Source organism: Meles meles, chromosome 2, assembly GCF_922984935.1.
Source record: "Meles meles chromosome 2, mMelMel3.1 paternal haplotype, whole genome shotgun sequence".
Taxonomy (NCBI): domain Eukaryota; kingdom Metazoa; phylum Chordata; class Mammalia; order Carnivora; family Mustelidae; genus Meles; species Meles meles.
In genome coordinates, this window is record NC_060067.1 from 30,302,137 (window position 1) to 30,446,315 (window position 144,179).

Below are 144,179 nucleotides of genomic sequence, written 5' to 3' on the forward strand. Positions count from 1 at the left end.
CTATCAGCTAAATATAATTCTTTTTTTTTAAGATTTTTATTTATTTATTTGACACAGAGAGAGAGAGAGAGATCAGCGAGAGATCACAAGTAGGCAGGGAGGCAGGCAGAGAGAGAGGAAGAAGGAGGCTCCCCACTGAGCAGAGAGCCTGACGTGGGGCTTGATTCCAGGACCCTGAGATCATGACCTGAGCTGAAGGCAGAGGCTTAACCCTCTGAAACACCTAGGCGCCCCTATCAGCTAAATATAATTCTTATTTCCTTTGTATAAGTGAAGAAACTGAGGCGCAAAATTGTAAGTCTTGTTCACCATTTTATCCTTAAGGTCAGGCATAATGTCTGACATCAGAATTTTTCAATACATATTTTTAACAAATAAATTAATAATGGCCAGATGAATCATGTCAAAACCTGACATTTGGGGGGCCAGGGTTGCACATACATAATCACGTCACTTTCTCACTGGTTATATTATGAGATGATTATAGGACAATGATTCTCAAACTTTCTGATGCCTGATTACTTCCAGAAGCTCTTCCTGAAAATCTTAATTTATTAAGTCCGGACAGAAGTCTGTGAATCTGCATTTTTAATAAGAAATCTCAAACACTTTATTCTAAGATAATACCTGAACAAATTCTGGAAAACAGAAATTTCCTATGCACCATGAATTGATAGTCATTGCAGCTAGATACAAAACGAGTGTTGGTGGTTGTAACTCAGCCTATCAAAGGAAGGAGGAGGGGAATTGTGACTTCAAAGACAGTGTAAAGGAATCATCAACTACAGTGGAATCTGGTTACCTATCTCCTTCATACATATTTCAGGGCTTTTCAACTTCATTTTATCTACGATTTGAACTTTATAATTCTTTGTTGTAGGAAAGCTTTCTTTTGAATTTTAGACTATGTAGCAGCAACTCCGGACTCTAATCCTGGATACCAGTAGCTTACAACAACATCCCCCCCCCAGCCAATTTATGACAATGGAAAATATCTCCAGATATTGATAAATAGCTCATGGGGTCAAATGACTGAAGTTGGAAATGACTGCCACAATAGAAGACAGAGAGCTTTCTGCAGTTCCTCACCTATAGCAACTTCTGGCCTCAAAATCTGGAATTGTGAATGACACCTGATCTGTTTTCTCTTGAGTATTATCCCGTGAGACACTATGCTTTGTTTGAGAAGTATAGTATACTTACTTGGCTTTTTCTAGGACTCTCAGTATATGGCACCCCTCCAATGTGGTTTATTAAATCAAATGAAACAGAATATCAGGGTCAAGACATGGCTGATATTCAAAATAATTATTCCATCTTCAGGTTTGGGAGGGCTCAGATCCCTTTTACTCAGTTTATGGGGAATTATAATTAACAATGGCAGCAGAATTGGATCAGTTTTCCAGAAGATATATATTATAGAAAGGAAAAAAATCGAAGAGATAGAAATAGATAAAATTGCTTGAAAGAAAGGAGTGAGATAAATTTGAAAATATTTCAACATAAAACTGTCAAAAATCTAGAGTTTGGAAAATACAGGAAATTTCCCAGTCTGGAAATTACTCCAGGCCTTTTTCTTCCATAAGAGTAAATAGGCAACATGTAATCATGCAAGGGTATACCCTTCACCCTTCCTCCATTAATTTCACTTAGCTGTTCTCAGCTTCTTTCAGTTATATATGAGTACAATAAGAGTGAAACCTTGTTAAGAATCTTTGATGGAAGAACTATCGACTACTATTGTATAGCACTATGCAGTGTCATATCCCCATTAAAATATGCAAAAATCTTACCTAATCTTAGCATAATGCAAAGAGTAACAAGGCAAGTGTTTGCTATTCACTACATACCTCTAGTGAATTAATTTCTAGTTCCCTGGCTAATCAGATCAGTGAATTAGTGTGGGCATCCAATGAAACAGTTAAATCGCTATACAAAGCACATTCTTAATTAAAGCAGAAAAAGAAAATCTACTCAGATTTATATTGACTTCAACTTTTAACTAAATTTATTCACCTCAGAATCTATTATAATGAAACCTTATTGTTAAATAAATTATTTGGTATGAGTTAACTTGACTAACATGCTTTGTTGAAGAGAATAATGCTGCCTAATTAATGTTTAGTAGGGAAGAAAAACAAGGAGGTCAATACTATTTTCAGAGACTAAAAAGATGGAGAATCAGAGAGGAGAGAAAAGCCCAGCACTGCACCGTTATTCTGGGCCAGGAAATATCTGTAACCTTGTTAGTTCCATCCAGTTCCTTTAAGCGATTTCAGAAGATAAGGTAGCAACAGTTATCCTATGCTTATGCACAAACACTGTTTCTTCTGCCCTGAATTATTTGCCTGGAGACAAATACTCTCTTTTTACCTGCCTGTTCACCCTGAAACTGGTCAATTGCAGGTGGTTGTGGGGTAACTAATGAGACAACCAAAGACCCCAACTCCAGGTGGCTTCAGTGTTAAGCAGGGATTGAGGAAGGCATAAAGGCAGAAGATGGCTGGGCAGAGACAGCCTGTTTCTACAACCAGCACCACCACTGTCTTGCCTCTACAGTTGTTCAAGCTGCCAGAGGCTTCTGGTTGCCATGGCAACTGTTGGGCTCTGCTGCAAACTCAAAGCAGAGCCTCTGAAGTTAGGTACCAAACAGGGGAGCTCAACAAACGGGAAGGCAACTGGGGAGGGAGCAGAGAGCAAGGATTACCCATGTACTAGGTCTCAGCTCCTGTGGCTAAGAGGACCATTTTAAAATAGAATTTTTCTTTATGTTTCTGTAAAATGAGATAGTTCTTGCCAGGCATTATTCCGGAGCATGATTTAGTGCCCTGAGAGAGGAGACTGCCAATCTTTTCACTCATAAAGGCAGCGGGAGGGGGGTGGAAACGTGATTGTCAGAAATGCACCGAGCCCGCTCATTCATTCATTCAATTAGATATTCAGCATCTCCTGAGAGCTCATTTGTGCCGGGCACTGTGCCAGGTGCTGGGACTGCAAAGCGAAATGAGACAACGCCCAACACTCAAAATTAACAACGATAATTAACAAAAATTAGCAGAACCTTCGTGAGCCTGGGGAAAACAGATTAGGTACTGTGTGAGCTTGCCACGGGTCTCTCTGGGAAGGCAGACTCCGAATTCAAATGCAGGAGAGAAAGAGGCAGTGGCCCCCGAAATAGTGTCAGGCAGGAGACAAGGCCAGGGGGAAAAAGGAAGCTTCTTTCCCCAGGGAGGGAATCTGTCAAGGCCACTCAAACGTTTCTCTGAGGCTGAGAGAGAGAAGAGGTTTGTTTTTCTTTTGGGAAAAACGGAGCCCTTTTCCCCACTGGGCTCGATTTCTAGTAGGAGAAGCCCCGCCTCTTTGGGCCGTAGATTGGTCCAACTCTTCTTCAGATAATTTATGCCAGCCTCCTCTGTGTCTGATTGGCTCCCGGCTCATTCCGCTGGGAGTCGCATCCTACCTGGCTGCGAGGTGTACTGCCGTGCCACACGCATCCCCACCGTACTCTCCTGGCTGCTGCTGAGGTGGGAGGAAAAGTCCTAGCTGGGAGAACTGAGCGGAAAAAGCGATCCTGATGGGTTCTTGGAAAGCTTTTCTCTTCTCTCCTTTTCTTCTGTGGAGTCAAAGTAGAGTGGTGAGGCTCATGTTCTTGTTACTGACCCTGCATCTGGGAAACTGGTGAGTAAATTCAAGGACTTAAAACTATTCTTTGGGATCAACCCCCTTCCCCCTCATTTCTTTTTCTTTTGGAAATCATTTTAAGTTAGGTAATTCGCATTTCTCTGGGCACAAGCGCAATATTTTACCATCGTTTTATGTTCTGGTTAGATACACTTATTTTCAGATAGGATGAGATGATCCTATGTGTGAAAGCATGGAAGGCAGTTCAGTTTTGGATTTGTTTTGTTTTGTTTTGTTTGGGCTTGCTTGACTTGGCACAGTGGAAACTAGTAAAGGTTCAGTTCCTAGGAGGGGGAGTAAAAATGATTTTGGTACTGAATTTAGTCAATGAATGTCATTGATGAACTTTCTGGATAATTCTGCATTTTAAAGAGAAAGTTATTTTAGAGACTTGTTACACAAAATGGTATGCATGATGCTTTTCTATAAGTAAATAACGCTTTTCTCTTTATTATTATTATTATTATTATTTTGCTATTCTGGAAAAAACCCAAAGTTACATATTGGAGAGAGATTATAAATATGGCTTAAAAACCAGGGTTAAGAGGGTGTTATATTTAAGTTAGAGATGATATGCATATTTTATTGAACTATCTGAATAATTTTTGAATGTGTGTGTGTGAGTGTGTGTGTATGTGTGTTTGTGTGTTTGACAGAGAAAGAGAGACAGAGAGACAAAGAGAGAGACATTAGCAACCCCAAGCCTCCAGTTTAACAGGAACAGGATCTGGGCTCCTTTGGCTGTAATATCTTCCAATAAAACTTTGAAATCATCTGACAGAAAAATAAAATGCCCAGGTATTGCACCTGGATATAAGAGTAGTGGTTGAAAGGAGTTAAAATATATTAAGGCACAGACTCTATTATGGTCTTGGACATACTATTCATATCATGTTACTGTGTTTTATATGAATGCACATTTAACACTATATTATTGTATTATGTGATACTGTTTAGAACTCGAGTAAAATGTAATCACTATGCAGATGGAAACATGTCTTTATAACTACTTGCATCATTACTAAAACAAAATTATTATGATTAATTTTACTATATAGCTAGATGAATATCTTTGTCATTATCAGCAGATAGAACAACTATATCTTCTCTCCAAAAACAAAGAATGGATTAAAGTATGCTAAGCAATATTAGACTTGCCAGAAAATGTTTGACATATGATTTTTTTAAGTATTACAGTTTTAGTTTATTTACCTTTCTCCCTAAAAACTTAAGTTCATTCTGCATGGACACAAACATATTACTAATTATTTCTTGCATATAAGTCATATCATAATCACATTCCTTTGAATATATTGTAAAATTATAGAAGATATTTTGGCTGATCATGTATCAGTGTTTTCATGCATCTTCATAATATTACAAATGAAACTGTATTCTCATAAGTAAAAACAGATTTACCCAGTGGGTTTTTGAAATAACAACCTGTATGCTCCTTTGCCATTATAACTGCAAGTTTCCCTTGGAAACTAATAGACAAACTGATTACTAAAATATCTAAAACAAAGCATCTAAAGAAATAATAAAGGCATAACATATTTTGTTTTTGAGGATATTTACATTACAATTTTCATAATTGGCTCCAGAACTCTCTTCAAGCTGTTCAGAGGTAGTTATGTACTTTAGCTGCCACAGATGGGTTCTGGAAGTGTGGAGACATGATCTGTGTCAAGACTCCTTACCCTCTTTAAACATTTAATTCATCTAAGAAATGAAGGGCAGTAGATCATTTGTGATTTCTATAAGTTTTCATTATCAGTATGTCTTAGATTTGAACTAAAACATAAAGCAACTCAATGGTTACTCTATTGGTTTTTCTTTGCAGTTTTAAAGAGTAAAATTCTAATTGGAATTTCATGTACCTTTTTTTTTTTTACCATATGGAAGAGTCAGTGAGAGAGAAGTGTTATGCAGTTAAAATAGATAAATAATTGATTTTATCATAATAGTATAAGTAATTTGGATTATTCTGGCCAATCAATAAAAGAATATTCAAAAATAAATCTATATGTTTCTGTTATAATTAGCTGTCAGGGCCTCCATGATGAGAGTTTATATTCACTTTAAAGTAGCTGCAGCTGTGGTGAAGTTCTTACCCTATTAATATTTAGCTGGAGATAATTGGTGTCAACATGTATAAACCAGTTACATTCATATTTTCATCTCCCTTTCTCCTTATTTGAAAGGGCCTTTCTTTTAAACTAATCATAAATGGTTCTGTATATAAGACTTTTGTTGTCTTATGTTGGTTTCTAAAATAAATCTTCAAAGTCACCTATTTGGGAATTTACCCAAACTGGAATTTTTTATTTCTTATATTTAATCAGAGACAATAGCTTGTTTCCTCATCAGTTTCCATCAAATGCATAAAGGAGAGACACTATTGATTTTTATATTGCTGAAGTATGAAAGCCTATCCTATTGTTGTAACTGAAAACTGTACTCATGGTTCCTGTGTTTCATTCTCAGTGAGGCTCCATGGCATCTTGAGAAGTTGGTTAAAATTTCTTAGCTAGATTTGACTTATTTATAATGCTGGAAAAATCTAATTCTGATCAGATTTTTAAGAAGAGTTGAAAAAGTGCTTGGAGACTTTAGTTGTTCTAAGAAGTAATTTATGATAAGCTTCAAATATAACTAAGAAGTTATATTTGAGAGAGCCCAGGGAAACTTATTTTGTTTTTTCCAAACAATTTCATGAGTCAATAATCGTACAATTTAACAGTCAGTTGACCACATGAAAATATTCAAATACACTTCCTTTATAAAATGTATTATTTTCAAGTAATTTCAGTAATGTATTTTGTGGAGGTGGTAGTGAATGGTTTTTCTTTCGGCATTTAGAGCTTTGACTTAATTTTCTAATAAAACACTGATGCAAACTTGAGGACAAAATTACTGAGTAATGATGTTCCATGACAATAAAATATTCAAAGAACCAAGAGACAAAATTCTTTTGGAACTAAAATGCAAATGCTATAATAGAAAATCCCCTGTGTATAGAGTCTTTTAGCTATATCCCTCTTCTACTTTGTTTCATTATATACTATCAGACATACCTCTGCCTAAGCAACAAAAGCAAATGTTAGACTTTTCATTCAATCATGAAATAGGCTAATCTAATATTTTATAGTTATATAAAAGTGATTAGAATTTGTCTAAGAAAATATTAATGAAGGCAGGGTCCCAAAGGAGAGGAGACAAGGCAAGGTGGAAAAGTGGGGGAAAAAAGGCTCTTGAGATATTATCAAAATATGATAAATGACTATCACGAGAGAAAGAGAAAGGTGGGCATAAATTAAATGTATGGGCCTCAGGAGAATAATTCACATATACACAAGGTACCAATTGAGAATCCTGGACTTGGCCATCAGAATGTAAATTCTGGTTTTAGCTCCACCATTTCCCACTAGGGTGATTTCAGGAAAATCTTTGAGGCAGAGAGTTCTCATTTGTGAAAATGGAAATGACATTCTCCTTTCCAGCTTGTTTCAAGACCAAGAGAGAAAACTTGTGCCAAGTACATAGCACTTAAAATTTTAACCGAAAAGATATAACAACAGATATTCTGAGAATTACAGTGATTCTAGTATTATTTATACTGGTTAAAGTTGTCTCAATTACAGTAAAGTCCTTGAATCCTTATGCATTATTAGATATGTTTTGGATTCCAGAGAGATCATTCATTCTTTTAATCAGCAAATATTTCTTGAATGCCTGTTACGTGCCATACACAGTGCAACACGCTGAGTTTACAGTGGTGAATAGACTAGACATAAATACTACCTGTATGTAGTTTATACTCACTGCCAAGGCCTAGATTTATGGTATTAATCAAACCAAAACATCTTGTAGTCACAATAAGGAAACATACACTCAGAACTCCAAAGTTGAACAGAACAGTCTGTTGTTAGAACAGATCTCAATCAAGGAAAGAAAATTAGAGAGCCATGAGACTTCTCATCACAATACCAGAAGACTATGGGGGGAAGTGTTTCCAAAATCATAAAGATAAATGTTCAATCTGGAACGTTATACTTAGCCAAGTAACCAGTCAAGTATGAAGGGATAATACTACTTAGATACTGTTCTTCTCCCCATTTTACAGATGGGAAAGCTGGGGCACAACAATTTTTAGGAACTTGCTGAACATCTTATTGCTGCTAAATGCTGAATCCAAGACTCAAGTCCATGTGTTTTATGCCCAGAGCCTGCATTCTTTCACACTTCTCAGATTACAAATGCAATATAAATTACAGCAAATAACGTGACTATGGATGAATGAGAAAAAAAGGAAAGGAGGGATGTTAGGAATAAGGAAAGGAAGGAACAGACAATGCCATTGGTAGAAGCATAGTAAGTATAAAAATCTACTGTGTACCTATCACATAATCTGGAATAGCATGTGTAGTGCTAGATTAATTATTTTAGGAAAAACTTCAACAAAGTGGAACGCTTGATCTGGAAAGAATATCATAGGTTAAAGAGTTAAAAGGAATAATTTGGAATTCAGATAAGTTTTTTTTGAGGACTCAGATAGCACCTTATTTTTAAAGATGCTATATAAAATCATGGTTGAATTTATTACACATAGGTATAGCAAACAAACCATAAGCGAGTAGGGAAAGCTATGGGGAGGCAGATTTTCTTTAACACTAAAGGCCTCTAACAAAATAATGGATGTCTTATCACTAGACTTCTTCAAGCAGAAGCTTGTTAGAGTTCTTGTACTCTGTGGGAGGCAGATGAAATTTATGTCTCTTTCTATTTTTAAATATCTCAGAATCTAATTCTATTTGTACTAAAATAGTTTAACCAACTGAAGCCTCATGTTTCAGGAAATAGTCTTAGCTATTAATTCACTCAGTAAACATTTATTGAGCATTAGCATTCGTTCAACAAATATTTACTCAGTGCCTACTGTGTGTTAAGCAGAGTTCTAACAACCAGAGATGTAGTGGTAAGTAAGACAGAATCCTTCCCTAATAGTGTTTGTATCCTGAAGACGGGCCATATATGTAAGAATATATGCTAGATGCACAGGACAAAGAAGACAGAGTCCCTGTCCCCAGAGAACCTGAGCTCTAGTAGTTTATGTTGGTGATAGAATGCTATATTTGCTATTCAGAATTCTAGATGAGCTCTAATGGGGACATCAAGGAAGCCGGCATCAGTTGCAACTCTGGGGAAAGACTGAATGCTGTCAGCTGTCATGGATCAGCATTAGTGAAGGAGAGACAGAGAGATTGGAGAGAGAGAGAACATTACTAGTCTGTGGCCAGCAGTATAGTCTCATAGTTTAATAGACCTTTTAAAATTGAAAACTGTATTTCTACATCTTCTGAGAGATCCTTTACTCTGGTCATCTAACCTGTGGCATTAAAATAGCAACATCCTGGGTGCCTGGGTAGCTCAGTTGGTTGGCTGGCTGCTTTTGGCTCCAGTCATGATCTTGGTGTCCCAGAGATCCAGTCCTACATGGGCGGGGGGGAGGGGGGCTCCCCCTGCTCAGTGGGGTGTCTGCTTCTCTCTCTGCCCTTCACTCCATGTTCTCTCTCGTATGCTCATTCTCTCTGAAATAAATAAATAAAATCTTAAAAAAATAAATAAAATAGCAACATCCTGTTGTAGCCTGTATCATTTAGTTTAATAGTGAACTTCCAAACTGTAGGAATCCATTTCCTCCTGGATAAAATGTATTTGGGGATTTAAAATTTCTCCTTATTTTTAGACAAATACGTTGAGTAACACAGTAGTAGAGATTGTGCTAGGCATTAAGGACAGAGAAGCACTCTAACCTGCAGCTACCTGGGCATTTCAGAAAGTCTACGATTGGAATATAGTTAATTTAATATAAATAGTTTAATATTGGTATGATCAGGGTGTGATTTGGTTCTCCAGGTAGCTTTTAAGACTGCTAGAATCAGATTCTGGACAAGTTAATATTTGAGTAGGTTTCTAGGACTGTTACTTGTGGTTGCACAGTTTGTGAATTGCTTAACCACAGGGACATTACTCAACTCTCACTCATCCTAGATATGTATAATTATCAAAATAATCTTCCAACACATGAAGAAGAGTGTTTTGTGTAAAGATTGCCTTTTCCACAAAATAGCCATATTGACTAGAACAAAGTAACTATATTGCCTAGATTAAATTTAAGTGTTACTCAGACATGTATGTTCTATAAACTAATTTGTGGCTCTGTGCAGGTGGTTTATGAGTGTATGTTTGTGTCTGTCATTTCCTTACTAAGAGTTCTTTTTGAAAAACCTTCAAACTGTCACACCTGGAATAACTAGAAAGATAGTTTTGCTGTTTTTGTTCTATGCATTTGGATTCTCTTCTTTTTAAGTGAATGGGTCTGAAGGTATCCTTATGTCAATGAAAATATTTTAATCTCTCATTTCATGATCCCAAGACTTAGGAAAAAAAGTATATTTTTCTGCACTCAAAGGAACTAATTGCCATTTCCTTCTTCAATTTAATTTAAGATCTTTTAATATGTGTTCTAATTTAATCAGCCTCCACTTTGCAAAGTTTTTAGCCCACTTATAGAATTTATCTGATGCATAAGAGCATCAAAGGCTTAGAGAATATGAATGTCATGAAGAATTATATTGTTTCTAAAACTAATTTATGTTCTGTCAAGATCTACATATATAAATTGGAACAATAGAGAATTCAGTGTTTATTTTAATATACTTTCAACCCAGTTGTCATTTTTAATAGACTTAATGAAAATAATGGTTTATTTTCTCTTCTCTAAAAAAATGTGTGTGTTTTTTTTTTTTTTTTTATTCTGGCAGGGCAAATTTCACCTAACAATTCCCTTTTTCATTAATTTCTATAAACTCCCATATTGATTCTTGTACTTAGTTATAATGATTTTAACCTCTAACATCTGAACTATGGGATTCAAATTAAAACTTCATTAACTCTATAAGCTAATTTGGGGAAATATATTAACAATGTTGTTTTACAGCCAAAATGTTTACTTTGCCTTTTTTTCTGTTTTTTATTCTTCATTTTTTTGTTTTTTTTCACATAAAACTTACACCTACCTTATTACATTTCCTCTTAGTAATTGTATAAGCCATATTGTTATTGTGAAAAAAAAATTTTTGTTTTTATTTATGAGGGGTTGCTGCTGGTATCAGAAAGGTACTTTGTTTTTTTAATTAATTTTATATTAGATTACCTATAATAATAAATTCTCCTATTAAGGCCAACAGTTACAGTTTTTATTTGTTTATTTCCTTGATTCACTGCAATTTTAGTTGCAAATAGCAAGATGAGATCTAATGTTCTTTCCATTTATTCAATGAATATTTTTATTGGACACATACTATGTATTAGGCATTGGGCTGTGTACCAAGGATACCACACTGAAAACCTTAACCCTTGTCTTCAAAGAGCTTAGAGAAGGTCATTTATAAATAAGGTAGTTAATTAAGATACAATGTGATAATTTCATGGGAGAGGTAAGCCCTGGACATTTTGGAAACACAAAGTGGAACACATTTACTTAATATTCGGGGGGCTAGGCTCCCTCTTCCTTCCTTGAATTTCCTAAGTATTCGCCTTTATGTGTGTCAAGTGATGGATCCTGTATTCCACTGCGCTAAAAAAAAAATAATAATCATCCAATTGAGTGGACTATCATTCCACCTCTCTAAAACTCTGAAAGTTCAGATCTATAACCCTGTCCTGCTTTTACTTCTTTTGCTTCCCTACTAACTTTTACAAATAATAAAAATGATTCAGAGCTACAACTGTAGAAAGAAGCTCTGTACAAAAGAATTTAGCAGCTAGAAATTAAAGGAAGAAAGAAAAAAAATTCTTTTTTATTTTTTTATTATTATTTTTTTATATTTTATTTATTTGACAGAGAGAAATCACAACTAGGCAGAGAGGCAGGCAGAGAGAGAGGAGGAAGCAGGCTCCCCACGGAGCAAAGAGCCCAATGCGGGGCTCGACCCCAGGACCCTGGGATCGTGACCTAAGCCGAAGGCAGAGGCTTTAACCCACTGAGCCACCCAGGCGCCCCTCTCTTTTTTATTTTTTACTGTGTTTTTCTCATCTTTTAATTTCAGGTCTAAAATCAATAGCTCTAATTACTCTTTAAAAGCTAGCTCCTGTAGGCTTTGGCGTTAGGATTTCTTTTACTCAGAAACATTAAAAGGGGTATGTTTCTCTTCTGGAACCTGTTGCTTGACTTATGCTTATAGAAATATATCTGATATTTATAAATAAATGCTATCTGCTATGAGCAACAGCTCATAAATGAGGCCTGACTTTGGAGTTTCATCTCCATCATTTAAAGAGATTAATGGAAGAGTTTTTCTCAGGTGTCAGAACCAGGGCATTTGCAGTCACCTCTGTATGAACTATATAAAGGATGGCTATATAATTTATCTTCCAAATTAGGCCATTTTGTGGGTGAAAGAGGGTGCTATTATTGTTCTAGGACAACAGGTGTAAACCAAAGCCATCCTGGGCAAACCCTGATGAATGTTGAGCTTTTTTATGAAAGATAGTTTATATTAATTGATTGACTTTCTATAGACTTATATGATTTTTCTCTAGCTATAAAGATGAATTCTCTTCATAATTATATGGTATAACATACCTTGTTTTACTTAGCCTGTGTTTGCTATTACTAGTTAAAAACTTTTGCTTGTTTTATTAAGAACAGTAATATGTTCATTAAAGTAATTTTTCACATACAATAACTTATATAAACAGATTGATTTGTGTCCTGTCTTAAAATAGCTCAGGCAAAAAAAGACAAACCAACATTGGTGTAGGTGACTCGAAAATTTTCTTTAGTAAATAATTAGTGCTGTCCGTTAAAAAAGGGTGAGAGCAGAAACGAAGAAGCAGATGCCAAGATGAGTTAGACGTGGAAGAGATTTTTGAGAGAAATGCTGTGTAAGATAAATAGGAGGAAGTGGAAGTAAGCTGAGATGGGTCTCAGATAATAATGATCTGACACCTCTCTGGTGATTGGGGGTGGGGGTGGGGGCAGTTTGTGTCAGAGGAGTCTCAGACTCCTGGGCACTTCTAGTAAAGTTTTGACCAGGCCAGTGAGAGTTGTCTAACAGGAGTTGTCCTTTAAAGAAGCCCCTAGTCCTGCAGGAATGGACAGGTACTAGGACTGCCTCTATGTTCAGCTATTACTGAAAGCTGCTGGGGGAAACTTGGGTCTGGTGCCCATGCAGGTCTGGTCTGGAGAGTTCGCAGCTGGGATATCAGTCAACTCTGTTCCCATGGAAGAACTGAGTAGCGAATTTTCAGGGCTGTCACTGTTGTTTTCTCAGCAGAGCATCAAGCTCTGTTTCTCTCCATAAAAGGTTCTGTTTAATTATTTAATTTTATGATTAGAAATGCATTTCAGGGGCGCCTGGGTGGCTCAGTCATTAAGCGTCTGCCTTTGGGCTCAGGTCATGATCCCAGGATCCTGGGATCCAGCCTCTCCTTGGGCTTTCTGCTCAGCGAGGAGCTGCTTCTCCCTCTCCCACTGCCTCTGCTTGTGTTTCCTCTCTCATTGTGTCTCTCTCTGTCCAATAAACAAATAAAATCTTAAAAAAAAAAAAGAATGTATTTCAAAATGCTATCTGATTTATAGGAAAAGGCAACTCATTTCTAGGTAGTCATTAATGACAAATTACCTCCTTTTCATGTATTTATATTATGAAATTCTACAACAAGTCTAGCACACTATTAGCATATAGACAAAATTCAATTTTCTGCACCTCTGCTAGTGTAGAATTCTTAGTGTACTCATTATGCCACTTTTCCATTAAATCTTGAGCCATTTTACATGTAGGTTTTGGTAAAAACAAATTGTTATATTATTTTTCATATGACATTAAAATATGAAAATAATTTTCCATTTTTGTAGACTATTCACAAAGTCAGTTAAACAGATACATCCACAAATCATAGGGTTACATAATTATTTACTTAAACATACTCTTAGTATTTAAAATTTGTGCTATCATAGATAATACTGTGATAAACCTCTTTGCATATGATGGTTTTCTTTTTTTCTTTTTTTTTAGGATTTTATTTATTTGTTTGACAGATATGAACACAGCAAGCGAGGGAACACAAGCAGGGGGAGTGGGAGAGGGAGAAGCAGGCTTCCCGTTGAGCAGGGAGCCAGATGCAGGACTCCAGGACTCAATCCCAGGAACCTGGGATCATGACCTGAGCCAAAGGCTGATGCTTAATGACTGAGCCACCCAGGCACCCCACATATGATGGTTTTCTATACCATTTGTTTAAATAGTTTTCTCCTTTATTAGAAAATAAGGTAATTTAGATCAGGAATACAACTTTGTCTTTGCATTTTCAGAAGGTAGCACATTTGTACTACATGATATTACCCCTATAAATGAATTGAAACATTGGATTGAAAGTTAAACACACATGTTATTAAGCCTTTTTCATCAGCAAATGTGTGTGTGATTCCCCCAAATTATTATTCTAACCTTTTGGAATTCAAGGATGGAGATTAGCATCCTATCCACTTACAATCCAAATGTACTAATTACCTACTGTAAGTGTTGCTGCATTCTTATGAATTAGAAAACTCGCAGTCCAAGTCCAACCACCCTGGATTTTTTATTAAAGATAAAACGAGATGATACTATGGAAACTACCCCCCCCAAAAAACCCCAAAAAACGTGAGAGAGAGAAAACAGCCTTCAAATTAAGTTAATATTCTCTGTTCTGTTATTTAATAGGGTATGTCCTGGAAAGCCTATAAATCTATTTTTTCTCATCCGTTGAGTAGAAATATTAATATTTATTTCATGGGATTACTCTAGATTAAATGAAATAAAATGTGGAAAGAATGTAGCACACAATTCCTGAAACATGGTAAGAAATTAATGGTGCCGTATAAGCACTCAGCTATTGTTAGTAACAATAAAAAATATCAATCTTTAACGTAACAGTTACGAAAATTTTATACTCAGGGGTCTAAATGCATTTCCATTAATTGCAAAATTATATTTATTCAAGTTATTTAAAAGAAGTCCTTGAGCACGAGTCAAGAAAGTCTCAGTGTTACATAAGAATCATACTTCTTTCCCCCAAATGAATGGTCACTCAATGTATATAAACATTACAAGAGTGCCCCAGCCTGTAAAAGATATTAAGACATCAGATAAGCTATGTGAATTATTTTTTAAATTACAAGCGCTTTTTCATCACCAAAATAATACCAATGAGATCTTAATGTAATTAATGAATATTCTGAAGGTAATTTAGAAAGCTTGGAGGGAAGATGCAGAAAAGATTAACTGTAATGAAATTTCCTTTCTATTTTTGCCAAAAGTGAGGACAGTTAGCTTTGTGGTAGCACTGAGATTCTCATCTTAACCTCTGAGCTAGCTGGGGAAAGGGGAATATAAATCACTATGAGCATGTGCTTTTGGATTATCAGGATGTTGCTACTGTTCAAAAATAGAAAAAGCTTTTTATTTTTTTCCCTGGAAACTTCCATTTGACTACAATCATGTTTCAAAGAAAGATCACTGCTTATATGTGCACTGGCCTGCCTCTAACCACCAGATGTTTCATTCTATAAAACTGGAATTTAAAGCTAAATGGATGCTCTAAAATTTGGGCTGTTGCCAGTGTCTTAGCAATTCTAATTAGATAAGATAACTTTCCTGGAGGACATTCTAGCAGGGACTCTTTATACTTCAGTATTTTCAGTGCTTTAGTTTATGAATGAATGCGTGTATGTATATGTATGTATTTTATTATAGGAAATAAATTATTTTAAATAAATCATATAACTCTATTTCTATACTATATACTTTTTAAAGTTAAATATGGCAGGACAATTGATATAAATAAGCTCTTCATTAAAAACCTGCTAACTTAATGTACCGTAAGTGTTCACACATGTATTTAAGTTGTGTACTGTGGTAGTACACTACCCTCGAATCTCAGTGGCTTACGACACTGAATGCTGATTTCTCATTCAGGCTATGTGTCCCTTTTGGGTCAACTGTGGCTCTGTCCATGCTGTCTTCACTCTGGGAGTGAAGTAATGGTGAAACCTTTATGCAGGCTGGTCTTTAGGCAGAAGCACAAGAATGATATGGTGAAATGTGCACTGCCATTAAACCTTCTGCTTAGTAGTGATGCATATCACACATACTCCATTAGCCAAGGCAAATCACAGGATCACACCTGAGTTCAATAGGGAAGTATAATCCTCCAGTAAGGAAGGAACACTTCAGGTCACATGACCAAGTCGGAAGTCAGTGGAGTGAAAAGTATAATTCTCTGACAAGAAGGAGAGAAGAAATATTGAGAGTAATAGCCCACCCCACTATCTGTTGCTAATAACTATTGATAGAATTACTATGGAGAAAATTGAGGTAGCAAATACTTTAAAGGTGAAGATTTAATTTAAAATATTAATTTGTACTCATTAAGGATAAAAGGGTGGATTTGCAATATATGTATATATTCAATCATTCTGCCGTAAATCTTAAATTTATAGTATATGTCAATTATATCTCAATAAAACTGGAAATTTTTTTAAAGATTTATTTATTTATTTTAGAGAGAGAGAGAGAGCACATGTGGGTGGAGGGAGGGGCAGAAGGAGAGGAAGAGACTCCTTAAGATACTCCCCTCTAAGCTGGGAGCCTGAAGCAGGACTCAGTTTCAGGACTCTGAGATCATCAAGAGTGGGCCGCTTAACTGATTGAGCCACCCAGGCTTCCCAGGAAAAGAATTTAAGAAGGATAAAGACAGTGAAGGCTGCGTTAGCTAAGATGGTTTATGTACAAAACAGAAGAAATCTAAAAGGATACTGTAGAAACATCAACTCAAGATATTGAACCAAATTTGCATGTTTACTGCTAGAGGGAAGCTTGTCTCTGAAACATATAAAAATAACTCATATATTTTGGATTTACCTGACTTCACTAATGTAAGTGTCTAGTCTTTGGACCGTTTTTCACTGGGGGACTGAGATGTACTAGAGTAGGTGTTCAGTCTAGGATGATCATATTCATTTGAAGATGGCATTCTTTATGAGTAATAAAGAGAAGAGTAGTTTGTTACTTTTGATGAATTGTAGATGAATATCTATATTGCTGCATTTTCTACCACGGTGCAGAATTAAGCTGAATCCATATGCTTGTTCAACACAACGGTATAGTGAGAAGCCTTAAGTGAAGAGTTAGGACTTGATTCTCAGCTTTGATAGTAAGTGAGTTTGTGCATTGGCTAGTTCTCTACTGTCTTCAGTTTTCTCATTTATAAAATAAAGGCAATGGTATTACTTGATTTCTAAAGTCTCACTTCTAGTCATAAAACTTGATAGTCATGCCCCTCTCCATAAATGTGGCAGGTCAGTCACCCATTCATGATTTGATGACAAGACAGTCTCTGACAAATTGCTGGAATGTGATACCTGGGTTCTTCTGAATTGAAAGGAAGAATCATAGATGTGTTCAATACTTTTTCCTTTATTCTTTTTTTTGACACATGCATTTTTAAATATCTCACCAGTTATTACAAAATTTCTTGTATTTATTTACCTTTTATTTTTGTATTTTTGGGTATGGTGGTTTAGAGTCACCACATACAGTTGTGCAGAGTGTGTACTGCACAAATCTGACTGCCATTCACATTTTCAGTGCCTATTTTCTATGGCCTTTAATAACAGCTGTGGTGGCCAAGATTTAATTTATTATTTAAATATTATGTGTTTCATTTCTTGTACTGAATTCTTAATTTTTGAGTATTATTACATCAGGATGGTTCATAGGAGGAAAGCATTAGCCTTACTGAATGTTAAATATTATCAATACTTGTTCCCATCTTACTATTTCCTAACAGAATTATAGCAAATATGATTATCTAATACTGTGTTTTTTCAGTACAGAATTTGGTTGAACTTTCTATCACTTAATTTTTTTTTAATTATTTAGTGTTGATAAAGTGGATGATGAAGATGATGAGGATTTAACAGTGAACAAAACCTGGGTCTTGGCACCAAGGATTCATGAAGGAGATATAACACAAATTCTCAACTCATTGCTTCAAGGATATGACAATAAACTTCGCCCAGATATAGGAGGTAAGTTTGAGTTATGTTGGGGTTTTGGTGACCTTATTTTTGTGGAAACCTACTTTGCTGAAGTTATTTTAATCATACAGTTCATATTCCTTGAGTATCTGATTTATGTCAGAGACTGCTAGGTTTGATAATTATTTAATTGGCACTGTTGAGAAATTCAGTCTGATGTGGGAAGAAAGGCATACAAATATTTCTGATGTTATTATTTTACAACTGTTACAATAAAGGGTACAACAACCAAATTTTGATAAAACTGCCTGAAAAGCTGAGTGGTATTTCATAAAAAAGAATATTTAAAAGGTAAGTTGGGTTTTAATTTTGTGCAAATGCAGCACTGTTTTAATTTTTTATAAGCCTATAATAGTGTAGGTAATCCTACTTGGTTTTTCTTAGTCATTTGCATTTATGTATAAGTTTTATAATAATTAACTTCTAAGTCCCCCTAATGATATTAAAAACAAACAAAAATTATAAACCAGCCAACATTTTCATTGGGAATGCATTAAATCTATGGTCAATATGGGAAAATTGAAATCATTACCAAATTGAATTTTTACTATACTAAATTCATATTCAAATTTGTCATATATTTCTTTATTTATACATTTATTTTTATTGTTTCCTGTGAAGAAGTGTTGAATATATTTTACTAGATTTAATTCTATATATTTGGAATTTATGTTGCGAGTGTAAATAGATTTTCAAAATTTTATTTTCTAATTTTATATTAGCAGAATATAGAAAAGTTATTTTGCATATTTATTTTGTCTACAGGAAACTTGTGAAATTTCTTTCTCACTTTTAATTACTTATTGTTATATTCTGCTAGATTTTCTACAAAGATAATGACATACAAATAATGGCTGCATTGCAGATAGTGTCTATTTGTAAATAATGAATATTTTTATTTCCAAAATTATACTTTTTTCATGTCATGTTGCAATGGCTAAGACTGGAGTAAATTTGAATAGTTCTTGGTTTTCCTGATATCAGGGAGAGCAATTCATATTTCACTATTAGGTATGATTGCTATAGGCATTTTTTTTTAATAAGACGATCTTTGTAAATCCTTTCTTTTCTTATTTTGCTGGAGTTCTTTTTTCCTCCTTAATGTTTCAAATAATTTCTGTATATCTATCAAAATAATCATATCAATTGTATATTGTCCCATATTCTACTTACCATTTGTTCTATAAGTATCTGTCTGATCTTTAAACCTCAAACCAAATTTTCATTTCTGTAATAAATGGCATTTGGTTGTGACACAGTAACCTTAAAAAAAGTCACAGATTCAGTTTGATAATGTTTTGTTTTAGAATTTTACATCTATGTTGATGAAAGACATTAGAGATTTATTTAACTTCCTATAATATGTCTTTCAGTGTTGGAACCAAGATCATGCTAGCTTCTACAAATGAATTCTGTTTTCCCTCACTTTTTATCTTTTAAAGAGTTTGTATAAAATGGATGCTATTTCTTTCTTAAATATTTAGAGAATTATATGAAGTCATGCTGGCCTGGAGTTTAGTTTGGGGAAGAATTTTTAACAATTCAATTACTTTAATAGTTTTGTAAACTAAACCTCTTAAGGAATATAAATTTTCAAATTCGCTAGTTTTAAATTGTTTCATAATAACTTTTGTGATATTTTTAATGTTTTTAGTATTTGAGGTTTTCTCCTCTTTATCATTTCTTATATTAGTAATCTGTTCTTTCATTTATGAATCAATCTTGAAAGACTTTCTCAATTCTATTAATGTTATCATAAAATCAAAATTTGGCTTTGTCAATTTTTTCTGTTGAAAAACTTTCTTCTTTCGTTTTTTTAAGATTTATTTGGGAGAGAGAGAAAGAGAGAGTGAGTGCATGCATGGGGGCAGGGTAGAGGAAGGGAGAGAGAGAATCCACTAGCAAACTCCACTAAGTGTGGGAGTCTAGTAGGACGCTCAATCCCAAGACCCTGGGGTCATGACTTGAGTGGAAACCAAGAGTTGGCCCCTTAACCAACTTAACTGCCTGAGGGCCCTGAAAAATCTTCTTAAATTTCATTGTTTTACAATATTTGGCTTATTATGCTAATCTAATTTCCTCATATGCAATGTGCTGTTTTCTTAGATTGTTTTAATTATTTAATTTTAAAGTAACACTTAGCCTTAATAAAATGGTATCCATACATGGAATTTCCACAAACCCTTTAACCATAATGTTAACATTTTATATAACCATAGAAATCCTAAACTAAATCAAGAAAATAATATCAAGAACACCATTAACTACTCTAGAAACATTATTCAAAATATGGCAGGCGCCTCACTAATGTCTTCTTATCTGTTTCAGAATTCCAACAAAGATCACACAATGTATTTTGTTCTCATGTCTTTTTATTTTCCTCCAATCTGATATAATTTCTATTTTTCTGTATGTTTCATAAACTTGATAACTTTAAAGAGTACTGGCCAGTGGAATGTCTGTCAGTTTGTTTGCTATTTTCATTATTCCACTGAGTTGATACATTTTTGCTAAGGATAACACAGAATTGATGGTGTGCCCTTTCAATGTGTTGTATTAGGAGGTATGTGATGTTAGCATATCTTATTACTAGTGGTATTAATTTTAACACTTGGTTAGTGTGGTTTCATGTAGGTTTCTCCACTGTAAAGTTTTTATTTTTCCCCTTCTAGATTAATACATATGTTGTGAGGAGATATAGTCAGGAGGATAGTCAAATATGTAAAAATTTCTCAGCCCATGTTTGTCCATTAAGCTAGTATCCATCAATGATTATTATCTGTAACAGTATTTATTACTGTGTTGTTTGCCTAATGGTGACTCACTATTATCATCACTCCTTCTATGCATAATATTTGTAATTGTACTATAAGGAAGAGCTGTGTTTATCCTTTATACTCAGTATAAACTTATACATATGTTTTATTTTATAGCTTATAACCCATTACTATCATTATTTTGTTGCTCAAAATAAATTTGGCACTGAAACTTCTAATAGTTTGGCTTCTGTGTCCCTTCATATGTCTTCATCATTTTCTTTCTTTTTTTTTTTTAAAGATTTTATTTATTTATTTGACAGAGAGAGATCACAAGTAGGCAGAGAGGCAGGCAGAGAGAGTGAGAGGGAAGCAGGCTCCCTTCAGAGCAGAGAGCCGGACGTGGGACTCGATCCCAGGACCCTGAGATCATGACCCGAGCTGAAGGCAGCGGCTTAAGCCACTGAGCCACCCAGGCGCCCCTCTTCATCATTTTCTGATCACATCCTTACTTTTTAGTCCGTGGGATATTCCTGGCTCATCTTGATCCAAGAAGTAAAATTCACCATTTCTCTAAGGTATTTAGAAATCAAGATCAGGGCCATAGGTATATTCATTAATATTGGGTGTTAATGCTTCTTAACCATTTCAGTGAGGAGAAGTAGAAAATATATGTTCTACAAACACATTCACAGTTATCTATATTTCTATCTCTATCCCTTTTTACATGTATTGTAAACCATGAGTTCATACTAACAGCTCTGCTTCTGAACTAAACACCATGGGGTTCATTCTACTGTTTCCTATTCCTTATTTGTAATTCCTTTTCTCAACAGTGAGACACCTGGCTCTGATTTATCCAAAGCATATTTTCTTATTTTTTCAATTCCAATAAATATAAATGTAGTTCTAAAATTTTAACATGTCATTTGACAATGAAAATAAATTAACTAGAATAAAATACTCAAGTACAATTATTTTCATCTTCAGTTTTAGAGAATGTAATTAAAATATTGTTCAACAAACTTAAGTTCTTATCTTTCCTATTTCCTTCAGTGGTTATTTTATTCATTTTTAATACAGTTTGGCTCAAGTATTACTGATTATATTCCACTTTGAGAGGAATTAATCCATGTCTACTTTTAGTACTTACATGGTTTTATTTGTTTATATTTAATTCCCTAATCCATTTGGAGTTACTTTATGGTATGAAGTATGAATCTAATTTTTATCTTTACCAAGTGGCTCTTCTGTTTACTAAGCATCATTTATGAAAGAAATCAATCTTTGCTTCTGTTGAGACACCCACTTTCTCATATATTACATTTTCTTGTGAACTTTGGTTATTCCTGATCTTTCTGTTCCATTCTCTCATCCGTTTTTCTATTTGTGACTATACTATATTAATAGTAGAGCTTAAACAGTACATTGAGGCTAAAACATTTTGTATTAATGTCTTGTAAGACTAGTTCCACCTCGTGGTTTCATTTTGTTTTGTTTTTTCCTTTCAGTTTTTCTAGTTTTTTTTTTTTTTTGTTGTTGTTGTTGTTGTTATTGTTGTTTGTTCTGTTTGCTTGTTTTTTGGGTTTTGGGTTTTTTTGAGAGGGAGAATGGGAGTGGGAGGAGCAGAGAGAGGGAGAGAAAGAATCTTAAGCAGGCTTGACACCCAGGGCTGAGCCCCACATGGGGCTCCATCTCACAACCCTGAGATCATCACCTGAGCCAAAATCAAGAGTCAGATGCTTAACTGATTGAGCCACCCAATATTTTTTCATAATATATGGGCTTTATTAACAATAAATTTAGCTTCATAAAAAAACCCACAAAACTTGTTTGTATGTTTATTGGGATTGTGTTAAATTTGTAAATTAACTCTGGGAGAATCAGAATCTTCATAACATTGTTCATCGAGTATGGGAACTTGTCTTTGCAATTCTTCATATTTATTTTGTATCTTTCAGGAATATCTTAAAGATTTCCTCATACAGGTTTTTCACATTTTTTTTTTTATCATGCTGTATGACCTTTAATTAGGTATAAAGACTTCCAATCACGTCACCTAGGGACCATTCTACCCGCTGCTCTGTTTGGCCGCCAGTCTCTTGTCTCTCTCTTCAGCAATGGTGAGGCGGATACCCTTTCCACGGGGAAGAGAAATCCATGGTTTGTTGCCTTTGCCAATAACAAAAATGTTGGAGAGTCGGGTGGCAAAGCTGTTGCCATTGGCATCTTTCACGTGAACCACATCAAACGAACCAGGGTGTCTCTCTCTGTTGGTGATCACACCAATTCTTCCCAGGTTAGCACCCCCAGTCACCATACACAGATTACCAGTGTCAAACTTGATGAAATCAGTAATCTTTCCGGTTTCCAAATCAATCTGAATGGTGTCATTGACCTTGATGAGGGGATCAGGATAGCGGATGGTGCGAGCATCGTGAGTACCAGATGGGGGATTCCTTTTGTCCCCACAAAGATCTTTCTCACTTTGCACAACTTGTACTTGGCCTCCTCGAGTGTAATCCGATGAACAGCAAAGCGACCCTTGGTATCATAGATCAGACGGAAATTCTCTCCGGTCTTGTCAATGCTGATGACATCCATAAAACCAGCAGGGTATGTTATATCAGTTCGGACCTTGCCATCAATCTTAATAAAACGCTGCATACAGATCTTCTTTACTTCATCTCCTGTTAGGGCATACTTAAGTCTGTTCCTTAGGAAAATGATGAGAGGAAGACACTCTCTCAGCTTATGGGGACCAGTAGATGGGCGAGGAGCGAACACAGCAGTCAGTTTATCCAGCATCCAATGCTTTGGAGCTGCTACACGCTTCAGATGTTTCTTGGGACCACGAGCCATGGCTGCGCTAGGAACGAAAAGAGAACCGCCTTCTTCCGGTTCCCGAGAAAAGAGGGTCCGGTTTTTCACATTTTTAAAATTGAGTTCTAAGTATTTAATTTTTTCCCTTCTGTAAAGGGTAGTTTCTCAACTATGTCCTCTACTGGTTATTAGTTTTGTGGTCAATCTTATTGATTTATGAATGCTTATTTTATACCCTACTGCCCTCCTGCTTACTGACCTTTTATTATTTAAGCATTATCTGACTTCTTGAAATATGCTATCAAGATAATAGATAATTTTTTCTTTACCTATTCATATGCAACTAATTGATGTCTCTTATCTAATAGCACTTATTAATATCTCTGTATAATATTGAATAATGGTGGAGATTGTGAGTAACTTTACCTTTTTCTAGATCTTAATGGAAATGACTAATGTTTTGTCCTACAAAGACTTACATTAAGAAATCATCCTTCAACTTTCTTGATTTTGTTTTTATATTTTTAATTTTTATTTATTTATTTTTTTGAGTAAAGTCTTTTAAAAAATATATTATTTATTTATTTGAGAAAGAGTGCAAAACAGAGGGCAGAAGGAGAAGCAGATTCCCCACTGAGCAGGCAGCCTGATGCCTGGCTTGATCCCAGACACTGAGATCATGATCAAGCCTAAGGCAGCCACTAAATAGACTTAGCCACCCAGGTGCCCCTTGATTTTGTTTTTAAATCAAGAAATTGGTGTTAAAATTTGTCAAAATAATTTTTAGCATTTCTGAAAATAATTATGAATTTTTTCCTTCTTGCATCTATTAATATGGTATATTACATTAATTGAAACAATTTGCATCCTGGAATGAAGCCTCCCTGACCACGATGTAGTATATACTTAATGAGGTGTTGTATTTTGTTTGCTAATGTACTATTTAGTATTTTGCATTGGTATTCATGAATGACATTCATGTTTCATTTTATATTTGAGTACTCTCTTTATCTTTCTTAGATATTCTTTTAATAATTGTTTCATGAGAGGGAGTTTTCATTTATTCTCAGAGGTCTAGCAATTTATTTAACTTTATTGACAGCTGGTCTTTGGAGATTTGAAAGAATTCCATTGTAAAATCATCTAGGTCTCTTGTTTTTTGTTTTTTGTTTTTTTTTTTTGAAAATAATCACCTGTTTTCCTATGGAAATTGTTTTTTTATACTTTATACTCTGTCAAGATGAATTTTGGTAATCTGTATTTCCTTAAGAAAAATGTTCCTTTTATCTATGTTTTCAAGTTTATTTGCAAAGCAGTCTTCAAAGTAGTCTGTTAGGATTTTAAAAAGTTTCTTCTGCTTCAAACTTTACTTCTGCTTTTGTAATTTCTTTATATGTTATATTATTAACCCTTTTTTGGCCAAGAAAGTTAAAATAGTGTTTTCCTCTACTTTGTTAATGTCTCCCACAGCCCAGGATCCCATTTCTTAATGAGTGCTACCTTTTTTTTATTAACTTCCTTGTAATTTCTATCCTGGCCTTATTTTAACCTTCATTGTATTTTATTCTGTTTTACTTATTTCTTGTTTTTCTAGTTTTTGACCTGGGAATTTAATGATTTCTTCTCATTCTAAATTTTTATCATGTTCCTATCCATTTTCCTTGCTTCTTTTATAGATTTTGCCTCATAAAAGTAGCTGCTTTGTTAATTTAGTTTATAAAAATCTTGGTTAATATCTTCATAATTACTTGTGGCTTTAACCATTAAAAAGGTGACCTTAATTGTCACATCTAAAGCTTTTTGACTTAAATTATGTGTCATTAGAAGTATCATTTCCTGTTGCTTCTTATTGTTTCTATTTGTCTGGTATCTTTTTGCCTTACCCATTAATTTTTGCCTTCATGAATCGCTTCATTTTAGTTGTGCTTCCTGTATGTAGCATATCATTATGTCTTGCTTTGTGAGGTAAAATGAAAAGATCTTTTCTTTTTCATAGATAAATTAATTCCATTTCATTTGTGGATATGACTGATAGGTTTGTTCTCAACACTTCCATAATATTTTAGTTATATTTGCTCTGTTTCTGCATGAGCTGTGCATTTTATTTGGATTTCATTTAATAATACTTTTAGTTTAGTATTTTGAAAGTTTTATGTTTTTCTTCTAGTTTTCTGTCATATTTTTTAACTTTCCCAATGGGATTAGTCCCTGGCTTGTTTGTTTTTTCTAACCTTTTGCTCTTTTGATTATCAGTTGTCATTGGTATCCTTTAAATCCCACGTACTGTGCACAGAGCAGTGAGCTTTTTCTATTTTTTCCCTCTCCTTTGCTCTATTATTTTTAATATTAATATTCCTGCTTTATAGGAATTATAACAGTTCTAAATTAGTTTCAGTCTCTTGTTTCAATCTTTGTTTTAGTATTTAATCTGCCTTGACATATGTCAAAATACTCACCATTGGTCTTATTTTCTGAAGTTTTTCCAGTCCTGTCTTAAACTAGTAGCTTTTCAAGAAGTTTCTATATCTCAAAAACTTTTTTCCATTGACTTGATGCTTGTAGGACAGATTGGCTGCATATGGTTTATGCTTTCTTTCACTGTTTTCCTTTTATCAGGCTATTTCAAAGTTCTTTGCTTGCATATCTTTTTTGAGAAATCTGATGCCAATCCAATTTTTTTGCCCTCATAATTTATTTCATCTTTTCATTCCTGAAGGCCTTTTGAATATTTTTTTCAGTTGAATAGTTATACTATATTAATAATACACTAATTATCTCAGAGTTATTCTTTTTGAGTAACTTTTATTCTAGGTAACTGATGTGTCTTTTAAAAGTGCAATTTCTTTTTCCTTCCCTCCATCCTTTCCCCTCTCCTTCTTTGCTCCCTCCTCCCTCCTTCCTTCCTCCCTCCCTTTCTCTCTTTCTTTCTTTTTGTCTTTCCTTCCTTTCTTTCTTTTCTTCTTTCTTTGTTTCCCCTCCCTCTCCCTTTCCTCCCTCTCTCTCCTTTCTTCCCTCTCCCCTTCCTTCCTTCTTCCTTCTTTCCAATCTAGTATTGAATTTTGGTTCACTTCCATTTGCTTTAGTTTTCTTTTGCATGGGTTTCAGTTACATGTAAGCAAATCAATCATAATCTGCTTCTCTTCTGTTTGCCACTTTTACTCTGAGTTCTCTCTTTATCTCACTTACATTCTCTTGATTTTTCCCCCTTGCCTATTATTTGTTTTTTTAGTGTAATTATTCTTTTTTGTTGTTGTTTTAGTTTGTTTTCCTAATTCTTTTTTTAATTAACATATAATGTATTATTTGCTTCAGTGAATCATCAGTCTTACACAATTCACTTGTACTCACCATAGCACATAATCTCCACAATGTCCATAACCCAGCCACTTTATTCCTCCCCCCCATCCCCCAGCAACTCAGTTTGTCTCCTGAGATTAAGAGTCTCTTATGGTTTGTCTCCCTCCCCAGTCCCATCTTATTTCATTTTTCTCCCTCTCTTCTGCCCATGACCCCCACCCTGCCTCTCAAATTCCTCATATCAAGGAGATCATATGATAGTCTTTCTCTGATTGACTTATTTCACTTAATATAATACCCTCCAGTTCCATACACATCCTTGCAAATGGCAAGATTTCATTTTTAATAGCTGCATAGTATTCTATTGTGTATATTTAGATCCCATTGTTCCTTTCTAACTTTCTTTCTCACCCTCCCTCCCCCACCAGATATAGGAGCAGGATCAGGTAACTAAGTCTGCTACCTAAAGACATGTTTAACTATAGAATGAGAGGCCCATCTTCTATTTTTCTAAGAAGACATTTTCAAAAAAGAAAAAAATATATATGTATATATATATTTAATTAAATATATGTAAAAATTGCATTATATTATATTAAAGTAGATAATTAAATACATATATATTAAAATTCTCTTTTGTATGTGTATTGAATACTTGATATTGGTTATTGACTACTGACTATGTGAAATATGGTTAGTATGTCTAGGAGAACACATTTTTACTTTAATTTAATTTTTATTTAAATTTAAGTAGACATATGTACCATGCATAGTAGCATGGTTAAGTAATAAATTACTTAACTGTTGAAGAGCTCTTTGGAGGTTTTTTTTTTTTTTCTATCCAGAATTTGTGTTAGTATGGTTTCAGGCTTTCTGTGTTAGAATCTATTGGCTAAGTATTATATTGCACTTAAGAATTTATTTATCCATATGTACCTTTTCATCCATATGAATCCAAATATTTATGTGTCCATATGTAACCTGCAGAATGAGATGGTGAGTGTTAGTTGACATTTCCTTGTTAACAAGGCCTGGGAAACAGTATCTGGACCCAAAGGTGGTATATTTGAGTTGAGAAACCTTGCTGTCTATTCTAGGGCAAGAAAAACATATTGGTTATGGTTCTTTCAAATACTGTGTGTTATAATGGTAATATAGAAATCAGTGGGGCTATTTCTTTCTTTCTTTTTCTTTAATGCCTATTCTGTTACAATAGAAAAGACTGTTAAACTTACATTCCAGGATTAGAGATTTTAATTGACCTGAGTTAATTTTTAATTACCCTTAACTAATTAATGTGAATTAATATAAAAAAGTGACCCAGAAGCTACATAATCTGCTAAAGATATCTTAGAGTAATTTGAATATGTCATCTAAGAAAGCATGGCTAAACATAATTATGAAGAAAGTATTTTTAAAATCTGTTTTATATTGTATCTTCTGATTAAAAACTGATTACCTATTTCTACAGTTGGCTGTCTTCAATTTTGCCCTAGCTATGTGGAAGTTGAGTGTGGAAACTTCATTGATCTCACTGCTTTCTTCTTTTTAAATTCTTTTTTGATTCTTCTTACTGTTCTCTGCATTTTCTTTAAGTTGCTAATAATGTCCATTCTCTCTTATATTCACTCCCTCCCACGGAGAGTTTATCTTATATTCTGTTGAGATACTTAAAGCAAAGTGCTTAGAATCACAATACAGAAAGAGAGCTTGCAAAAATAATCCAGTGTCCTCTTTACCTGCTTTCCATCTCTCAAAAATGTGATTTTCTGTGGTTACTTTTTTTCCCCATCATTGTTTATCACAAAAAAGGAGATCTTTCATCTCCATGTGCGTTGAAGAATTAAACATAATCTCTGCCCTCATCCTAAAGATCATTTAATGAGCCTGGAATGACAATTTCTTTTTAGTGTCCTTTTTTATTTTTGAATGAAATCTGATGTTTTCTTTTTAAAATATCATTAAAATCCTCCAATTGAACAAAATTTGTATTGAGAAATTTATAGAGCTAAGAAAATGTATTCACTCTACCAAGAAGCCTGTATTTAAGAGATTTCAGCCACAAATATTGTTCATAGGATGAATCAATAAAAGTGGTAATGAGTCATTATTAAGGAACAGTGACAGTTTTCTGTTGTTTTCCTCTTTAGTATATATTTTGAAGCATACAATCTCTAGCTGGTGTTTTAAAATTAATCTGACATATTTTAGTTCGCTTTCAGGCTTATTCTTCCTCGCGTTTTGGGGCTGACGTTTAAAGAACTAGATGAAATACTAGCAGTCCCAAGTTAAAAAATGGAGTACATAGTAATTAAGGAAATACTTATAGTTTACAAATATATATTTATTAAGTTATTTATTGAATATCTTCATCAACAGCAGTATTCTACATTGGATTCACTAATGTGATTCTTCTTTTATCCTATCGCAGATGAACTTGATTTCTATTGCTCATGAAATATTTCAATATGGTTCATGCCCTAATGCAAGAGTCTATATTTTCCTACTATTATGTATTTGTCTCATGGTTGGTTAAGGAAATATTGGTATTAGGAAACCAGGATAGATGACTCATATCTAAAACTTTCTATACTATAAATGTGAAAAGTATGACCTATAAATAAAAATGCCCCCAGGTATCATTTACTTATCTGTATAGACAGTATTCAACCCTTACTAGCATGCAATAAAGAGGTGTTCAGTGTTTGTTGATTTATCAGATGAACTGAAAAAAAATCTAATTAAATAAGTCTGGTACGTTGTACCTAATTGCTTATAACTGGCAGTAAATATACTTACAAATGGAACTAATAAACCTATGTTCTTTTTATTAATTAGCTTTCATAAAATCCATTCTATAAATCTAGCTAAAACTAGCATAATTATCTGGTATTTATTGGCTTCGATTCATAATAAAAAATAAATGGCAATTAAAGGAAGTCATCTCAGAAGTCATCAGCCTAAGTTAAATTATAAAGCCTGCTGTAAATCATATGACATACTTTTATTTAAGAAATCTAATTGTTGTCTAGCAGATTCAATTACATTGTCATGTATTGTGTAGGTCTAGAGACCTATACTTTTGCATACCAAGGCTATTTTTAACAAATCTTTTTTACTTTTCTAGCTAAACAACATTTATATACCATGTAATAAAATCTTTACTCGAAGAAAACCAAACTATGCAAATATTTTAATGTTTTTCTAAGTGTAGTTTGTTTTATAATTGCAAAAAGATATATGTATTTATAACATATTATATATTGTAAAATTATATACTTTTTTTTTCAAAATACCTCAAGTTTTCCATTGAATTCTTGCCAGCATGGGTAATCTGCCAGATTGGAAGTTTCCAAGACAGGGGACTTGGGGCTGAATAGAGACTCTGACAGGCAGGCTTAGCTATGTATTAAAGGTAAGTGTGTCCTTCCAGGTCAAACATAGTGTCTGAATTTTTTTTTTTTTTAAAGATTTATTTATTTGACAGATAGAGATTACAAGTAGGCAGAGAGGCAGGCAGAGAGAGAGAGAGGAGGAAGCAGGCTCCCAGCCAAGCAGAGAGCCCGATGCGGGGCTCGATCCCAGGACCCTGGGATCATGACCCGAGCTGAAGGCAGAGGCTTTAACCCGCTGAGCCACCCAGGCGCCCCATAGTGTCTGAATTTTAAGAATGATAAATATTAGTCCAGAAATAAGAAATCAGATACAATTTATAAAGGAGAACTGAGTAAGTGTTACTAAACATGCCACTTTATTATAGAAAATTTCAATCTATAAGGAGGTTTAAATGCTTTTTTTTGTTTGCATCATCTCTAAATAAATCTCTGTGAGATATGATTTTTTTTTTCATGAAACGGTTTTCTTCTTCTTGTCAACATTGTGAACCCTTTACATTCACTCTTTAATAAGTATTTGCTAAGTTAATAAATGAACCCTTTATATTCTATTTGGTGGGACAGGGGAATAAAACAAACTTATGAAAATATTTTTCATGGTAAACAAAAATATCATCATCTAATATGGTGGTATTACAGGTATTCATAAATCGTGTCATTTGATAAACATTTAAAAGGCTGATCTGCATTACACATTTTGACAGACTATAAACATACTGATATACAGTATATACCATTTAAGATGAACTGGGAAAACACAAATGGTTTATACACAACACAATAGATGAAATTCATAGAAATATCTGTACAATATACTCTGTGAAATTTAAATAAAAATGCACCTAAGTTTGGAGCCAACATAAACCACCTGAAGGAATGTTGTTAACAGGGGAGAAAGAAGTAAGAAAAAATATTTATGAAGCTCCTCATAAGAATCAGAATTAGACTTGAAGGTAAATTCTTTACAGACATTATCTCCTTTAATCCTCATAACCATGCTTCGAGTCCCATTGTGTGTTAGAACATGCTTATATAGGCTCATGATAGCTACTTATTAGATACTATCCCAACTCTGCATTCAGTGACTTTACATTTGTATTCTTAAACCAGCCATGTGGGAATATTTACCCATGGGTATTGGCAAAAGCTACAAATCAGGGCTTCCCCCTGATCCACTATGGAAGCAAGGCTGTTGAACAATTACAAGCACACAACTGATAGGCATTAAGTAGAATTGCATAATATTGAGATACTAATATTCATTCAAATTCTAAAATCCTAGCATATTACAGAGAGCAAATTATCTAGCAAATTAATTATTAAATTAATTTCCTTAATTTTAATAAAGGATTTAGATATTTATAACATTTTTAAGTTGTACACTAAAATGTTTTCAGGGATGCCTGTGTGACTCAGTTGGCTAAGCATCCAACTCTTTTTTTTTTTTTTAATTTCTTTTCAGCGTAACAGTATTCATTGTTTTTGCACCACATCCAGTGCTCCATGCAATACGTGCCCTCCCTATTACCCACCACCTGGTTCCCCAACCTCCCACCCTCTGCCCCTTCAAAACCTTCAGGTTGTTTTTCAGAGTCCATAGTCTCTCATGGTTCATCTCCCCTTCCAATTTCCCTCAACTCCCTTCTCTCCATCTCCCCATGTCCTCCATGTTCTTTGTTATGCTCCACAAATAAGTGAAACCATATGGTACTTGACTCTCTCTGCTTGACTTATTTCACTCAGCATAATCTCTTCCATCCCGTCCATGTTGCTACAAAAGTTGGGTATTCATCCTTTCTGATGGAGGCATAATACTCCATCGTGTATATGTACCACATCTTCCTTATCCATTCGTCCATTAAAGGGCATCTTGGTTCTTTCCACAGTTTAGCGACCGTGGCCATTGCTGCAATAAACATTGGGGTACAGATGGCTCTTCTTTTCACTACATCTGTATCTTTGGGGTAAATACCCAGCAGTGCAATCGCAGGGTCATAGGGAAGCTCTATTTTTAATTTCTTGAGGAATCTCCACACTGTTCTCCAAAGTGGCTGCACCAACTTGCATTCCCACTAACAGTGTAAGAGGGTTCCCCTTTCTCCACATCCTCTCCAACATATGTTGTTTCCTGTCTTGCTAATTTTGGCCATTCTAACTGGTGTAAGGTGATATCTCAATGTTGTTTTAATTTGAATCTCCCTGATGGCTAGTGATGATGAGCATTTTTTCATGTGTCTGATAGCCATTTGTATGTCTTCATTGGAGAAGTGTCTGTTCACATCTTCTGCCCATTTTTTGATATGATTATCTGTTTTGTGTGTGTTGAGTTTGAGGAGTTCTTTATAGATCCTGGATATCAACCTTTTGTCTGTACTGTCATTTGCAAATATCTTCTCCCATTCTGTGGGTTGCCTTTTTGTTTTGTTGACTGTTTCCTTTGTAAGTATCCAACTCTGCATTTCAGTTCAGGTCATGATCTTATGGTCCTGGTATCGAGCCCCAAGTCAGGCTCCACACTTAGCATGGAGTCTGCTTGGAATTCTCTCTCTCCCTCTGGCCCTCCCCTTGCTTATGCTCATTCTTTCTCCCTCTAAAATAAAAAATAATCTTTAAAAAAATGTTTTTAGTTAAAAATGTTGACTTTTACATACATAATTGACTTGTGAACTGAAATGTTCAAAAGATGTTTGTGTTTTTGTAATGGGTGATGTTTCTTCATTTCCTAATAAAGAATATTTTATTATTTAAATGGTAAATGTTATTTATGAAGATTATTTAAAGCTAAGATTTACTTAACACAACCTCTGATCTTATCTTTGACCATTCTTTATGTTGGTATTTTGCAGTGAGGCCCACTGTAATTGAAACTGATGTTTATGTAAACAGCATTGGACCAGTTGATCCCATAAATATGGTGAGTGATGAATATTAAAAATAATTGTCTGCCTTGGAGTTCTTGAATATATACCCCCAATAATAGAATGAATATATGACAAATTCTGATAACTTCTGAAAGAATTCAGGGCAACTCTGAAATGACTATATGCCAAGTTCAAGGACTAGTGCTAAAATATCCCTTATTTAGGAATGTGTAGCCTTTTACTCTAGTGAGCTGTGTTGGTAGGAACTATGTTAAGGCACGAAAAATTATCACCTTATCCATCAAGAGGAGATCCCTGAAGAAATCTGGAAAGAGATAACTAGAAGGACTGTGGGGAAAATGGAGAAGGAAGAGGACTTACTGGAAGAGCCCGGGGCATGCACAAGATCATTTAGGAATGCAACAACATGATAAGATCAGGGGAACTTCCAGGAGTTTGATAACATTGGAACATAAAATATAAGTGAGGAAGTGAGGCTGACAGAATGCTTATGGTCTTATTAAGGAGGGTCTTCTTAGCCATAATAGGAAGTGTGGGTTGTATGAACTGTATCCCCTTAGATCAGAGAAATGATGGAAACTTTTCATCAGGAAGGTATCATAGGTGAATTTATATTTTTAACAGGTCACCCTTCTAACAGTGTAGAAGATCGACAAGATGATTAAGAGGGTTAGAGACACCAGTTAAGAGGTTGCTATAGTCTGGGCAATAGATCTTCTGTTCTGAGGTAATCCCAAATTCATAGTCTGAGATACTAGAGTTTAGGGCTTCAACATATGAATTTTAGGGGGATACTGTTTAGCCCAAAACACCATCCAAAGATAATTCTTAAAACTTTGCTGATTTTCTCTCTTACCTCATTTATTCATTAGTACAACAGTGAAATCATCCCTTTCTTATAAGCCTTAAGCTCTTTTTTATCTGAATAGCCATGATGCCTAATGACTGGCTGTGTGTGCTGATTCCTACAGTATTATTGTCAGCCCGCATTTTTTTCTTTTACTTAATATGATGGTCACATGATTGTCATTAACTTTCACAGCTGTCTCATCAACTACTGTACTGATGGCATTTTGGCCACAGCATAACTGACATCTTTGTCTCCTTGTTGCATATGAATATGAATTGGCTGTGGAAATAAGTTGAATTTGAAAATCAGAACTGAGGAGCTCTCAGGAGAAAGAGCTGCAGCAAATATTTGTTAGAAATTAGCTAAACCTCTTAGAGATGGGAACAATAGTCTTACGGTAAAGAAAGAAAAAAAGGAATAAATATCAGACCTTAAGGAACACATACATTTAAGGACCTGAAAGAGGAATCTGAAGTGATAGAAGAATCAGCAAGGTTGTCAAGAAAATGGAGGTGAAACAGTGGCAAAGAAACCAAGGGAAAGGAAATTTCCCATCCATTTTTGAGTATTTGCTCTGCCCCAATTGAATTCCTGAACAAATTGCTGACTTTTGTAAAGATAAAGAATTCTATATACCTGTATATATTAATTTAACATTATGTAAATATGAGATTTTATAAAGGGATACATCACTAAAAATGCTAATTTTCTCCTTAGGAGAATGTTAAAATGTTTAATTTCCAATTAACCAATGCTTAAAGAAGATAAACCCATTAGAGCTTAGGGACATCTACGATTTGCTGAACTGTATATGTTTAGTCTTGGGCTCTTGTCTTTAATTTAAATAAATTCATTTAAAAAACGTGGTCATTAAAATAAAGAGAAATAGGATTCAAGGCTGTATTAGTATTCCAGAGATTCTTTAAGAAGAATGGCTACTGAGAAACTTCTGTGATGATCTTCCTGTATCAAAGTTTCATGGTATCAAAGATTTAGTTTTCCCAGTAGGCGAACTGCACACTTATAACCTTGGCCAGTGATAGTTTTTTAAAAAGATAATTAAATGAAATTGTTATTAAAACTAGTGATACTAAAGCACATACTAGAAAAAAAGACATAGAATATTTGATAGTGTTTATTAAAAGAGAAACATTTTCTTACTGGGGACTAAAAGGAGCAGTTTACATAGAAGACTTTTAACTAAACAATGTAGAAAAATTAGAATTCAGTTTTCATAAAATGAACAAAATTGCCTTGAATATGAGTGTAATCAAGCAAGCAGATTTGAGTATAATTAAGCAACCAAGAGCCTAGGTTCCCCTCCCCTTAATAATTAATACAACTTAAATTACTGGTAAGGAACAAAATTAAGGTATTAGCTTAATGGTTTTATTTTCTTAATTAGCCAAAATTTGGCTTCAGGAAAGATAGCTATTTATTTTTAAGCCTGTCTACATAAAAATAATTTCTTTTTAGATTACTGATAAGACCTAAAACAAGATTATTCTATAATAAGATATGTTTTTCTTTACTTTTTTTCAAGTTTAGATTAATGACTTCAGTCTTCATGTCACTATCAAAAAAATAAGATATTCAATAATTGAACATTGAATAAATGTACAATTTAGTCAATAAATAGATTAATTCTGTAGTTTACAATTTGAGAATTTAAATTCAAAACAAATAACATATGCATTAATGAGGACTGAACAAGAATAAAGTAATTTGGGTAAAGGCTGTTCAACTATGTGTGCTTTAATTAAAATTCTGAGTTATGCGTGAGCCATAAGTAATGTATAGAATTGCTGGATCACTGTATTATACCCCTGTATTATGAAACTAATATAACACTGTATCTTAACTATACTGGAATTAAAATTTTTTAAAAGTGAATAGTAAAAAGCAATCTTAAATATCAACAGAAAAAATATACAATCAGAACTGAAGGCAAAAAAAAGTTAATAGTGGTTATTCACCTGGAATTAAAATGTTTTTTAAACTTTTAATTTTGGGGGCTTTGGAAAAATTATGTGATTTTACTCTTTTGGGTAAGCATTTCAAGATAATAAAACAATTGCAGCTTACCCTCTGACTAGCTAAAACAGCATTCAAGGGGCATAGCAATTCTCTGAATCAAGTCAAAATCAATAAGGCATCTAGGGAATCCAAGATGAAATTACGGGTAACTAAGAAGGCTAAACACAAGGGGAATAAGGGGGCACATGAGTGGTTCAGTTAAGAGTCTGATTTTGGCTCAGGTCATACTCTTGGGGTCCTGGGATTGAGCCCCACATTAGGCTTCCTGCTAGGCGGGGTGTCTGCTTGTCCCTCTCTCTCTGCCCTTCCCCTTCCCCACCCCTCATGCTCACTCTCTCCATTTCTCTGTCTTTTCTCCTAAATAAATAATAAATAAACACCTTATATGTAAAAAATACATAAGGGGAATAAGTACAGAAACAGCAATAGATGAAAATTCCTGGTATAACTGGGAGGAAAAGGTCAAGCAGGCTCTGCATGAGGTGGTGGAAATGGACCAGGCAATTGGGTAGGCATTCACCATGATCTCCCTGGAAGACTCACTGACCATTGTCACTGTGGACCACTCCCATGTCTTCATCTTTGGCAGGTACACCCCCTGGCAACTCTGTCTTTGGTCTGGCCCCCATGGTGAGCAATACAGACAAGAATTCCTTCACTGCCATCCTGTATGGCAATGGGCCTGGATACAAGGTGGAAGGCCAAGAATGAGAGAATGCCTCCATGGTGGACTATGCTCATAGCAGTAAACAGGTGTAGTCTCCTGTGCCCTGTACCATGAGACCTATGACAGGGAAGACGTGGCAGTCTTCATCAAGGGTCCCATGGCACACGCCAAGGGTCCCATGCTGCACGCCATCCAAAGCAGAACTACATTTCTCCCACCTGATGGCTTAATTGGCCTAAATCAGTGCCAGCCATGACCACTGTGCCTCAGCCAGTTTGGCAGGCAGGCCATCCCCAGGACCCCTGTTCCTCCAGCTAGTCCTGTTCCCTTTGGGCATCCTTTTTTGAGCACCCATGGCCTGGGCACCCACCAACCATGGCCAGCAACAGATGGCCAGCCTTCCTCTTTCAGCACTGCCCACAGCCTAGGAGCCCACACCTCAAGGGCCAGGTAGGTTGGGATCTTCATAGCCTCTACAGCTGCCAGAAAGAGGACCTACGAAACCAAAGACCGGTGCCTACCTCACTCCCTTCTGGAATCCTCCACTGGGGCCAGACCAGTTCCTGGCCTCTAGCCTCTGCTTTCTCCCTCCTGCCACCTTTGCTCAACAGAGTAGTTTTCTCATGGGTAGGTGGACAACACAGACTGCAGAAATTTTCAAAGCATCTTATTTTTCCAGCAAATGTATTTTATAGACCTGGAGGACCTGGGGCTTCCATGGAACATTCAGGATCTCTTTCCCCTCTGGAACCACCAGGGCCCACCAGGCTCATGTCCCTACCTTTGGAAGAGACCAAGTCCTTCTCTGCAGGATGGGGGTTTGCTCCCTCATTTCATTCCAAGGTCTCCCAGGGCTCCCAAAAAGTGAACTCCTTGAACTGGCGTTCCAACCCCGGGTAGCATGGCTGGGAAGAACAGCCTAGGGAGGCAGACACTTCCCAGCTCTCAATATACATGTCCAGTCCTCTCTGAAATGATACTCCTGTTTGGAAGGGCAAAATTATTTTTCTCTTTTTAGTGTTGGTTAAAAGGCGACACAAAACACTTAAATAAAAGTTTCCAAACAAAACAACAACAAAAAAACCTCTCTGAATATTTCTGGAAATAAAAAATAAGGAAGAAAATTACAGGTATAATTTGGACATGTGATTACTTATAGAAACTGGTACATCCTTATATAGTCCAATATTAAGAGATTACTGATAGGAGCATTTGGAAATCATGGGCCCAGAGAGAGAAAGAAACTCAATGACACGGATGGATCTAGAAGGTATTATGCTAAGCAAAATAAGTTAGTCAGAGAAAGGTAAATACCACAGGATTTCACTCATATGTGGAATTTAAGAAACAAAACCAATGAGCAAAGGGGTGGGGGCAGAGAGAGTGAGAAAGAGAAGCAAACCAAGACACAGACTCTTAGCTATAGAGAACAAATAAAACTGATGGTTATCAAAGAGGAGGGGGAGGGAGGATGGGTGAAACAGGTGATAGGCACCAGGTGTGTATGGAAATGATGAGTCACTCTGTTGTGCATTTGAAACACTGTATGTTAACTAGCTGGAATTTAATTAAAAACCTGAAAAAAGAATGAGGTCCCTGTTCATGTCTGAAGAATTTACTTTGTATCATTCTAACTGCCAGAGTAATACATCATAGTCCCAGAGTACAGAGATGAAGCTAAATAGATTCTTCCTGCTTTAAATCGCAACTGGTCTTGGGAACAGGGGCAGAGCAGAGGAATCAGGGCACCAGTGATGAGGAGCACAACTTAGAAAGTAGATGGGACACCAGCTGGGCTGAATTGCAAAACAACTTATGGCTGGAGATGACTACATGATGCTTAGCTGGACACAAACCCTTAAGTAAACTTGGCAAAAACCAGGATGCTTTCCTCATGGCTAGTATAGGCATATTTCAAAATAATCCCCCCTTTCAGATTCCTTTTATCAGAAAAGGGAAATCCAAATATTCCCTATAAAAGAAAAACAAAACACTCTTTCTTTAAAAAATATTTTATATATTTATTTGTCAGAGATAAACAGAGGGGGAGAGAGAGAGAGTGAGCACAAGCGGGGGGAGGGGTAGGCAGAAGGGGAACAGGCTCCCTGCTGAGCAAGGAGCCTGAAGTCCTGGGGCTTGATCCCAGGGTCTTGGGACCATGACTTGAGCTGAAGGGAGAGGCTTGACTGACCTACTGAGGTATCCCCAAACAAAACACTCTTACGCAAAAGTATATGTAGAACTATAAAAGTCATAAATATGATTCATTATGGAATGGAAATAAAGGATTTCCCAGCCATCAGATTTTGTTCCATTCATTTAAGTGGGTCGACCAAGTATCAAATGTGTGTGTGTGTGGAGGGGGTGATATTGAGGGGGTATAGTTAATAATCTGTGTAAAAATGGTGAGGGCTGAATTTTTTTTTTTTTTTTTTTTTTTTTTCTCATTTTATTTATTTTTTCAGCGTAACAGTATTCATTCTTTTTGCACAACACCCAGTGCTCCATGCAAAACGTGCCCTCTCCATTACCCACCACCTGTTCCCCCAACCTCCCACCCCTGACCCTTCAAAACCCTCAGGTTGCCCCAACCTCCCACCCCTGACCCTTCAAAACCCTCAGGTTGTTTTTCAGAGTCCATAGTCTCTTATGGTTCGCTTCCCCTCCCCAATGTCCATAGCCCGCTCCCCCTCCCCCAATCCCACCTCCCCGCAGCAACCCCCAGTTTGTTTTGTGAGATTAAGAGTCATTTATGGTTTGTCTCCCTCCCAATCCCATCTTGTTTCATTTATTCTTCTCCTATCTCCTACCCCCCCATGTTGCTTCTCCATGTCCTCATATCAGGGAGATCATATGATAGTTGTCTTTCTCCGATTGACTTATTTCACTAAGCATGATACGCTCTAGTTCCATCCACATCGTCGCAAATGGCAAGATTTCATTTCTTTTGATGGCTGCATAGTATTCCATTGTGTATATATACCACATCTTCTTGATCCATTCATCTGTTGATGGACATCTAGGTTCTTTCCATAGTCTGGCTATTGTAGACATTGCTGCTATAAACATTCGGGTACACGTGCCCCTTCGGATCACTATGTTTGTATCTTTAGGGTAAATACCCAGTAGTGCAATTGCTGGGTCATAGGGTAGTTCTATTTTCAACATTTTGAGGAACCTCCATGCTGTTTTCCAGAGTGGTTGGACCAGCTTGCATTCCCACCAACAGTGGAGGAGGGTTCCCCTTTCTCCACATCCTCGCCAGCATCTGTCATTTCCTGACTTGTTCATTTTAGCCATTCTGACTGGTGTGAGGTGATATCTCATTGTGGTTTTGATTTGTATTTCCCTGATGGCGAGTGACGTGGAGCACTTTTTCATGTGTCTGTTGGCCATCTGGATGTCTTCTTTGCAGAAATGTCTGTTCATGTCCTCTGCCCATTTCTTGAATTTTAAGTCTTTTTTTACTTTATCTTATCACTCATTTTTGATAATAAACTCCCCAGACATATAACTAGTGTTTAAATAGTCTAGATATATTGAGAAAGCTGGTGCCCACACAGAGATTTTTCTTTAAAAATTTCTTACACTGCAAGGAACACATTTTTTCGGTGTTTCATGCAATTGGCGCTAATGTTCAACTGGTTTTTCTCCCCCCCTCTCTGTCATTCTCTCTCTTTTTTGTCCCTGATACTTCTGGATTCAAGGAGATAATGCCTTGGGCATAGTTTCTACATGTCAAAGAAACCCTGTTTATTTCTTTTACTATATTAACAGGAATTAGTCACTCCTCACCAAGTATATTAAGTTGAGGAATTATGAAACAGCAAAAGCATGGAAAATATATGTATATATACACTTTTGTATCTGGATAATTGATCTGTATATGCTAATGGAGGGAAGACAAAGAGTTTTTGCTTTCTTGGCTATGATGAATTAAAGTATTTAAAACATGCATTTATATTTAACGATTTTAAGTTTATTTGATTGGTTTGTAGAATATCTTAAGGCTTGTTTCCATGGATTTAATTTTTTTATTTCTGCATATTATGTTAATTCTTTTGGCATTAGATACTCTAAAATCTATTTTTTTTTTCACAAGCTTCATCTTAAAACAGCATAAAATTTAGGTATTTTTTGATTCAGCACTAGGAGAGATAAAATTAAAAATTATAAACGAATGAGTGTTATTTTCATCTCTCTGCTTCTTTGATCCAGTACGTTCATTTGCCCCATACATAGGAAGCTAAAGCTCTAAGATTAGAAAATTAAATTAACCTTTGTATCTCAAAACTTATTAAAATAATTTTATTATTTCTTGATGTAAACAACTACATTTTAATTTTTACTTTGTGGTTTTGTTTGTCTTATATTTGTTTACTACCTGTATTGTGACAGTTGGTGCATTGGCTGCTAAGTTATAAAAGATATGACCTCCTTCCTTCAGAGAAGCATAAAACCTAATGGGAAGGATGTCTAAACAATGCAGATCAGATCAAAACAAAAGGTGAAATGCCAGGAAGAATGCCATGTATGAACTTATACTTACTTTAAGTTACAAATGGTGACCCTATAGTTTTTTTTTTTTCTTAAAAAAATCATCTATTTTTTTTCTTCTTATAAAAGAAATACATGTCCAATATGGGAAAATTAGAAATTCCATTTAGGCCAAAGGAAAAAAAAATTAGATTATTGTTATCTAGTGGTAAACATTGTTACTATCATTTTATATCTTTATGTGCATAGTTTTATCAAACGCTCTATTATACATACTATTTTATAATTTTTTATCTTTCCATTTATTATATCATAACTGTTATTCCACTAAATTACTTTCATTAAGTATTGCATAATATTATGGGATGTATTTGTACCATAATATATTAATCATCCATTATTTAACAAATTGGAATGTTTCCAATTTGTTGTAATTAAAAGTACTGTTATCAAAATCCTTTGGCTATCCATAACTATTGCCTTAGGATATGCATATAAACACCTTTGAGATCTCTGGGACATCTTGGTTAGATTTTGGAGGTGTCTATTTTGAATTCTTTTCTAATGATATGCCTCAAGGTAGAGATTCCCAGGTTAGCTCCAATTTGAGTCCTTTATGAATTACTAAGTACAGAATGTTGTAGAATGAGCCCCTACTGCTTGGTAAATCTGGCCTCAGGCTAGGCTTAAAAGGGAAAGTTCTGGCAGAATGATAGTTGTTTCAACTTGTGACTTTCATATGTGATTAATAGCTGGTTTTAGACTTGCTTTCTTGCCAGCTGCTCCAAGTCACTATTTAATTTATGATAGTTGACTCAGACATACTCTTAATTCTTCTTCTTTTACCCCTTTGTTTGAAATTGTATTATTTGCGTTATATGGTATCTACCTGAGGCTTTCAATACTGAGCCCAAAGTTAATAGACAACCACTTAAATTGTTTTGTATCTCAACATAAAATTTATTTATAGGAGGAGAGTGATGAATGTTAATAAGATTTGCTAATAATATAAAAACATAACAAAACAATAAATGTCTAAGAAAAAGCAGTTTTCCTCATGTAGTGGTACTTCGACATGGCCTAAGGTAACTTCAAGGGGTTAATATTACAGGCCTATAGAAGACTACATTCTGAAATTGTGTAGAGGCACATATTTTAGTTGAATGCTAAAAACCAAACTTCTCTTAAACACACACACACACACACACACACACACACACACAAGTTCTCATATGCTGATTAATAGAGGGAGATTATAATTAGAGAGATGGCAGCCTACATGGTTCAGTTTGAAGGAATGGTACATAAATTTTCCCATCTGTAGATATTGACTGCAAAAAGTGTTTAAATGTCTTGAGGTTCACAGTTAGAGATCTATTATTCTGTATAACAAAGATGTCTCTCTCTCTCTTTAACTTTCTTCTCCTTTCTTCTTCTTCTTCTTCTTCTTCTTCTTCTTCTTCTTCTTCTTCTTCTTCTTCTTCTTCTTCTTCTTCTTTTCTTTTTTTTTGCTATACAGAAAACCAGTGGATATATTATATAAATGCACTGAGGAAGGATTAGAATCTTGTCAAAAATTTCCAGGCCTTTATAACCCAAACTATATAAGACAATAACACTTTTTTCTTTATAAGAAAAATCCAAATTTCAGTCATCGGTGCAGGAGATTCTGATTCAGTAATTCCTGACAGGGACTTGGAATCAGAATGTTGAAATGGCCTTCAAAGACTTCTAGTCAACCAAGTTTCATGGCCATTTCTTAAAACCATTTTCAACAATCAGTTTAGTAGAAATTAAGTGGGATTAAATGAAAGCAACAAAAACACCTATAGCTCAGAAATATTTTTATGAGGAAGGATCATTAAAAGACATCTTGTCCATTTTAGCCTTTATCCTTGTTTATGTTTAAATCATTAAGTGCTGGGTGTTATATGCAAATAGTGAATCATGGAACATTGTATCAAGAATTAATGATGTACCACATGGTGACTACATAACATAATAAAAAATTAATTTCTAACATTTTATAACATTCTCATGATCAACAATGTTCTCATGATCACCAGACTTTAGAGCTCAGGATGACGGTAATAACGATCTTGCCTTGTGCCCTCATTTTTCCAGTGAGACAGAATAAGTGACTTGGTCAGCATTATATTCTAGAAAATCACAGATTTGGAACTATGGTATGATTTCCTGATTCCATCCAGCCAGTATTCTTTACACTACATCACAACTTCTCACTACAATACCTTCTTTTGATATATCTGGAAACGTTTTGTTGATTATCTGACATGTATTTAAAATTGTGCATATAATTAAAAGACAATGACTTTGCTCTCATTCAATGTGTTATTTTTAATTTTTTTTAGTTGAAAGGATTTTAATAAAATACTGAAGTTTTAGGTCTTAGATTAGCAGTGAATCTGAACCAATATCAACTGCTCTGCAATATAATTAAAATGTGAAGGAGAAAAGACTTGTTTAAATGTCTTAACATTTGATGTTTTGTAATCATGGAAATTATGACAAATTTCTATAATAGAAATTCTGTACATTGTGTGCTAAACCTTGGATTTTCTCATAAGAACCCTCAGCTTTGTGATATGCACAATTATATCCAAACTACTGAGGTAAATGCTGGCAGTCACTGCTTCTAAAGCAGTACAAACAATGCTATTCTAGCAGCAGACTGAGTGCCAGAATATTCATTTTCTGCATTAAGAATATGGACAATGGGGGCACCTGGGTGGCTCAGTGGGTTAAAGCCTCTTCCTTTGGCTCAGGTCATGATCCCAGGGTCCTGGGATTGAGCCCCGCATCAGGCTCTCTGCTTGGCTGGGAGCCTGCTTCCTCCTCTCTCTCTCTCTGCCTGCCTCTCTGCCTACTTGTAATCTCTATCTGTCAAATAAATAAATCTTAAAAAAAAAAAAGGATATGTACAATGGAAAGAATCTATAAAGTGATAATTAATATAAATAATTTAAAACATGAGACATGCAAATTCTTTCTAAATATATCATTTCCAGATATAATGTTCCATCTTGCCTAGATAAGAAGAGTAATTTTAACAGCAAGAAATGTTTCTTTCAGCTTTACTGAGTTAAAATTGACAGATAAAATTGTATATATTTTAGGTGTACCACTTGATGTTTTGATATACATACATCTTGTGAAGTGATGACCATAACTAAGCTAATTAACATATATGTCACCTTACATAGTTACCTTTTTTTCTTTTTCTTTGTGTGTGTATATGCATGTGTGTATGGTGAGAGTTCTTAAGATCTAACCTTTTATTTTTTTAAAGATTTTATTTATTTATTTGAGAGAGAGAGAGTGAGAGGGAGAGACAGAAAGAATCTGAAGCAGGTTCCACTCTGAGTAAGGAGACCAACACAGGGCTTAATCCTACAACCACAAGAACATGACCTGAGCTGAAACCAAGAGTCAGACGCCTAACTGACTGAGCCACCCAGGCGTCCTGAGATCTACCCTTTTAACAAATTTCAAGTATACTAATTTTGAGGAATATATTTTTAATACAATGCAACTACAGATGCAGGAATACTTGTCACACTAAGACAGCAGGACAAAGAATCTAGCTATCTCGGACTGAACCAATCAAGGGCAAATATTACCCATGTAGATGGAACACAGATGTTCATTGGTGACAGGGCTTCTCTAGGAAGCAGAGTCCTCACTTGAGTATCAGTCATCTGTTGCGGAGAATTCCTTACCATGCTTTTAATAGTAACCATGAAGATTATTTCTTTCCAGATGTCATGCCGTGTATTTAGAAGTTCCCCAATTAGACTGTAACTTTCTCTCACACACTGCAGAGGTAAAAGTATTTGTATAACTCTAGTTTAGATCATAGGCCTATGAAACTATGAACTCAGTCTTGAATTTATGAGATTTTTGGCCTAACTCTGAAGGTCAATTCAAATGCATTATAGACAGCAGGGATTAAAATATATGTATCTCCATTTATCCCATAAATAACTATTTATGGTCTTTTATATGCCAGACACTATATTTAAGAGTTGAGTTTACAGGTCTGATTCTGCTTTTTGTTTGTTTATACATTTGTTTTGTTTTTTTTTAGATTCCACGTATAAGTGAAATCATATGGTATTTGTCTTTCTCTGTCTTATTTCACTTAGCATAATACCCTCTAGGTCCATCTATATTGTCACAAATGGCAAGATTTCATCCTTTTTATGGCTGGGTAACATTTCATAGTGCGTTGTGTGTTGTGTGATACACACACGTATCTCACATCTTCTTTATCCATTCATTGATCAGTGAATACTTGACCTGCTTCTTTATCTTGGCTATTGTAAATAATGCTGCAATAAATATAGGGGTGCATTTATCTTTTCAAATTAGTGTTTTTGATGTGTATGTTTTTGTTTTGTTTTGTTTTGTTTTTAGTAAATATTCAGTAGTGGAATTATTGGATCATATTGTATTTCTATTTTTACTTTTTTGAGGAAGCCCTGTACTGTTTCTACAGTGGCTGTACCAATTTACATTCCCACCAATAGTGCACAAGGATTGCCAGAGGGGAGGAATGTAGGGGTTGGGCAAAATGGCTAAGGGAGGGGAGGCGGTGAGAGATATTGTCTTCCAGTTATGGATTTAATAAGACATGGGAATAAAAGGTACAGCATAGGGAATATAGTCAATGGTATTGTAATAGCATTGCATGGTGACAGAGGGTACTTATACTTGCAGTGATCTGGGTATAACACATAGAGTTGTTGAATCACTATATTATATGCCTGAAACCAATGTGTGTCAATTTCTCTGACGTTGTGTGACAATATAATTGACACACTGTGTCAATTATAAAAAAATATATATATATATAAATATAAATGAACAAAGAATGCTTAGTGAAAAAAGAGGAGTTCAGATTATAGTATTGAAAAATCAAATATCCTTTTCCCTCATGGAGCTTACATTCTAGTTGGGAGGCACTATAAAATAAGTAAATATATAACATATGAAGCGGTAATGAATGAATAAAGAGAAATGAGGCAAAGCACGTGATAAGAAAAGTCAGGATGGGGGTGAAGTTTTATTTTATGTAGTAGCCAAGGAAGTATCACTCAGGTGACATTTGAATAGAAATCAATAGTGTTAAAGAAGGAAGTCAGGCAGATACCTGGAGAGCGCTTTGCCAGAGGGAATAGTAGGAGTAAAGGCTCTGAGATAAGAATATGCATCAGTAGTGTTTGTAGAAAAATTAACAAGGTTAAAAGAGGTAGGAGAAGTTGGTGTAATTACGGTTCAGATCATTTGGAGTCCCTTAATACATTGAAAGGATATTGGGATTTTGTTTTTTGTTTTTTGTTTTTGTTTTTTTTGGCTGAATGAGTATGGGGATGTGATTCAAAAGTGTTGATTAGAACAGTGCAGTGATATGACTTGATATTTTCAGTGAGACTATTTTCCTTCTGAGTGAAGAATAAACTATACAAAGTGAATTGTGGAAGCAGGGAAACTAGTTACAAATAATTGCAATAATCAAGGAAAAAGCTGATGATGGTGAAACAAATGAGAATTTGTCAGATTTTGTAAGTAACTTGAAAAACAGTGATGCCAAGGTATTTTGAAGACCAGAGTGGAATTGTAGAGAAAAAGAGGAATCAAGAATGACTCCAAGATTTTTTCACTGAAAACTTGTTATTTAATGAAACAGAGAAGAGAGAGAAGAGTTGTTTTGTTTTGTTTTTTTTGTTTTTGTTTTTGGAAGATAATAAAGATCAAAGGTTTTATTTCAAAATTTTAAGATTGAGGTATCTATTAGCCATCCAAATGAAAACATTAAGGAGATGGTCATACATGCATATTGGGATTTCAGGGGAAGTAGCTGCATTTGGAATATAACTTTTGCATTGTTCAGACTACATATATGATACTTAGTCATGGATTGGATGAGATTATCTTGAGAGTGGAGAGAAGGGGACTGTCATTAACCTGAAGCACTGCATTGCATAGGCATATGAAAGAGGCAGGGGAACTAGCAAAGGAGACTGAGAAGGAGTGGCCCCTGAGGTGGGAGAAAAACAGGACTCCGTGTCCCAAGTTTTGAGTGGGCCAAATATTTCATGAAACAAAACTGATTAACTGATTCAAATTTTGCAAATGAGCTAATAATATGAATGCTTATAGCTTTCCAGAAGCTAGGTAATTTTTATGACTTCAAATCTTGGTATTGAAACTGGCTGTCTCTAGACATGAAGAAATTTCCTCAAAAATAAAACTATGTCTATAAAATGTTCACGTCTTCCAGAAGAAGCATTATATGGCTGTGTCTTATAATCTTTGTAAATGGGAATGTTTGCAAAAGCTCTGTTGCCCCCTTTTAAAAATGACATGAAGCCTTTCCTTCATTATTATAACCATAATATTATAGAATACTTTCTATGTGTGAAATCATTGTTTTAAGTAATTTATGTTAAATATTAGCAAGAATATTATATACTATGGACAACAGGGATTCAAGAGGAGGAAGTGAGCCATAAAGAACTGGAAATATACTCAAAGCAACTGAAAATTGTTATATTCAGAATTCAACCCCCCCAAGTCTTCCCAATGGTAGCATTCGTCTTTAATCACTACACTAAACTGCCCCCTTCTAAATGCGTTCTTGACTCATGGACTCAGAGTACTCCAAATTTCCAATCTGAAAAAATTTGGACTTCTCTTGACTATATGTTAGGTTCTTCACTTGAGTGCTTTTTCTCCAGCCATTTAAGTTTTTGTCTTTGTGCTTGATGCAGCTATGGTGAATCTAGCAAGCCTTTCTTTTGCCTTCTAGATTGTCTTTGTTTCTCTCTTCAGCTTCCTGTGTTGCAGATGCCACACAATTCATGTGTGTATTTGTGCTTCTTTTATATCTATCTCAGAAAAGCAGAATGGCATAAACATCCTTTTGATGCTTATGCATTGGAGAATTTCCTTGAATTTTTTCAAGAAATTGTCCTTCCATGTGATACTCAGTATCAATTGGACATAATTTTGATGAAACTTCTCAGGGCATGTTTAACTGTGGAGGGTTTAATTCACAAATTTATAAATGCTTAGAGGACCTTATTGTTTAAAATTTCAAGATATGAAGTAATGGATTTCTCATGGTAGATTTATAGAAAGAGATATTATTGACATGCCCAAGACTTTTCTCATCCTAGCATTAGATGCCCCGCATGAGGACAGCCACAGCTCTTATTACCCTATGAATGGTACAGGGAATAGGCAATATTGTATATTTGATCCCATGCAGTAATTTTAAGGCAGGTAACATTTTGGAATTACTTTGCAAAACATATGACATAAATAAACATAAATCGTATGACTTAATTTGGGAGTCCTTCAGTTGAAAAATAGAATTCCAAATTTTTTTACCTTTATGCAATGCCAAAATTGAATCTGAGAACCTCTTAACAAGTGGATATCTGTATGGGGCAAAAAATGGCAATCTATGTGTTCTGAAGCATATTTGGCATTTGAAAGGACCCAAATATCTCCTATTTTTATCCCTCTGCATGGATTCTGAATCCATTGACAAATATGCATAGAAGACAGGTAAACAAACCTTTCTAATTAGTGATTAAAGTGGGAATGTAAAATAGGGTTAAGAATCTGGACTCCTGGCTTTGTCAGCCACTCCTGTGCGCCTACTGACTCCAGCTTTCCATTAAGACTTTGAGAGATTACTCTGATCAGGTTTGGAGTTCAGAAAATGAAAAAGAGACAAAAATTTATTAAGAAATGACTATATATATGTATGTATATATGCATACATATATATTATTTATATATATTTATATTTATATATGTATACATTTATATATATATATTTTTTGTTTAGCCAATTGAAAAATATGGAACAGACTTTTCTGAGAGGTAGAGTGAGTAAGAGATAGGACAAAATGCAAAATGAAGATTGTGATTTACACAGAAACATGAGCAGGGGAAATATGATTCTTTGTACCAAAAAAATTGGTCATTTTAATTTGTCTAGCAAATACACAAATGTATAATTTTTTAAGGCTTCCTGAAATAATGAATGTCTATTCCTGCTGTTATATCTCTGTGATGGTCTATTTTATGTGTTCACTTGGCTAAGCTATGGTACCCAGATATTTGTCTAGATGTTGCTGAGAAGACATTTTTTAGATGTAAAAATCAGTAGACTTTGGGTAAGTCAGCTCAGCCTTTTATAGTGTGGATGGGCTTGATTCAATTGGATAATGCTTTATGAGAAAAGACCGAGGTCCCTCCAGGATAAAGAAATTCTGTCACCAGACTGGTCTCTGACTCAAGACTGAAATATGGACTCTTCTCTGTTTTTCAGTTGGCTGGCCTGCCCTGCAAGTTTTTGCCTTTGAAGTCCTCACAATTTCCTGAGTCAAAACCTTAAGATAAATATATTTATTCTCTCTTTCTGTCTGTCTGTCCAGCCATCTATCCACCCATCCATCTATCTTGTGACTTCTATTTCTTTCTTTTTTTAAAATATATTATTTATTTATTTGACAGAGAGAGATCACAAGTAGGCAGAGAGGCAGGCAGAAAGAGAGGGGTAGCAGGTTCCCTGTTGAACACAGAGCCCAGTGTGGGTCTTGATCTCGGAACCCTGGGGTCATGATCTGAGCCAAAGGCAGAGGCTTTAATCCACTGAGCCACCCAGGTGCCCCTTACGGCTTCTATTTCTCTGGAGAACCCTGACTGAAATAGGTTCATAAGAATTGTTCCCACCCCAGATTTTAGGTTACTCGTTATATACATCTAGAATCTAATTCTATTTTCTCTAGTATATTACAAACTTTTTAAGGACTGGAAATTTTTTAAATTAGTATCCTTTGTAAGGTTTAGCTATCTGTGATTATTTAAGTTTGATGTTTTACTCTTTCAAATTGTATATTGAATATTAAAAGAATAAATATCTAATAGGAAATGCATGATTAAATTAACACATGAAGTATTAAGACTTTCAGCTCAGCAATACATGGGATGGAGCTCTGTCTAGGTTCCAGAGTCAATTATTGGTAATTGGTAATTTTAGATAATTTTTTTCAAAAACTCTTCTAGAGTTAGAATTTTCTATATATCGGAGGAAGGCACATTCTCTGATGGACAGAAAACACACTATTCCTTTCATTACATATGACTTACATTCTTTTTTCCCATTATGCCCTACATTTTACCACCTTTACTTCCTCCCCACTTTTATTATTTGACCCCAGCATGTATCTGAATTTCATATATCCTTTAGGGTTCAGGCTAAATACAACTTCTGTCATAAAGTCTTCCTAAAGTTTCCTCTACTGTTTCCATTTCTCTTTAACTGTACCTTTCCTAGGTTTTATTGATTTCTAATTTTTATTTTATATTTAGTGTATTCATAACAGGTAGAATCCACTTTAATCTTTGTAACAACAGAACAACCAGAACAACAAAGAAGTAACTTAGACATTGAAAAATATTTGTTGAAAAGTTAATTGATGAGTGCACATGATGCTATGTTCTTTTGGAAATTTATGTTTAGAGACATAAAACTTAAGATCCCAAACGTTGGGTAACTGAACCCAGGATTCATGTCTACTTTTAAAATATCTCTCAGTGTTTTTCTGGTGAATTCTATGGTCTATCCTGATATATTATCTTTGTTCCTAATCTCCTTTTTCTATTTGAAAAATAGAATAATACCAAGATTTTACTTACCATATTGTGTTAGTATCAAGAACCAGTGCATTTATAATAACTGAGGAAAGCAGAGCAGCCACCTATGAACTTTTACCGCAAACACTATTTGTACTGTGGATTAGCTGTACCTGTACCCTTTCTTTACATGTCAATAGCCTTGTATCTAATGTACTCTAACATTTGGCCTTATTTGGCCCAGCATGCTACTTTGGCCACAGGAATAGCTAGTTCAGGGAGAGATTAATGCCATGGCATGAAGACCAATCAGGATTAAACAAATTTCATTATAAGATTATGCACCTATCTTAATTACTTAGGCACGTCTGCATTTTGTGCAAAGTTTCTTCTGTTAGTAGAAAGACAATAATATTGAATTAACTAGTTCTATTAAATGTGAGACACGTGCATGATTGCAAGTCTAACCATGTAGTAAGAAGACTGTGGGCCACACACATTCATCAACTATGTTTTGATTTGATTGAGTTAGAAATCAAGATGACTCATTTCTTCACCTTTATTCACTCATGCTGTTTTCTCAGCTAACTTGCAAGAAAACAAAATGTCATAATGTACATTGGATCTTGAATGTTAAATGCCCTGGTCCTTATTGCAAAATGTTTATACTGGACGCTATGGTACTTATTGTGCTGAGTAAATGGAGATTCCCTTTCATGTTTCCTTTGCTTATTTCTTATGCAGATAATTATAACCACTAAAGAAGAACATGAAGAACAATAGTGCAGTTTGATCATTTTCTGGAAGTTACACTAATACAAATGAGTAAATGAAATTGAATTTTTCGATTACATATAAAACAGCACAAACTTTAATGACCTTCTTATCTCAGTGAAGCACTTATTAAGGATTAGCAATTTAAAAGAGCTTGGAAATATTAGCATCTGCAAAGGGTTTAGGAAGGTTGGATTATCAAGACACATGCTCTATATCTTTCTCTTCTTGGTCCTAGGTTGAGGGAATAATTATGGGTAGGAAAATTTTCCCGTTTCCCCCAAGACTCTGCTCAGAGTTTGCTCTTTAGAAATCATAACTCTTTCAATGGAGATTAACACTTTATCAACAGGTATTTTAAGAAAGATCCTATCAGCTGCTAAGCAGGATTCTACTTGCTAAACCCCACTCCTATACATGTTACAAGTGCAGCCTTTAATGCCCTTTTAGTTAGGAACAGGGCAGCCAAGCATACCTATCAGGTAGCATGATGTTCCTTTACCAACCAGTGTTGGATCTTTGCCAAGCAGAGATCCTAGCAGTTATGTAAGCCTCATCCTTTATCTTAAGCAGTTTCTACTATTTGATTTCATACAAAAGTACGAAGTAATTCTGCCACATAAACTTATTAAATACTCTTTTTAGGATCCACTGTAGAATGAGTATAAGGCTTCCTTCTATTTGCATTTACTATTAAAACCAGAAAACGTGTCATTAACAGAGTGTTACACTGCTAGATTCTGAATGGTTTTTTAGATAAATTATGATTTATTTCAAAGAAAAGACATCTGGCCTGAGAAGCAGGCCATAAAAATGAGGGTTAAAGATAACTGTTGTAAAGCTGTCCAAGGATTTTCCACAAGATTCAGTGAGAAAGTACACCCATGATATTTTATGAGAGCACATTGGCCCACCTAAATGCATGTCCAATCCATTAATGTTACTAAATAAGATGATTAAGCATCTACAGAATAAATATACTTCATCATTATGTATTATGAGATATGTTTTGCAGTATGACTCAGCTTGAATTATGAACAAGACTTTCAGCAAGTTGTTGGCAATGGAATGTATAGAGCTTACCTGGTTGCAAAGTACCTTCAGCCTCTATTCCACAGCATAGTTTGATTCTGTGCCATTCCATAGTAAGTTGAAAAGAACTAACTTTTAGTCATCTCTCTCCCTAAATTACTCTGGCAACCTCATGGCAATCAAGATTATTTCAGGAGGGGATCACGATGCAAGCATTTTTGTGTTGAAGGACTTCATGTCATGTTCAATGACACACAGTAGAGGCTAAATATATGGAGAGATTACTGAATATTACATATTACATTATAATACAGACATATTATTCATAGTAGTTTATCTCTATGGCTTAACCCCTTTATAAGCACATCTCATACTCAACTGTATAATGTCTAGGGCTTTGTTGGATTTTAAATAATTATTAATATGTATATGCCTTTCCCAAATTGCAACACTGTTCATCCAAAACAGACAAGATGATAGTGTTTAAAGATACAAACTTGAAATAAGTATTTACAACTGTTAAGTAATGCAGAATGCAAAAAAAAAAAAAACAAATTTATTTGCAAAATAAGTATTTACTACTTGTAAGTAGTAAGTAAGCCATAGAGATCTAATGCACAGGATAGATGAATATAGAGAGTAATGCACCATAATTATGTAATGTGATAAATATTGTTACAATGGCAATCAGTATATGAATGTATCAAAGTAGCTTTATGTATGCTGTTTACCTTAAATTACATAATGTTACATGTCAAATTCATTCAATAAATAAAGAAAAAGAAAAAGAACAAAACACACAAAAGAAGGTTTACCTTTCCAGTCTCTATTTCTTCTTTATTCGATTTTTTCCTATTCTAGTCATGTAAATTACAATTATAAATATCCTGCTTCGAAATTAGGATTTGATGCAACTTCCCTATTAACAAGTTGACTCCAGTCTGTTTATTTATTATTTTCCTTACCTTTTTTCATTCATTTGTCAAACTCCCAATTACACTTCCATTTCTTACACTAAATATGCCCACCCATGTAAATTGATCAGTTGCTGGCATTGTATCAGGAGTGAGCAACCAATCTCTCCCACCAGAAGTAACTTATATAATACCTCATATTTTTCAGTTTACTCTTTTATTTCTCTTGATATCAAAGTTATACACACATACATATAATCACTGTCCTCAATAGCATTGATAATTACCACATTCTTATTCATTAATTTTATTAAATCAAGTTTAATGCTTATAATATGGCAAGCATTTTGTCAGGGTATAAAAGTAGATAATATCTAATCACTTCCTTGAAGCTTCTCTCATTACCGCACAATTTCCTCTTTACAGTTACTTGCTGATAATGGGTACAACCTGTGCTCTAATCCTGGCACCCATCAGGCCCCACTACGACCACCATTATATGTGGTTGTTGTGGATATGGATTTGGGATTCAGTCTCCTTATCATCTGCTGATTTACCTCTGTGATGTGGGGAGAATTATTTTACTTCTGTATTGTTCAATAAATGTGATTTAAAAATAAAGATTATAGCAGTACTTATTTCACAGGGTTGCAAGTAAGGTTTTAAGGATGGGATACATACAAAGTTCAACATAGTGCTTGGCATGTTATACCCATTCAATAAGGGTGTGTGTGTGTGTGTGTGTGTGTGTGTGTGTGTGTGTGTGTGTGATTTGTTTGAAACATTTGAAGACAATGAATCCACATAATTGTAATTAATTTTTTGGATAAAAGACAATATAATGTCGTTTAGATAATTTGGTGAGCATTTGCATGTTGATTCCGTACTTATTTGTGATTTTTTGAAGCTTCAGCTCCACGTAAATATCACAAAAATTAATATAATTCTTGACATTAAGATAATTTGTTTTTATATCAAGTGACTATATATCATGTATTATAAAATCTTGAGTAAAATTTACAGTGTGATTGGGAAGCAGTTATTACTAGTATTTTGGATTTTATTTATATGTCTCAGGTAACAAATTAAAGAGGAAGGTTAAGATAATGCCACACTTTTCTTTTTTGAAAGGACTGAGTTTAAGAGTTATTTACTTACAGAAACTTTATAATGTAAAAATTTAAGCATTTGAAGAAAACATCTAGAATAGTGACTTTACTATTATAGGTTGTTACCCTTCTTTTTATCTTTCAGGAATACACAATAGATATAATTTTTGCCCAAACCTGGTTTGACAGTCGCTTAAAATTCAACAGTACCATGAAAGTGCTTATGCTTAACAGCAATATGGTAGGGAAAATTTGGATTCCTGACACGTTCTTCAGAAACTCAAGAAAATCTGATGCACATTGGATAACAACTCCTAATCGTCTGCTTCGAATTTGGAATGATGGACGAGTTCTATATACTCTAAGGTAATACTGTGGAAAAAAATGTAGTTGCTCTAATTTATTTCCCATACAAATACTTGATCAACTCACAAATTTTCCTTTTTCAGTTTTACAAAGAAAGAAATGTTGAGTTCCTTTCATACACTAAAATCTAAAATGGTGGAATATTTTAGAAACTTTCTTTTTTAAGCTCAGAGTAACTGGTATATGAAAGGGACTAAAAGCAAAGGGAAAAAAAAAACCCTCTTGATATCCTTCTCTTCTGAAACATAAGAGAGTGTGGTGTGAACATTATGTGTTTTAATCCATAATGCAAATTGTTGACTGAGATTTTCTCTAGGAGCCAATCCTGCTATAAAATTCAATAATGTAGTAAAACATTCTTAAGAAAGGATTAAATGAAGATTCAAATTTATTTAACTCATTGTCTTGAACATATCATCACATACCTTATCAAGAATCATCCTAATCTTATTAAGAATCATCCTTAATGGAAAGAAGTTTATGAAAATTTAATGGAAAACAATCACCATCCTTAACCATGTATGCTCTGTTAATTGCATGTGTGTGTTTGTTGTGATCCTGAAGTATAAAATTTAAACTGTAAACAGAAATTGTATAGTGGCAGCTTAGTTGACTGGAGAGGAAAATCTTAGAATTTTCTTACTTGTGAATGCTAGAACATTACCACATAAAACTTTGAAACATTACAATTATTATTTTCTAATTTATCACAGTCTGTTATTAGAGACCAAAATTATTCTTGAAAATTAGACAAAGGATTTTTAATGCTCTAAATTATTTTCCATTATTTAATATTTACTTTTTCATTTGAATAGATTGACAATTAATGCAGAATGTTACCTTCAGCTTCATAACTTTCCCATGGATGAACATTCCTGTCCACTGGAATTTTCAAGCTGTAAGTGACAAAATATGTGATAATTTTATAGAATTTTAGCCTTAGATTCTGTTTATTTAAAAGTGTAAAATAGGGGTACCTGGGTGGCTCAGTGGATTAAAGCCTCTGCCTTCAGCTCAGGTCATGATCCCAGGGTCCTGGGATCAAGCCCCACATTGGGCTCTCTGCTCAGCAGGGAGCCTGCTTCCCCACTCTCTTTCTCTGCCTACCTCTCTGCCTACTTGTGATCTCTGTCTGTCAAATAATAAATAAACTCTTTAAAAAAAAGTATAAAATAAAATGAGATAAAATATAACATATAATTTTAAGAAGTGTGGAGTATGTTTGTCTCTCAAATAAAATAATTACAAATGACATATTTTTCTTGCTTTTAAATTAAAAAGTGACAATAAATGCATAATAAATGTATATTTTTAATTATATCATCTTACAAACTTTGGGTTTATCCAAGTATCTTTTTCCTATTTTGATTAAATAAAGTAGTCCTGAAGATAGGTTTGTGTTCAAATGTTTTAACACTGCTATGAATATAATATTGATTCAAATTTTATTCATCTCCATGAGGCAAGATTTATCTTTATTACATTGGATTTTAAAATATGTTTCAAAGATTGGTTTGGTGAATAATATTTACTACATGAATAGCAAAGCTTTGAGAAGACTTTAATGAATTGGAAAAGCCTACGTAGAAATAAGCTTATTTTATTCAGAAGAAAGATTGAAACACAGAGAAATGATTAGAACTAAATAATTTGAATATAAAAAGTATTTTGTTCAAAGAAAATAATTATTATCTTTCTGTATGAATATCAAATTTATTTCATATTTACTGTTTATATTTTTATTAAAATGTTTTTCTAGATCATATATAATTGAATAAGTCTTGAAACCATGTAAAATGAGTTTAAAAAGTGTTACTGCCTATATCCACAAACTACTATTTTCATTCTATTGAAACTTGACTTTTTCATATATCACATTCTACTGTTTATTCACTGTAGATTTTGTGTATTCACAAGTGTTATCCTACTTAATCATTAACAAAATTCCCAATTATCTCTTGTTGTTTCTATTAATGATTGTCTTTTTTTTTTTTCTGTTACTTTTTTTTTTCCATTTTATTTATTTTTTCAGCGTAACAGTATTCATTCTTTTTGCACAACACCCAGTGCTCCATGCAAAACGTGCCCTCCCCATTACCCACCACCTGTTCCCCCAACCTCCCACCCCTGACCCTTCAAAACCCTCAGGTTGTTTTTCAGAGTCCATAGTCTCTTATGGTTCCCCTCCCCTCCCCAATGTCCAAGCAACATGGGGGGGTAGGGGGATAGGAGAAGAATAAATGAAACAAGATGGGATTGGGAGGGAGACAAACCATAAATGACTCTTAATCTCATGGACAATGATTGTCTTGACTTTTCTTAAGGATTTTTGTCTCATTAAAATGTCCTTTTAAATTTATAATCTATCTCACTGCTTTAATTTTCTAACATTAACGTCTCAATGAATATAACACCAAAATCATAACAAAGACTTGATTAATCCAAGCACTCAAGGAATAGTTGAAATGCAAATATTTGAAAATGTAGTAATTACTGTACTTGCCTCCTAGACACCATGACTAAATTCTCAGTGTGATAGTTCTTTGGCTTTGATTGTCATTGCTAGAAATTAATAATCTGCCCCTGTGAATGTAATTGGTTATCACTAACATAAACATAATAATCATAGCTAACTTTTCAGATTTGAGCACGGATCCAGCAGAGAATTAAGGTTTCTATACCTAATACTTCACAACAAATATATTCAAAAGATTTCAATACAACCCCATTTTAAAACTCAACATCATGAAATTTAGAATAGTTAAATAGCAAGCTATTTTTATTTGTGCCCATACTCCTATATACTATGACTATATTTTATTGCATTGATAAAGATAATCTAAAAAAATACAAAATATGGAAAAGCAGGATGGTTAGAGCCCTATAAAACAAAAAGAAGATGTGAAAAAAGAAAAGAGGGAACAGATTTTTAATAAGTTAGAGGAGACATGTGCTATTTCATTGAATGGCTGATGAGGCTATCCTGGTACAAAGTGATATAATGTTTTGGAAATGTTTTAAGTTGATACTGAATTCTGTTCCTATAATGTAATAGACCAATACTTTTGTTGGAAACAATTTAAAACTTTATGTTATTAAAAATCTTCTCAAAAACATGTGAGTGAAATCCCCAGGAAGATATTGAAGCATTAAAAAATGTATGGGCGCCTGGGTGGCTCAGTGGATTAAGCCGCTGCCTTCGGCTCAGGTCATGATCTCAGGGTCCTGGGATCGAGCCCCGCATCGGGCTCTCTGCTCAGCGGGGATCCTGCTTCCTCCTCTCTCTCTGCCTGCCTCTCTGCCTACCTGTGATCTCTGTCTGTCAAATAAATAAATAAATAATCTTTAAAAATAAAAAAAAAAAATGAATCCAGAAAGGTTATAGCCAATTTTGACTCTAGGACATTTGCCAAACAGGGTAAATTTGAGCTGTGACTTCGACATCCTTGTGGATTAGAATTCTAATAGAACATAATTTCTACGTACAACTGGGTTACAAAGGCTGGACGCTTAGGGTAACATGAAGAAACATCCCCTCCTATATACACAGATGTGTATACACACACATACACACACAAAACCACTAATGGCTAAAAGAAAAGTTGACTCTGCAATCAGCAAACTAGGATGAAGTCACTCCTTGAGAGGGTATAATTACAAACTCACACTCACATGAATTTGCAGCCCAAATTTCCTTCACTTGATTACTTTGAAAAATCCTTGTAGATTTTTCTGAAATGTGGCAGGGAAAAAAAAATTTTTTTTTGAGAGAAGGCACCTCCATGCTAAGAAATTTCCAAGATGAAAAAACATTTTCAACACAAATAACAATGATCTAGTATTCAGGATATAAAACTAATTCAGACTGAAAAAGAGAGAGAGAGAGAGAAAATCCAATAAAGGCATATGTGATTCAACAAGCAGTTCTCCAAAGAAGAAACTTAAGAATCTAATAAACATATGAAAAAATTACTAGGTTTCATTCATAATCAGGAAAATGTGAAATAAAATATGCTTAGAGACCAGTAAAAATAGACTGTCCACATCAAGTTGAATGAGACTATGAACCCAAGTATACGTTCATACTTTGGCTGCTGAGAAAATTTATTGATATACTCCTTATGAAAAGAAGGTTGGAACTGTCTCATACATTATTATGAAATGATAGAAATTGTATGTAACCCATGACCCCAGCTATTCCATACCTATATATATATATGCCAAAGAAATCTGCATGCATGAATTTTGTGAGTATGTATAGTAATATTACTAGTAGTGATGCTAATATTGACCAACAAGAAACATTATAGGTGTCTACACCAATAAAATAGATAAATTTCAGAACATCTTTATAATGGAACAAATTTACTAAAGCTATATACTTTAGCATGGGTGACTATTATAAAGTAATGCATCTAGTACGGCAACAATCTAGAATTCAAATAGAACGTAAAATAAACTATGGTTCAGAAATGCATATCAGAAAATCAATAACAGAAACACAAGGGAAGGATTTTACAGAAATCAAGTTAGTGGTTACCTCTACTTATGAGACGGAATACTATATCAGAGTGGACACATGAGTTTCCCTAGACACTAACATGATTCTATTTTTTTTTCTTTAGTTAAGTGGAGTTACATGGATTATCATTATTTAATCATTATATGATTATTTTTAAACTATTTTATGTCATGTTTTATGCCATGTTTTCTATATTTGACATACCTATAATATAAAAATGAATTTGGAATGATGTTGGTATTGAAGCAGTAACAGATTTGAATCTTGGTAATCTATATATTTTTATTTTAACTTTTACCTAGATGGGTACCCTAAAAATGAAATTGAGTATAAGTGGAAAAAACCTTCTGTAGAAGTGGCTGATCCTAAATACTGGAGATTATATCAGTTTGCATTTGTAGGGTTACGGAACTCAACTGAAATTTCTCACACAATCTCTGGTAAGAAGGAAACGCCAATCAATGAATGACTTTTTATTTAAATCTATAGGTTTGAATCTATACTTTTATATATTTTAATAGCAAAAATAAAACTTCTTTCTTCCAGGGGATTATGTTATCATGACCATTTTTTTTGACCTGAGCAGACGAATGGGATATTTCACTATTCAAACCTACATTCCATGTATCCTGACCGTTGTTCTTTCTTGGGTGTCTTTTTGGATCAATAAAGATGCAGTACCGGCAAGAACATCACTTGGTATGATATGAATATTATGCTATAGTATCATGGGACTGTTAAAATATTTAATGTGAAGAAAGTTCATCATTGAATATGTTACAATATTCCTCTATATTACAATCAAGCAAAAATTTACAAGTACTCTAGTGCTTTATAAAATGTTGAAATGACTATATGACAAACAAGCAGGAAGTAGAATCACAAAGAATTTAAAAATTTCCTGCTAATGGAGTTCAAAGGAAATATAAATACTCAGCAGGAATTAATAAACAAAAACCATACATAATCCCTGAATCTCAATTTGATCTATATTTTTAATCACTGTTCATCAAGATTTTATTTTATTTTTTAGCTGACTCACTGATAGCCAGCATTTATTGACCAATGTGTGTTTAGAAGGCTTTGAAATCCCCTGCTCTTACAATGGTGCTAATCAACAGTGAACTTTTCTAAAGGGCAAGTCACTGAAAGGGGCAAGAAACTTCTGGGCTTCTGTAATCTATAAAATGTGTAATTAGTCTATGAATATTTTGAGAGTTGTCTGCACAATAACACTGATTAAGAGGGTAATTTGTAATTCATACTTGAAAAACTAAACTTTTGGTTTCTTTCTTTAGCAATCAATTGCAATAATCAAAACCATAAAAGAAAATGTATCTAATTACTGTGCATTTGTTTAAAGGAAAATAACTTTCATTTATGTATTTATACATAATATTATATTTATATATATATTATATATATGTATATATGTATATATATTATATATATATTATATATATATTATATATACATATACATGTATATATACAAAGATAACTTATTGATCAATTTCATTCCCAAGATCAGTGCAAGATATGAACCACACTACTGATAAGTTGGGACAGTCTATTTTCAACAATAATGAGGTTTTCATGTGGCTTTATGATAGCTGGTGAATAACTCTGTTTAATAAATACAATAAAAGGCAAATCATATAGAAGTCGCAAGATAAAGCCTGAGGCACCCAGCTCTATATTTGAAAATGCAGTCCCCTGGGGGGTCTAAAGAGAAGTGTACTTACAGCCAGTGAATAAAATGTACTCAATACCTGAGTTTTGTTTCCTATTTACACTATTATTATTTCAAATTATTTTATGTTCCAATGTAAATAAATTATTTCAGAATCTTTGTATGATACTATGAATATGACTTAAATATTATATTTTTGTTTTTAAACATTATTGTCATATTTTCCCCAAAGACAATTTGAAGAGACTATTTCTACCATGATATTTGTATGAAGTCAGAAATCATGCCATCATATCTTCAAAGGGAATAGCCAGTTGTGGAATTGTATTATTATATGAATTCATACTTTTTAATATTAGCATATCAACATTTAGATAAGTCATAGCCAGATCTAACTTGAAGAATATCTCTTACAGTTTTGGGCCCTATGTATTTGGAGCTCAAAAATTTTTTTACCCAAGTATATGCATACAAATACATACATGCATATATATGTCATGGAAGTACAATTTCCTGAGCTTATTTATTCCATGTTGTGTTTTAGCAAACATTTACCAAATGTTTTTTTTATGAAGCAGGCGGTATTCTAAGTGCTTCAGTGTTAACAGTGAACAGTAACTATAAAATCCCAATGTTCATGGCATTTATGTCTTAGTGGGATGTGCAGGTAATGTACAAATATAAAGAGCATATGACAACAGTAAGTAATAAAGACTATGAAAAGAAAGCAAAATAAATGGCAAGAGAATGGCAGGAGATGGGTGTGAAGATGATGTTTGCTATTTTATCCTGTGGAGTCAGGCTATACCTCTTTGAGGAGGCAGCAGAGACCCAGTGAAGCATGGGAGTTAACTTGGTGGATATGTGGTAGAAAGGTAAGTCAGGCAGGGAGAACTACCAGGTCCTAAAACAAGATCTTCCCTGCCATCATGCTTGAAGGTCAGAAAAAAGACATCTACGGCTAGAACTAACTGTCAAGAAGAGAAAAATGAAATTGGAGATGTGGCTATTAGATCATGTAGCTTTAGTAGGTTACTTTATGGACTTTGGATTTTATTCTCAATGTGACATGTAGGATTTTGAGCAGGAAATATAAATGAATCTGCTTACTAACACAAAGATTTTCTTATTATCATGGATTCAAAGATATTTTAAGAGGAAATCCACCAATTTTTAAGCTAACACTGTGATAATAATTACTAAATTAAAGAAATGTCAGAAAGCTAAATTTTGCTCTCGTTTTCATTGTTTTATGAATAGGAATGTAATAGTATTTTAATAAAGTGAAATTTAATGCAGTCATTGATACTGAAATCAAAACACACATTATCTTTAAGGGTTTTTTTTTAGTAAATTGGGACATAAGTATGGAAACCAGGAATATATTTGGAAATCTACTTTTGTCTGACTGTGACAATGTTATGATTTAGTAAGTTACCAGAAAAAAAAATGCATTAGGTGAGGAAGAAGAAAGACTTGTTTATTCATGGAAATCACTTAGCAGTTACCATATGCCTAGCATTTATAGTTTTGGTTTAAAAATGATTGAAGCAAAAATTGTCAGAGATAATAGGGAAAAAAGAAATCTGTAATCATATTTGGATATTTTAACATCCTTTTTCATCACTGATAGAAAAAGTACATGGAAGAAAATCAATGAAAATGTAGAATATCTGAATGAAATTATCAACTACTTGACCTGATTGATATTTATAGAAGACTACACCTAACTACAGAATATACCATATTTTCAAGTTCATATGGAGCATTAACCCAGATCTCAAAAAAATTGAAAAGACCAAAATTTACCAGAGTATATTTTCTGACCAAAATGGAAGTAAATTAAGAATTAATATAAATAGGAGCACCTGGGTAGTACAAACTATTGAGTGTTCAACTCTTGATTTTGGCTTATATTACAATCTCAGGATTGTGGCACCCATGGCCCAAGTCAGGCTTCGTGGTGGGGCCATGGAGCCTGCTTGGGATGTTCCCTATGTCTCCATCTCTCTCTCTCTTTCTCTCTCTCCCCCTTTCTAAAAATTTTTTTAAAAAATAATTAATATAAATAATATAGATAATAATTACCTTATCTAGTTGGAAATTTTAAAATGACCCTTTAGCTAACCTTTGGGTCAAACTGGACATTAGAAAATATTCCTAAATTTTAATTAATTAGAATTTAACATATACATATTTATGAGGTGCAACTAAAACATTGCTTAAAGAGGAAATTATAGCTTTACAATGCTAATATTAGAAAGGAAGACATAAAATTAATAATCTAAGTATCCACCTTAAGATCTAATAAATAAAATAAATATCTTAGGTACAAATGTATTATAAGAACTAAGCAAGATATTGCTGTGTCAATTTTTTTAGATGAAAGGCACAGAGGATTTAAGAAACTTCCTTAAGGTCACAGAGCTAGTAGATAGAAGAGTTAGAATTTGAACCTAAATTTGTCACCGTGGCTCCCAATACATCATAACCCTGTCTTCGCTTTTTTTTCAATCCTATGTGATGATAAACGTAAAAAGACAGTGCATAAGAGGAATTATTAGGGCATGTTTCAAAGGAGAGATGAGGATAAAGGTAGTATTGCCTTCCCTATATTAAAGAGACCCTTTCATTTTTTTTCATCATTGATATTGTCACGGTATAAATAATTGGCCAAATTAGGATGAGTTTTGCATTACAATAAATACTTTTTGGAGAGTACATAATTCCATTCATTGAGCTATATTTGGTGGACATAGAATGAGAATTATAGCAGTTTAGGTAAGGAGAGATATGTCCTGTACAGCTGTGAGTTAGGGGTATCAAGATTAGCAGTTGTAAGAACTGTAAGAAAGCCACCACTAAAGAGAAACAGGGACATACACAGAGATACATACACAGGGCTGAGGCCCAGGGAGATACCCAATTTCATATGCTGGATTCTTTAAAATATAAAGATTTTCCCAGTGCTTTTTTTTAGCCATTGACAAAAGCTGGCCAGTATTTTTTGCTTAAACTTTGAGATTAAAAAAAAAAATAGTGCTAATTCAAGTTATTGCATATAGAAACACTGTGCTAGTTTAGATTAATTTTAACTATGTGTTGTAGAAAACTTCAAATCACTGTAGCTTATTAGGTAGAAGAGTATTTGTGTTTCATGTGAGAAGCCCAGAGGTATGTAGTCAAAAGGTGATTTCAGTGTGAGGGGCTCAGGTTCCCTCTAGTTTTCTGCTGGTGTTGTGGATGATTTTAATTCTTATGATTATATAATGTTCTAAGATGGCTGTTGGTGCTCTAGCCATTGCATTCCATGGAGAAAGCTGTGAGGAAGAAGGAAAGACAGGCTTCTGTCTCTTTAATGCCATCCTTTATTTTTATTGAAATACAACTGACATTATATTAGTTCTAGGAGTACAACCTAATGTTACAAAATGACCAGAACTATAAGCCTAGTTAACATACATAGTCACAAAATTTATTTTCTTGTGATGAGAACTTTGGAGATCTATTCTCAACAACAATTGTAATTGTTGACAATATACAACAATTGTATATTGTCAAATATACACCACGGCCTTATTAACGATAATCAACATGCTTTTTGCATTACCTCCCTATGACTTATGACTTATCTAGTTTACAGTTGGAAATTTGAAACTTTTGACGCCCTTTTTGCATTTTTAATGCCATCTGTTGGACACTGTTTACACTCTTAACTTAATTCTCCTTGGCTAGAGCTCGGCCTGTGTCCACACATAGCTGAGCAAAAGTGTCAAAGAAGTTCTTCCATTCATCCTCATGCCAGCTAAAAACTGGACAGTCTCTTGCTATGAAGAATAGAAAAATGAGTGTGCAGAGTCAGCAACTTGTAGTCCACAAATTTAGATGATTAAAACTCATTGCAGACACGAAGATCACATCGAAAGTAAGGTAGCTATGGTTACCAATCATTTTTTTCTGTAAATCGCGGGTAATCAAATCCTTTTGTTTCCATTGTTTCTTTCTACTCCCAACATTGCCAAATTAGTTGGAAGAATAAAAATGGGTTGCTATGTTTTATTTTGTATTTTCCCCCCTCCCTCCACAGGTATCACTACAGTTCTGACTATGACAACTCTGAGCACAATCGCCAGGAAGTCCTTACCTAAGGTTTCTTATGTGACTGCGATGGATCTCTTTGTTTCTGTTTGTTTCATTTTTGTTTTTGCAGCCTTGATGGAATATGGCACTTTGCATTATTTTACCAGCAACAAAAAAGTAAAGACTACTAGAGACAAAAAGCTAAAGAATAAAAGCTCGGTATGTTAAAAATCCCTATTTTTATAAACAGCAACTTACTATTCGAAATACTGTTTTGAATACTCATGTTATACTTGCTTAGACTAATAGGGATTCTTGAGATACTCTAACAAAAGCCAAATCCCATTAAGATGAAACTGGAGGGAGGTTTTCTTCCTTCCTTCCTTCCTTCCTTCCTTCCTTCCTTCCTTCCTTCCTTTTTTATTATGTTATGTTAGTCACCATACAGTACATCATTAGATTTGATGTAGTGTTCTGAGATTCATTGTTTGCATATTAACACCCAATGCTCCATGCAATACATGCTCTCACTAGGCCAAACCATCCCCCCAACCCCATCCCCTCTGAAACCCTCAGTTTGTTTTTGAAGTCCACAGTCTCTCATGGTTCATCTCTCCCTCCAATTTTTCCCCTTCATTTTTCCCTTCCTCTTCCTAATGTCTTCCCTGTTATTCCTTATGTTACACAAATAAGTGGAACCATGTGATAATTGACTTTCTCTGCTTGACTTATTTCACTCAGCATAAGATTTTAATGACTGTTCTGTCATTGCCCACCAGGAAAAGTATATATTAATACTTCCCCTTAGAAAAGACTCTTGGGTCCCCTTTCAAAGAGTGGTTTCTTACACTGTGATTTTTCCTCAATGGTAGATTCTTTGTACCTAAAAAAATTATTTAAGATCTCTCTCTGATTCTATTTTGTTTCTTAGGATTTGGTTACTAATGATAGGTGGCTCAAAAAATTGCTTCATTTTTAGAGTTAAAGAACCCTCTTTAATGTTAGGATTCAGCTGTGTTTGAAAGTCATAGCTAAAAAGTGGTTTGGGTTTGTGTATATTTCTGTGCCCTTACTTCCCCTTCCCTATCCTATATCTACTTCAACATGTATAACATCAAATTGATATATTAGAATTGGTTCTATTAATTCTAAGATACTTAAGTGTTGGATGATAGACTATAAATTCTTATCTAATGGCAATTACAACAACCTTAAAATAATATCCAACATTTCTTGAGTATACCAGGTGTTTTACCTGCATGATTTCATTCATGCTCTTCTGAGTACAAGTTCAGTAATTTGCACAAGGACAGTCTGAGGAAGTGAAAAATCCAAGACTCATACCCAGGCTTTTCTGGTGCCTGAAGTTTGTAATCCTTCCTTTATATTCTTGTTCTTATAAGACTCAGAAAAGCAAACATCTGTTTTTCTAATTTTGACCAAAATGGCACTTTATTGCTGATTCTAGCAAATGTTTTCAAAGCAGATTTGTTCCCAAATACCTAAATAAATGAGAACTATATACAACAGCTATGCTTGAGTGGCAAGCTTGTAAGCCTACCATAGATCGTATATAATAAAGCATGGAATTTTCCATATTATCTCCTAATTTAGTAAGTTCTAGGATGTGATGCTTTTCATCCCTCCTCCCATTTTTCATTGATTTCTTTATAAAACTTTGACATATTTTTAAATTATATTTTATTTTCCATGTTATATTCCAAGGACCAAACCCTATGCGCATTAGCTTTTGGTTTCCCAGAGTATTCCAAGAGAGCAGGGGACATTGCTGGAAGTACACATTTGATAGCTTACATTGCAGAATTAGCCTGTGACTTTCTCAGTTTATCCTATTTTAGCTTATCCGTGAGACATATTGTAGCCCCTGAAGGGACAAATCAACTGAGGGCAATGATGTCAATTTGAATATCCATTTGCTACATTTTTAAGTAAAAAAAATACAGGTTTTCTACTATTTTCCTTTAATCAAAGCAAAGTACCCTCTCTGAATTTTCCATTTCATTATTTACTCATCCATAGCTATGCTCAACCACTACTTTGAAAATTTTACTTCTAGAAATTGTGAATAAAATCAGGAAATCTACAATCTCACATAAATTCTTTGATTTCATTCTAGGAATATATAAGGTACATACTATTATATTATCAAAGACAATCAACCAAGTGTCTACTCTGGGACTATAACTAATCAGTTTGACTGTCACATTTATTCAGAAACCTTAAACATTGGAGTGCAAAACTTAAAATTATGATATTTTTCATCTTTCATTCACCAAATATTTATTAAGGACATCCATGTCCTACACAATGTTCTAGAATAGTTATTTAAGAAAAAAAATTATCTTAAATATTTAAAATTTAGCATCAAGCCCAGGAAGCAAAGAGTAAAGATAAAAAAATATATATATAGAATAAAAAATAAATATGAGCTTTGAAAAACTAAATTTCAAACATCCAAAGTTAAATTGGTACGTATAACCGACTACCTGGGTACAAAAAAATATTTTCTTTAGAGCCAAAATAAAGTTCTATAGTCTTTCCTTTCTGTTCAGTTATGTGATTTATGAGTTCTTTAAATACTAAATGACATTTTGATTGAAAAACTGAAATCAGTAATCAAATCTGACTCCCTGCTTGGTTCAGTGTCAGCCATCTGGTCTTGTTAATCAAGTAAATCAGAATGCACTTCTATGAAGAATAAACAGCTCTGCTTGTTGTCTCAAGTGCTCTAGTTAATGGTTGTTAGAGTCTGCGTTTTCTTCTGCCAGCCAGGACAATCAAACACACAAGTCTTGCAGGATCTTGCTTTGGCACCCTTTCTTTCTTTTTTTTTCCTTTTATTTTTATTTTTGTTATGTTATGTTAGTCACCATACAGTGGTACATCATTGGATTTTGATGTAGTGTTCCATGATTCATTGTTTGTGTATAACACCCAGTGCTTCATGAAATACGTGCCCTCCTTAACACCTGTCACAGGACCAACCCATCCCCCCACCCCCCTCCCCGCTAAAACCCTCTGTTTTTCAGAGTCCAGAGTGCTCATGGTTCATCTCCCTATCAAATGTTTCTTTGTTGTTGTTGTTCTTCTTCTTTCTGTTTTTCTTCTTCTTCTTCTTCCTCTTGTTTCTTCCCTAACCCTTCCCCCTTCCCTCCTCCTCCTTCTTCCTCTTCTCCTCTCTTTCTCCCTTCCATATCCAAACTGTCTTTCTTAAGCTCAAAATTCTGAATACTTTAAAATCTAGCATTTCCTCCTTTTGTTCTCTAGATGGCTTATGGCAGTAAGTCAGAAAAAAAGACCTTGACTAGAGTCGGAAGATTAACATGTCTTATTAAGCAAAACCCAAATCAACTTCTTGAGGTCTGACTGCTTAACTGAGGATCCCAGAATATTCCAATTTATTTTAAAAAGAGATAATATTTGGCTGTGTCCCAATTTAGGTTTTGAGCTTCCATGAATCCTTTTAAAAGCACAAATTAATAAAAATGCTTTTTTACCTTACTGTATGTGATATATTAGACCCTTTCTCTTCCTCTTTGCCTCACTCTCTCTGTCTCCCTCCTTACCTCCCACCTTCCTTCCTTTGTTCCTTCCATCCTTTGATCCTTCTTTCCATATCTTTCTCTTAATTTTTATTGTGAATATCAATGATGTTTTCATTTGGTCCATATTTCCACCCCATCTAATGCATATTATTGCGTTTTTATTTATACTTATTAAGAATATGATTCAATTGTGTTTATGTCAATACCTTTTTTTTTAAATCTAAGAAGTTTAGAAATTTAAAGGATGAAATCAAGACTATGAAACAGATAAAGGTCATAGAAATGTAATTGTGGTAAGCCCTCATTATTAACTAAAGAGTGGTCATGTTGAGACTAGAATATTCCTCCAGTAGATGATTAGGAATCTCAGAAAACCATGTTATACATACCTATATCAGGGTCCTGTTTTAATCCATTTGAGGACAGACTGACTTACTGTATTCTCTCAATTTAGTTAAAATGTACAATGATGGAAATTTATTTCACCAACCATGGATAAGGCACTTTGGAGAGGAAAAAAAAAAAACAAAAAACCCACACAAAACAATAGTATATGTTTGTTTTTTTGTTTGTTTGTTTTGCTTTCATTAATCTTTAAATCTAGTTATGGAAAAATATACTATACATAAAGTACAATACAAATTAAAAATCAGAAGTAAACAAAGATACTATTAGGGAATTAGTTCAATTAGATGACTGGTTTCATACTTTTTCAGAAGCAAAATATTTTCTACAGTAAATATAAATTATAAAAGAAACTTCTTAGGGATGCCTGGGTGGCTCAGTCGGTTAAGGGTCTGTCTTTGGCTCAGGTCATGATCCCAGGATCTTGGGATAGAGGTCTATGTCAGGCTCTCAGCTCAGCAGGAGCCTGCTTCTCCTTCTCCCTCTGCCTGCTGCTCCCCTTGCTCCTGTGCGCATGTTCTTTGTCTCCTCTGACAAATAAATAAATCTTTGGGGGAAAAAAAAACGAGTATTATATCTTTTTTTCACTTGACTGTCTTCATGTTTTTCTTTTGTATTGTTAGTTTACCTTGGAAGTTCTCTGTGATTTTTCACCAGTAGGCCCTGCAAGCTTGGCCAGTAACTGTTGAGTGAGCAGCTGTCACATTTCATTCTCATGTGTGTGGATGGGAAGCATGACATCTTACTGCTTCCAGACAGACACATGTGCATTCTAAGTGATGAATATCACTAGAACATTCCAATATCGCTTCATAAGCCCTAATCCTCCCTGGAGAGGCATGAATTTATCTGTTCATTTATTTTTAGAAGTTACAGAGTTCTAAACATAAGCAGACTCTGACCCGTCAGCATTGCTTCTTCTTTATATGCACAGATGAGCAATGGTTCAAATAGCGGTAGCTCTTCTGGAGATAGATGTTTAACTAATATCATGTTTTCCATCCTGTTTAGCATCCCCATTCATCCTGCATTACAGTGTTTCTGAAGTGTCTTGGGTGGGAACAATAGCTCCCACACTCAAGTTTCCATTTTCTCTGAGAAACAAACTGAGGGTTTTGGAGGGGAGGGGGTTGAGGGTTTGGGTAAGCCTGGTGGTGGGTAGTAAGGAGGACACGTATTGCATGGAGCACTTGGGTGTGGTACATAAACAATGAATTTTGGAGCACTGAAAAAAAATTAAATTAAAAATAAATGGAGATTAAAGTGACAAAAAAAAAAGTTTCCATTTTCTGAGCCTCTTCTGAAATGTGGCTTCCTGAAATGTTGGCCTATTTTCACCTGTCTTCGTCTTTCAGAATAGTACAAATTCTGACATGCTGATTGGCTGCTCAAAATTCACTTCCTGTTATTTTATTTATTTATTTAGTTGACAGACAGAGATCACAAGTGGGCAGAGAGGCAGGCAGAGAGAGAGAGAGAGAGAGAGAGAGAGGAGGAAACAGGCTCCCTGCTGAGCAGAGAGCCCGATGTGGGGCTCGATGTGGGGCTCGATCCCAGGACCCTGGGAACATGACCTGAGCTGAAGGCAGAGGCTTTAACCCACTGAGCCACCCAGGTGCCCCCCACTTCCTGTCTGTTTTTAACACTGATGTGGATTTTGTAATTTTTGAAATCCCAACTGATACTTCAATGAAATTTTATAAAAGTGGAGTGGAGAAAACCTGTGCTCAGGCTTGCATTCTCCCATGCAAAGTTTTAAATGGAAAATTAATAACAGTAATATTAGTCAATATTTCATAATATTGGTAACATGACCTAATAATGTTTGATATTCATGTTACTAATATTTAATAACATTGATGATATTAGTATATGATACAAATAATAATATATATTAGTATATGATACAAATAATAATTGTAATATACAAACACATACACAAATATACATACATAATTATTTTCTTTACCACTTAATTAACAAATATTTTCTTTACTACTTAATATTTCTTTGGCATTAGTGTATCTTGAATTTTGAAATATATTTTGTATATTTAAATCTATTACTAATATATAAATAATGTAGTATTTACTCTCACTTTCAAATAATAAGTAAATCTTTAAAAAATAAAGGTTGGGGGCACCTGGGTGGCTTAGTAGGTTTCTGCTCAATTTCTGCTCAGGTTATAGTCTTAGAGGCTGAGCGCATGTTGGGCTCTGCGCTATGCAGGGAATCTGCTTGAGACGCTCTTTTTCTCTGTGTCTCTCTGCCCCTAGCGCCCCTTCAAATAATAAATAAATAAACCTTTAATATATAAAATAATGTAGTATATAACATGTAGCCAGACAAATATATCTTTAATAATGAGAACGGGATCAGTTTCTCAAAATGTTAAATTCAGTTATATTCCTAGTGACTTTTTCAAAGAACAACAAATGGCATAATCTCAAAGCTGTATTATTTAAGGTAAAAGAAAATCCTACTCGGTTATGTAGTTTCTTTTTATATTACTTAAATTGATTTATTTCTTATTTTTTCAATGCTTGCTATTTTGGGGGGCCACAGGAGTTTTACTTGAGAAATGAAACAGTTGCACTTCAGATAAATAAGGTTTGGAATATGTATATACTTCTGATTACTCCGTCGTTAGTGGTCGCCAGGTCATAATCTGTGTGTCAAAATATTTTATTTTATTGCTACTGTGTCAGTTCAGGATATTTTTCTCAGCACCTATGAAGTCATATTTCTATTCACATCCACCATTCATTAAAGTGTAGCTTCTTTCACTTTATGAACTTGCGGTGTTTTGAAGGGAAGGGGGGAAACTGGAAAATTGTTGATTGGAAGGTTCACTGCAGTAGAAGCTCTCCCTGATTTTTACCACCAGAGATTAGTCCAGTTTTAAAATGAACCACTTGCAGTTTTTCTCCACTTTCGGACACTCTAATGTTTAATCATCTTCCTCATACACAACTGATGTCTTCCAACAAACACACCTTCTTCCTATTTATGGCAGTGCTAAGTGATATATAGAATGCATTTTGTGCTGTATAACCTTGAAATTGCCAACTAACAGGCTTGTATTTTAATCAGTTTTCACTCGGATTAGCATTTGAACATATGCTATTTAAGTATTAAGTGACAAGGAGTTGAATACCATTTTGCCTCATTTTGTACATGATTTTAGTGTTCCACTAAAATTTCGGAGTCTAGTCAAGTATCACCAAGTGTCAAGCTCAAAACATATGTCATTAACATTTAATAATATATTGCCTCTGCTTTTTATGATACATCCAGGCACGTAGAGTAATGAATTTATTTGTGTTTAGGATGTATTCCTTATCTTCAGGCTGCACATTTAGTTTCTATTATTGTGACTTGTGTGATGCATTTATCTTTTAAAATATCACTAAATATGATTATTGGCTACTTTGACATTGACTGAATTTTAATATTTAGTGGTTTGGATTTGAAACAAAATGGATTTGAATATAGATCCAAATTTTTTAAAATTATTTTTTGTTTTTAAATTTTAAAAACTTTTCCATACAATGTTTAATTTTAAAAGCTTTGAAATTTTTTTTTATTTCAAACGCAGGATAAAAAATATTGCAAATATTTTCATTAGGAAGAATTTAAGATCAGGTTAAAATAATTTTAATAATCTCAGCATTATATTTAGTGATTAGATAATAAAGCCACCAATTATAACAAGTTGTAATGCTCACATTTTTTTGTACTTCTAAATTTTATTTTTTCAGTGTTCCAAAATTCATTGTTTATGCAGCACACCGAGTGATCCATGCAATACTTGCCCTCCATAATACCCACCACGCTCATACAACCCCTACCCTCAGTTTGTTTCTCAGAGTCCACGGTCTTTCATGGTTTGTCTCCCCCTCTAATTTCCCCCATCTCACTTCTCCTCTCCATCTCCCAATGTCCTCAGTGTTATTCCTTATGCTCCACAAATAAGCGAAACCATATGGTAATAGACTCTCTCTGCTTGACTTATTTCACTCAGCATAATCTCTTTCAGTCCTGTCCATGTTAATACAAAAGTTGGGTATTCATCCTTTCTAATGGAGGCATAATACTCCATTGTATATATGGACCATATCTTAAGATTTACATTTTAAAATAACCTCTAAAATATGCAGGAATTCAGAAGGAAGTGTAGCTGCAGTCTTCAATAATGTTTTAATTGCCATATTTTCAAGAGTTCATTAATGGTTTTTTTTTCCTCCAGTAGCATTTTTTATGAGGTCCAGATTGTTGTTATTGTTCCTTGTTTAAGCATGTATTTTATACCAAATGGTAGTATTTCTTCTTCAGGCATCAACACTGTCAATGACAATGAAAATAACAAAAAGATTACCTATGATGAATACTTGCTATGTTTAAAATGTTTGGCTTTCTGCTTTATGTACATCATCTCATTTAATTATCTAATGGATCTATGTATTATTGTGACTTTTGTAAAGGAGAAGACAGAGGGATAAAAAGAAGAGCACTAACATTTTCTGTTCAGAACAACGTAGCTTCCTGGCCAGAGCTGGGATTTCTGTCCAAGCCTGACTGACTCCAAAGTGATTACTTTAGTGTTTCATGGTATTCTAGACTTGCTTGATTTCTAAATATTTTTTAAAAAATATTTTTATTATGTAAGTATTATCCAGAACCTGGTATCATAAACAGTTAATTTGATATATGTCTCAAATAATCCTGATAATAATAACTATTATAACTGGACAAGATGGAGCAGTTATCATTTAAATAAGCCCTGAAATTTACACATCACGGCCATCACAAAGATTAGGTATTAATATAATTCCAGCTGTGAGTATAGCTATATTGGTAGAAAAAGTCAAATTTGGACACAGTTGTTCTCAAACCTGAATTTTTTTTTTTTAAAGGTTTTATTTATTTATTTGACAGAGAGAGAGAGAGATCACAAGTAGGCAGAGAGGCAGGCAGAGAGAGGTGGGGGTTGGGGAAGCAGGCTCCCTGCTGAGCCTGATGCGGGGCTCGATCCCAGGACCCTGAGATCACGACCTGAGCGGAAGGCAGAGGCTTAACCCACTGAGCCACCCAGGTGCCCCTCAAACCTGAATTTTTAACTCCTGCATATTCTGTCTCCAAAATATGATGCCTTAACCACTGTTACAAACTCAGCCCATGTGTTTTTTATTCATTCACAGCTCCTCAGAGCTTTTCTGCATTATGAAAATGTCATCTTTGCTATTTGTTCTCATTATCACTAAAATAAATAAATTACATAATATAATAATGGCAAACAGATACGTATAGCATTGTGAATGTTTCAGTGTCAAATAGAGAAATGTAGAGTTTATTTTTGTTTTAGAATTAGATTCATGATTAACAATATTTTGGCAGGTTGATTTTCTAAAGGTATAAAATATATTGCATATATGAGGGTTTTTTTCTGCATGGTCTTTGTAATTTAAGTTAGGTCTTACAAAGTAAATTATAATCTAAAAACACATTAGGATTGAATACCTCTTTGATTTCTGTAAACTAAGATTATTTTTATTGCATATCAGTCTTTTTAGAGTTTGCCTTGAGGAGACAAATTGATCTTTCTTTATTATATTTTTTTCTCAAAAACTCATTTATTATTTTACTCAGATGTCCCCTGGACTCCATCCTGGATCCACTCTGATTCCAATGAATAACATTTCTCTGCCCCATGGAGAAGAGGATTATGGGTATCAGTGTTTGGAGGGCAAAGATTGTGCCAGCTTTTTCTGTTGCTTTGAAGACTGCAGAACAGGATCATGGAGGGAAGGAAGGATACACATACGCATTGCTAAAATTGACTCCTATTCTCGAATATTTTTCCCAACAGCTTTTGCCCTGTTCAATCTGGTTTATTGGGTTGGCTATCTTTACTTATAAGTTCTATTTACCAGGCAAAAATCGTAAGAAGTTTAACTAAATCCAATATAATCTATTGCATTTCAGTAATATGAAGTTTAAATTTAAAATGCAGAGAAACCAATGGTTAAAATGTAAAAGCATTGTAACTATTCTACCGATTCATAGGTAAATAAAGTAGCAGCTTTCATTTTAATTTACTTAAATATGTAAAAGAGATTGGTTGCAGAATTAAGTACAGTAAAATACTACTATATATTTTTACTTTAATCTTATTTATTTTACTTGTATCCCATTAGGATTTTGGATTCATAAGTCCCATGATTCATATTTTAAAGATGGAATACTTTAATAACTTTAATAATATTTTATTTAAATATAATCTATCATTGTTTGTAATGGGAACTTAACCTCATGCCTAATGTTATGTAGTAATTTTTTGCTTAGAAAATGTTATTTTGATTTTTTTTCTTAGTTTTTATTTGTATGCCCTGTTTGGAATAGAGCTAATTAAAACCATAAAGCCAAGATTTCCTGGCATTTATATCCAGATGTTTTATTCCCAAGAACAAATTAAATTAGAATAATAGACCAATTATTACCTTATTAAAAGGCCAATTTTTATCTGTATTTTAATCAAATCCGTTTCCTGACACAATATTAAATAGTATTGTAGTTACTTCAGTTTTGGTGATTTACAAACTAGGATGAAAACCACCAAAGTAATTTATATTTTAAATATAGGTAAAAAAGAAGTTACATTTAACCATTTTATTCTCTGACTCACAGTATCTATGAAGTATGAAGAAGTTAACACTGAAATATTTCGACCTACCAACACTGAAATTAAATACAGAAAGAATTGATTTTTTCTTTTTGCTCTACAAAAGTGTTATGGTCCCTAAATTGAAAAAAAAAAAACAAAAACAAATGAAGACCAGTGCTAGTATTCACTCATTGTGGGAAAAGATTTGTTATCTAGCAAACTGAGTAGCCGTTCATATTGAGGATATGGTCTTAAATATGTACTACTAATAATATGCAGACTCAAAGCGTCCTAGAAATCTAGTTTTAGGTGTGCGTGTCACATGTTGTCTTTGCCAGCTCCTACACTGGCAGTTGTAGGTCTATGCTGTAAATTGTTATGATGTTCTCTTAAAAAAAAAAATGAAAGCAGGCTCAAAGATCACATTAAAAGTGGAGTTCTAAAAAAAAAAAAAATAAATAAATAAATAAATAAATAAAAGTGGAGTTCTGTTCGAGGTCCCTCTAAGGAACACGAGTGCTCCAGCTTTCTACATTCTTAGAGACAGGAGCAGAGAAAGGCACAAGATTGTGTAAAGCCTGTTGTTTGGTCGTTTCTCAAATGCTTTTCTCGTTAAGAGGAAAGTTAAATTTAGACTTTAATCACTACACGCCTGTAAATAGTTAAGCATGTCCGTTGTTTATAAGAACTCCACATTCATTCCCCATCACCTCATTTTTGGGGAAATCACCAAAGTGATCTCGGAGATAACCTTTAAAAATTGTTTCCATTGCCGAGAGCAAGTATGAGGATAAGGAGTTTTGTGTTCAAACTTATCTTATGGTGTGTGAGCTAGCTTATGAGCTACACCTGTGCATTCGATACTAGTTTTTAATGCAGCAACCCCCCACGTGGTTAGTGAATACATGAATGAGGCTCTGGCATGGTTATGCTTATCTTTATAGAATATATAGGGTTTTTAAAAATCTAAATACATTTCATTGTGCATTCCTCAGCTATGTCAGATTTTTTTTACGTTGATTATAAACTTCTGAAAAAAATGTAAGCATGAATTGAGTGATAATGCCCCAATATCCACCGACACTACTTTTTTTGAATGGAGAGCCAAATCAAACTTTGGCCATGTATATATTCACTTAGAAATTATTCATGCATTCATTTTTATAACTGAGTATTGATGGATATTCATAATGTGAAGATTCCTTTATGGATAAATGGAAAATGAAGTATCCATGAAGAATAAAACGCTTCACTAAAATGTATTATGTCTATTTCCATGTTCTATGCTATTACCTGTTCATTTTCATGCAGGAAATTTTAATTCTGGGATTCTTCAACCGAGCATGACTGTATTTTAAAATACTTTAAAATGCTTAATATAAATAGCTTTGATTTTCTCATTGGTGTTCCATTAACTTGGCTTTAAATGTTGGCAATATTAACAAATGGAAATAAAATTAATAAAACTGTGAAAGATGCTTTACTACATACATTCATTATATAGATCATCAAAACAAGCGCTTTGTTTACAAAGCAAGTGAGATTTTAAGCAGCTTTATTTAAATATGTAGGTCAGAAAGAGAAGGATACAAATCTTAGTATTTCTAAAAATGAGAATAAAAAGGTGATGATACAGATAGACTCTGTTTATAAGAAATCAAATCGAATTTATTTTCAAAGGGAATGCAGTCTAATTCCTGTCCCTCTCTTCTTTCAAGAAGTTTTACAATGTTAAGAAACAACTTTCTAAAAAATCCTCCTTTCAGAGTTTTATGTGAATTTATTGGACTCACTGGAATTTGTGCTTCTTAGCTGCTTTAAGTGGTTTCAACACTAACAGACCAAAGAAGTGGATATAAAGGATAGGAAAGATAAACGGAGCAGAAAGATTTAGAATCATCTGGGAAAACGTTAATTCATAGATCAATCCTTTAAATATGTGACCAGGATCTACAAGTTCTGAGAAGGGAAATTGTGACTGGAACAATTTTATTCTCTTGAGTTTACAATTGCACGATAATATTTTATTTATTCTTGAATTGCATAGAAAAACTTAGGCATCCTTGAAATTGATTCCTAAAATGCCAAGTAGTTTCTGGGGGGAAAAAAAGAAAAAAATACAGGCAGACAGACAAAAAAGAAAGAAAGCAAGTAAAAGAAAAGAAAAAAGAAGAACTTAGCCTCCCTGAGAATTTGGTAGAGAAAGGACAAATTCCTCAGTAAATCTAACTAAGTATGAAGTTTTAATGTAAATATAAATCAATTTATTTGAAGTTTTTTAAGTTAAAGACAGCTTTCTTTAAGGACTTACTAAAACTGATCAACTATAGGCTAAAACACAGTAAATGTGTGTAACTATACACTCACCAGATTGTTTTTTCCTTTAGTGTTCCCATATCTGACATTAATTTATAGTCTTAGAATATTCTACAATTTTGCTGAATTGAGGGTTGCATGTTTGCCAATGATGTAACATCAAAAAGAATGATTGATAGCACTCTCACATCAAAAGGCCCATACTTGTAAAACGTGAAATTGTATTCCAAGTCAATATGTTTTGTTTTGTTTTAATAAAAGATTTTATGTATTCATTTGAGAGAGAGAGAGAGAGCAAGTGAGAGAGAGAGCACAAACGGAGGGAGAGGCTGAGGGAGAGGGAGAAGCAGATTAGCCACTGAGCAGGGACCCTACCTCTGGTAGGGTAGATCCTGGGACACCAGATCATGACCTGAGCTGAAAGCCAATGCTTAAGGTGGCCCCCAAGTCAATATGTTACAACAAAATGCATCTAGTACTTTGGTTACACAAAAGGAGATTTGGATAGGATCATTTGCTCAAGTAAAATTTAGATTAATAACCAATAATTGAATAAGCACCTAATATATGAATAAGCACATATGTAAAATTATCAAACGACTATACCAGGGCCCATTTGCACTTGGAAAATTTCCTGTAGCAAGATACCACATTCTCAATTATTTCCTTGATCTTACTTACCACTGGAATTGAAGTGATTCAGTGGCTATCTAATGAGTTAACATTTGTCCCACCAAAAACATTTTTGAAGATAATTTCTGACCAAGGTATTTTTCTTTACATCATCAAATTTACTTCTCAATGTCTTGCCACATGAAGACCAGACATACTTGGTCTTATGTTTCTATTGGTCATTGTTTTTCATTGTTATGAAGCCCTTGACAAGCCACTGTAAAGTCACAGAAACCATTACCAAGGCACTGTCAAAAACACTCCAAATGGGGGTGCCTGGGTGGCACAGTGGGTTAAGCATCCTACTCTAGTTTCTGCCCAGATTGTGATCTCAGGGTGGAAAAATCCGCGTTCTGAGTGGGACTCAGTACTCGGTGTGGAGTCTTCTCTCCCTCTCTGCCCTTCTCTCTCTCTCTCTCGCTCTCTTTCAACATGGAGATATAAATCTTTAAAAGAAAAAAAAAAAAGATTCCAAATGGAGTTTCCAAACACTATTGATCATATTGCTCTAGTAAATAGTTCTGCCTTTTCTTGTCTTTGCATTTTGAAAAAAATATAACCTAATACAAAATATTTATGGAGAACTTTCTATGGATAGAGTACAGCAGGGGATATATAAAGATGAACTCTCAAGAAACATATAGTGAGAGGATTAGTTATACAACCTGAGGGAGGGAGGATAAGTCTGGGAAAGTTTCTACAGATGGAAGCCTGAGAATTCAATACGTCACCAGGTGAGGTTAACTAGAGATCACGCTTGCAGTTGAATAAACAGCTTGAATAAAGAAACAGAAGCATGGGCACAAATAAAATTTCCATTTTAATTGAAAGTTAAGATGCATATAGATGCAATTAAAGATGAGACAAATAAGGATAGATCAGGCCCTACGGTAAAGAGGCAAAAATACAAACCACAAGGGGCTGGGTGATATTCTAAATTCATGGAGAGTTCAGAAACTACTTAAGTAGAAAAGAGCCATTATGAATACTGCAGAACTTTCCTCTTACTTGTGTGTGATGTTTGGAGTAAGAAAAAGCAAAGCCAGTTGGGAAGTAACTATAAAATAGGAGGTGAGGGGGGAAGAAGGTTAGAACTGGGGTGACAGAAGAAAAAAGAGTAATCTCCTGAAATACAAATCATCAATCAGGTCTTTCCAGATTATTATTACTAATTATTATTATTATTAAAATCTGTTTCTCATTAAAAGGACTTTCTTATCAAATACTTTTTTTCTAAGTGAGAAAGAAAAAAAAAAATAATGTATTTGGACAAAGGAGGGAGAAAAACTGGCAAAAGAATTAGGCTGCTGTAGGACCAGAAAAATCCAGCCAGGGAGTTGACTTAGAGTCTCAATTTCTGAAATATTTGTCTCAAAATACATAAATAAATTTTTATTTGTATACTATAAAATGTACCTGGATCATGAATAGTTTGAATCTGTGAATGGATAAGATTAAGCTTATGAAAACTGTAAGGCAGTTAAACACAAAGGTCTAATTTAACAAAATTTAAAGACAAGGCTGACCTAAATGGAAATAGTTTGGATCTTGATAAGTCACTGTAATAACAGCTCTTTGCATCTATTAAGTGTATCCAGTCACTTCATATAATAAAGTCTTATGGCTTGTGATTGTAATGGCTTCTGTTGTCTGCTTCTGCCTTATCATTTTGGGGAACATTTTGTGAGTATGTGGCAAAGGTATCTCAACTTTTCAAAGTATTCTGTATTTTCATGATTCTAAGTACAAAATAAAGTCAATAACTAGTAATGGGAAAAAAGTGTTACATTTAAGTGTTCTCTTAAGTGTGTTTTTTTAAGTAGTTTTCCTACAGATATGTCCCTTTATTGTTTCATAGTATATAATCATGACTTTAGCATTGAAGTTAGTTTCTGATCAATGTTGTTTCACATTTTTTTCAATGAAGAAAATAAATGTAAGGTTTTTCTTTGATAGATCTGAAAATGAACTGAACTGTAAAAGGGTCGGTAAGGATAGTTCATATTTATGCATGATTTTTCACTACAAAGACTATGAATTTCTGGATTATTCTAACAACCTGTGACTTCATCCTACTATGAACTGCCAGATACTCTTCCCCAAGTGAGTCAATGAGAGCAATATTTATTCAATGGATTAGTACCCAGGCCATTCCAAATACTTTGTGCCACGAAAGGGTCTTATTTCGTTTGAGGAAATAGTGACAGAGAATTAAATGCCAGAAAATCAAAGTCTCTTCTGTTTCACTCTTGCAGTTCTCCGTTTTCTGCCACCGTGGCAGAGGACTTAAAAAAAACTTTATGAGTTTTCCTTCAGATCCAACGCTGTTTCTATAAAATACTGAAAATGATGAATATTTAATGTTTATTGAGTACCTGCCATTATCTGGAACTTTAAGCATTTTATATTAATAATGTAGTATTCAGAGCAAAGAGCTCTATTTAACAGATGGGGAAACCAAGGCTCAGTATATTAGAATCATTCTCTAAGCTCATATGACTGTAACCTGAAGTTAAATTTAGAGACACTTATCCTTCAATTACTACTCTAATGACAAAATGATTGTTCATATTCTAACACTAGAACAGATTTCCTTCACAAAAGAGAAATTTAGACCTAAAACACAACCTACTCAGTTCTGCTTAAAACACAAAAATACTCTTAGTAAGAGCATGATCTCTACCAGCTTATTTCAAATGTGGACTTCATTTTAGTTGAAATGTTTTAAATATGTACTAAAAGTGTTCTGGAAAATTCTCCTGCCATCCAATCAAATATAATACAGACTGTTGACATTGTAGAAAAGGAGTTGGCACACTATGGCTACAACATTAGTGATTTGAACACAGCCAGTCACATTCACGTATGTAGTGTCTGTGGTTTCTTTTGCACTACGATAGAACGGTTGAGTAGGTGTAACAAAAATCAAGTGGCTCATAAAGTTTAACTATTTTTCTCTGGCACTTTGGAGAGAAAGTTTGCCAACTTATATTTGGGATAACTTTACTTGTGAGATTTAGAAAGGTGCCACATCTTTAAAAATTCATTTTATTAATTTTTAAAAAGATTTAATTAATTAATTTATTTACGAGAGAAAGCAAAAGCTGAGGGGGGGCAAAGGGAGAGGCAGGCTCCCCACAAAACAGGGAGCCAGACTTGGGACTGGATCCCAGGACCCTGGGATCATGACCTGAGCCAAAGGCAGATGATTAACTGATTGTGCCACCCAAGAGCCCCTTTTTAAATTTTAATTTAAAAGAAAAAGATCTTAGTTAAAAATAATTTTATGTGAAATAATGCACTACAGTACTCTTCACTTTACTTTATAGTTTCAGCCCCTCTCAAAGAGACATTAATTGAGGCTAGTTCTCTTATGTAGAATTTATAAAAAAAAATTATTGTTAATATGTTTTATTAATGAAAATACAAACTTCCTCAAAATTATTTCAATGTTATTTGAAGTAGATAAAGTAGGTTAATCTAGAGAGAAGATTGCTGTTGCCACTAAAATTGACACACAAGATGCTTTAAGTAAAAGAAAATGATAAATGCAAATATTAAAGCAATTTTAATATTTTCCCCCTTAAGAAAACATGAAGTATGTTTCCTCATTAAAATTGTTTGTGTCAAAATAAAATCTTGCTTTTAACATTTTTCACAGTGTTAAAATCTAAGCAGCCCTTTCTGAATAATTTCACTGGAATAAATATTTAATTTACTGTGCACATTAGTCATGTATTTTCCCTCTGCATTTCAGGATGTGCACTTCAATTATTAAAATTTACATTTCAAATAGTCACCAAAAGTAGTTGGGTAAAAATTGTACACTCTGGATAAAATAGGAACACTTCTTTAAGATAATACTATATAAGAAGTCACTTAGTCATGATACACTCATCATTTAGCATAAATCAAATTTCTGAAAATTGATTCAAGTATACTACTAATGTTTCTTATATTCAAACTAAGATTTAGACTTAACTATTTTTAGCTTCTAACCTTCAAATTATTGTGCTAACATTTCAATTCTTCATTCTTACTTGTCTTTTTAAAAGATTACACTCATAATAAAAATTTTGAAAACCTCCTTTTGGATTGATATAAATAATTAATATACTGTTTTACTACACAAGTATTTTTATATTAATGATCTTAGCTGACCATTAGCAAAATCTATCAGAAATGAGAGACCAATAGTAAGCACTCCATTTGACAAATAAAGACAACAGTGAATGAGACAGTGGGGGAGACCTAGTAAACATCTTATATTAAGGTCAAAGCTTTTCTTATAAATTCTTGTTTCAAGTGTAAACTCTGGATGTTAAGGCATGTTATAAAAGAATTTGAACCATTTGTACAACATGCATAATCCCTCTCATCTTCCTTAATTCTGGCCTCCTTTTTGTAAGAAAATGTATTTTCAGCTCAGTGTTTCTGATGTGTTTTTCAGTCATGATCCCAGAAAGAGAATAATGGGATATTTTAATTGTGTGATTTGAGAAGGGTTTAATAAAAGAACACTTTATGAAAGTATAGATAAGAGTTAGAAAAAACCCCAAGCGTCTTCTAGAATCCTGAAACTAATTACAGAAGAAATAGCAGGTGCTAAAGGAACAAGGGGAAGGGAATAGGCAAAAAGCTAGAAAAAAAGAGCTGTTGGCCAAAGGACATTTGACAGGCAGTGTGACCTTTAGCGAAAGGGCACTGGCATCTCATGGCAACTCTGCTGGAGGGAATCTGTAGAATAAATACCCCACTGACATCTCTTCCCTTCTTTCCCTTTGCTTCCCTTTGCTCATCATTGGCAAACCCTACTGAAAGCCAGAGGTCAAGGGGGACTTTGATCTAATCCTTACAGTCAGTTTTCTGGGACACAGGGCAGAGAACAGACGGCTAGAGAGATTTGGAAGAGAAATGGTACATACTCAGAATAATATTTGAGAGCACTACTGGGAGTAGTAGAAATGCTTACAATTAATGCACCTTACGTTCATATATTTATTTTCTCTCTCCCTGGAAAATAAGAATTAGAAGCACCGCAGGCAGTTCTGAGTTCTGTAGTTCCCACCGCAGTGTCAATAGCCATCACTGGACCAAGATGCCTTGGCAAGCTTGACTCATACATCAAAGAAGGTTCTCCATTTCTCCAGCTCCATTTTCTCTATTATTAGCAGGTAAAATTCTTGGCACAGTGGTGCAGTAAATTTCTAAGTATATATTTGTTCTAAGAGTCAAGGACTACTTTGCTAGAGTTGTTTTTTTTTTTTTTTAATTGACATTTGTTGCCAAAGTTCTGGTTAATATTGGTTATTCTTTTTCTCTGTCTCCACTGTCAACATTTTTATCTTGACAGTTTGAATGAATGAAAAGAAGCTGGACCAAGAAAGGCAAGATCTGATCCTAGCTTTTCCTTTCTTGCTAAGATTACAATGAATATGACATCCTTTCTGAGTTTGATAATTGTTATAAAGCAGAATAAAATAGTGTACACACTGAGCTTTTACTATGTGCCCAGAATTATTTACAAAATTCAATCATGAATGAAGGTTGAGTTTTGGTTTTTGTTTTTTTTTAATTCTCCACAAGAATTATTTTTATTTGTAATAAATATTTTCTTATTCCCCTAACATTTTTAGATTTTAAAAAATACATCTTTTTGGAGTATAATTGAGCACTTTTTATTTATTTATTTATTTTTTTCAGTGTAACAGTATTCATTGTTTTTGCACAACACCCAGTGCTCCATGCAATACGTGCCCTCCCCATTACCCACCACCTGTTCCCCCAACCTCCCACCCCTGACCCTTCAAAACCCTCAGGTTGTTTTTCAGAGTCCATAGTCTCTTATGGTTCGCCTCCCCTTCCAATTTTTTTTTATATAAACATATAATGTATTTTTATCCCCAGGGGTACAGGTCTGTGAATCGCCAGGTTTACACACTTCACAGCACTCACCATAGCACATACTCTCCCCAATGTCCATAACCCCCTCCCCTCTCCCAACCCCACCTCCTCCCTGCAACCCCCAGTTTGTTTTGTGAGATTAAGAGTCATTTATGGTTTGTCTCCCTCCCAATCCCATCTTGTTTCATTTATTCTTCTCCTATCCCCCTAACCCCCCATGTTGCTTCTCCATGTTCTCATGAAGGTTGAGTTTTAAAATGTATCAGTAGTATTGGCTGGCTCCGCAACTGAACATTTATGATTCAACATGAATACACCATAATTCAATTCTAATTTAACCCCTTTTGACAAATAATTAATATAGGAAATTGCAAGTGGCACGTTGAATAACTATGGTGGGACTCACAACCATGTTCTCCTATGAAGACTTGGAAAATAGAAAGGCTTCTGAGAATGAAAAATGAGTGGGCAATAGCAAATACTATGACAATAAAAAAGGAATACAGCCAGCACATAATATTCACTTGATATTGTCTTAGGAGCTTTATTCATAGTAACTAGCCTAATCCTTACATGATCCCAAGAATTAGCTTGTATTATTATCCCAATTCACATAAACGGAAACCGAGGCACAGGGTAATTGAGATACTTGCTCAAAGACACAGAGAAAATGAGTGGTACAGCTGGGATTAGACCCAGGCATCCCAAACTAGATCTTGTCCTCTCTATCACACTACAAAACTGCCTCTCTAGACATCTAAGTTCCACATACCCAGCCTAACGCCTAAAGTATTACTCTAAATGCATTTCATCTGGAGTCACTGACATTGAAGGATAGAATCAGCAAGACATGCATGTCCAGAATGGGATTAAAAACAGAGGATTTCATTAAGGGTCTAAAAATCTGGAGAAACAAGATTATTTGTATGGATCTATGTAACTGGAGAGTCAAAGGCCACAGGTTAATTGTTCTCACATAAAACTACAAGGATGCAGGGGTAGATAAAAAGGGCAATCTCCATTATTTTATTAATTAAAAATTTTTCTATAATGACTCAATAATACTATCCATATCCAAAAGAATTGAAAGCAGGATCTCAAATGGATTATTTGCACATCCATGTTTATTGCAGCATTATTCACAATAGCTAAAAGGTGGAAGCAACTCAATGACTGTGGACAGATGAATGGATAAGGAAAACGTAGTATTTACATACAATGGAATCTGATTCAGCTTTTAAAAGGAAATAAATTATGTGGCATGCTACAACATGGAGGAAACTTGACAATATGTTCAGTGAAATAAGCCGGCCACCAGAAGATAAGTACTGCAGATTCCATTAATACGAGGTATCTAAGGTGGTCAGATTTGCAGAAACAAAAAATTGAATGGTGGTTGTCATGGGATGGTGGAAATGGGAAGTTGTTTAATGGGCATAGAATTTCAATTTTGAAAGCTGTAAAAGTTCTAGAGATCTGTTGCAAAATAATATAAATATAATTAACACCTGAACTGGACACTTAAAAAATGGTTAAACTGATAAGTTTTGTACTCTGCGTTTTTCCACCATATTAAATATGTATCTCTTAGTAGATAGGTAGATGATAGACGGAATGATTGGTAGGTGATGAATAGATAAATAGATGACAAGTTGCTTCTAAAATCTTCCATTCAGAGTGGATGTAAAAGTGTGGCATCTGGAACAGTCATTATATTTAGGAAAATTGTAAACCTTGTTGTGTAGTAAAAACAAACAAAGCGAAAACAAACAAACAAAAAAAGGGCTTTATAGTGATCCAAAGGGGCACGTGTACCCGAATGTTTATAGCAGCAATGTCTACAATAGCCAGACTATGGAAAGAACCTAGATGTCCATCAACAGATGAATGGATAAAGAAGATGTGGTATATATACACAATGGAATACTATGCAGCCATCAAAAGAAATGAAATCTTGCCATTTGCGACGACGTGGATGGAACTAGAGCGTATCATGCTTAGTGAAATAAGTCAATCGGAGAAAGACAACTATCATATGATCTCCCTGATATGAGGACATGGAGAAGCAACATGGGGGGGTAGGGGGATAGGAGAAGAATAAATGAAACAAGATGGGATTGGGAGGGAGACAAACCATAAATGACTCTTAATCTCACAAGGGCTTTAAAATTATGTGGAATTGGAACCAAATCCTAGCCTGTCCTTATTTTTGTGTGACCACAGACAAATTTCCTATACTTATAAGGCCTTTCTGTTTTGGACGGGACTGAAAAAGATCATGCTGAGTGAAATAAATCAAGCAGAGAGAGTCAATTATCATAAGGTTTCACTCACTTGTGGAGCATAAGGAATAACACGGAGGACACTGGGAGATGGAGAGAAGTGAATTGGGGGAAATCGGAGAGGGAGACAAACCATGACAGACTATGGATTCTGAGAAACAAACTGAGGGTTTTGGAGGGGCAAAAGGTGGGAGGTTGGGTGAGCCTGGTGGTGGGTATTATGGAGGGCACGTATTGCATGGAGCACTGGGTGTGGCACATAAAAAATGAACACTGAAAAAAGAAATAAAATAAAATAAAATTTAAAAAGAAATTTAAAAATTGATTGTTTTATTTAATTGATTTAATAAAGATATTTTAATTGATTTAATAAAGATAACTTTTATAGAAAGTTTTGGCATCTTTCAGATGATCCAAAATTATTAATATCTGCTCTGATGATTATGTGAGGGGAAAGAGTTATGAAAAGGTGATTTCCTGGGGTGCCTGGGTGGCTCAGTCATTAAGCACCTGCCTTTGGCTCGGGTCATGATCCCAGAGTCCTGGGATCGAGTCCAGCATCAGGCTCCTTGCTCAGCAGGAAGCCTGTTCTCCCTCTCCCTCTCTCCCTGCTTGTGTTCCTTTTCTGTCTGTCTCCTTGTCAAATAAATAAATAAAATCTTAAAAAAAAAAAAGAAAGAAAGAAAAGGAGATTTCCTGAAATAATGACTTTCTGATCCAGGGTGGTATTGGTACAACTGCATTGTATCACAGTTGAAAATGTGACTCTGAATTTAGATGCCCAGTTTGTAGTCTGGCTCCATTAGTTACTGACCATATGACACTGGGGAAACTACTTCACCCTGCCAACCACCCCTCATCTCAACTGTAAATCATGGATGACAATAAATGCAATGACTCCATAGGATGTGCAGTAGACAACGTGAAGTGAATGCCGAAAAGAATATTCACAGCTCCTTTCCTTCTCCAGCCTTGCTCTTCTATAGATCCAAAAGAAGAAAATAAATATTTGTCTCCTCATGCTTTTCAAAAATAATTTAAAGGTGACCACGTGATCCAATACCCATTAATTAAATGCAAGAAATTACTAGAGTGTTCCTTCCAGCAAACTTTTCATTTTCTTGTTAAGAATTATATGAGGCTGATGTATACATTCAGTCCCTAGATCGGTCAGCTTTGGGCCTTTCCCTTCTTCTCCCATCAAATTTCGACACATGACCTGGAGGCATAAAAGTTGATGTATAGAAAGAAAAGGAATTATAGCATTGCTGAGTTGTTTAATAAGCCTTAGACTGCCAGGATTTCTTGTCTTTATGGGTTAAAAAATAGGTCTCTATTTTTAAAGACACTGTACAGGTATATTGCAAGCATTGAATGAAGCAAAGGAAGGAAAGCACTTAACACAGTGACTTGCCTGCAGCAAGTTATTATTGACAGACACGTGTGCTAAGTTGAATATGCCTCTCATGACACTTCTATTTCATATTCTATGATGCAGAATATATGCTAGAGAAAGAATGCATTAGTATCCATCTCTATGTGAGCCACAATTCAATATTTTTATCACTTCCTTAACTTTTACCAATAAATACATAATTGTAAGAGGCCAACTATATTACAGGTTTTCCCAGTTTTTTTGCAAGAAATATATCATTTTCTAATATATTCTGACTGATTCATTAAACAGTAAGGAAAGTAGACATTCAAGAATGCATATGAATATACTATGAGGACTTTCAAAGGGTTTGCAAAAATATCATTTTTGGTAAGGATTTCACTGTTGCCTTAAAAAAAATATACGTGCATCTGGTTTGGACCATTTTAATGAGCCTAAAATATCTTGGGGGGAGTACAGTGTGTATACCATATGCTGAAGCCTTAGTTCATTGATTAGTTTATTGAGCCGTGCTGACTTCCTAGTATAAAACTGATTCATTTTGTGATTCATCATAGGAAAGCTAATATGTTGAAATGCTTCTTTGACTATTCTGAAAAATGTGTTTCCTAATGGTCTTTAAATGGTGTGGTTTTCAACCATGACCTTAAGCTATCAAGATGAAAACTAAAATAACATTTAAACTAAGATGAAACATGCAATGGAGTAATGATGTGACTGGCTCTTTGCAAGTCCTGTATAAAGCAAATCATGCTTCTAGAGTCCCATTATTTACTGTATCAGTAGCAAGGTAGATTGTGTTTTTCAGAAATGGTTGCAAAAACACTGCCAAATGCACATGTCCTTTTTACAATGTGACTATGAGTTTCCTCCAATTAAGAGGTAGAACTTGTGTTATTTCTTTATAATCTGGAAAGGCTTGTAATTCTAGTGGAAGTAATGATACAAGCATTCCAATGTTAGATCCTAAAAAATAATACAATTTTTTCCGAGTTCTCTTGGGGTATTCGGTCCTACAACCTAGCTAGTATACTGTGAGGAAGCCCAAAATAGCCTACACAGAGAAATAACATAGAGAGATAATATGTAGGTGTTCTTAGCCATTAGGCCAACCAAGGTCCCAGCTGACAGAATCAAACCACTCAACAAGTGAGTTAAGATGTCCCCAGAATAATTCCAGTCCTCAGGCATTGAACTGCCTCTAACCATTTAATCTTCCCTGAGGCTCCCGACATAGTGGAATCAGGACAAATCATCTCCATTATGTCATATCTGAATTCCTAATCTATAAAAACTGAGAGCATACCAACAGAAATGTTTCATGCACTAAGTTTTAATGTATTTTGGCAGTAATAGTAACTACTGCAACTTACTTTCTTTAGAAATGAAGGAACACTGAGTAATAGAACCTAGGATTTTTTAGTGATAGTAATGTTACTACCTATATATTTATTCTATATCATCTCTCCAATTCTGAATAAATGTGAGCTTCATGAATGCAGGGAGATATATATTTAAATTAAGATATATCTTAATTTAAATTTAAATTTAAATTAAGATATATCTTAATTTAAATGCCTTCTAGGTCAGGTAGGTTATTTAAATATACAATTTCTGAAGCAACCTGCCCAAGACTGTTATTAGTAGCTAGAGTGGCAAACTGAAAAGCATATATCCTAAATAAGGTACTTAAATTAATACGTGTTTCAAAATCTGGGAAAACACATACACCTGTTGTTTCTACCTTCATGATTTATTTGTCTCTAGTTCCACTGTGCGTTCATAGACACAATCTTTTCATTGCCTCCAGAACTCCTAAATTGGCTCAATACTCTGATGTTTCCCCTTTCACTCTTATTCATTGCAATCTGATCTCCACACAGTTTGAGGTTTGTTTGTTTGTTAATATAAATTCATTCCATTACTCATTTACTAGAAAGTCATATAACATATGGCCTTGCCAACATCAGAAGGCTGTCTGGTGTCATTCCAAAGAACTGGGATGTTAATAACTAAGAACTTTGTCAAAATTTATTATTTTTGTTTAGACTATTCTTTCCCTTATAGTTTGCTTTGTTGTCCCTTTCTTATACTTTATATCTAAGCTTAATTGTAATCTAAAGGAGGCATCCTCTGATTACTGTATAAATGTGCGACCCCCCACAATTATTCTCTGTTCTCAATATCTGACTGACCTGAGTCCCATTTATTCACTTTGAAGCATTTATCATAAGCAGTAAATTTTACAAATATGACACAAATATTGATCTATTGCTTAATTAATTGTCTATTTTCTATGTTGTAAACTTCAGAAAGACAAGGCCCAAAATCGCTGCCACAGAAGAGGAAAATAATAACTATTGTTTGAAAAAAAATATTGAAATAATGGTTCAAAGACAGAAAAGCTAAATTATACCCTGATTATAAGACAACAAATGTGTGAAAAACTTCCTTTAAAAAGTATGGAATGCAAGATGTGATCAATCAAGCAATTGAACAGTATTTAATGTATCATTATCAACTAGACAAAAAGAAAATGATTGAATAAAGAATCAGTCAAATAATATAACAAATGCAAGAAAAACCAAGATGGAGGAAAATGACAAAGACAAAATTATAAATTGATAAACATGACATGAATTGAGTGGATTAACATAGGCAAGCGATTAAAAAGTAAAGAAGAAAAAGTACTGATAAAACAAGTGAGAATAAAAAAATAATTCATAATCAATTTTGGAAATGTAAGCAAGATAAAACATAAGATAAAGAAAGACTTGAGACATCTAAAGTACTTTGTATAATTACGCAATAGTAACAAGGCAACAAGAATGCCCAGGATTGACATGGAAGTACTAACTATCGCAATACGAATGTAAATCAAGAAGAAAAGGCACTGGAGCCAGAGAACTGTAACAAGGAATTATTTTACATTTCAAGGAATAGACTAGAAATACTTTTTTAAAAATTTCTCAATTTGACTTTTCCACAAAATTTATTTAAAATATGGAAAAAAGGAGGAACTAAGAAAACTACAGGCCTGCCTGTAATACATTTTGGTAATACATTTTATATGAAATTCTAGCAGACATAATTCCATGACTGACAGAATATTACTGGCTATGTATCACCAAGATCTTCTGAGATGAAAATCCGGAAGGATTGTGATTACCAATACCTGACAGAAATCATGAAGACATGGATTAAATACATTATGAAACATTATTTATATATTCTTATTATAAATATGTGTGTATGTATATACATATACATATATTACACATTATTTCATTTAATTTCTAGAGTTTCCCTATGTTGTTGATGATGATGATGATGATGATGATTTAGAATTTTATTTATTTGTCAGGGGGAGAGAGAGAGAGAACACAAGCAGGGGCAATAGCAGGCAGAGAGAGAAACAGGCTCCTCGCTGAGCAAGGAGCCCGACATGGGATTTAATCCCAGGACTCTAGAATCATGACTTGAGCTGAAGGCAGGCACTTAACCAACTGAGCCGCCCAGACATCATTTCTTATGTTATTTTAAAATGAGGTAGTGAAGGAGCACCTGAGTGGCACAGTCTGTTAAGCATCCAACTCTTGATTTCGGCTCAGGTCATGATCTCTGTCAGGGTCCTGAGATGGAGCCCCAGGTTGGGCTCCTCCCTCAATAGGATTCTCTCTCTCCCTCTCCTCCTTTCTCTGTCTCTCAAATAAATAAGTAAAATATTTTTAAACATTTTTAAAAAGTGAAACGGTATCGGGGAGCCTGCTTCTCCTTCTCCCTCTCCCACAGCTTGTGTTCCCTCTTTTGCTGTCTCTTTCTGTCAAATAAATAAAATCTTTAAAAAAAATTAAAAAATTAAAAAGTAAAATGATATAGTGAAGGTTTTGGTAGTAGAGTTATCTGTTCAGGTCATGTTGTTGGTTAATAGCAGAGTAAGACTTGAAGTTAGATTTGCCTGACTAATGATAATGTGTGTTTGTATGTGTGCTTCCTTCTTTCACAGTTCGATATAGAGAAAAATGAAAGAAATGTGGTTACCTTTATAAAAAGTAAAATAAGTTAACAATTATTAAGTCACAGAAACACTAGGAACAGTGGCTCTCAATGTAAAATATTATAAACATAATGGATTATTTTCTCAAATGGTATTGCTTTAGAACAACATTTTATTTCCATACTGATGAAATACCACAGATACAAATGTATTCACATTCCAAATGTGCCTTAATAGGTAAAAGAAGTGAAGTGAAACTAATAAAGTGAAAACAAATTGTCCTCAGGATTGATGAGAGCACATATAATTGAAATAGGACTTTTAAAAGCCATAAAAAATAAATAAAAAACTTAAGCTCTTCTAGTAAACTGAAAAAATGGACTCATCAGCCTGTTTGTGATAATTGCGAAGTGCTCAAAAAATCTTTCTATTGTTTTTTTGTTTCGTTTTGTTTTGTTTTTTAAGATTTTATTTATTTAGACAGGCAGAGATCACAAGTAGGCAGAGAGGCTGGCAGAGAGAGAGAGGGCGGAAGCAGGCTCCCCGCTGAGCAGAGAGCCTAATGCAGGCCTCAATCCCAGGACCCTGAGATCATGACCTGAGCTTATGAAGGCAGAGGCTTAACCCACTGAGCCACCCAGATGCCCCAAGAATATTGCTATTGTTTTAATGTTTATTCAGATTAATTGGAATCTAAATATGATTTCTTTCACAATGGCTTTCAGTGGTTATAGGATACCCCAAACGAACAAGCAAAAACCTGGACTCAACTTTGCTCTTCTGCCTCTACCAACTTTACAATGAATCACTTCTAATTTTCAATTCTACTAAATATAGAAATTCTTCATTAAACATTCAACATTGAATTTTGATGGATATTTACCCAGAAGTATGTAGACAATTTTCAATTTGAAAATATTTTCGGTTATTTGTTTGTTTTGTGAAATGCTGACTGTATTTCTAATGTTAATCATTTAACATATATTACAACTAGTGCTTCCAATACACTGGGAAAACATGTGCAATTAGAGTCAAACAGATCACTATCCATCTCCCATTATCCAATCACATTAAATAAACCACTTGAGTTTTCCATTTACTAGTTCCAGAACAATTAGATACCATCCAAGTGTTTTGAATATTATCTTGAACATCTGAATCAAAGTCCTTCCAATATATGAAAAACCGTCTGTTATTCATTTCTGTTTCAGAAACTTTTTCTAGACACAGCATGGTATCTATTAGTCTTGAGAATTAGTATAGAAACACTTGGGAGTCATAAGACCTAATCTTAGAAATTAAGAACCATCAAGCAATTTCAAATTCAGTTGATTTTATTAAGAGTAACACTATAGTCTCATCTCATCAAAGAGTCAGTAACTTATTCCTATTACTGGTTCCAAACTACAGGAATATTTATCTAACTTTTTAAATGTGACCTTTTTGAAGTAATGTGTGTGACGTGGTGGAGTGGCACATGTAAATGTATGGAGGGATGGTTGGGTTCTCCAGGAAGGAGAAAGCTATGATGGGATAACGTATGCAAGAGATTTGTTGGGTGTGATGCCAAAGGAATTACCATTACCACCTCTACCTTGCATGATTTAAAAAAAAAAACAAACTTGTGTATATTGTAATTAAATGGTATATTTGTACACCTAGGTTATCAGGGGTTTTTTTAATATGTAAATGAGACACATAACACCTTGTTCACTAAATGTATCTCATTCCTAGGCAGTGTTCTGTGCCATTCCTTTCAATTCAACAAGAGAGAACAGATCTTACCTCTGGGAGGCCTCTGTTAAACACTCACACTCAAACACCTCTTCATAATGATGGAAGTTTTTCAGAGATTCGTCACTGGCTTCTTTCCACGGCATGGATACGTTTAATCTGAACTGCAATATCTACTTGCTTTTTGTGTTTTTACTGTTGACAAGGCACCTTGCAGGGACCTTTATTTCATTTGATTTATTTCATTTGATCTTCATATGTAGCTAAAGACTATCACTAACCCTACAGTGCAGTTAAGAAAACAAGAACTAATTATTTTCTGGAATTTAGAAAAGTAGTCACTTAAGACCAAAGATTTGAGGCATTTTGGGGCTAATTCCAGAGTTCTTTCTACCACAACACCATTCCCTTCTGATTAGTGACTTTGCACTTTGGCCGGCCCAGGTAATTTAGCCTTGTGGGATGTGAGGAAAGAGACAAGGGGTTCTGTCTTAGAGAAGAGACTGGGCCCACAAGAGCAAATATCCTTCAGATAAAGGACTATCTGAGATCATTCTAGTGGGTAGCAAGGAATCAAAGTGGAGGAAAACTGAAGGTATTGAGAAGTGGAAAAGGAAGACTTCAAACTTGCCCAGGTACCATGGACCTATTACCATATAAGCGATCCGATACATTCCACCAAGAAACTCTACGAATCTAATATTGTAATAAAGATAATGAAGGATTGAGTAGTCACAATACATGTCATTTTAAACTACACCAACTTAGTTGATTCCTGAAATAAAATAGTGTTTTGACATTTAGTTTTAGAGCTAAGAAAATTAGAATTCAGAGAAGTTCGGGGACTTCGGTAGAATGCCTCAGCTACCAAGTTCCAGAGCTGAAAACAGAACCAGCTTTTTATACCTATCCCCATTTAATCTTCTCTACATAAATCTCAGTGAACTATACTTGTCCTGTGTAAGACATTTTGGTCTTTTGAGTCTTAATGACCACATTAAAAATAGAATTAAGAATAATGGTTCAATAATATTATAATTCTTTTGAAACATGAAGTACTGAGTAAAAGCTAAGTAATCTTAATAGACACATTTCACTTTTCAAAATGATGCATAAGTAATTTTTTCTACATATCTAGAATAAAAATGAACTGGCTTTGACTGAATTTTGGTATTTTGTGTTTCTAAGAGAATCTTAGAACATGTTATATGTTCAGTAATGACAAATTTTCATGTAGATTAAATTTTGTTTATCAACTATAGTACTAAACAAGCAATAAAAATAAGTTTGAGAAAATTGATTAAATAAAGTCATACTCAAGTAATTTGTATAAAACCAAGTTTTAATGGCTTACCATTAATTCACTGGGTATATAATTATTAATAATGCTGTTATAAAGAATTAGCAGGAGAGGGGCGCCTGCATGGCTCAGTGGTTTAAGCCTCTGCCTTCGGCTCAGGTCATGATCTCAGGGTCTTGGGATCAAGCTCCGCATCAGGCTCTCTGCTCAGCAGGGAGCCTGCTTCCTCCTCTCTCTCTGCCTGACTCTCTGCCTACTTGAGATCTCTCAAATAAATAAATAAAATCTTAAAAAAAAAAAAAAGAATTAGCAGGAGGAAGATCTTAGTGAGTAAATTATAATTTGTTTGTAATTTTTTTCCCAAGGCATCAGTGGGAACATATAAGCATTAACAGAAGGCCAAAGCAGTATTTTCCTACAAAAAGTAGTGCTTATGGAATTTTTGGAATAATTACCTGAACTTCAAGAAATGTTGAAATCATAATATATTTCAAATGTAGAAAAATACCTTGATAAAATTTAATCTACACAATGTTAGTAAATTATATTGAGTTTGTTCTGATAAAACATTGGAAACAAATAGATTATTGCCACTGTCAAGAGCTTAGCTGAACTGAGAAAGAAAACAGATCCCCTGGTGTTGGAATAGTCCATTCAAACAACAAACCAAAAATAAAAGTTTCAAGGCTTTAATTATTTACTGCTATAATTTAAATAAGAGTATAATGGTGGAAAAATTGTCAGTCCCCCACTCTGCTTCCCCATCCCAACAGCACATCAGTCCAGTGCCAGGGGACTGGACAAAGACAAAGACATAAGTGTTGGGTTGGCTCACTGTTGAGGAAGCCTTGAACAAAAAGCACTGGCAATTTTATGTACTTTGGGGTTCAGAGGAGACCAGAGAGAAAGGTTAGGGGCAGAAAAGTACTGGGCCAACCTGAGTAAGAGTGCCACAAGGTTTTCTTCTTCCTTTCCTTATAAGGTGGTCTCAACAGAGTCACAGGAAGACCTCTGCCCTAGATCTCAAGATATAGACATAAGAGAAGAAGGTCCTAGAGTTAGTAATGCCAATACAAGAAGAGCATGACCAGCCAGCAGGGCCCTGAACTCTTGACTTCAAATCCCTCCAGAAAGTGCAGTGCAGTGGCTGCACCCCAAATCTGTATGGGGACAGCAGCTTTCCCCATAAGGTCTGCCATGTAGAGACTTTGTAATTGCCTACGGTTGGGCCTAAAAAAATCACCCTTAAGTTTATAGACAGAAACCAAACTACTCACACATAATTCTCTCTTTCTCTCTGTGGAGGCAAGATATATTCCATTTCTTTTTAATTCTAAAAAATAAAATAAAATAAATGACAAGTCACAATGAGTGTAAAAAACAAACGATTCCTTTATTTTCAAGACAAATCCTTATTTTTCAATTGTTGCAAGTGTAAGACTTGATAGGTCTTGATGAAAGAACTTTAATCGTGTGTTCTGCTTTGAGGGTATAGGAATTTGTACTTAGATTTTAACTATTTAGACTATTTTCTTTACTAAGTCTCTCACTTCCTAAGAGATTTCATCGAGGAAACAGTCTAAATGTTAATGGCTGACCAATTCATATGTCTTCCTTGAATTCTATAGTCAGCTGCCCAATTATCATCTTTCCTTGGTTCTTCAATAGACATCATAAGCCTGACCCAATTTCTTGAATTCCATTTCCTTAAACATGCTCCCTCTTTTGTCTTCTCCATTGTTCACAAAAGATAACTGCATCCTTCTGGTTAGTTGCGCAGGCTGAATGCCTTGGGTTTGTGCCTGACCAAATATTTAGCTTAAGCACAAATCTTGCTGGTTCTTCCTGAAGGTTTGTCAAGCTTATGGCTGCTTCTCAGCACTTCCAAGGCTCTCTCCAAGGTGACAAGTCACCATCATGTCTTGACTGGCTTGAACAGATGCTTCATTTGCATCCTTTATTCTCCACCCACAGTCAGAATGATCCTTTTGAAATGTAAGTAATCAGATCATTGTAGTTCTCTGCTTGAAATGTTTTAATGGCTTCCCATCTCTTTCAAGCAAAAATCCAAAATCTGTAAAATGAGCTAGGAAGTTACATGGACTGACCTAGTACTATGTTCCAGACGATGTACTTCCAGTCCCTTCTTCATTCTTTCCATTTCAGCTGCACCAGTTTCCTTGCAATGTGCTCAAATACAAGGCGCATACTCTAGGCCACACTTTGTACTTGCTGTTTCTTCTGCCTAAAAAGTCCTCCTTCCGATACCTTCATAATTAGCCTCCTCACTTTCTTCAGGTCACTGTTCAAATGTCACCCGATGAAAGAGGACTTCCCTGACCTACATAAAATTACTTATTTTCCCCGTCTCCACTGCGGTTGGTAATGCCTCACTCTGCTTAATTTTTCTCCTTGATTTTTCATGACAATGGTGAATTAAATCAAATGAGTATTCCATGATTGTTTTTCCCAAGTATTTTATTAAAATATTACCAAGGTTAAGTATTTCTGACATAGGATTTTTAACAGATAAAACTATAGTGTTACAAACCAGAACGGGTGTTCAACAAATCCTTTTGAATTTATGTTCTTTTAGTATTCATTTTAAGTAAGATGAAGCCTGTTCTAATTTCCTTGACAGTCAATATATGGGGCTAGAGTTTACCATTATGTTAAAAAAAAGAATTATTATAGGAGAAAAAGTAATTTGTGAGCTATTTTGTTCAATTGAAACAAACTCCTCAAATATTGTTACTCATTTTGCCTTTCACTCAACCATTTATATAGGCAGAAACTTTCACTTTGTTCCTTCCATATACATCAGGCTCTAGGTTAATTCTCCTATATGTAGTAAATAAATAAATAAATAAATAAATAAATAAATAAAACTTAGCTCTTGCTATTATCTTTTTCAGAATGTGAAATGTCCAATCTAACTATAATTGTGATCTAATAAACAATGCAGGTCCTGATAAACCATCCTTATGTGTCAATACCACTTAAAACAACTTCATATTTTATGATCTTCGTAGAAGCTGATTGTCTTTAATTTTCCAAAGATTCTGATTTATCAGCAATTCAGATAGCATTTCCTAATTCCATATCAGTGAGATTTGATATTAACATTTATATTTCTCCCTTGAAAGAAACTGCTTTGGGGTCATTTAGAAGAAGACTAATTTGTTCTTGCAATATCTTGCTAAGCTAATTGACATAATTTTCTTCTACCTACATCTTTTACAAGATAGATACATTCATATTTAAAGAAACTAAACTTACACAGTATCTGCTGTAATTCTTAAATCATGAAGAACAGATCTACTTATGCCGTTTTTTCCCCCTCCCCCAAGGAAGACTAAATGTATATCCAGTTGGCTCTGGATATACATACACTAATAGAAAATGTCTGTATTTTCTTCACAAATCAGATTTTCCATTATTTAAAGCAGTGTTGAGTCCTAACAATTATTATTACATGATATTAGTTATTATGAGCCACAAGAATATAAAGTTAGATGTTAGAACATGCAGGTTAGCTGTTTTTTATAACACATGTTCTAGTTATAGAGATCTATTTTTAAATACCTTGATGTCTGACTTCCCAACTCTAGGAAAGACAGGAAATCTGGTAAATCAAAGAATGATCTAGCAGTTCTAATAAACTATCCCTACTGAAATAAAATGTTATTTCTTATTTGTCAGTTTATGACTGTAGCATCAAAAAATATCTTTTTTTTTTTTAAAGATTTTATTTATTAATTTTGACAGAGAGAGATCACAAGTTGGCAGAGAGGCAGGCAGAGAGAGTGAGAGGGAAGCAGGCTCCCTTCAGTGCAGAGAGCCCGACGTGGGACTCGATCTCAGGACCCTGAGATCATGACCTGAGCTGAAGGCAGCGGCTTAAACCACTGAGCCACCCAGGCGCCCCATCAAAAAATATCTTAAATTAGATTTTTTAAAGATTTTATTTATTTATTTGACGAGAAATAGCACAAGTAGGCAGAGTGACAGGCAGAGAGAGAGAGAGAAGCCGGTTCTCTGCTGAGTAAGGAGCCTGATGCGGTTATTGATCCTAGGATCCTGGGATCATGACCTGAGCCCGAGGCAGCTGCTTAACTGAATGAGCCACACAGGTGCCCCTCACATTAGGCTTTCAAGTAGTGATGAAACAAATGTCCATTATGACAGGATACCTGCCTACACAAAAGTTTAAATCATATCAAAAAATTGCCACATGAATTTCTGTTTCTATAACAGGCTCATGATGCATACTTGCATTTTCCCAGATACTAAGAAGGAAACAAGAGATATTAAAAAAAAAAAAGAAAGAAAATGCCTTTAATTATAAAAACTTAGAATTTTGTTAGTTATTATGACAAAATCAGCTGGCATATCATTAATTACTTTAGAATGTGAAAATTATATGACGTTTTAAGTCAGTATAATAAAAATGTTCGACTTGGGGAAAGTAATTGATAAATTCAGAAAGCTGCTATGAATTTTTCTTATAAGATTAGTATTATTTCTGATAGGTTTCCTTATTGCTTCCTTGTCGTTTCCTTAATTTTCATCAACTTAGCAAATATAACCAATTTAAAAAAATAAAGCAGAGGAAAAGTACTTTATATCTGGTAGTTAGGAAGGAAATATCTTAACAAAACAACTATTAAAAAAAGAAGAGAAATAGAATCTATAGGTAAAATACCAATCTTATATTTTAATGTTACCAGCAGTTTGCTGAAATACAAAAATAAGAATTGAGAAAGAACATATGGTACATCAGAACTCTTCAAGAAAAGAGTTAAAGACTCTGAAGATTAGAGACAGAAGTAGAGAATATTACTCGATTTATAATTGGCCAAAATATTGCTAAGAATTCTAACTCACATGAAATTCAGCATAGTTTGGGGGGGAAAAAAAAAGAAAAGAAAAGAAAGAAAGCCAGGAACACTGCATCCAGACTTTTAATCTATCTTTTATATTTGTGTGAACTACACTTGGCCATTATCGCTCATGGTTTCACTTACAAAGAATTAAGCCAAAGGTAATGTAGAAAAACATAGTATGAAAAATCATCCTGAGCTGAATTTATTCTTTTGTTTTTTTCTTTGAAAGACAGAAAGAGAGAGAAAGCATGGGCTGGGAGAGGTGAAATGGAGAGAGAATTTTAACCAGACTCCATGCCCAAGAGGGAGCCTGATGCTGGGCTTGATCTCATGACCCTGAGATCATGACCTGAGTCAAAATCAAAGGTCATTTGCTTAACTAGCTGACTGAGCCACCCATGCAACACCTGAATTTATTCTTACTATATTGGTTGCAAAATAGTGATTTTTTGGACCACATCAGTCTTTGGCAATTATTAGTTGGCATTCTACTATAAAGGAGAGCTTTCCCTTCTCCCTGAATTTATTTGTTTGCTTGGTTTTTAGTGTTAATATGTGATTTATGAATTCTTTCATGCTTTTGTGACCTTTTTTAAATTCATTGACCAAATCTCTTCTCATTTATTTTCATACATCCTTGGGTAATAGCAAACTACTCATTTAAAAACTATGAAGAAGTAAATCCCTTAAAATATTTAGCATACAGTATATAGCAGAAAATATCATTCTTCTCAGTTATTTTTAATTTTATAAGAAAATACTCCCCATGTAACTTTAGTTCTATCTGGCCCCTTGACAGCACAGGGTTTAGGGGTGCCAATGTCCTGTCAACTCAAAAATATGAATAAAATTTTTGACTCACCAAAAATTTACCTACTAATAGCCTACTGTTGACCTGAAGTTTTGCTGATAACAAAGTTAACTAACACTTTTATGCATTGGTACAACAAAGTAAGCTAAATAAAATAAAATGTTATTAAGAAAATCAAAAAGAGAAAATATATTCAAATGACAAAAATTATTCCTTGATGCTGATAGTGCTAAGTAAATACAGTAAGGTTTTTTTTTCCCTAGTCTGTATTCATGTGTCTTTTCTTCCATTTAAAAAAAAAAAAATTGGCTCCCAACAATATCAATGTATTTGCTCATTTGCTCAATCCTACAATACACATGGCATAATTCCTGTTTCTATATTTTTTTAAAGTAGGCACCACACCCAACATGGGGCTTGAACTCATGACCCTAAGATCAAGAATCAGAGGCTCTACAGACTGAGCCAGCCAGGCATCCCTCCTGTTTCTATATTCTAAAATAATATAGAAGCAATGGAATTACAGTCACCATGAGTGCACCTCACAGCTTGTTCTCTAAACAAGTATTGTTCTTATTTATTTTTTTTTAAATCTGTATAATAAGTGCACTACCCAGGTCAAACCTTTGTTGTTTAAGGATCAACTGTATGTATGTGTGAGTGTATATAAATAGTGTGTATGTGTGTGTATATGTATATATATATCTTATCTTCCTGTACATCTCTGCTCCCTGTAGTACTTGTTAAAAATACTCATTATGTTTTAATTCATAACTGTCATTATTTATTTTGAGGATTTCCTTTTCCAGCTTCGGTCAGTGGGAAATTTTTCAAGTTGGTTCTTGACATGACCCCTCACTTTTGAGTGATTGCATAGTTTCTGGCTCAGTAAGATATTCTAGAATTATCTTGTAAGCAGCCATTACCCTAAGTATTCCTGCTTGGTGTTTATTGAGGAGCATATTGAGGAGCAGTATCTACAAGACAAGCTGTGAGGTATGCTCAGTGGGAGTTCTTCCATTGCTCCTATGTTCTTTTGGAATATAGAAACAGAAATTAAACCATGTTGCATTTTAGGACTGAGCAAATGAGCAAACACAGGTATTGTTGGGAACCAGGATTCTTACTATGGAAGAAAAGACAAATACAGAACTCAGAAAGAAAAGAATTTTACTGGATTTGGTTGTCATTATTGAATAAAATGATAATTTTTTGTCATTTGAATGTATTCTATTTCTCTGAAGAAGACTTTAACTTTTGAACTCATTTCAGTTTTCTCAACTAATGGACTATTCTTTTCACTTCCATTCCCATTGGCATGAATGCAATTTTTGCAAGTGTTTTTTAACAGAACACTATTTCCACGATATGTTTTAGAGTTGAGTAAAGTTTGTAGTCATTAAGGTTGGAAAACACTATGTTCTTTATTTCTTTTCTCAGGATAGGTAATGCATAACAGAATTTTAAACTTCTAAGAAATCCATCAGCAAAGGAACATGTATAGTCAGTTTTCTTAAACTATTCGATCACAGAATTATTTTCCCCTTTTGAAAAGGGAAAATCTAATCAAATTAGTATTACACAGAATACATTTTAAGAATCTTCTTCTAGATCATTTCTACAGAAAGACATTTCCCAGTTTGTCAATGGGGCCCTTAAACAGCAGGGGCAAAGCTAGAGGAAACATATTTTCACATATGCAAACTGTACAGAAGGATTCTTTATTGCCTTGAGAAAGGAGACATCCAAGGATAAATTCTTCTGACAAGATCCAAAGGCAAATTTAGGCAGTCTGCTGGTGAGGATCTTCACTGCCTTCAGATTATAGCTTGTAGGTGATGGTTCAATATATATTAGGCAATCCAAGTCAGTGACTTAACGATCATTTATACAAGTCTCTTTTTAACACCAAATACAGGAAACAAATAAATTGTTGCCTCCTCAGTCTTCAATAATTTGTCTTCCTTATGTAACAGCAATGATTTAAGCATAAGAAGACTTGGAATTACAATATGCAAAATGTTACTATATGTGTGAGAGCTCCATTTACTACACCTCTACCTCCATTGTCGAAAAACTTATGTCAGCCTTGCATGAATAAAGAGTAGTTGGAAATGTAGAAATTGAAGTTAGTTTATATAATTTTTGCTGAAGACTATGCTCATGATTGTATTATACAAAATAAAACTCAGAGAAACTCTTTGCAGACCCAAATAGATATATAATTTCTTTTATTAGAAATGACGAGCCAGTTCAAGCCACTAATTCTATTTTTTTTTTAAGATTATTTATTTGTTTATTTTTCAGAGAGAAAGAGAGAGCGCACGCACAAGCAGGAAGAGTGGCAGGCAGAGATGGAGAGAGAAGCAAGCTCCCTGCAGAGCAAGGAGCCCAATGTGGGACTCCATCCCAGGACACTGGGATCATGATCTGAGGTGAAGGCAGCAGCTTAACTGACTGAGCCACCCAGGTGTCCCTTTAAGCCACTAATTCTTAAAACTGCATACTATTTTTAATAAATGAGAGAATACACAATTTATATGATTTTCTTCTTTTACCATTTTTCTCTGGTTTTATATAAAGAAATTGGAAGCATGTAAAAGTAGCATAAATTAACTTTTCAAATTTTTCTCATGCCTTAATTAACACCAAAGCTCTAAAGTTATCTTAAATGAAAGTCATTGACATATGTATTTTTGAATGATTTTTATACTACCTCTATTTAATATGGGTGACAGTGTCTCTTCAGTTCAAAACCGAATTTTTTACTCACTCTACAAATATTCACTCAGCCCTATTTGCTGGATACAAAAATGAAGAATGCATGGGTTCTGCCATCAAGTTGCTTACAGTTTAAGAAGAAGACAGGCATGTAATGAGATATAGGAGTGAACAGCATAAGAGGAGCCCTAAAAAATAATGAGAGAAAAAAAATACAACAAATAAAACTTCATGGGACGTAGGGAATACGTAGATCAATTATCTCTAATGTTTATATACATTAATGCTTTTCTGAATTAATTTTCATCAAGAACTTCACCTTTAACCACCAGGGTAAAATTCCATGAAGACAGGGGCAGAATGAGTTCTAACATTCAGGAAAAACACTAATATGTGAATTAGAAAGTTTTGGAAACAGAAATACCATTTTATTTCCCTATGTTAAATTCAGAGTGATGACAAAGAGGAGGCCTTCTTGGTAAAAAAAAAAGAAAGGATCCTTAATCAGTTTTGTGACTCAGTGTGTAGCATCCTTTTCCTATTTATTCAGTCCCGGTTCAGAACAGGGTTGATACGGCAGAAGATGCCATAGATTCCCAACTCAGTTGTGATGGCAGTAAGATGAAGTATTTGGATTATCAGATTCTTAAAGGGTCTTTGAAGTTAACGATTTTAAATATCTGGTCATAACAGAATAAGTAGGAACAGGGCAGATTGCCAAAGAGGCACCTCCACGCTGGAGGTGGGCCCAGTAGATCACCAAACCAAAGAAATACTGACAACCAGGTAAGAAGAAAAGTGTATGAACCTCTTGTGGGGAAAGGCCATAAATGATGGGGAGGGTAGCAACAGAGTTGGGGAATGTTGTGTAAGAATGGAAAGGCTAACTGAGAACTTTCATCCAATTCTTTCTCCATTCCCACCATGAATGGCAGGAACCTGTTTCTCCTTTCAGGTATTAAAAAAATGCTTGCTCTGATTTTCCATGCAGTAACACGGAAAAGCCAAACACCTACATCAAATCTCCACTTCTTGTTAGCCTGCAAGCATACAGAGCAGGGAGTTGGACAATCAACCTGGTGAGAGCATGCTCTCTGGACAGGGTAACAGGTCCCTCTTTTTTGCTTAGATGAAAGGTTCCTGGGCTAAGAGGAAAATAGTCCTCAAATCTGAATGAATTCACTTTGGTGTGACATTTGTGCATAAAGTAGAAGGAAAGAGTTTTCATGTGGTTTGGGGTTTTCTGATAAAAATTTCACACTGTTCAAGTGTGTTGGTTTCCCCTAGGAATCTTCACAACTGAGCCTGTGTGAAGCAGTTCCCATCAGACATCCACTTTATTAGACTTCCTATTTCTCTTGTGACTGCTTTTTCGTTGCTTTTTTTTTTTCTTTCAAACTCTTATAGCTTAGACCCTCATAGCTATGTGGTAAGTCAGATTCTTATTACACCACTCTCTGAATGCCCCTGGTAGGAATGAGATGCTCCTTTCATTGTAGTACATGAGTTGAACACTCTGGGGTGAATTTTTGCATCGGAAAGATAATGCGAGTCCATCCAACTCAACATTTCTATTTCCTAGAAGATGAACCTAAGTCTCAGAAGGATAAAGTGAAATTGCCTTCTCTACCTCTGTGACCCTAGTGACTTGAAACTGCCACTATATCTTCTCTTCTTCACTATGCCACCAAGTTAGTGTTATCATTGCCTTTAGACTTGCCTTTTTGAGTCCAATCTCCACACTGATAAATGAGTGATCATTCAAAAATATGTTCTTCACAGTGATGTCATAAAATCCTTAAGGTTTACCATTGCCTTAAAGTAACCTCTAACTCCATTACAAGACTGTGACTCATCTGACCACTTCTGATTTTCTGCTTGAACTCTTCTCATCTCTCCTTCTCAAGGGCTTTTCACTACCCATACTGACCTCAACATGCTCTTGCGTGCCTCTGGACTTTGTAAATGTTACTCTCTTGCTCTAAATGGACTTCTACTTTTCCCTTAAATCTAACTCCTACAGATTAGAGGTCAGAACTTGAATGCCACTAGTATCTCCTGCATACTGCCTTAGTTCCCTGCACACACCAACCTCCTTCCCAGATACCACTTAGCAACTATAATATGTATTGTAAATACTTTTAAAAATGCGTGTTTATCCACTAGACTATGAACTCCATTGGGGCAGGGCTTTTATTTGTCCTTGTTAATTTCCATAAGCTCTGCAAGTAGTACAGTGTTTAGCACATAAAAGACTCGCCATAATTGCTTATAAAAGAAAGGCAATACTGGAATTGAATCTTTCTACTTTTCAGGCTAATGTACTTTTCACTACTCCATATTTTTTAATCTCACTTGAATCACCTATAATTCCACAATGAGCTTATGTCCCAGCTTTATGTATAACCTTTTCAGTCCACGGTAATTGCAGCTTAGAGAACTGCCTACTGTTCTCTAAAGCGTCACCTCATTTGAAACTTTGTTCCTCTACTTCCTCTTTAATCTGATGAAATCCTGTTAATAGATTACCACTTCTACGAACCCTTCCCTGACTCCCCAGGTTGACAGTCTTATGAATCTACTATATTTTCATGGCAATTGGCACACACCTCCATGGTAGTGTTTCCTGTATGTATTTGGCACATACATCCAGGATGACATTTCTTATATTTTTGTATGCCTGTCACCATAAAAACTTCAACATTCATGTATTTAGGATAATGATTTACTTTTCAATGTCAATATTTATCACATCGTCTGATGCTAATTATACTCAATGAATACTTGTTGAATAAATAACAAAATGGGTATAATATTTTATCTGTTTCTTATCCCTTTATTTCTTACAAATAAAAGAGGAGAAGCACCCACATAGTAGAAGGCAAGACACATACATTTAACATCAGAATACCCCAGGGTTTCAGTTTTACCATTTATGTGTTCAAGTTACCTAAGGACACTTATCTTACTTTTCTGAACTTCAATTTATAATTAATAAAATGATCTGAAAATCAATAATTTAATATATAAATAAAGTTCAAAATTAAGATATTTACAGGGAATCCATAGTGACCATTTTGAAAATAAATATAATTCTTTAACAGTGACATGATATTCAGATGTTATTATTAAAAATATATAGATTAAAAATGAGATCTGAAATAAAGTTCAAAATTAAGATATTTACAGAGAATCCATAGTGACAATTTTGAAAATAAATGCAATTTTTTAACCAGTGACATGATATTCAGATGTTATTATTAAAAATATATGGATTAAAAATGAGATCTGATGGAGAAGCTAAGATGCTGGCTTAGTAGGAGGACCCTAATCTTGCCTTGTCTCTCAAACACAGCTAGATAACTATTAAATCATTCTGAATACTCAAGAAATAGACCTGAGTACTGATAGAACACACCGCACAACTGGAGGGAGAGAAGAAGCTACATAGAGGAAGGTAGGAATTGTGGAGACGTGGTTTGGGGGAGAAACAGATCATGGATGCTGCAGAGGAGAGGGAATCCTGGTCCTAGAGAAAAGCAAGAGAGAGTTCAGCACACGGCGATATGCACAAGGAGAACACATTCTTAAAGCCATTGGGAAGATAGGAAAATAAGACGGGCTGATTTTCATGAATTTTTGCAACTAGTAGGGCTCAAAGACTGGAGTTTTAGAGGTCCCTGGCTTGGCTGGGATGGAGACCTGAGGATACTGCCCTGTTCCTAGAGAGAAGGCACACAAGCAAACAAGCAAACTTGGGCAGATGGTGAGATCTGAGAATTGCCTAAGGCACACATCTAGAGACTTTACTTTTCTTAGAGGGCATCTGTGAGAGGTAGAATTGCCTCTCCAGGGACAAAGGAGCCAGCAGACAGAATTTCCTTCTCCTGCCCCTCAGTTTAGGCACAGAAACACTTACTGAGCACAGCTAACCTGGAAACTGGTCATGTAGCTTGCTACATGCACTCTGGTATGACTGCCCTTCTGGGTCAAACTTGCATCCGTCCTAACATGACAAGACCATCCACCAGTGGACCAGTGCAAGTCCCCACCACACCAGATCCCTAATGTTTGAAGTTTTAAAAGTCTGCTGGCTTAGCTGGAATGAGCCCAAAGTGCACAACACTGCTCCAGACAGGCAAGCAACCTGGAGACAGAGATTGAAAGCAGTGATCTAACAAATATCTAGGATGCATGAGGGAAAATTATTTGCTCTTCTGAAAAGGCTTCCCTGAGAGCAGCAAGCATAGACTATCTTTCCCAGGGACAAAGGAGCTGCTGGCACTGTTTCTCTCCCCCACCCCTGGCATAAAACAAGTTCAGCAAATAACACAGAACCATCAGTAGTGGCCTCACATCCTTATACCAAGTGCATCTCCCCCGTCCTCTACTAGTACTGCTTTACTTGGGCAAGTGTACCTAAGGACCAGCACAAAGGACTCCATCTCCAGAAGATCAGCACAAATCCCCACATGTACCATGTCTATACACCATAGAGTTCTGCAAAGCTTCAGTTCTAGTGGAAACAGCATCAAGTCTCATTTAACAAGCAGACTAGGGGCTCTTAGGTGGCTCAGTCGGTTAAGTGTCTGCCTTTAACTCAGGCCATAAGCCCAGGGAACTGAGATCAAGCCCCACACTGAGCTTCTTATTCAGTGAGGAGGCTACTTCTCCCTCTCACAATGCCTCTCCTCACACCTCTCACTTGTGCATGTGTGCTCTCTCTCTCTCTCTCTCTCTATATATATATATATATATGTATATAAAAAAACAAAACAAAACAAAAAAATAAACAGACCAAAGCACAACTAGTTAAAACTCACCGCACTCTGGCCAAGGCTGGGCAAGGTCCAAATATGACCCACGGCAAGTAAGGAGAACCTCAGCAGATGACTGACCTGAGGGTTAGAGCAACCAAAACACAACAACAGAGTCCACACAGCACACATCAAAGACACTTCCTGAAACACCAGGCCCTGAACATTATTATATGAACTCTTCTTCATAAAGCCATTACTCTCAGGAACAGAAAACGTAATAGGATTTTCTAACACATAGAATAAGACAGAGACCTAGACCAAATAATAAGATGAAGGAGTTCATCCCAAAATAAAGAACAAGAAAAGGTCATAGCCAGGGATCTAATTGAAACAGGTATAAAAAATATGCCTGATGCAGAATTTAAATAAATAGTCATAAGGATACTTGCTGGGCTTGAGTAAAACATGGAAGACTTCAAGAAGGCCCTTACCACAGAGATAAAAGAGCTAAAAAACAATCAGGCAGAAATGGAAAATGCAATAACCAAGATTTGAAACTGACTGGATGTAATGACCACAAGGTTGGAAGAAGCCTGGGAATGAATATGTGATATAGAAGATAGAATTATGGAAAATAATGAAGCTGAGTGTTACGGCCAATTTAATGTTAAAACCTGTTTAACTATTAGGGCCTGCTTAGCCAGAGCAACTCCATATTGCCTAGGTAGCCATATTGTTGTTTACATCCATGGACTTCATTCCGGGAATAAACACCCCAGTAGTTCCTGGTATGGTTCCGGGTATCGATTCTGGGAGTAAATGCCATAACAATAGAAGTCACATACCTTGGGTCTGTGGTTATGGCCTATAAAACCAGCCTGTGAGATCGAGAGGGGGTCGCTCTCTTTGGAGGAGGCCCTGGCTGGTCAGTCTGACTTCTAATGCTTGGCATAGAATAAAGCTTCACATAACTTTCACTTTGTCTCAGTCTCATTCTCCTGGCTGGTCAGTCTAACTTCTAATGCTTGGCATAGAATAAGGCTTTGCATAACTTTCACTTTGTCTCAGTCTCGTTCCTTTGATAACAGACCCCAACACTGAGCAAAAGAGATAAAGAAAAAGCATGGATCATGAGAGTAGACTCAGGAAACTCAGTGACTCCATGAAATATAATAACATTTGTATCACAGAAGTCCCAGAAGATGAGAGATAAAAAGGGACAGAATGTTTATTTTAGGAAATAATAGCTAAAAACTTCCCTAATCTGGGGAAGGAAACAGATATTCAAATTCAGGAGGCACAGAGAACTCCTATCAAAATCAACAAAAGCAGGCCAACATTACAACATATTTTGGATAAATTTGCAAAATATAGTGATAAAGAAAAAAAATCCTAAAGGCAGCAAGACAATAGAAGTCCCTAACTTACAAGGGAAGACCCCTATGTTTAACAGCAGATATATCCACAGAAACTTGAAAAGAGAGAGTGGTATAATATATTCAATGTGCTAAATAGGAAAGATATACAGCCAAGAACACTACCCAGCAAGGCTGTCATTCAGAATAGGAGTAGAGATAAAGACTTTCCTGTACAAATACAAACTAAAGGACTTAATGACTACTGAACCAGCCCTGAAAGAAATATTAAAGGGGACTCTTTGAGTGGGAAAGAAGAATCAAAGTGACAAAGACTAGAAACGACCAGAGAAAATCTCCAGAAACAATGACAAAACAAGCAACATAATGGCAGTAAATACATACCTATCAGTAATTTCTCTGAATGTAAATGGACTAAATTCTCCAATCAAAAGACTTAGTGTGCCAGAATGGATTAAAAAAAAAAAAAGAAAGGAAATAAGTTCCATCTGTATGCTGCCTATAGGAGACTCATTTTAGACATAAGACATCTGCAGATTGAAAGTGAGGTAAAGGAGAATATTTACCATGCAAATGGATGTCAAAAGAAAGCTGAGGTAGCAATCCTTATATCAGACAAACTAGATTTTAAACCCAAGACTGTAACAAGAGATGAAGAAGAGTAGCCTATCATAATAAAAGGGTCTGTCCAACAAGAAGATCTGACAATTGTAAATACTTATGTCCCCAACTTGGGAGCATCTAAATACATAAAAAATTAATGACAAACATAAAGGAACCACGAGTACTACAACAGTAGTGGCAGACCTTAATACCCCCACTTACATCAATGGACAGATCGTCTAAGCAGAAAATCAACAAGGAAACTATGGCTTTGATTGACACACTGAACCAGATGAACTTAACAGATATATTCAGAACATTTCATCATAAAGTAGCAGAGTACACATTCTTTTCAAGTATACATGGGACATTCTCCAGAATAGGTTAAATACTAGGTCACAGAGATCAGGCCTCAACAAGTACAAAAAAATTGAGATCATACCATGCATCTTTTCTGATTACAGCACTATGAAACTTGCAGTCATCGCCAGAAAAAAATTGGAGAGACCACAAATACACAGAAGTTAAAGAACATTCTGCTAAAGATGAATGGGTCAATTGGCAAATTAAAGAAGAAATTAAAAACAAATACATGGAAACAAATGGAAATGAAAACACAATGGCCCAAAATCTTGGTTGGGATGCAGCAAAATCAGCCCTAAGAAGGAAATACATATCAATACAGATCTACCTCAAGAAGCAAGAAAAGTCTCCAGGCACCTTCATGGCTCAGTGGGTTAAGCCTCTGCTCATGATCCCAGGGTCCTGGGATAGAGCCCTGCATCGGGCTCTCTGCTTGGCAGGGGGCCTGCTTCCCCTTCTCTCTCTCTCTCTGCCTGCTTCTGCCTACTTGTGATTCCTCTCTCTATCAAATAAATAAATAAAATCTTTAAAAAAAATAAAGAAGAAAAATCTCAAATAAACACGCTAACCTTACAACTAAAGGAGCTAAAAAAAGAACAATGCAACATGGGGGGTTGGGGGAATAGGAGAAGAATAAATGGAACAAGATGGGATTGGGAGGGAGACAAACCATAAGTGACTCTTAATCGCACAAAACAAACTGGGGGTTGCTGGGGGGAGGTGGGGTTGGGAGAGGGGGAGGAGGGTTATGGACATTGGGGAGGGTATGTGCTATGGTGAGTGTTGTGAAGTGTGTAAACCTGGCGATTCACAGACCTGTACCCCTGGGGATAAAAATACATTATTGTTTATAAAAAATAAAAAAAAAGTGAAATAAACAGAAATAGTGAGCTAAAAAAAGAAACAAAAACCAAACAAACAAAAAACCAAACAGTAAAAGAAACCTAAAGCCAGCCAAAGAAGGGAAATATAAATATTAGAGCAAAAATAAGTGATAGGGAAACTGAAAAAAGAGCAAAACAGATCAATGAAACCAGGAACTGGTTCTTTGAAAAAATTCATAAAAATGATAAATCCCTAGCAAGATTTATCAAAAAGAAAATAGATAAGACCCAAATAAACAGAATCACAAATGAGTGTTATTTACCACAGCACCAAGCCTCAGCAGACAACAAAAAGAAATAAAAGGCATTCAAATCTGCAAAGAAGTCCAACTTTCACTATTTTCAGTGAGATGATACTTTATATAGAAAATCCAAAAAACTCCACCAAAAAATTGCGAGAACTGATACACAAATTCAGTAAAGTTGCAGAACACAAAATCAATATAAAGAAATCTGTTGCCATTTTTTTTTTTTTTTAGAGAGAGAGAGAGATAAAGAGGGCACAAGTGGCGGTGGGGCAGTGTGGGGGAAGGAGCAGAAAGAGGGAGACAGGCTGGCCATGGAGCCTGACACAGGGCTGGATCTCATGACCCTGAGACCAAGACCTGAGCCAAAATCAAGAGTCCCATGCTTAACCAACTGAGCCATCCAGGGTACCTCCGTTGTATTTCTAATACCAATAATGAAGCATTAGAAAGAGAAATTGGGAATTGATTCTATTTACAATTGCACCGAAATCCATAAGATACCTAGGAATATACCTAACCAGAGAAATAAAAGATTTGTATTCTAAAAACTCTAAAACACTCATGAAGTAATTGAGGATGACACATAAAAAATAGAAAAATATTCCATGCTCATGGATTAGAAGATCAAATTGTTAAAATGTCTATACTCCCCAAAGCAATCTACACATTTAATGCAATCTCTAGCAAAGTAATACCAGCATTTTTCACAGAGCTTGAATCACCCTAAACTTTGTATGGGATCACTTTGGAACTGAATAGCCAAAGCAACCTTGAAAAAGAAAACCAAAGTTGGAGGCATTACAAAGCTATAGTGCTCAGGACAAAAACAGACACATAGATCAATGGTATAGACTAGAAAACCGAGAAATGGACCCACAACTATATGGTCAACTAATCTTTGACAAAGCAGGAAAGAATATCCGATGGAAAAAAAGAGAGTCACTTCAAGAAATGGTATTGGGAAAACTAGACAGCAACATGTAAAAGAATGAAACTGGACTACTCTTTTATGATACAAAAAAATAAATTCAAAATGATGAAGACCTAAATGTAAGACAGGAGCCCATCAAAATCCTAGAGCAGAGCACAGGTGGTAACCTCTTTGACCTTGGCTGCAGCAGCCTCTTGCAAGATGCATCTCTAAAGGCAAGGGAAACAAATATAAACTATTGGGACTTTGTCAAGATAAAAGGCTTTATGCATAGCAAAGGAAACTAATCAACAAAATTAAAGGCAACCTTTGGGATGGAAGGTGATATTTCCAATAATATATCTGATAAAGGGTTAGTATCCAATATCTATCAAGAACTTATCAAACTCAGCACCCCCAAAACAATCCAGTTAAGAAATAGGCAGAAGAAATGAATAGACATTTTTCCAAAGAAGACATCCAGATGGCTAACAGACACATGAAAAGAATGCTCAACATCACTCATCATCAGGAAATACAAATCAAACTATAATGAAATATCACCTCACACCAGTTAGAATGGCTAAAATAAACAATACAGAAAATAACAGATGTTGGTAAGGATGTAGAGAAAGGGGAACCCTCTTACACTGTTGGTGGGAAAGTAAAGTGGTACAGCCACTCTGGAAAATAGTATAGAGATTCCTCAAAGAGTTAAAATAGACTTACTCTATGGGGTGCCTGAGTGGCTCAGTTGGTTGAACACCTGCCTTCAGCTCAGGTCATGATCCTAGAGTGCTGGGATTGAGCCCCATGTCGGACTCTCAGCTAGTGGGGAGTCTACTTTTCCCTCTGCTCCCCACCCTGCTCATGCGCTCTCTCTCACTCACTCTCTCAAATAAATAAATAAAATCTTAAAAAAAAAAAGATATTAAAAAAATAGAGTCACCTTATGACCCAGCAAGTGTACTAGTGGGTATTTATTCCAAAGACTACAAGAATACTGATTTGAAGGGACACATGCACCCTGTTGTTTATAGCAGCATTATCATCACTGGCCAGATCATGGAAAGAATCCAAATGTCTATCAACTGATGAATGGTTAAAGAAGAGGTAGTATATACACAATGAACTATTACTTGGGCATTTTGCTGTCTTTCTCTCAACCTTGCATCTACATAAGCATAGCACATAGTCCACCCTTAGAGCCTTCTTTTCTAAACTAATAATTCCCCATAAGCATTTCATATTTTTCCAAAATACATTTTTTTAAGATTTTATTTATTTATTTGATAGACAGAGATTGCAACTAGTCAGAGAGGCAGGCAGGGAGAGAGAGGAGGAAGCAGACTCCCTGCTGAGCAGAGAGCCTGATGTGGGGCTCAATCCCAGGACCCCGGGATCATGACCGAGCTGAAGGCAGAGGCTGTAACCCACTGAGCCACCCAGGCGCCCCTCCAAAATACATTTTAATAATTGAAATTAAACTAACATACTTAACAGTTACTTGTGTACTTTTATATTGTTTCAAAAAATTCACAGTTACAAATTATGTTACACTCTTTTTTTGCCTAAAATTATTGTAACCTAAAAACAAAATTATAAAATGTAATTTTTGGGTCAAATAATAAAAATATTTTAATTTACATGATAAGTTTTGCCAGAATGATTTCCAAAATGGCAATATAAAGGCAAGAATGTTTTTAAGTGTAAACTTCCTGCATAATGTATTCTTGTACTTTCCTGTATCTATGCTACTTTAGAAGATAAAAAAGTATTTCATTGTTTTCAATATACATTTGTTTGCTTACTAGTGAAATTTGTATTTCCCGTAATCAATGTATGTTCTTTTCTTTGAGTTCTCTTTTAATAGATTTGTGAGAAAAATTAGTATAACCAATTATCATCATATTTATTGCAAATAATTTTTCTAGTTTGTTCTTCATGTTGGCTTATAATATCAACATTTATTTTGAGTGCTTATATTATCACTCTTACATGTGCTTTTTCTGAATAACCCATGCAATTAGCACTGTTATTATTCTTACTTTAGATATCAGGAATCTGATGCACAGATAAATTAAATAACCTGCAGTGATAAGTTAGAATTCTCACTAGGTAGTGTGGCTTCAAAACCTATACTGTTCAGCAGTATATCATCCTGTCTCAAGATCCAAATTAAAAAGAAAAAATGTGAGCACCTGGGTGGCTCAGTTGGTGAAGTGTCTGACTTTGGCTCAGGTCATGATCCCAGAGTCCTGGGATTGAGCCCCACATTGGGCTCCCCGCTTGCTGGGAAACCTGCTTCTCCCTTTTCTTCAGTCCCTCTCCCCACTCATTTTCTCTCTCTCTCATAAATAAATCTTTAAAGAAGTTATTATTTTAAAAAAGAGTTATTTCATCTTACAATTTGCTACCGTTCTTGAGGTTAGTCAGAAAAACTTTTTTTTTTTTTTTTTTTTTTTTTTTTTTTTGAGTAGTAAACTGTGTGGTTCCACCAGTTTGGATTGTTACATGTTGATATATAACATAACAAATATTTGAATTCCAAATTCTGAACTCAGTCCCAGATGTCTATATGAAATCGCTAAGAATTCACATGACTGCAATCACTTAAAAGACTGTAGAAAAGCAATATTTCCATCAGATTTGGGGAATATGAAAAAAAAATCTCTTCTAAATTCACATGCCCTCTAATTTCATACACAGATCTGTCTATGGTAAAGTGAAACTGTGCTTGTTCAAAATGACTTGCTGAAATCTTGTTTGACTTTTATTTTCTCAGGAGTGGAATTCAAAAATATCAACTATGTATTTTTGAGATATCATTATTCATAAATATTGGGTTTATTATTTCATAGAGATTGTCTGACTTCCCATGAGTTGCCTGAGTACTGTGTAAGCATCACACAATTTGATTTAATAGATAATATAGTGGCAGAATAATTTACAATGCACATTAAATAAATAAGTGAGTGCATAAAAGAAACCTTGCAGCTTGAATTTTTGTACATGAAACAAAGGCTATATAACTACATCAGTATAAAAGACACTACTTACAACTTTCTAACTGAAAAAGAAAAAAAAAACACAGAATCCATCCTGATGACTGAAAATTCTGACCTTGTTTTTTTGTTTTATTTTTACATTTACCAGTTTATTATAAAGAATATTAATGAACAGCCAGACAAAGACATGCATAAATTATGCTCCAGAAGGGTCCCAAGTGTATAAGCTTCTGTTCCTGGGGAGTGAGGGTACACTCACCTACTTGCACTTGGGTACAATCACCAACCCAGAAGCTCTCTGAACACTGTATTATGCTGACCTTGGTTTTGAATAAAAAGGACAAACTGCATTAAGCAATACAACGTGGAAAAGAATCTGTTGTGTTATTTTCCTTCAAAGCATGATGAGATGGGCATTGTGTTTTATGACCAGTGGTAATGTCTACCACAAGATATGTCAGAAGGAGATTTTGTCATGAAATTTCAACTCTAAAGCCCTGGTTAGTGGGGTGCCTGGGTGGTAGAGTTAGTTGAGTGATTGACTCTTGGTTTTGGCTCATGTCACAATCTCAGGATCCTGAGTTCAAGCCCTGTGTGGTCTCTGTGCTCAGCAGGGAGTCTGTCTGAGATTCTTTTTGTTCCCACTAAAATAAATAAATCTTTAAAGCCCTGATTAGCATATTCACAGATAAAATCAATTGTTTAGATTGGCTAGCTTTAAGGAAAACCCACAGGAAACAATAAATATTATTCTCAACTATTATCAATAATGTAATCCCTGAATGAATATTATTACCACACATTACACTTGGTTTGTTATTATATTTTAATATAAAACTGTGCTGATTATTTTCTCTTATACAATATATGGAACTGTGGTATACAATGACATCATATATAACATGTATTGAGCACTCAGTATGTACCAAATTTAATTCTTAAAGCAATCCTTAGTGATAAGTAGTGCTAGTATCTACTTGGAGAGAAATTAAGACATGCCCATAACACTTTTTGTTGATCCAAAAACATAATATTCAACTTTAAAACCCATAATTACTGCTGTATTTGTTTCATCATTGCTATCCTTCCACAATTCATACTTGATACATATTAAAGACACATATGATAAATTTAAATACTGTCAGATTTATGCAGTGAGGAAATTTCAAAACCAAGGTCTAATTTCTTAATAAATATGAAGAATAAGAGGAGATAAAGGGTCTGTTAATGATGACATGTTTTATACAGTACAAAACAACATTTTATTATTATATATTATTGAAGTGACTCAAAGGGAAGAACCTGAAGTTTTTAGTCCTTCGAATACTCAGGACAATAAACATTCTCATCAGGAAAAAAACAACAAAAAACACTGCTTATTATAGTTACAACATAAGACATAAGCATATTCACTGTCATATGCTCTGTTTTAATTAACAGAGTTCTGTTGGGGTTGCCAATCTTTGAAAATTGAAAAGAAATGGCAAACACATTTACACAGACATTTTGTCATGTTAATATGCAGACACCCAATCACAACTCAGTATGGGAATCAGGCAGGCAGGAAGAGGGAAGTTGCTTGGGAGTTGATACGGCCAAGATTTGAGCAAACGACAAGAGAAGGGCCCAGAACACTGCACCCAGAGATACGGAATACATCAGCTTTGGTCTGATTCACACCCACTAAATATCTGAGGGCACTGGTCTGGCAGGGGGCACCATCCATCATAGGCATCTCTAAGCATAAATGGGGGAGATCATGAGACGAAGTCTCACTGAGATTGTAGTGACTAGAGTCTTTTCAACCATGGAGAAAATACTGATGAGGATTTTAACAAGTTGTTATAGCTCCTGACAAGTTCAGGATGAAATGAGGGCATAATCAAAATGCTGTGGCAGAAATCTCTTCATGCAGATTTTGTACACTTGGCAGAGAGAGGGGAATGGGGAGCTATTCAATTCAGGCCTGGGGCCTCACTTTAACCATTTTAGATAATGGGCTTGAGACAGAAAACAAAACGCTGACTCTATCCGTTGCATCCAAAGGCTTCTAATACGCTACCAGGGTCATTGTTAGTTGCCTGGGGACAGAAAGGAACTACATTGGCATCTGTCAGGCTTCATTAATTGGGCAACTCAGCACAGGCATGAAGAGAAAGAGATCATAAAGCATTATGATTACATTTGTTATTGGTGAAATAGTGATCACTGAATCCCTAGGAAAGAATAAGCTCTTAAATATGCAAGTGAAATCCACCAGTAAGAGAGGAGTGAGAATCTGATTATAATATCTATTCATTAACTCACCAGATAATAACTGAGAATGGAAGTGTCAGACATGTTTCCAGGGGCTAGTGTTAAACCTATTAAAAAATACTACATGCTTACACTCCAGAATTTCCCTTTCCCTTTCTACACACCAAAAAATAGTTTATTTTACAATCAAAAGTTTTGTATGTGTATATTATTTTGGTAAGACCGAGAAACATTTAATTTTGATGAGTGTCTTTACTTGATTTCCTTTAAGGTTTTAAGATATTGTTCTCTAGATACATGATCAAATGCAAATTTTGTTAAGGATTTGTACAAAGATAGTATTCTAACTAACTGTGGTAAGTTGTCCTAAAAAAGCCTGGATACAGTTGAAGTTAAAAAAAAAAAAATACAGTTGAAGTTACTAAAATAGCATAGTTATTTTATTTAGATCTCAGTAGAGAATTTTAGTTCATCATGCACTTCCATTCAGAGGACTCTATCATCATCAATCTTGACAAGTATTCTCTCATATAACATATTATATTTTATTTATTTCTTGCATTTTTTTTGTTTTATACCCATCCTCCCCATAAATAGATTCTCATGTTCATATATCACCAGGAAAAACAGGCAATATTGTTGGGTGTATATACATGTTTTAAATACGTCTTAAAATGGATAATAAAGTCTTAAGAATTATTCAGCCTTGAAAATGGTTTTCAGGGGTACCTAGGTGGCTCATTTGGTTAAGCATCTACCTTTGGCTCAGGTCACGATCTCCGGGTTCTGGGAACGAGTCCCAGGTTGGGCTTACTGCTCAGCAGGCCATCTGTTTCTCTCTCTCTCTCTCCCCCTCTGCCCCCAACTCTCACTCATTCTCTCTCTCTCTCTCAAATAAATAAATAAAATCTTTAAAAAAGTTTTCATATACTGACTTACTTAATTCTTACAATGATTTTATTGTGTAAATACTACCATTTTTTATTTTATTTACGGATAAGGAGATAACAGATAAGAGCTAATTTACAGATAAGAGCTAACAAGAACAAGAGCTCACACAGCTAACAAGAAATCGTACCCACATAATGCGGCTATTGAATCTGGAAGTTTTAACCTGCCTTTATGTACACTGCCTCTGTATGTGTTGCATTGTGATGTAGATCTATTTTCCATATCTTGATTTTCCCCTTGACACTACATTTTTTTTTCCACTTTATTTATTTTTTCAGCGTAACAGTATTCATTGTTTTTGCATAACACCCAGTGCTCCATGCAAAACATGCCCTCTCTATTACCCACCACCTGTTCGCCCAACCTCCCACCCCTGACCCTTCAAAACCCTCAGGTTGTTTTTCAGAGTCCATAGTCTCTTATGGTTCGCCTCCCCTTCCAAATTTTTTTTTTTTTAATAAACATATAATGTATTTTTATCCCCAGGGGTACAGGTCTGTGAATCGCCAGGTTTACACACTTTACAGCACTCACGATAGCACATACCCTCCCCAATGTCCATAGCCCCCTCCCCCCTCCCAATCCCACCTCCCCCCAGCAACCCCCAGTTTGTTTTGTGAGATTAAGAGTCATTTATGGTTTGTCTCCCAATCCCATCTTGTTTCATTTACTTCTCCTATCCCCCTAACCCCACATATTGCTTCTCCATGTCCTCATATCAGGGAGATCATATGATAGTTGTCTTTCTCCAATTGACTTATTTCACTAAGCATGATACGATCTAGTTCCATCCACGTCATCGCAAATGGCAAGATTTCATTTCTTTTGATGGCTGCATAGTATTCCATTTTTTAAAAGATTTTATTTATTTATTTGACAGAGAGAGATCACAAGTAGACAGAGAGGCAGGCAGAGAGAGAGAGAGGGAAGCAGGCTCCTTGCTGAGCAGAGAGCCCGATGCGGAACTCGATCCCAGGACCCCGAGATCATGACCTGAGCCGAAGGCAGCGGCTTAACCCATTGAGCCACCCAGGCGCCCCAACACTACATTTTTAAGATCTGTCCCCAAGAGTGTAAAAATGTTATTCATTGTTTCCAACAACTACTGCTGCATACCATTCTGTAATACATACTAACTACATTTTATGTAACTTTTCCTTGTTAGAGACACCTGGATTATTTCCAACTCTGCTTCTACAAACAGTAATGCAGTAAACATTCTACAAAATTCTCTTTTGAGGCTTGCTTGTACAGTTTGGATGTGGAGTGGAATTGCTGGGTCATTCTATACGTGCATGTTAAATTTTACTACATCCTATTAAAGTACTCTCCAAAATAGTTATACCAGTTTTCATTCCAGGAGGAACGCAGCCACGTATCACTCTCTTATTAACTACTATACAACCCTTGATATTTATCATAGGGTTTGCCAGTTTGCCAGTCTGATTAAAGGTATATCCCTTTGGTCTTGCCATTTCTCTTTGCTAAAGGAGTTAATCGTCTTTTCCTATAGCTTTAGCCATTGGGGTTTTGTCTGTAAATTAATCCTATTCTTTGTCCATTTTTTCTAATACATTGAACTGTGGCTTCTTGTTGATTTGAAGTCGTTTCTTGGATATTTTTTATATTAACATAGAAATCTTTTAAAGACTTTTGAAGTTCTTTTTCTTTTTAGGTGGCCGCTTTGGCAGTAACAATCACAAATTGCAAAGAGATGTCCTTAGTGAAACTAAGAAATCCAGTGATAATCACAGATTATCATGACTGAAACAAAAAGAATAACGACAAAGACAGAAAATCCACCACACAGTGTTAGTGAAAATGGACTAACAGACTGTATCTGAAGGTTTACTAAGCATAAGAATCCAGAGAAACAGGTGTTGTTAGCCCCATTTTTATGATGATTAAACTGAAACTTGGAACAGTTATGTATCCATGGGATTGGTAAGTAGGACTTACCAAGGCCAGTAGGACATGGGCAAAGTTAGAAGTAGTGACTCCCCATCTTCATTTTTATCAACAGAATGAGTGATTCTGAGGGACTAGTTCTTCACTAACACTTTAGAAAGACTGTCTTTCTGAATCCTGTATCTGTCAGATTTTGTGACTGTGGTTTTATACACAGAGGAGAAAAAAATGATTGAAGCATAAGTAAGGGAGAAATCCAGAACTTTTTGCCGATTGTCATCTGCTCTCTCTACAGCTATAAATGCCCAAGTATCTCTTGGTCCACCTATAAAGAGAAAGGTACTTTGGTAAAATAGAATTGAAAGAAAAATCTTCTGTCAATCCAGAAACCCTGTCCACAAGTGTAGTAGAGAAAGTAAACAGTTTATTACTGAGTAAGCATTCAATCAGAATATGATGTGCTTGAGAGACAGTCTGCTCAGGTCACCAAGATAAAAAAGAAAAGTTATCTTTTCATATAGTCAGGCAGATATAACCTATTGCATATGTGTTTTCAATGTAAACAATAACTAGTCTTCGAGTAAAAGGGCTTGACAGCATCAAGAACACACTTAGTGTGATCATGTGTGATCACCTGGTGATTAGGGTGACCATTTATGTTAGTTAATTGGCTTTACTCAAAGAAGAATAAACTTTTCATATCCTGCAACAGAAGATAGTTTTGTAATTTGAAGCCAGCTGAAATTAACCTCCTGTCCTCCCACAGAAACTGGGAGACCTGGATCCTATCTTCCTTGGATGTTTATATTCCCAGGTCCTTGAGAAAGCAATTCCTGTGCATTCATACAGCTAACAAAACTCTTCCTTAACTTTTAAAATGATTTACGTACATTCATGAGAGAGAAATAATTTACAATTACAAATTTTCTTAAGCAAATGGTCAAAAAGAAAAAAAAAGGCAGTAGAGGGGGAGGGAAATCTTTTCCCTCATTTTTAACAAGGAGAATAAGGCCTCTTATTTTTAATTTGTATTTAATTTGTATTGCTTTTATAGGTGCTAATGTATTCTGCAGTTAATACTTGTGGATACTACAGTGTCCAATGTCTTTTGTCCGATGGTAATTTTAGGTTAACAATGAACTTGTAAGGTAAAATAAGGCATCAGCTTTGATAAAGTGTTTTGAATGTATTAAAACAATTAGTTCTCACTTCAACCTAGGAGAGCAATACAATTACTGTTCCCTTTTATAGATGAGCAAGAGCAAGTAGAGGCAGAAAACTGAATTAATAACTCCAGATAGCCTGGTTCTGAAGTCTAGATAGTTAACCACTCTTCATACCCTAGAATTTCTTTCACCTATATTTATCCCTCTCCCCACTCCCTTATCTTATTCCTCTCTTTAAGACCATTTTGGTGACGTTTTAATTCTGCAAGGCACTAATGGCTTCCTTTTAGACACACATAAGCTTAATTTTCCAAAGAAACCGGACTACTACTCTGACAGCAAATGACTGCTAGTTATTTTGAGTATTTGGAATTTATACCTCATTAATTCCTGCTCAATAAAACAGAAATGTATAATGCCTTAAGACAGAGGATATAGGAGTGCCTGGGTGGCTCAGTGGTTTAAGCCTCTACCTTCGGCTCAGGTCATGATCCCAGGGTCCTGGGATCGAGTCCCACATCGGGCTCTCTGCTCAGCAGGGAGCCTGCTTCCTTCTCTCTCTGTCTGCCTCTCTGCCTACTTGTGATCTCTCTCTGTCAAATAAATAAATAAAATCTTAAAAAAAAAAAGACAGAGGATATAAAATCCAAAAGTGCTTGCCTCATAGTCTTTGTTTCTTTTCATCAAAAAGTATATAGAATGGCTTCATAGAGTACCTGCGTGGCTCAGTCAGTTAAACATCGGACTCCTGATTTCAACTCAGATGATAGGGTCCTGGGATCGACCTGGATCCTGCTTAAGATTCTTTTCCCCCCTCCTCTGCCCTTCCCCATTCGTGTGTTCATGTGTGAGCTCTTTCTCTCTCAAAAAATCTGAAATAGTCTATTATATTTCTATTAAAGTGATTGTTTTTTGGTATAAGACAGTCATGCTTATGCATATATAAATACCAAAGCAAAAAATCTTGCCTGCCAAAAATATGTTACCCTATTAAATCTCTCAGGTAAAGTAAGTATAAGTATTGGGTTAAACACAGAATAGTTGAGGAGGATAAGGTCTTGGCCTTCCGACATTTACACACTCATGGGCAAGGTGGATCCATTAACTTTCCAAGCAGTGTAACCATTACAAAACCTCTTTTGCATTCATTATCTCATTTGATCTTCATTGTAACTAGTGATAGAGGTCTTATTTTAATTTTCACTTTGCAGGTAAAGAAATTGAGGTTCAGAAAGGTTAATTAATTTGTTCAAATTTACACTCTAAATGAGAGGCTGAAACCAGAACTTTTTCCTAAATCTTATGCTCATTCCACTCCTCAACAGTTGCTTAATTTTCTAAATACTGCCCTTTAAAATATAAAGCAAAGATTTCTAAAATTAACCATTTAGCCAATATTTTACTAAACAATATTTTGATTTGCTTCTAAAATTTAGCTTGGAGAATGTAGTGGACAGCTCTTGTTTTGTATTACATAGCATTCATTTTACCCATATTCTGGTAGCTGCACTCTGCTTTTCATCAGGGCAAAATCCCTAGCTTCTCTATGACTTTAGGGTTTGTAGCAAACACTGTTGCTCCAATCCTGTTGAGTTTCTTTGTGTCCCTGCACAGGTTCCACATGCATTTGCTTCCAGTGGCCCGAGCATAAAACTTCTCTTCAGAAGACTGCCCTTAGAACCCTGGACACCTCTGCGCCTGTGCTTGCGGATACACACGCAACCCCACTCACCCTCACACCCAGCTCTGACCTCACACACAGGAGGTCTGGAGTTTATGTTTACTTGTGTCCAGGAATTGAAAAGTGTAGGAGTAAATTGCAAGAAAGATTAAAGACGTCTCTTTGTGGATAGAGCCTGAAACACCCTCTGTCCTATCCCCATCCTCCTTTCTGATTTCTCATAGGAGTATTACCTTAATCGCCTACAGAGGGATCATTGTGTCAGGGTCAGCTTCTAGAAAATCATATGACCTAGCCCTAAGACAATTGGTGCCTCATATTCTCCTGTTATACATTTGTGTTTAAGGTTGGTATCCAATTTAAATCAATGAGATACAATAAGAGTTTCATGGTAACTGTATTGGAAAGAACATCGCCTCTTCCTAAGGGAATTGAAGCTGAAAGAATATAAAGCTTTGACCTCCTACAGCTAGTTTTTCTTAGCCTGTTAGAGAGCACAGCCATAGCATGAAGAGTCAAGTTAAGCCAAGTGGTGAGGAGAAAACAGATGCACAAGAATGTCATTTATGCCAGTACATCAAGCTGTGCCTGAAGGCAGCCCTACCTCTGGACTTCTCAGTTACATGAGCCAAAAAAATTTCCCTTTTTGTTTCTGCCAGATTGGCACAAATTCTCCAAAGAATAAAGAACTACTTTTTTTTCTTAAGTGAGAGATTCTAAATGCTCTTTACTTCTTTAAAGTTTTTATTTAAACAGCTCCTTCTTTTTTTTTTTTTTTTTTTTTTTTTAAAGATTTTATTTATTTATTTGACAGACGGAGATCACAAGTAGGCAGAGAGGCAGGCAGAGAGAGAGAGGGAAGCAGGCTCGCTGCCGAGCAGAGAGCCCGACGCGGGACTCGATCCCAGGACCCTGAGACCACGACCTGAGCCGAAGGCAGTGGCCTAACCCACTGAGCCACCCAGGCGCCCTAAACAGCTCCTTCTTAACAGAGAAAACTGAGATACATTTTTCAATTGTGATAAAGGAGTGTTGACTCTTCTTTTTCTCAGCAAAAAAAAAAAAAAAAAAAAAAAAAAAAAAACCAGAAATCTTGAAACCATTCTGTGTACTCAAATTTTAGGTCCACATATTTAAATGTAGATAATAAGTCACTGCCTTCTTTAGCTATTAGTACAAATGTTTTCCAGCAAAATAAAACACTTCCTCTGATTTTTTTTTTTTTTTTGCTAATAAAAATCCCATCTTTGGCAGTAAAACCAGTTGTAAAATTAATGCAGCACAAATGACTTTAGCAATTTTTCACTAAATTAACCCAGCTTTATATACAGTGTTTTAGGAATTATACTATCGATTATTTTAAAATGTTAAGAGACATGGGTGGTGGTATGAATAATTCTAAAAGTATTACATCCACACCAAAAAGAAATAATAACATTATTATTACTTTTATTATTATTACTATTATTACTAATTACAAGCAATACATAATTTGCGAGTATAGGTTCTGGAGTGATATGTGTTCTGGAATGGTATAAAAATTCTGACAGAGTCTAGCTATCTACTTGTTCAGTTTTGGGGAAGCATAACTACTCTGAGATTGAATAGCCTTAACTGTAAAATAAGAATTATGATGATATTTATATATTTAAGTGTTCTGAAGAATAAGGAGATGATGTAGTCCAAATTCTTGCACATGTTGGCCATATAGTAAAAATTTAAAATTAGAAATTGTCACTGTTTCCAGGGGGAAAATAATTTATTTACATTTATTTCTACATAGTTTTTATAAAAAATACTTTTCTACCATAAAAATAACTCTCATTCTTAGTAAAAGACCCACATAGCGGGGTGCCTGGTTGGCTCAGTGGGTTAAAGCCTCTGCCTTCGGCTCAGGTCATGATCCCACGGTCCTGGGATTGAGCCCCGCATCGGGCCCTCTCCTCTGCAGAGAAGCTGCTTCCTCCTCTCTCGTTGCCTTCCTCCCTGCCTACTTGTGATCTCTGTCTATCAAGTAAATAAATAAAATCTTAAAAAAAAAAAAGACTCGCATAGCTAAGAATAAAATATATTACTTCATCCCATATCTCTGGAGAGGTTCTCCTTGCCATATATACAGTGGTCAAATTAAGAGAAACTGTGTGATAGGATTTTAGGAGGTATATAAGAAGTGTTTATTGAGTTAATGAATGCCTCTTCAACACAAAGTTGTGTTTTGTAACATCAAAAAGGTGTGAAAATTCAATTTTAGCCAATCAGCTATTTGCTTTTTTTATATGACACATCTGAATAATAAATAAACTTTTAATGAATGTTTTAGTTTCTTTTACATTATTGACCAATATATGCAATTGTTAGTAATAAAAAAAGGGCAGAAATCATAACTAACCATTGTAGTGTTACAAAGCTTTGAAAATTATGAGTTTTGAGGGTTGCTGGAGGGGAGGTAGGTGGTGGGATGGGGTATCTGGGTGATTGACATGGAAGGGTATATGTTGTAAGGAGCACTGGTATTATATAAGACTGATGAATAACAGACCTGTATCTCTGAAACAAATAAAGTATTGTATGTTAACTAATTGAATTTAAATAAAAAACAAAATCTTTTAAAAATTATAAAAGTGTTAAATATATTAGCCCATTTAAATCAAAATATCTAGGGTTGAGAGGTAGTAATATTATTCCCATGTCATAAATTAATAAACTGAGACTTATAGAAATAAAATAAATTGAATGGAGTTACAAGGATGAGATACTGAGTCTGCCACTTGACTCTAAATCTCATTTTTTCAGAAATATTTCACCATTTTGAATTACTCATGAGATCTATGATAAAAGCTGTTGAAGGAAAATTTGGTGATTAAACTTTTGACAAGCAAGTGCAGGGGGGATCTCTGCATAATCTAAATCCAACCAAACCTAATATATAGCATATCTACGGTACAGACAAAGACAATGCCTTTATTTTCAGGGAGTATGGTAAAAAGTGTTCTCACTTCATAGTGCTCTTCTAGGAGGCATTCACTGGATTGGTATAAATTAGGCAGAATTCTGTCAGTTATTTTAGCTGAGAAAATTTAATAGAAGAAATGGTAACCAGGAATTGGTTTTTAAAAATAAAAATTGGGGCACCTGGGTGGCTCAATCAGTTAAGTGTCTGCCTTCAGCTCAGGTCATGATTCCTGGGTCCTGGGGTCGAGTCCCATATTGGGCTCCCTGCTCATTGGAGAGTCTGCTTCTTCCCTGGCACCCCCAAATTGTGTGTGCACTCTCTCTCTCTCTCTTTCTTGCAAAAATAAATTTTAGAAAGTCTTTAAACAAATTAAAATATTATAAAATTGTTAAAAGTGGAAATGGAACTCTAAGGCAGTGGTTATCAAATTATGGTCCTAGGGATCACTAAGACCATTTCAGCAGGTCTGTGAGATGTAAATATATATATAATACTAAGGCATGATTTGATTTTTTTCACTCTCACTCTTGTCCCCATGAGTGAAGTTTTTCTAAAGACTATGTGTAATGACATCATCACTGATGATTAACAAAATATGTGCTGTGTATTGTTTTCCAGAATTGCTAGTTAATAAGTTTAGAAATAATTAAATATGCACATATTTAAATATTATCTCAGCTCGTTCTTTATTGTATTCTGTCTAGGATACCTATGATCATACCTGCTATAATCTCTGTAACATCCTTATCATCCAATAAATTGTTATTTTGAAATCCAAAAAAGTTCCTTATGCATATATGTAAGTAACAATGAAGTACACTTTCTTACTTTGTTTTGCAATATTTTTTATTTTTTCCAAAATACTTCCATGAATTTTCCAATTTCATATGTATCTGTTACTATTTTAGATTTTACATAATTAAATTTTTAAAGATTTTTTTTTTGCTGTAATTAAGAATGAATCATTGATTTAAAAAAGGAGTTTAGAAGACTTGCTTTCTCAACATACGGTGTACCTTCCTCTTAACTATAGCAAACAAACTGTTGGTACAGAGGGAGGTGGGAGGGGGATGGTTTAAATAGGTGGTGGGGATTAAGGAGAACACTTGTGATGAGCACAGGGTGTTTATGGAAGTGTTGAACCACTGATATTACCTGAAACTGATATTACACTGTATGCTAACTAACTGGAATTTAAATAAAAACTTAAAAGAAAGTTTATACCAGGAAAATCGACTTTAGAACAAAATATACTCCAATGATAAAGATAACACATAGTAATAAAAGAGTCAATTCATCAAGAAGACAAAATAATTATAATATAAATGCATCAAATAACAGTTTGAAGTATACAAGGCAAAAATTGAAAGACAAATAATTTCACAATTATAGTTGGAGATTTCTTTGTTTTTTTAAGATTTTATTTGACAGAGAGAGAGATAACAAGTAAACAGAGAGGCAGGCAGAGAGAGAGGAGGAAGCAGGCTCCCTGTTGAGCAGAGAGCCTGATGTGAGGCTGCATTCCAGGACCCTGAGATCATGACCTGAGCTAAAGGCAGAGGCTTAACCCACTGAGCCACCCAGGCACTCCTATAGTTGGAGATTTCAACATACCTCTTTTTGTAATTAATTTTTTAAAGTACCAAAAAACCCTTTCTTTTTTAATAATCACAAAAAAATTGTAAAGAAACTCTTGATCAAATCTTAAGTAGATAAATAAGGCATGGGACGTCCATACAGAGGAATGCTGTGTAATGCAAAGGAATGAGGTACTGATATATGCAACAACATGGTTGATGTTGGCTGCGTTCTGCTAAGTAAGGAAGCCAAACACAAAAACTGCATGCTGTATAATTCTATTTATATGGCATCTGAAAACGCAAATGGAGACAGCCTATCAGTTGTAGCCTAGACCAGGGATTCACCTTAAAATGGGACAAAGGAACATACTGGGGTGACAGAAATGCTCTATAGATTAATGTGGTAGTATTTACATGACATGTACATTTGTAAAAATCTCTCAAACTATCTATTTAAAAGAAGTGGACTGTTAATGATAGAGGCACAGACAAGTATAACTAAACCTGACTTTAAACAAAAATTTTAAGATAAAAGAAAAATCATCTGAACTAAGAAGCAAGTTACATCTATTCAAGAGTCTCTGCTCTTTTTCTGTAAAGATAATAAAAATATGTAACTTCGATCAGTGTGATGGCTCTGGCCCTCAATAAGCATGAAACCAATATTAGCTACTTTTCTTATTATTATTTTCATAAAAGATAGATATATTACAAGTCTTATAAATGTATACATCTTTTGACTAACACATCAAAAAAGAACGAAAATTGGTTAATTTGGTCCCCCCCCACATAATGGAAATAAATAAAATCTACTGGTTTAACAAGAATTTTCAAAGTCTAGTGTTTACTTCTTTGTTTTAAAAAATATTATCTATCTATATATTTTTTTCCTTTCTGTTTTGATGTAGTCTATACAATGGAATATTTTTGAAGCATTTAGCATGAATGTATGGGAGAATATTCAGGCTTATCAATATGTACCTTATATATTTTAAATCAAAGAATCAACTTAAAATTGTATTTATAGTAAGGTCTCATGTTTGTAAAAATGAATAATATATATGAATAGAAAAATATCTGGAAAGAGAAACTCCAAAATTTTAATATTGGCCAATTCTGGGATGCAAGATACTAGTATTATTCCAACCTTTTTTCTTAATCATATTGTTGGGCACCTTGGTTGCACAGTCAGTTAAGCTTCCAACTCTTGGTTTCAGTTCAGGTCCTGATCTCAGGGTTGTGAGATCGAACCCTATGTCAGGCTCTGCAGAGTCTGCTTGAAATTCTCTCTTCTTCTCCTGCTCCCTCTTTTACTGTCGCTCCCACTCATGCTCTCTGTCTCTCTCAAAATAAATACATAAATCTTAAAAAAAATCATATTGTCTGTTTTTCATACCATTACTATGTTTTACATTTCAAATAAAAAATTAAATTTTGTTTTATAGAGAAAAAAAGCAAAATTAAAAAACAAAACAAAACAGGGGCACCTGGGTGGCTCAGTGGGTTAAAGCCTCTGCCTTCAGCTCAGGTCATGATCCCAGGGTCCTGGAATGTAGCCTCACATCAGGCTCTCTGCTCAACAGGGAGTCTGCTTCCTTCTCTCTCTCTGCCTGCCTCTCTGACTACTTGTGATCTCTGTGTGTCAAATAAATAAAATCTTTAATAAATAAATAAATAAATAAAACAAATAAACATGGCTAGTGTTGCACATGCTCATCCTAGCTAGAAAACATGTATAAGCAAGCAGAAATTTGTTATAATTCCCTAATTGCTGTCATTCATTATCTATATATGGAAGATTTTCTGAAAACCATCTATCTCTCGGAGTGTAAGTATGGGTTAAAAAGAACACTTTCCCAAACATTCCAGAGCAGCCTAGGTCAGAAACCATGATTTAAAGCCATGCCTCCAGAAAGACATGAGTCCACAATTCTCTCTTTTTCAGTACATAGTTTAGAAAGAGTATATGGGCCATTTTTCTAAAGGGAGAAATAAATAAAATCTCTCTCTTTAACAAGAGTTTCAAAATCTTCTGTTCAGTTCCTTAGATTTCTTTGTTGTTTTCTTTAATTTACCTCTTCTAGTTCTAGTTCTAAAAATTCAGAGTACAGAGAACATTAAAGGCGAGGCAAAGAGCAACATGACTACAAGTGACCTTAAGAGCTTTGGTCTTTGATATGGAAGACCTGAGTCTAGGGATGCCTGGGTGGCTCAGTGGGTTAAGCCTCTGCCTTTGGCTCAGGGTCCTGGGCTCGAGCCCCACATCAGGCTCTCTGCTTACAGGGGAGCCTGCTTCCCCCCCCTCTCTCTGCCTGCCTCTCTGTCTACTTGTGACTTATGTTAAAAAAAAAAAAAAAGAAGAAGAAGAAGAAGAAGAAGACCTGGGTCTAGTTGAATCTGAACTTGGGAAGCTATTTAAGTCTCTCTGAGACTTAATTGCGTTATATAATAATTGACTTTAGGATTAAGTGAATGCCAAGGTCTCTTCAGCCCCTAAAATTACATTTTATACATTTATAGCTAAATGCCAATGGTTAAAAAATAAATATTATCCAGCACCAGTGAGATGAATATATCAAAGTTAACCTCAACTGGAGGAAATTGAGAGGCATTAACAGTAGGGTTTGCAGAAGATTCAAGGGACAGATCTTGATGCTCAATACTGGTTACGGGAACAACAAGAAAACAAAACACATGCTGCCCAGTGGCTTTCCATAGTTCGTAATCCATTACGTTAAGGAGCTTGAAGTGCTTCTGATGTGCAACAAATCTCCCTGTGCAGAGATTGCTCACAATGTCTCCTCTAAGAACTGCAAAGCCATTGTGGAAAAAGCAGCCGGCTATCAGAGTCACCAATCCCAAAGCCAGGCTGTGCAGTGAAGAAAATGAATATGTGACAGACAGCTCATGTGCATGTCGTATTTTGTTAATAAAACCATAAAACTACAAAAAATAGAAATACAAAAATACAAAAAAATCAATATAGATTAATGTGTTAACTTTCATGTCCACCAAGAGCACATAAAGGTTTTCTCATGAGCAATACCCCATAGCTCCACAATAACTTTCCTAAGTGATCTTCTGCTACTGTCTCTACTGAGAGCAATAATTTATATTTATCTGGAGGTTGTTTAAGATATCAGCTCCATTTAAAGGCAAAAACAGTATAACTTACATTTATTTCAAGTATTTATAAGCTTGTTTTGGCTCTTTCTAACTTTGTAGAATAGCCTAAATATGAGTTACAAAATTTAAATAAGAGATTAAAAATTGGAGATGAAAGAAGGAAGGAATATAGGAGAAGAGAAGAGATATATGAAAATGGAAGAAAGAGAAATAGAGGTATCCTTAATTCCCATTAGAAATATTTAAGTTATGGATGTCTCACTTTAGGTTCTCCTAAGGCAACAAAACCTGAAGTGAAAACTTAAATGCTGACATTTTATGGGTGAGTGAAATCCCAGGAAAACTGGAGTGAGGTAAAATGAGGTGAGGACAGAGGAAGACCTCACATGAGAGGATGCATTTTTGAGCTGGCTATATAGCCAGAAACAAGCACAGCCAGTCACTCAGCGTGAGGGACATTTGAGACAACCACTGTGTGCTGAGTTCCTGTTTCCTACCTTCCATGGCCAGGTTCACTCCATAAAGTTCTTGATACTCAGAGCTCTAGGTTTTGTCATCCAGTGTTACTGGGCAACTTTTGGAGAAGACCATCTCAAAGCCAGTCTTACGGTATTCATAGGAGAACACACTGTAGAAAGAAAATGGTGTAGCTAAAGATGTGTGGTGAAATGCTGTCCATTCATGTTGATAAACAACATGGTGATCCAAGAGCCATGGCTTGAGAGTCTAGCTACCCGTATGTGGGTCTCACCACAAAGTGGCATTCAAGCCCAGAGGGACTTCCTTTCACCAATATTAAACCTATCAGAATGAAGATAATTCCAGACAATCTTGCAGGTTCATCACAAACATAGAGCAGAAAGCGGTGGCTGAGCAAACCTGGAGAGTTACATAAACTGAGTTGCACACTGAAGGTAATAATACTTTGCCTTAGAATTATAACTTTTTGTGTTAACTAGAACACATTTCTAATCAATTCATTCACTAAAGACAGGTGGCATTCTGAAGGAAGCCAGTCCATTGCAAATCAGTCTGAAAGGAAGTTATCTGTAACAGGAAAGAATAGGTCTCCTTGATAGCCAGGTGGATTTCCTGTAGGAAATATACACTGCCTGAAATATTCTTTCACATTGTAAGGGTAAGCATAATAATAAAATTTCCACTAATTAACTTTGATGCAATCCCTAGATGGCCTCATGATAAAGATATTTTTAAAAAATGATATCTAAGGATGAATTTCAACCAGACAAAGGGCTTTGGCAATGGTTGTCTTGTCTTTAAAAAAAAAAAAAAAAGTCAAAAAAGAAAACAACCAGCAACTGTCTCTCTTAAATTGATTTTGATATAATTACAGGACTGGAACATTAGTTCTTGGAACTGTCAAACATGTGTCTTTTAAAGAATTGAGACTTACTTGAGAGAGAAAAGAAGCCATCAAAACTCTGCTGAGCTGTGTTAATGGATGACTGGTTTTTCCTTGTGTAACTGCAAAGAAAGATAAACCATGAACCATAAATCTATGTTTCATTTTTCTTTAATCTGTATTCACCTTTAGTTCACTGACATCCAAAAGATTTCTTGTCATTAAAAGCCTGCACATTACCTAGTAAATTCAGAAGAAATTCCTTATGAAGAGGAAAAAAAAAAAAAAAAAAAAAAAAGGCTATTTCAATAGATCAATGGACTGCTTGTTGATTTTAAAATATTATTTTGGTGGCACTTAGGAATTACTTTAAGATTGCTTTGAATTGTGAATTTTTATTTATAATAGAATCCAGATATTCAAATGCTTTCTAAAAATGAACCGAACTTATTATATAATTTTGCCCACAAATTTTGTGACTGGGACTGCAATTCTCTCTCTTTTTTAAAAGAATTTATTTATTTATTTGAAAGAGAGAATGAGAGGGGAGAGGTCAGAGGGAGAAGCAGACTCCCTGTTGAGCAGGGAGCCAGATGCAGGACTCGAACCTGGGACTCCAGGATCATGACCTGAGTCTAAGGCAGTTGCTTAACCAACTGAGTCACCTAGGCATCCCTGGGACTACAATTCTTATTTCAGTATATATTCTCTCCTTTTTTTTTTTTTTTTTAAGTAAGAGAACCCCCTTTTTAAAAAAGATTTTATTTATTTGAGAGAGAGAACGAGAGAGTATGAGCAGGGGAGAGGGGAAGAGGAAAAGGGAGAAGTAGACTCCCTGCTGAGCAGGGAACCCCTTCTCCCCCTGCCTTAGAGGTGGGGCTCATCCCAGGATTCTGGGATCACAACCCTAGCACAAGACAGATGCTTAAGCAACTCAGCCACCTAGGTGCCCAAGTAAGGCAGCCCTTAAACATTAGCAAGATACATGGGTATCAGAATAAAGACCCTATTCCATGGTCTTCGCCGCAGGTAGGTATAGCCACCTCACTAAGCTTGGTTCCTAACTTGTGAATATAGGTACGTGCTCATCTTCGCGGATCTTGTTCTTGAATAAAAGGAGAATACCTTCCACTTTCCTTTTGATCTCTTGCCGATGGCTGAAAGAAGCTATGGCGGCAAGCTCTTTTAGAAAATGAAATCTGCAGCAGAGGTAGTAAATATTCACAAAACATTCTGTACGTCTCCAACATATCCCAAGCCCTTGTCATCAGATAGGATCAAATGACACTTCTTTTTTTTTTTATAACTTTAAAATTTTTTTTATAAACATATAATGTACTATTAGCCTCAGAGGTACAGGTCTGTGAATCGCCAGGTTTACACACTCCACAGTACTCACCATTGTACATACCTTCCCCAATGTCCATAACCCCACCACCCCCTCCCTACCCCCCTACTTCTGAGGGGAAGTGACCAAGATCACTAACCTGCTTAGGCAGAGAAAAACCCTGGCCACAATCTGCATTCTCTTCCTCTGCCAGAGTGACCAAGGGAGACTTATATCCCATTTGATGGTGCTATAAGATGGTAGAATCACCATCAGCCATGTTCCTGAGTCACTTTTTTGAGCAAAACCCTTTGCTGAGGGTAGGCTGCTCCTAGAGTAGACAATAACCCTATTTACATTAAACCTCTGGGACTTCAGGGTTAATTTGTTAATTTAAGATACTAATCCTGACTAACAAATGCATAGCAGCAACATCCTGTGAAAGGCAGAAAGAAGTGGAGGGAACCTGGATCTCCAGCAGGGCAGAGATTCTAAATCAGACTTGGTTCTTTTATATAGTTAGGTAAGAGCGAAATCAACATCTTAAGTTCCCGCTTATGGGCTTATATACGAAGTTCTACACTACCCCAAGGGTCATTTACCAAATGTGAATTTAAATTCTTTTATGTCCACATTTTCTAAAATAAGAGTTATAATTATACATAATAAAATAATAATTGTTGGGACTTTTTAAAACCACCATTTTGAAATCTCCTTTGAATAATAGTCTCTGATCATCTCTGAAAATATTCCCATCCAAGATTGTTGTATCTTAAAATATACATAACTTCGAACGTGTGTTGCCTCTTACACACAGCGATAAACTTTAACTGAAGCATGATTACATTCTAGGAATTGTGTTAAGTAATTTGTGCATGTGACTTTGTTTACTCTTTACGTTATTATAAGGTAGAGACTATAATTATAATCCCCATTATATATTTAATGTATACATACTATATATTTATCCACACATATATACATATATGCCCACATATATATACATATGTGAAGCAGAACTCTGGTGATGCTATGCTACTGCATGATACATGTATATATATCCGAGGTATAGCTATATCTGAGGTATAGAAAGGAAAGTAACTTGCAGAAAGTTACATAGATGATAATTGGCCAGGACATGATTCAAACCAAGTTCGTGAAGATTCTGGAACCTAATCTATATTCCTGTTCCGTTCATGATACTGTAATCATCATGTTCACAGTGAGATACATGCAACATGGCAAAAAGAAAAATCCTTTTCTCTGTTGTTAATTTTATATTTATTTTTTCTCTCTTCCTTTTTTTTTTTTAAAGATTTTATTTATTTATTTGACAGACAGAGATCACAAGTAGGCAGAGAAGCAGGCAGAGAGAGAGGAGGAAGCAGGCTCCCTGCCAAGCAGAGAGCCTGATGCTGGGCTTGATCCCAGGAGCCAAAGGCAGAGGCTTTAACCTACTGAGCCACCCAGGCATCCCCTTCTTCTTTTCCTTCCTTTCCCCTCCCTCCCTTCCTTCAGTCTTCCTTCCTTCTGTCCCTCCTTCCCTTCCCTTTCCTTCCTTTTTTTCTTGTTTTCTTGTGTCCTTTTTGTCAGGTTTCTCGGTAACTAAATGGAAATGAGACCGCCAAGACAAGCGAGGGTCCGAGAACAGATCTTTATTGTGGGCACCCTTGGGCGAGGTTCCACGACTCAAAATAGGGCAGTTAGTCGAGGAATTCGCGCGCAAGACAAGGTGGCAGGAGTTTACATAAAGTTGAAAAGCAGAACTATTTTCTATTGGTCGACTCATATGCAAAGGAAGGATTATAATCCGACCAGTCAGAGTTACTTCCTCTATGCAAAGGAAGGATTGTAATCCGACCAGTCAGAGTTACTTCCTTTTCTGGGGTTTGAGGGGTATTGGGTTCAGTTGGGGAAGTCCAAAAGGAGAGGTGTAGGGGCCTGCGTCCAGCTGTCAGCAGGTCATTGATCCATTGGCGTCCCAAGAGGAGGTGATGACGGGAACCTCGGCCATTTTGGGGTATCCGCCATCTTGAAGAGTTTCCCTTCCTATCTGGCCCCAACACTTTTGGTCTTTTATTTTTTCTTCTTTTAGAAATGGAACACACCCTGTATTCAAGATTAGAAATCTGTATTATTGCTGTGTTTGTCTTTCACTGTATGACAATAAATCTGTAGGAGAAATCATGAGCTCCCTCTGCTTGCACGGAATCTCCCATGACTCCTGTAGCCATAATTTTATATCCAGGAAATTACTTTTTGAAAAGAGCGAATTCATTCTGGAGGATTGTCTTGCCAACAGTTCTAAGGGTGGGATCAATCTCCTTTTTATTGTCCCTTTCTCTGCATTTAGCAAAGGTGCCTGCACTGCTTTCTGCCGTGTCCCTGCATCCCAAGTGGCTGGACAGGCAGTCCCTTGGTGTGCAGGAAGCAGTCTGCAAACTAGGCCGGGGGCTTGTTTTGGGATAGGCTCTCAGGGTGGGTGTGAAACATATGGAAATGTGAGAAGAAAAAATATTGCTACTGTCACTTCTAATATAATTTTTATATGTTAACATATGAAATATATGGTAAGTGCAAGGACTACAGAAATAAAAAACATAATCTTGAAAAACGCATTTCAAGACTGAGAAATAAACAGGAGAATACACATGATTAAGGTTTAATAGGGATATATACTCTGCACTACGGTAGCAAAAAAGAGATGTGGACCTCAATTTAGCCCCAGAAAGCAGAAGGCATGGAGTTAGGGAGGCTCTGGGAGGAAGCAGGAAGCCGTCATTGCTCTGAATCTTAAATAATGAGTGGTAGTTAGCTAGGCAGATAATAATAATGACATTCAGTTTGGATATATGGAATTACAGATATGTAATCATTTTTTTTAGTTATAAAAATGACAACTTCACATGCTTCAACCTAACCTAGCATGTGCTTTTCACTGATCTAAAGTTCAATAATTATTCATTTGTTTAGTTCTCAGAACAATCATAGAAAGTAAGCATTGTTGTTATAAATATAAGGTAATGGGCATAGAAAGGTTAACTATATTCTTCAATATCAAAAAAACTATTAAAAGAAAAATCAGAATTCAAATCCATTCCTTTTTTGCTCCGGAGAGCATTTTCTTAATAGCACTGATTTGCAGCTAAACAGTAAGGGACGTTCATTTCCTCTTTGAGAGTGGATGATTCTGTTTACACACATCCACATCTAACTCTTATAAATTTCAGCACTCATGCTAGCCTAGAGCCCATCTAAATAATAGAAAAGGGGAACACTTATTTAAAATATCTATTCACAAATAAGTGTCTACCTCTTGATGTCCTTTGGATTATAACATTGGCAAAGTGACATTATTAAGACGTTAAAACTTCTAAGCTATAAAGCAAAAATTTGTTAAATTCTTTAATAGTTTTAAAACAATTTAAGTTGAGATAGTTGACATCAACATTGTATTAGTTTCAATTGTGTACATTACAATTCCATATATGCATACACTGAGAAATGATCACCGTAGTAAGTCTTGTTCACATTCATCACAACGCGTAATTACAAATGTTTTTTACTGTGATGAAAATGCAAAATCTACTCTTCCACATCCCTCAAATATACAATACAGTAATACCAACTGCAGTCACCATACTGTACACTATAAACCCAGGGCTCATTTATTTTATGAGCCAGAAATTTGTACCTCCTGTGGTTTTTTTCCCCCCAAATTAAATATATCTGTTTTAAAGATGTAAAATTGTGTTTAAGTGTCAACTTAAATATTGTGTGTGTGTGTGTGTGTGTGTGTGTGTGTGTGTGTGTGTGTGTGTGGCTATAATCATAACCAGAACACTAACTAGAATTTTTAAAACATTATATAAGCCTGCTTATAGGAAACAGACAACTTCATTTATAAAATCACTTATAAATCATTTATAAAATAAAAACATTTATAGAATCATTTATAAAATAAAAACAAAAACAGATTTCTCTAACTACATTAAAGCCTATGGTATCTTGCTGATTTGAGTAATATGAATAGAATCAATAGGTTTACCACAGAATTTAAGATTACTTCATTTTTTAACGTATGATGTGAATGTTAGGTTTGGGTTTAATTGAATCAGTTTTTGTTTTTGTAACTAATATAGATTGATAGAGTTATATTTGGTCAAAATCAAATAAAGTATTTTAGTAAAAAAAATTTTTTGAGCCGATTGCTAACTGTCAAAGTTTCAGTTTGATTTCTTTGGGGTGCCTCATATACAGAACCACTCCAACAAGAATGAAGACTCTCTTGAAAAAGAAATACCAAATTTTACTTTTTGTTTCAGACTTTTAAATAAAAGAATATATTTATAATTTAAAAATTCACCAAAAGTGACTGCTAATATTTCATAAACAAGGTTGAAAGCCAACTTACTAAATTTTAGTATTTTATTAACTTGCTTTTATTGTAAATGTAAACAGTTCTAAATTCAGAAGGGAAATTCAATAAATTGACACATTTTATATTCAGCCACTGAAATAAAATTGTGTGTGTAATTGGGGCAAAATCACAATATTGCACTGACAGTTTACAGTATTGATATGATAGTTATTCATAGGCAGTTGCAATTCTCATATTCACATCTAGAAATGAAGGAACAAAATATTAATAGAAAAGTTTAACAGTAGGGGGATTTTAATATTTTTTCTGTTATCATCATCATCCATTTGCTAAGGAAAATGGCTAGCTTATTCCATTTGGAGTAAAAGTAATAGATATTTCTTGTGTACAAGAAACTTCTTCTTTTTTTTTTTTAAATTTTATTTATTTGACACAGAGAGCCACAGGGAGACAGGGAACACAAGCAGGTGGAGAGGAGAGGGAGAAGCAGGCTTCCTGTTGAGCAGGGAGCCTAATGGGGGGCTTTATCCCAGGAATCCCAGGATCCTGGGATCATGACCTAAGCTGATGGCAGAAACCTAATGACTGAGCCACCCAGGCACCCCAAGAAACCTCTTTTCAAAATCAGTGATTTACCAGCCCTACTGAAGACTTCTTCGGTACTTCATTAACTTGTATAACTTGTGCATTTGCTTATCTTCATATCCATCCAGGATAGGCTCCCCACCCATGCAAACTTTGTGGAGTTTTCTCCCTCTCATTGCTCCTTCCCGGAACAGGGAAGCTAAGACCTTGTTCAACCAGTATTAAGTGGCAGTAGGTCTCAAACTGTTTTCTTCCACACAACCAAATATTCTTATTCCAATAAACACCTCTAGGTAAAAAGGGAGAGTGTGTTCCCCAAGTCAGGAACATCTTCCCTTAGGATTTCTCTTCTTATTCCAGGGTTAGGGTTCTGGAAAATTCCTCTCAGGGACTTGAACAAAAAGAAAATCATGGGCTGTGGTGATGGGGTGGATGAGACAGGCTCAGTAAACCCTGCTGAGTAAAGAACACCTCTCGGTGATGACCACGAGTATGACGCTTCTGTGCCTAGCCTTCTTACAATGGACTGAACTCGCAAGTTGGCTCCTCCTGTTACCAGTTTTGCTATATTTCAGTCAAGTTCCTACTCTGTGTCAGGAACTGTGAGGAGTCCTGGTGATGAGAAAATCTTAGATACTTTTGAATGCTGCAGTCAGGGTCCTTGTGTACTCAAAGACCCTTTTTGTTTAGATGGAGGCAAGTAGGTCCCCCCTCTCGTGGCTGTGCCTATATTCTACAAGGTGACAGTCCCATTAGAAGCTCTTGTAGGTCAATGAGAAAGCTGCTCTTTAGAGACATCTCTAAGATAGGGTTTTACCTTTTATAACTCCTTTAAATGCTCCCCCCTTATTTTTAGTATATCTCAAGAGCTTACCATAAGTTTGGAATAAAGGGGCTATCCTACCAAAAGGAAGAAAAGAGAGAAATCTATGGCATTCTTACCTATAAAAATGTCAATGATTTAGGTTTTGGGTAATATTTAAATTTCAGGTGTTGGAGAAAATTTAGATCATGCATCAAGGGGTTGGGTTACAATTTGGGGAAAAGCAGAGTAGATGTTTAGAGAGGGAGCATGAATGTTAAAAGTTATTTTTTTCCCCTCTCATTTCCATGTAGTTTTGCTTATTACCTTCCTTTGAATTTGTTCAAAGAGCATGAAAGCCCAAGCTTCCTGGCTTCTCTCCTCTAAACAAAGAAAATGTGTGTGAGGCAAAGTCAAACCAATGAGCAAGTAAATAAAAAAATGATTTTGAGCCCCAAAGTCATGGTTTGTTTAGCTGCTACCACTAAGTAAATTGTGTGTGTGTGTGTGTATGTGTGTGTGTGTATCATACAAAATACATATGAATTTTTTATCCTGAAGTTTCTCATCTATATAAAATGGGAGTAAAATACCTGCCCTTCTAAACTTATCTTCTTTTCAGGGCATTTTAATAAGATTGTGAACATTATATGTATTTGAAAAAACAAATTGTGATTCCAATGAAGTATGGCCTTAACAAAGTATGTGCAGGAGAATTAGTTAAATGCATGCACTTGGAAATCAGACAGATTCTGCTACTAACTTGTCTATACTATTCAGCAATTTTTTAACCTTGCAAAACTCACTTTCTCATTAGAAAAATGAGGATAATTATTCCTTATAGAGCTTGTTGATGCTTCCATGACTTAATGTATATAATATTCTCTATATTAAGGCCCAACATAGTAAAAGCACTTAGTAAATGACAGCATTTTTTCTTCTTCTTGAGAAAGGTGTATATATTTCACTTTTGATAGAAATGATTTTTGATACCACTAATGCCCCATATATTTGAAATATAATGTCAAACCACAAAGCTTTCTGTATGTTGGAGAGGTACAGCATCTTTGGACTCAGAATCCTAAATCAAAGCAATGATGCATAAAATTATTTCTATCCTTTGATATTATTTATCGTACTGCTGCATTGTAAGTCAGGTAGAGGTGATGAAACATGGCATACTATGGTTTTATAACCTGTCTCATCATTGCATGTTTATTCCATTTGCGTAGTGTTAGACAAAGAACAGGTTGGAACACAAGTGCATGTTTGTTCTGGATGGTGATAGATTAGTTGACTCTCTCATTTCTCAGCTTCTTTTTGTCTTTAGAGAACACTTTTGTCATGCAACCAAATTTTTTTGGTCTAAACATCAAAAATTATACAGTTTATGGGCTATAAATCTATAAATCAGATTTGCCTTAATGGGCATAGTCTAATTATCAGCACTCTAAATGACAGTGTTAATAAAAATGCAAATATAGACATTCACCACAACAAACTTATTCAATCTATTTTAATGTGTTCTTTCAATTCACAGGAGTCATTCCTTAAATATGTTCATGTCCTTTATTTATATTCAGCTAAATTAAAAAATTATATTTCATTTACAAGTTTTCTTCAGGTAATGAAATATTCTTCATTAATAGAAAGGCTTACTAGTCTGGGGGGAAAATGTATACTTGTTATCATTTTTATAATTGACTCTGCTAATAAAATAAGTAAATTAAAATTTCTATATTTCAAAAGAATCCTAAAAGAAATGTTCAATTATTTCAAAGCTATTCTATATTTCTCCTTATGTGATCCTTATCACAATTTTAATTACTTGTTCTATGATTGCCTTATCCATCAGGCCAGAGACTATTTCCATTTTGTTCCTGTTTTATTCTCCAACTTTCTAACACAGTGACTGCATATAGTAGGAATTCAATACAAATTTTCCCGGATTGAATGGGAGAATAAATGGAAGATACACTTTCAACTATAAATATTTCTCCTATTCATTAAATAGAATAGTATCTTTAAAAAGTTAATATCTTTTTTCTCCAGTAATTTTCCACATAAGGATCTAACTTATATTTTATCCAAGTCATCCAATCATCCAATGTCTAAGGGAGAACTAGAATTGTCATAGTCAGAAAGCACATGGTTGGGGTGGGGGGGGAGAGTAATCAGCTGTTAACTTATAAGAAATATGGTGTGTGTGTGTGTAAAGCAAGATAATAACCTCAAATGATAGACTTTGTATAGAGAGACAAAGGGTTTTTCAAATTTCATTTTTTTAAGATTTATTTTTATTTATTTATTTTAGAGAGAAAGAACATGAATGTGCACCTAGAAGAGAGTTGGGGGGTGGTGAAGGAGAGGATCTCAAGTAGATTGCGCTGAGTGTGGAGTGTGGAGCCCACCTGGGGCTCCATCTCTGGACCCTGAGATCATGACCTGAGCTGAAATCAAGTCAGCTGCTTACCTGACTGAGCCACTCGAGCCCACCAGATTTCATTTTTACATCTAAAATGTCAAGCCCCTAAAGACTGTATCAGTCTCAATGAATACAGGTCTCAAAATGAGACAGAGAGGAATTTTCACCCACTGAACAAAAAGAATGAGCATTTTTAAGACATTGAAAGAAAGAAGAAAAAATAGAAAAGAGAGGATAAGAAGTCAGATGACAGAACGTCTTTGATTCTTCCTTTATTCCCCATTTCGGGTTGAATTGCATGCAGAATAATAGAAAGAACACAGGCAAGATGGAGGTGAGAGACTCAAAAGAAGAAATTTTTTTAGCCTACTTGATTTCACCTTCTTTGAACTCAAGATGTGTAGACCACTTCCAAAGTGGTCCATCACAGCCATTGTGGAAGAGGAAGGAAAGCATGCTCCAGTTGCAAAGAAGGTCCACATTAGTACTCCAACATGGCTTGGCTCACTGCTACCTCTTGGTTCCTTGTGGAAAGCAAAGTATACAGTTTTCTTTCTTTCTCTTTGCAGAGGAACCAAAAGATATGCTGGAAGGGTTGTGATGAAGGGAAAGGGGCATCACAAAGATGACAGCCCAGACAGCAATGTTATGAGCACACAGTAGAGTGCCCGTAACTGCTGTCTTGGAGCTACCATCAGTGATGTGGGGGCAGATGACAAGCCCTGGTAACACAGAGACCTGTTGTTTGAAGTTACGTCAAACGGAAACTCTCTAGAAAGATCAGCAGAAGTGAACTGGCTCAGCAACAGCATAGAAGATCTATTTCTTGTGGAATCTGGATTTGAGGACAGCAGGTCAGGGAGCTAAAGAACCAGCCCAAGAACAAGCTCCCCCATCCTTGTTGCCACGGGATCACCTATGTGCTTGCAGATATCCAGGAGTCTTTCTAGGGAAATGGATAGAAGAAAAGTCACCAGCTGAGTGGAGAGAATTATCCCTGCTAGGTTGTTAAGTTTGAATTGGCTAAATTTGCTGTAAGGGATCATTTTACATTGAAAGAAACTGTTTACATTCAGAAGGGACTAAATTTAGTTTTTTTGGCAAGTTAACCACATCCTCTTCCCACCTCTAAAAGGGACATGGACTTGAAAATAAGAAAACAGATGAACTTTGTTGCATCCCATGACTAATGTTTGACATAAATTTCCTCTTTAAACCTTTACAGTAGCTATATATAAAAGACATTATTCCCATTTTATAGATGAGACAAATGATATAGTAAAGGTCAAATCTATTAGACAACGTAATCAGATTTCAAACACAGGTTTGCTTGTTTCTAAAAGCAGCTTTTGTAAATTTCATGACCTATAAGTTTACTCCAAAAACAATAAACTTGTCAAGATCTCATGTAGTTTATTATTCAAAGAGCCATTCACAAGCGTATGGCAACCCCTTCCTGCTTAACATAAAAATAATTGTTATTATTGCTATGATTATTGTTATTTTGTAACACTAAATATCTCACTAAGCAAAATTTGCATCCTCATATTATTACCAAATGTGATGCTTTTCTTTTTCTACCAAGTGAATTTTTTAAAAATTTTATTTATTTATTTGGCAGACAGAGATCACAAGGAGGCAGAGAGGCAGGCAGAGAGAGAGAGAGGAGGA

The 144,179-nt window shown here is 35.0% G+C and overlaps 2 protein-coding genes across 3 annotated transcripts; one reads left to right on the forward strand and one right to left on the reverse strand.

Annotated features, from left to right (window-relative positions):
• The first annotated feature begins 3,429 nt into the window (after positions 1-3,429).
• Positions 3,430-76,268, forward strand: GABRG1 (gamma-aminobutyric acid type A receptor subunit gamma1). Of its 2 annotated transcripts, none has more exons than XM_045998096.1 (9): positions 3,430-3,678; positions 17,673-17,821; positions 32,948-33,015; positions 54,684-54,904; positions 55,720-55,802; positions 59,729-59,866; positions 59,973-60,125; positions 65,206-65,417; positions 74,819-76,268. In XM_045998096.1, the coding sequence occupies exons 1-9, from the start codon at positions 3,575-3,577 to the stop codon at positions 75,086-75,088; spliced, it is 1,398 nt and encodes a 465-aa protein (XP_045854052.1). In that variant the 5' UTR covers positions 3,430-3,574; the 3' UTR covers positions 75,089-76,268. The 2 variants fall into 2 exon arrangements, with proteins under 2 accessions (XP_045854052.1, XP_045854053.1); XM_045998097.1 differs by having other exon boundaries at positions 65,329-65,417.
• Positions 22,585-23,482, reverse strand: LOC123937331 (40S ribosomal protein S4-like). Its single transcript, XM_045998098.1, is given in 2 exon segments — positions 22,585-23,031; positions 23,034-23,482. Coding segments are annotated over 2 exon segments (789 nt in total). The 5' UTR covers positions 23,449-23,482; the 3' UTR covers positions 22,585-22,657.
• Positions 76,269-144,179: the final 67,911 nt, after the last annotated feature.

Bases quoted from the DNA above. Each gene is read 5' to 3' on its own strand.
- GABRG1 (XM_045998096.1), top strand. From the start codon at position 3,575: ATGGGTTCTTGGAAAGCTTTTCTCTTCTCTCCTTTTCTTCTGTGGAGT. The intron at 33,016-54,683 runs GTGAGTGATGAA...TTTATCTTTCAG, and splicing joins CAGTTGATCCCATAAATATG to GAATACACAATAGATATAAT. The intron at 59,867-59,972 runs GTAAGAAGGAAA...TCTTTCTTCCAG, and splicing joins AATTTCTCACACAATCTCTG to GGGATTATGTTATCATGACC.